The sequence below is a fragment of the Barbus barbus genome (genome assembly GCF_936440315.1).
Source record: "Barbus barbus genome assembly, chromosome: 35".
In the NCBI taxonomy this organism is placed as follows: Eukaryota; Metazoa; Chordata; class Actinopteri; order Cypriniformes; family Cyprinidae; genus Barbus; species Barbus barbus.
In genome coordinates, this window is record NC_136763.1 from 16,176,180 (window position 1) to 16,320,358 (window position 144,179).

The window sequence follows — 144,179 nt, forward strand, 5'->3', positions numbered from 1 at the left end:
CGACTATATTGGAATCGTTGTTGATGGAGCAGTGATTCTTGAGCAGATCAAATCTGTGGCACAAGCCTGTGCATTGATGCTGGGTATAATCCATTTGCTTAGTTTGGCATACCCAAAAGAACTAAAATACTATTATGAATTTGTTCAGAAATTCCTTATGCAGATGGATTCTGAAAAGCTCTCACCCAAAATTCAAGGACTGAAAAACGGTTTAGTGCTGTAATTTTGCAGCATGTATGTGTAGGCTCTGCATGAAATATTAGTCCAGATGTCACAGCCTACATTGCACTATTTTCCGGTTAAGGCCTGTATATCAGTAGTTCAAACTTTTTAAAATTCCCTTACAAATTGCAATTTGTTACATGAGGTGAACGCTTTGTGCAGTTTTAGCACTATTGCTTTATTCACTATTCACAACTGTACTGTTGCCTGTTTCCACATTTTTATTAATTGTGCAATGTTAAGGCAGCACTTCTGATTTTTAAGTTTGAGTCCAGTTTCAAGTGGGGAGTGAGAAAGCAGGTCTGCCTGGGGGGGGGGGTTTAGCACCGTTTTAATGATTCACAATGTGGCCTCTTTCCACCTGTGAATTTCCTTTTTTTTTTTTTTTTTTTTTTTTTTTTTTTTGTGAATGTGCAATGTTAAGCAAGCACTTGTTTTAAACCCTTGTACTTTGTACTTGTAATTGCCTTGCCTTACCCACAAAAAAAACTTACTGAACATGCATTACATTTGGTGACATTAAAGATAAGCTTAAAACGTTAAACTTACTGCTGTGTGTATTTGAAAAATCAAATTTAAGTTAAGTGGTTGCAAACAACTTATTTGAAAATGTTCAAAGTTAGTCAAGCTGTTTATTTAAGTGTAGCTAAAATAAATTAATTGCAACCACTTACCTTAAAAAAAATCGTAAATTCAATAAATTGTATCAGTGCTGTACCCGTTATTATAAGGATAAGCACTGTGACATGATATGAGGAGTTTATTTGCAGAAACGGATAATTTTGTTTCTTATTTTCAAAATCCTTTTTTTTTTTTTTAAATGTTTTTGTTTTAATTAGCTTTTTTTTTTTTTTTTTTTCTCTTAGTCAAAATAACCAACTGCAGTTTGAGATTAATTGGAATGCACAATGAAGAAACAGGATTTCTGAGAAAATGTTAAAAACGGAGTTATCCGTTTTTGCAAATAAACCCTTCATATGCAGACATTGCACTGTAAATGGCTAATTATAAAGATATACATCACTCTGACAGAGTTAGCCTGAATGTCTTTTTGATTAGGCTATATCCGTCATGGTTACTTAAATTTAATTGGGGATATTAAATTAATGCAGATCCATTTTGTTTATTTAGATTTTATATTCTAATATAGCGGTTACAAACATTTTCAATAGGCTAATAATAATAAAAACATTCAATTTATTTTAAGACTTTACCTCGCTACTAACGCCTCAGGTAAAATAAATGTTTTATTAGTTGCTTTTCACACATCGTCTGATACAAAACACTCAAAAGTCTCCATATAGAGCTCTCATAACGCAATGGATGGTATGTCTTTAGCCATTAGGTCTATCTATCTCCAGGGATTTCACTTGCATATGAAAAACACACAAAAATAGAAATGGTCATCTTTGTGTTAATATATCTTGTCCCCGACCATGTGTGTATTTATTTGTAGGACATAGGATTGATTGTAAAAACTCGGTATAACCAGGGATAACGGGACACGGAACCCCTGACAGGATTCTTTTTCTTTTTATACGGTATAAAAAAAGATGTAAGCATATTTTAGTAGGTCTATAACTTTTATACTCTGTCACGTAGGCCTATAGCACAGAGAGTGAGAACGAAAAATAATATTTGATTCATGAACGAATTATTGACAGAACTATAAGACTATTATGGACAAATAAAGACAATAGAACCCATTTTTTCATAAAGAACAAACAAAATTGTAATTAGTAGATTTGTATTTCCAAAACGAATCAAACTAATAAAAAATAAACTCCATTCAAAACTATGCTATCCTTGCTTAAAGCTTGAATAGCCTGCACTAGGCTACTGGTTTAAAATCACAGTATAGTATAAGCCTATGGATATAGGCGGAGTTTGGGGGGGCCGGGGGGAAATAACAGTAACACTGAAATAACAGTTAACTTCAGAGCCAATCGATTTTGTCAGATATGAATACTAAAATATTTTCAGATTGTCTCATTTTATTTGGTTTATTTTATTTTAATGAATATGTTAAGGCTAAATTATTTGTAATGCAAAAAAAAAAAAAAAAAACGTATACTCTCACAACTGGCCAATCTCAAAGTAGGCTATGGCATTCTCTTCCCGCTTTCTGCAAAGATAGGCTAAATGAACTAAATGGAGATTCTCGTTTTTTTAATAAACCCACAATAAAAAGCGTGGAGGTCTCTAACTTTGACACTTCTAATATTTATTCTACTGCCGCTGATACTGATACAGCAATCGAGGCCGTGAACACCTCCATCCCTGGAACCTGCAGTACAGGTACCGCCACCGGGTCGGCAGAGACACCCGCTCAACCCGCTGCTGCATCTGGATGCGTCAACGTGTTCAGCTGTGACAAAAACGACATCGGTCCTTTACGTCCTTTACTACGCACGTATGTAAGCTTTAAGATCCACCCTCCGCTTGTGACAGCTGAAATGGACCTTCTTAAATGTGAGATCCCTTCGCCGATCACCCTTGAAAAACTTACAAATGAAGTGCGGAAGGATCAGTATCCAAACTTTTACCGACTCCTTCAGCTCGCTCTCACACTGCCCATTAGCTCTGCTGCATCAGAAAGAAGTTTCTCAGTTCAGAAGAATCAGAAACTGGCTCCAATCTGCGATGTCTCAGGACAGATTTTCTGATCTTTCCATACTGCACATAGAAAACGATTTGACTGCAAATTTATCAGGAGAGAAGATCGTGGACATCTACGCAAATCGAAAAAGAGGCGGATTCTTCTACATTAGGTAAGATATAAGTTTTTATTCCACTCTTTGTATAGCCAACCAGTCGTTGTTGTACATGTATTTTAAATGAAGAAGAACATAGGCTATAAATAATTGAAAATGTAGAAAATATGGTATATACGGTGTGTAAAAAAAAAAGGTATACACTGTGTAAAAAAAAAAAGGTATATACGGTGTGTAAAAAAAAAAAAAGGTATATACGGTGTGTAAAAAAAATGGTATACGGTGTGTAAAAAAAAAAAAAAAGGTATATACGGTGTGTAAAAAAAATGGTATACGGTGTGTAAAAAAAAAAGGTATATACAGTGTGTAAAAAAAAAAGGTATACGGTGTGTAAAAAAAATATGGTATATACAGTGTGTAAAAAAAAAAGGTATATACGGTGTGTAGTAAAAAAAAAGGTATATACGGTGTGTAGTAAAAAAAAAGGTATATACGGTGTGTAGTAAAAAAAAAGGTATATACGGTGTGTAGTAAAAAAAAAGGTATATACGGTGTGTAGTAAAAAAAAAGGTATATACGGTGTGTAGTAAAAAAAAAGGTATATACGGTGTGTAGTAAAAAAAAAGGTATATACGGTGTGTAGTAAAAAAAAAGGTATATACGGTGTGTAGTAAAAAAAAAAGTATACGGTGTGTAAAAAAAAAAAGGTATATGGGTGTGTAAATAAAAAAAAGGTATATACGGTGTGTAAAAAAAAAAAAGGGTATATACCGTGTGTAAAAAAAAAAAAAAGGGTATATACCGTGTGTAAAAACAAAACAAAATGGTATATATGGTGTGTAAAAAAAAAAAAATCTGAGCTCATGGTCTACTGGTAGGTGCCCCCCCCAGGCAAAAATGTGAAACTCCGCCTATGAAACACACCTAGGCTATATATCTCGTAATTAATTTACATTTAATACTAGCTTTAATGTCAGCCCCACTTTGCACAAGCATTAAAATCCAATACTGTGCATGGGCGTCAAACATCCACTACATATTGGCTACATATCTGATCTGGTACGTCATCGTGCTACAGGCTGCAGCGAAGACAGACTCAATGATGACTTTGCTGCAAAGAAATACAGGCATGTTCAGTTTTGAAACTGTTCTGTAATTCTGAAAATATAACAGTTTTTTGTGCTTTTTGTTGATTTGCACTTTAATTTCTAATTAATTTGTTTTGTGATTCTTAAGGTGACTTGTCAAATAAATGTAAAATAAATGTTTTATTAGATGCTAATAATTAATTTTTTTTGTGATTCTTCAGGTGACTTGTCAAATTTGTCAAAGTCAGTCAAATTTGTTTATTATCACAATTTATTTACTACTTCTGTTAATACCTACAAGTGTGGAGTGGACCAGATTTGAGGATCCCTGTTCTAAGCCCTTGATCACTTACAATCGGCTGGAGTTGGTTTATTGTTTACATTTTTCCCCTTATGAATTTGTTTGGTGCAGCATTCTGTAGGTATGCTTGGGCTGTTATGCATGTTTTAAAAAAAATAATTTTATATATTATAGAGTTGTTTGGGGAGGGGATACATTAAATGTGATCTGCGATGATGTCATTATCGTGTTGCATTGTGGTCTGTGGAGCAGCCTGAAGTGTGCATATGAAGCAGTCTCGCTCCATTGGTCAAAATCAAGGGGTCGAGGGTCTGTCCATATATACTTCCCTCGCCCACTTCACGAAGTGGAATGCACTTCAAAATGGCAGCAGGGATTCCCCCGAGGGGAAGTGCTTATGGAAGTTCCCGAGTGCGTGTCTATAGTGGAGTGGAACGCAGCCAGGAGCTGAATTTCAAATAGCACACTAGTATATTACTGCAGAGCAGTATGCATGTGTGCTATTTGAAATTCAGCCAATTTACAGAACATTAAGTGTCTTGATTAATATGAGTCAGTAGGTTACAATAATTACTTTATTATTATGCAGTTTGTATAAACAGGATTCAGAGATTTCATTGAACATGTATTAAACCGATTTATACATGAAGGGAGAGCTTTTAAAAATGACTAATTACTCCTCTTTAATTTATTCCTTACACTCCAGTCAATAAGAATAAGAGTCAAATTACTTGCAAAGTAAGATTATCTAAATCACTTAAATTTTGCAAGTGGAAAGTGCCAAAGTGCTAAACTTCTTAGTAGTTCAAAAACTAGTGACGTCATCTTCACTTGCTATGCTGGTGTGTTCATCATCCACAGTGACTCTTGGGATGGCCATATCTCTCTCCCACACTTTTCTAACAGTCTCTGGAGTTAAGGAATCCAGGGGCTGAATCACAGACACTTGAGTCTGTTGTACTGCAGTGCCAAGATGCTGAGGGGAGTTAGGACTCAAGCCATTATCTAAAGCCCACCTATAGGCTTTGTTATTTGGGGAAGAGGGTGATAGAACATTATCACAGAGCAGACCACCTGATCCCTCATTTTGGGTCCAGGAGGGTGCTGAAGGGGAGAAAAGGGTACTAACACCGAGCATATGGGCGTGATGGAGGGCCTTGTCAATGCTGTGATGGAGGTTGACGGGTGAAGGGGGGCTAAGGTCAAACTCAATAAGTGAGAGAAAGCACTCGTGTTCTTGCCATTGCACACCACTAGTCCACAGAGGAGAGGCGTGATGGTCATAACTGCTGCTGTATAGGATGCCTTCACTAAGACCTCCAGCGTTGTCATGCACAGTCTTTATTGAGGTCGCTGGAGTTGCTTGGTTTCGGATGACTGAACGACTGACATTTGCACGACACCGCTTGTGATCTTTCCAGTTATTCCGCAACAGTTCAGCCCAGTTCCTATCCGGTCTCCTCCAAGGCCCCATTGGTAACCTGTCCAACAGCCTGTTCCAGCGTGACACCGGTTTCCTCTTCCCTGCTCTCTTAGCTGTCTGCTTACTTCCTTGTGGTCTCCAGAACACCCAAGATCCTAGTAGTAAAAGAGAGAAACTCCACGCCAGCTCAAGCAGTCGTGCAGAGAGCTGCCCGAGCCACCAGCCCCACCCAAATCTGCGCCAGTCACCAAGTAACCCATTCAGCTAAAGAAAACTATAGATTTGCAGTGCACAAGAGAGCACTCCAAGGAGGGCACACAGCAACAGCACACGCCTGAAACTGTTTTCTAAGCGCTTCGGGACACTCCACCTTGGTAGTGGGGTCCTGTGGGAGATGTAGAGTTGCTTTAGAGACTGGAAAAAGATTCCTAAACAAAGCGGTAACCCAAAACAAATAGTAAGTGTCTGTAGCATTAATGGCAGTGCTGGTGATAAGGTTTTGGATAGCAGGTCAGCCAACATGAGGGAGGTACAGTGCAGTGCTGCCAGCCCCCCAGTCACCAAAAGCCGCTGAGGCGATGTTTCTTCTCTCAGACCAAGAAGTGCCAATGTGGCTTGGGCCCAGAGCAATAAGGGAACAGGTAAGTTATGCAAAGCTGTGAGTGCAGGGCGAGGTAGAATGTTTCTGGAACCATATGGGTCAATTATGAGCTGTACAAATCGAAGCAGACCTGCTAGCAGAAGGAGGATGTTAGCAATGATGAAGGCCTCGCAAAACGGATGGAGCCTATTAGCCCCACCGATCACTCCAAAAGTTGCCGCTACGATCACCAACAGAAACAATACAGCTGAGCCATACACATGGAGCTCCCAAGCAAAGGTTAGTGTCCGTTTTAAGTCCTCCCACTGTAGCCGGGTCACATTGCCACCAGTGGAGACCACACATGGGCCTAGTATGCATGTACCTATGACATCAGACAGGTTGTGCTCTGTTAATAGTCCAAATAAACTTCCAAACCATTTTGGCTTTTCGTCATCTATAATGGAAGTGGAGAATATATAAGTTTGTTGTTTTCTTTCTACTAATAGAGTGTAAAAGTTGTCTACATGTTGATCTAATAAAATGTCAACATTCATGATTACCTTTGTTTATTGAGTAATATGTGGCTCTATTTGTTGCCTGTAAAACAGATGTAGTTGTGAATGATGACCCCACGGGTAAATCAGATGTAGTCTCTTCACGTCTTTCCTTTCCTGAAATTCATAAGAACAATCCATGAATTCCTGACTTTCATGCTCTGTTTTTTCTTTTTCAGAACTGACATTGCAGTGGTTATTCAAAAATATCACCACTGTTTAACAGAATAAACCTTTCAGATAAATACTTACCAGTCTGTAATGTAGGTGTGGCTGCAGGCGGATGGTTGGTGCCATAACGTTCCTCTCCCACTGTGAGATCAAGGAACCCTTGGATGGAGCCAGACTGTGTCACAAGGGTGCCATTGTTTCCCAACATTTCAGGCTTTGGGGTTGATCTTAAATTCTGTGTGGATGTAACATACTCTGTAACTTGAGAAGCCTCCATGTCTTCTTTGTTGTTCACCTCTATATCTGTACTAAATGTCACTAAATACATATTGACTGCTGGAGACTTTCTTGTACTGTTTGTCTCTGTAATTGGTTTGATGGTTGTCAACAAAGGTTGGTCTTTGTTCAATCTCTCATTGTTATTTATGCGGGTGTGGATGTGTGTAGTCAACTGAACAGCCACTGTGGAAGTAGCTTGATCAGAGGCACTGTTATTATTTTCTAAAATTATATCTTGATCATCTTCATCAATATGCTGGGTTAGTTTAAGTGGAGTTGGAGGAGCTGGGTAAGCGCCTAACTCTTGTATGTCAAAATCTTGTTTCTCTGTTCTGTCTGGAATTAACATGTCCATCTCCAGTAGACCAGTAGAGGGCAGCATAACCTCAAGGCTCTGCTGAAGTCCACTTCCTTCCTCAGATCCCTCATTTATGCTCAAGTTAGGCAGAAGGGGTAAAAGCAAGTCTTTGGTGAATCTGTTGCCATCACTTTCCTCAATCCTGCTTGTGTTATGGGATGTGGGTAGATTTTTTGGAAAGTCACCAATTGCCTGGATGATCAAGTTGTTGTGGTTTATGGGTTGTGTTGAGTTGGAGCCAAGGGAAGTGGCAGGTTGCTGGAGAAGAGGCAGTCCTAATATTAGAGTGAGGAGCCAAACCATTTTGTCCTGTTAATTTCCAAAGGCTGTCAAGTAAAATCAGAAGATTTTTAATAGCTATACTTGTGAAAGTAAATAACATTTCCCAAATAATAAAAAAAAATGGAAAAATGTACAGCATATTTATACAGAATATGAAAATAATGGTAAGTATTGCAAAGATTAAAAGGTAAAAATTTTAGGTCCCAAAGCAGGGACTAAAGTAACTATGATCTGCACTATCACTTTTTTCTTTTTGTTACATTTTCACCAGGTGCTTCTTACAGCTTCTGCAGGTATTTATACAAAGATTACAATCTGTCAGTTTTCATACATTGACCTGGTTGACAGTGCATATAAATAACTGAATTGTACAATAATGTTTGATTGGTGTTTACAACTTTACTAATGTAACAACTTTTTGCATTCTAGCATTTTGTAGTTAACATCTTGCAACTTGCTATACGAAGAGGTGATGAACCAGTAATTTAAATATTTTACATAGATTAAATATGTTTTGGTGTGAAGGCTGCTATCAAAATGATCTTATACCTATGAAATTTCTTATAGCACAACCGAAGTACATAAAATAATTGTGCATTTTATTGTATTTTACAGGTAACAAACCCAAGGAAGAGGACAGCAACTTTGCTCTGTCAGTTGTGGTAAATACAGGAACATTCTTCATGAGGCTGTGCGAGAGAAGCTCTTTTTAAAAAAAAAAAAAAAAAAAAAATATATATATATATTTTAAATGAATTACTTTATTTATTTAGTCAAACTTGCATTCACTAATGCTGGAGTAAGATTTTTAGAAGAAACCTTTCAGTCTGGTTTAATGTTGGTGCTAGTATAGGTTTGAGAATTTATGGCCTGGTTTCACAAACAGGGCTTAGCCTAAACCAAGATTAGGCCATAGTTCAATTAGGACATTTAAATCATTTTCATTAACATGCCTTAGAAAAAACATTACTGGTCTTGAGACAAAACAAAGGCACTGATATTTTTAAAGATCAGTCAGTGCAAGTTTCTTTCAGTTGAAACAGCTCAGACTTACATTTTAGTGTGGGGCTGGTCTTAAGCCTTGTCTGTGAAACTGAGGGTACCATTAACACAGTTTGGTAATGTTTTACAATAAGGTCTCATTTGTTGTACGAATGATAATTTTGTGTGTTAGTAATACTATACGTTATGGAGACTCCACAAGGATAGTAATAGCAGTAAATTTGGACTTGTGGACATTTTTAGGTCCCCAATGAGGAAACAGGCTTATATATCATACAGAATGATGTTTTCTATGATGGCGACATTAGATACTTTTGTATGTAAGTGATTTTGCATTGTTCTCCAGACTCTTTTTAATAAGTGAGTTAAAGTGTTGCAGCTGTGTATAGTGTTGGGGTTTTCTTGTGCATAAACAAAAAGCATTTTTGTGTATTTGTTTTAGAGATTGTTTTGTCAATAAATGTAGTGGGTTTTCATTTTATGTTTGTGTTGATTGTGTATTTTTTATTTTTTATTTTTAAATAGCCTATACTAATTTTCAACTTCATTGCCAGAGATATATAACAATGAAGTACATTGAAATGACATTTAAGTATATTTTATTTCACATTAATTGCTTCTTGAAAAGTACACACTTACCATATTTCAAAGTAGCCTACATATAAAGCATACTAAAGTCCCACTTAAGTGGTTCAAAAATATCACTCAAAAGTTCAACTAATTGCATTTAATGTAGTTTTAAAATTTAATATATTTGCAATCAATTACAAATAACATGCATTTAGGTGGTCGAAAATATTACATTTTATTCACGCTTAAGAATATTGTTAACTGACATTAAAGTATATTTTAGTTAACATGAATTGCTTGTCAGTACATTATTAGTACACTTTAAGAATATTTTAAAGACACTAGAAACAATTATGGAAGTACATATAAAGATATACTTAAAAGGTAACACTTAAGTGGTTTAAACAAAATCACTCAAAAGTTCAACTTATTGCATTGAATATCACTTTAAAATGTGATACATTTGAAGTTAATTACAAATACAATGTATTTAAGCATCGAAAATAACATTTAATTTGCACGTATGTGTGGTTTTTTAAAGTATATTATTACTGCAATAAGTACACTTTATAAAAGTATACTTAAGTGCACTTCTTTTTCACAAGGGTCAACCTGAACCTGGAACACTTCCCAAAACACCTGGGCCCGTATTCATGAAGAATTTTAATGCAAAAAGTAGCTCCTAGTGACAAAATTCTAAGAAAATTCTTAGAAATGTGGGCGTTTACTCTTATTATTAAAGAAAAAATCCTGGTAAAGAAAAAAGTAATTCAGAAAGCATCTTAACCCTTAAAAGAGGTCTTAAGGTCAAACTTGTTAGGAGTATGGACGAGGACTTTTAAGGGGCTTAAGAGTTTCTTTAACAGCGGAGAAAATGGACGAAAATGAAGAGGACCAGAGGATTCAGGACCAATCTGAGAGCAACTGAGCAAGGAAAAGACAAAAACTTTTATCTTAGTGAGGAGGCGGAGCTGACCCTGTTGCTAGGAATCACACAGTATTTTGAAGACTGATTGGTTGGTTGTCAAGAAGGAAATAAAAGAGCGCTTTTAAGAGTAGGATTTATTATAAGGCTTCACATTGAAATTACAGGCGTAATTTTTCCTCTCGCTCCTTCTCTCTTTCTCTCACACAAACATTATATATGTATATATATATATTCTTTATTTTTTATTTACCATGCTGTCATGATACTTACCGTGTTTTATAGGAAATGAACAGAGACATATAAGCCTAATAAGTGCTGCAACAGACCCAAATCATTACTGCTGCATAGTTGCATTTTTCCAGTTGCCAAATATGTTAATGTAGTTTCTGGCGCTATGGCATTTCAGCGCGGTGTCTGAGTTATTAGCATGTCTCTAATAAGATCAGTCACAAACATGATCCCTGCACGATCTAATGTGTAGCGTCTTATTAACTCACTGTCATGCATGTGTGCAACACATTTCTTCTCCCTCTTCATGTTTCGTCCATTTTCTCCACTGTTACTCTTAAGCTTCTTAAAAGTCCTCGTCCATACTCCTAACAATTTTGGACCTTAAGACCTCTTTCAAGGGTTAAGATGCTTTCTGAATTACTTTTTTCTTTACTCGGATCTTTTCTTTAATTTTAAGAGGAAACATCCACATTTCTAAGAATTTTCTTAGAATTTTGTTACTAGGAGCAACTCTTAGCACTAAAATTCTTCATGAATACGGGCCCTGATGTACTTGTTACATTGTTAGAAGAATGGCATCTACGCTAATATTAGTCTGGTTTTTTTTTCTTTCTTATTCCGAGGTCACCGTAGCCACCCAGAACCAGACTGTATCCAGATCAGATGGTGGATCAGCACCTAGAGATGACCTCTACAGCCAGGACACCTAGATGAGCCCCAGAGACTGATCCCCAGTGAAGACCCTGTCTCCAAGACGGCCATCGGGACAAGACCACAGGAGCCAGATGAGTCCTTTGCACATCTGATTCTGCTTTAGGCTAGATTTAAACTGCTGATTTTGTCTGGCCAGAGGAGAATGACACTATTTCAACAAACTATTTCCCCGTCTAAAAACTGTAAAGCTGATATAAAGCCACCCAGCTTTATATCAAGCCGATTTAAAGCTGCTTTGACACAATTTGCATTGTTAAATGCGCTATACAAATAATATTGACTTGACTATGTATATATATATGTAATTTGTTTTGTATGTGTTTGCACATAGTCTATAAAAATAAAAGGTGTCATTATCAAAGATTGGATCATTCTAAGCACTTTAACCAGTCACATTTATTTATTTCTACAGTTTTCATATTAAATGTATTTGTTTAAATGTTTGTGTAAATGTCTACCTCTCCACCTTACTGTGGGTGAACTACCTTGCTGTCTATAGACCTAAGTGACTACAAAGATTTGTTAGATTTGAAACAGAAACTCAAATACTCCTCAGTCAACCCTTTGAACACTTACCTGAAGTTCCTGAGGTCAGCTGTAAAATGAATATCACAGTTCCTTTGAGTATTTCTCAAATAATTTTTGATGTACTGCTGGTGCAGTCTTCATTGAATGCTGTCTTCTTAAAACTGCTGTTTCTTTGTGGTGATGCTTAGAGTGCAGCCCACCTGACGTTTCACTGTAATCTTTCTGCCATCTGGTTGATGTCCTGCTGGACTTACATCGCTGAGCAGAGTTCTGATCCCCAATCCAAACAACAAAACTTAACAAACCCTAGGAGCTTTGAAACATTAGTGTAAAATGAAATATGTCAAGTCAGTGTCACAAAATTTGTTGTCTTCAGAAAATATAGATACTTTACAATTTCAATTTTGTGCATCTGTTCCTTTCTGGTATCACAGATGTTTAAAGGTAATCTCGTCAATATAAAGGATTTCAGTAAGACCATTAGTTCTGTAAACAAGTCTGTTCCGCACACTGAAAGCTAATTGAAGATGAAAAATCCCATTGCAGTTGACGTAATGTGAGAAAATTATTTTCTCCCATCTTTTGTTTTTCTAATTCAATATAGTAATTCTGTCTTTTTCAAAACCATGTTAGAATAATATCTACCGCTTGCTTGGTTCTTGATACAAACCTGCCATGTGGGGCTTAACATGGTTACTCACAGCAGAGGCAACATGATGGATTTAACCAGATCTTATTTGAATGTATGTCAAATGCACCCACACACAAAAACCACAGAGACATTAGATTTGACCTCTTTCAGACATTTAAAAAATAATTGTTATTACAACCCGAATTCCGGAAATGTTGGGAAGTTTTTTAAATTGTAATAAAATGAAAACTAAAAGACTTTTCAAATCATATGAGCCAATATTTTATTCACAATGGAACATAGAGAACATAACTGAGAAATAAAAAAAAAACATTGGCACAAAATGAGCTCATTTCAAATTTGATGCCTGCTACAGGTCTCAAAATAGTTGGGATGGGGGCACGTTTACCATGGTGTAGCATCTCCTCTTCTTTTCAAAACAGTTTGAAGATGTCTGGGCATCGAGTTTCTGGAGTTTTGGTGTTGAAATTTGGTCCCATTCTTGCCTGATATAGGTTTCCAGCTGCTGAAGAGTTTGTGGTCATTTTTGACGTATGTTTTGTTTAATGATGCGCCAAATGTTCTCTATAGGTGAAAGATCTGGACTGCAGGCGGGCCAATTCAGCACCCGGACTCTTCTACTACGAAGCTATGCTGTTGTAATAGCTACAGTATGTGGTTTTGCATTGTCCTGCTGAAATACACAAGGCCTTCCCTGAAATAGACATTGTTGCTGAAATAGCATATGTTGCTCTAAAACCTTTATATACCTTTCAGCATTCATAGTGCCTTCCAAAACATGCAAGCTGCCCATACCGTATGCACTTATGCACCCCCATACCATCAGAGATGCTGGCTTTTGAACTGAATGCTGAAAACACGCTGGAATGTCATCCTCCTCTTTAGCCCAGAGGACACGGCGTCTTTGATTTCCAACAAGAATGTCAAATTTGGACTCGTCTGACCATAGAACACTTTTCCATGTTTCCAACAGTCCATTTTAAATGAGCCTTGGCCCACAGGACACGACGGCGCTTCTGGACCATGTTCACATATGGCTTTCTTTTTGCATGATAAAGCTTTAGTTGGCATCTGCAGATGGCATGGAAGATTGTGTTTACCGACAGTGGTTTCTGGAAGTATTCCTGGGCCCATTTAGTAATGTCAATGACAAAATCATGCTGATGAGTGATGCAGTGTCATCTGAGGGCCCGAAGACCACAGGCATCCAACAAAGGTCTTCGGCCTTGTCCCTTACACACAGAGTTTTCTCCAGTTTCTCTGAATCTTTTGATGATGTTATGCACTGTAGATGATGAGATTTGCAAAGCCTTTGCAATTTGACGTTGAGGAATGTTGTTTTTAAAGTATTCCACAATCTTTTTACGCACTCTTTCACAGATTGGAGACCCTCTGCCCATCTTTACTTCTGAGAGACTCTGCCTCTCTAAGACATCCCTTTCATAGCTAATCATGTTACAGACCTGATGTCAGTTAACTTAATTAGTTGCTAGATGTTCTCCCAGCTGAATCTTTTCAAAATTTCTTGCTTTTCCAGCCCCTTGTTGCCCCCGTGCCAACTTTTTTGAGACCTGTAGCAGGCATCAAATTTGAAATGAGCTCATGTAATGGATAAACGTGTACATATTCTCCATTTAAACATTTGTTATGTTATCTATGTTCTATTGTGACTAAAATATTGGCTCATGTGATTTGAAAGTCTTTAAGTTTTCATTTTATTCAAATTTAAAAAACGTCCCAACATGTCCCAACAATTCGGGTTGTATATTTTAAAGTAAAAATAGTTAAGTACAAAACAAGTCATGTACAGTATTTGACTTAATACTGCATTGAAAAAATAGGCTATATACTAGGCTATATACTGAAGTAAAAGTAATTCTGAGTATATTATTGTGTTATAGATCTTCAAAGAGTGCAAATTGTACGCATAAAAATCATATTAAAAAACTTGGTTAAGTAATTAGCTTGAGGTCTTTTTAAGTCAGTGTATTTGGTCAGCTCTATTTTAAATGTTGGAGTGATGCTTTCAAAAATAAATTTCAATTATCTGTTTAATTTCTACAAAAAAGTGCTTTGGAATGTGTTTGAGTTTAACATTGAATCGTCATTTAAAATGTTTATTATATTGATTGTGTTATTAATAGTGAAATGTACTGCTATTTGCAATAACGAGCACAGGAAATTACATATTTAGGCTTACTTACTCTTTCAAATACTGATTTTCTGATATTTACAAATGTGATTTGCTGAGATAATTTGACTCCTAGTATGCAAATTATTAAACGGCTTGTGAAGAGCTATATGTTTATCCAAATTATAGAACAGGGTCATTCTGGGGTTAAGAGAGAGACTGTGGGAATTAACTCTTTCTGAACTCGTAACAGTCATATGATTAAGCGATATACAGCATATCTCACCCGGTCCACCTTAAGAGCTCAGTCAGGCAGCCTTTTGCAGGGCGATCAGGGGGAGGCCCTCACAGACACATGCTTAGCGCTTTAAGGCGGACTGGAGCGAATAAAGCTCCGCTTAAAGGCACAAGCACGCTGAAATTACATACAGAATGACTTTTTCTCGCTCTGTTACGTACATAATGATACACAACGTAATTAAAATACATAAAATATGTTATTTTCTATAGCCTATATTTCTTTAATAACATACTCTAATTAAAAATAAAGTATTTTACATTGAAATCACAAGCAGTTGTTTCACAGAGAATATTGAAAATAAACACATGGGCAAATCGCATCTAATTTACCTCTTTTAAAAGTACCAAACAGCCTTTTATAATGAGTTTCAACATATTAATGTATAAGTTTACCAACAGCATATCAATGTACAGCGTAGTAGGTCTGTTCTTTTTGTTCCTGTGAAAATGTTTATAAAATGTCATACATGGCGAGTGCGCGCACCCGTGCAGTGTTGCCATGTCCGCTAATTATAAGCTGACTTTTTTTTTCTTTTCTTTTCTTTTCTTTTTTGATTATAAGTATGCAGCTGGTTGTATTTTTGGACGAATTTCAAATTACATTCACGTTTTTCCTCTGTAGCATGATAAAGTGACTAACCACTAAGTTTACGAAATAGGCCTATCACCAACTCAATAATAATAAATATTCAGCAATCATGTACTTTACATAATTATATTTTGTATATTTGTTTTCTTTATATATATATATATTAAAAAATAAATAAAAAAGCAACACTTGCACTCTCTATTCTATTTCTATTCTAACTCATTTTTCTTTATGTAATAAAAGACCCTCTAACACTAGCATTCCCTTTTTTCTATTCTATCTACTTGTTTTCTTTCTAGTTATTATATAAAAATCCCTTGTATACAGTTTTAGACTAACTGAGACTTGTCACAGCTATTACATAGGCTATTTGTTGATTTTAATCACTTCTGTTGTCCTCATTTGTAAGTCATAAAAGCATCTGCTAAATGACTAAATTTAAAATGTCTATTTGTTCGTGTTTTAATATAATGTGATTTATTAGCTATTGTTGTTGTGGTTGTTCTTTCTGTTTTTCTTTTTACCATTTTGTTACTGATTAATTGATTTATCAATTTCTCAGTTTATTACTGGGCAACATATATGGGTTCCCTATCAATATACCCGTGAATTTCTCCCATTTACCCAACAAACCTGGATTTTAATGATGAGATTTGTTGTCGGGGTTTGGTAGAATCTGGCAACAGTAATGTTATTGTGAAAGTGCTTGCGGCAGCGGTGGAGCCGGAAGGGGGAGCTGCGTCCCCGCCTTCACGCTACAGGACAGCCCGGGGTCCAGCGCTGTCACAGCAGGCCTACTTCCGTCAGCTCTAGCGCAAACATTATTGGTCAAAAATAACATTTTCAGCCATCCAAGCAGCGCGCTTGTGTGTTTTTCAATACGGTAGGACATGTTTGCAACCGGCCGCAGTGGGGTTTAAACAGTTTCATTTATATTTGTAGCAGAATAAGCACGTCACGACATAAATCGCACTTAAATATTGACAAATGTGTTTGAGTGCTGAAATAACGAGATATAGCAAAGTAAACGGACTTTACATGTGCACTGCCAGCTTTAGTGGGGTTTTTGTTTTTTTGAACGGCGTGTTTTGGCGGAAATTACTTTGGCTTTTATTTAAGGTAGCATGGGACGATTAGCACGCGAGCTCACATTAGCTACACAACTGCGCGCGCGTTGCCACATTTACTGCGGGGATAATGACTAATATCGCATAGCGGCGTGTCATAAATGTATTTAGTATCGTAATGCAGGTCCTTACACCTTTTTCTGGGGTTTTGAAGTCTCATTTTACAAAGGTTAGCGAGTTAGCATTGATGCTAGCAAATTTTCGAGGCAAAAGCATTGAGTGGTCCAGTGTTTGATTAACCATAAGCAGAGCTGGCTCATAGTCACACACAATTATAATTATTGCTTATGTGTATTCATTCAAAAATGTAATATTTGATCATTTAGAATGAGGATGGCTTTGTGATTTGTGAGCAACCTCAAAGCAACTCATTTATTTTGCTCGAGGGGGTCCAAAGTACAGCAAGGGTAGAGGCTGTTTCTGTCTGAACAGAGCTCTTCATCATCACCAAATCACATGAAAAACCTTTAGCCTCCAGTTTATACAATTGAATCTAAACTGCAAAAGGATGCATGCAGATTTCATACGTTTATGGGTGGATGGGGTGCTGATGCACTATTAAAAAATGAAATCACATCTGCATAAGCTAATGTAGACATAGCAGTGATGAAAAATATCTTATTACCATTTTTCAGGTTCACTATCCTCAAGTGCATTTAAGCTTTTGGTTATATGTATGTATATGGTTGATTGTATGTTAATAATTTATTTAAACATAAATTACCTGTCATTAATGGAATAATAATGACATTTGTCTATGGACCCTTTTCACAGACTGTAATTACATCTTTACACCGTTATTAACTTTGTAAATATTGCAAGCTTATATATACATATATAATTAATAAAAATATAATCTACATTTATAAAGTTCTTCTTGTTATATTACCTTGACATTACCAAAAATCTGGTTAACGTTGTTGCTTGTTTTTACTGAGTGTAATCACATTTGACATCTGTTTCTCTTCTGACCGTCATAATCAAGCTCTAAATTTTTTTTCTCTCTTATATAAAATCATAACCTATTGTGGATATTTTCTTATGATATCAGAGCAAACGGGAATGCAGAAATTCTATTTGTTGTAGTTTCTGTTCATCAACGATAAGACTTTTGAGGACCACAGAAATGTGAAACGGGTCCATATAACTAATTTTATGCATACGCGTTTAGTTTAAACTTTTAAAGGTCATGAGAAACATGCATTCAGTTTGAGTCAAATTTTGACTGGTATTGTGTTCATGTCATTTGTGTTCAAGGCTCCTGTGCAGGGTGGATTGACCTGTCATGAATGAGCCCATTGAAGGCGGTGCGATCTCGTTCGACGAGTATGTGCGGCAGAAGGCGCGCACTATACCTCAGCACCGCATGAAAGAGTTTCTGGAGTCGCTGGCCTCTAAAGGCCCGGAGGTTCTGCAGGAGTTCAGTCAGCAGACCAGCGGCACCACCACCACTATGGTGTACCAGCAGGGGGCCAACTGCATCTACACGGACAGCACAGAGGTGGCGGGCTCATTGTTGGAGCTGGCATGTCCGGTAGGAAAAGAATCGCTTTTCGATGTCATTTTAGCTGTGATTTAAAAAGCAAAAACTTGTGGTCAGATTTCTGCTTCACCTCTGAACAGGTGCAGGTGACATCTACACAGATCTCCCCCCAGCTGGCTGCAGCTGTGCATCAAGCATCTGAACAGCAGATCCAAGTACAGGTTTGACTCTGAGCAATTATACAACATTTACTGTGGTTGTTGGGTTAAAGGGGTAGTTTGGCCAAAAATGAAAGTTCAGTCAACATTTATTCACCGTCATGTAGTTTCAAAGCTGTACGACTTACTTTCTTCTAAAGAACACAAATGTAGTCATTATTCAGAATGTTGGGAGCAGACAGATTTGGTGACCATTGATGTCCAGTGTGTGGAAGAAAAAAAAAAAACAATTGTCAAAAGATCTTCTATTGTGTTTAACAGAAACAGTAAGGTTTAGAATGACATGACACTTTAGACATTCAACATTTGGGTTTAAGAATTGCATTTTCTGACTTTAAATACTGAGAATGATGAAAAGCTTCAAACTGCCAGGGGCATTTTTATTCCTCTGAAGGGAGTGTACATTTAATCTTTCATATTTTGTTACAGTGTAGATCATGAGTTTCAGGCATGATGGCTGGAGCTACCAATCGTGTTTATTATCCGGTCTGTAGATAAAATGTCTGCTTTGTCTTGTCGATTTAGTATCTGTTCACCATAGAAAAATCAGTAACACTGGAAATATTTCAAAATTAATTTGTCCTGGAACTAGTTGCCCTCATGATTGCTTTGGAGTTGCTTACATTATAAGCATCATATTAGAATTTGTAGGCATCTCAAATGCAGCTTGAATGTAGCACCTTTTCAATGAACTTACTGGCAGTGTCTTGCCAATACTTTTTTAGAATGAAAGAAAATAACATTTACAGTATTTGTATTCTTTAAGAAATATTAAGTTAAATATTTTGTTGCTAAAGAAATAAATACTTATTTAGAATGGATTCTTTAAATTGACCAAAAGTGGCAGTAAAGACATGTATAATGTTAAAAAAAAAACTTTGTATTAAATAAAAACTGTTCATAGTCTTGAAAGTTGTTCAGAATTAATGTTCTTAAAGAATCTTGGGGAAAACAAACAAACATTGATGTGTTAGACCTAGCCCCGGACGCCAGATCAGCAAAATTGTCTACCAAAAATCTGTGACCAGCAAGTCTTGTCTGGTACCCAAAACTGTAATAACAGTCTTCTATCAACTAAGAAGAATAATATAATAATATAGAATAAATAATAGAATGACTGATCAGTGAATAAATCAATGAAATGAGTGTAGAAATGGTTAAACTAATTATAAATAATTGATTAAATAGAATAATACAATGATTAAACAATTACGAATGAATGAATGAAAAATAGATTAATATAAAAGAAAGTAAAACACAACATAAATGTATGATTGCTCTCTTGAAGCGATACACACTGTTTGCATTTGAGGACTCTTTCAGATGATAAATGTTAGTTGAACACTAAATCATATTAGATTTTTTCCCCCAAATGTTCCATAAACTCCAACCTGTGAATTTTAAATATTCATAAACACACTTTTGCAGGAAAATTATAACATACATGGCAACACAAGATTGAGACCTTATTCCAGATTAGCAGGACGTGCTTTTTATTGAGCCCTGATCTAAATACCTCTCCATCTCTTTATTGGCAGGTGCAGATCCAGGGGGAGCAGGGTCAGACAGTTGGTCAGGTACTTCAGGTGGCCTCTCCCACCCAACAGCAGCTACAAGGAGTTACCACTACACAGCTGGTACAACAGGGAGAACTCACAGAGGAACAACAGCAACAGGTAATGGACACCAATGCATGATCGGCCTTTTCATTTATGTATTTTAGATTCTTATAGTAATGTGTATTTGACTCACAGCTCCAAGCCCAACTGGTGGCAGCGGTTGCTGGAGGTCAGCAGATTCAGATCCAGACTGTGGAGGCTCTGTCCCCTCCTCAACAGCAAGGCTCCCCCAGGGAGGCAGAGCGGCGACATGGAGGCTCACCCGCTGTCCTCCAGCCTGCAAAGAAACGCAAGGTGGATGTCCCGACAGTTGTGTCCTACTCACTTCCTCAAGGACAGCAGCTGGCTACTGTATTGGCCATCCCACAGGGCCAACAGCAGGGCTACTTGTCACTCCGACCAGACCTGCTGACCGTTGATAGCACTCATCTTTACAGCACCACTGGTACCATCACAGGCCCAGCTGGTGAGACCTGGACCATACCTGTGTACTCTGCCCCACAGCAGCAAGGTGTGGCCCACATCGCCATCCCTCAGGAGGCCTACAGCACCATGCAGGTACAGACCTCGGCTACCGATAAAGACAAGGACAAGATGGTAATTGGTGCATCTCAGGCTGCCATTCCAGTGTCTGGCACAGGAATGACCACTCAGGAGGAGGTTGTACATTCGCTGTTCCCAGCGCAGTTTATGAATGGAAACATTCACATCCCTGTAGCAGTGCAGACCTTAGGGGGCGCTTACTCTGGGACGACGCAGGCCTTGCACATATGGGATCCGCAGCAACAGCAGCAACACATACAGGATGGAGAGGCTCAGGAACAACAGCTCCACTTGCAGGTGAACACATTCTGCATGCTTAAAGGGATAGTTCACCCAAAAATGAAAATTATGTCATTTCATGTGTATAGGTAGTATTTATAAAGCTTTAGCTTTTAGTTTTGGATCTGTTTTTAGTTGTTTTAATACTACAAATTGATTGCTTCTGTTGTCCTCGTAAGTCGCTTTGGATAAAAGCGTCTGCTAAATGACTAAATAATAATAATAATTTACTCACCCTCAAGTAGTTCCAAACCTGTATGAATGTCTTTGTTCTGCTGAACACAAAGGAAGATATTCTGTAGAATGTGGGAAACAGAGCAATTCTGAGGCACCATTTTTTTTTCTACTATGGAAGTCAAGTAAGTGGTGCCCCAAAACAGCCTTGTTACAAACTTTCGTCAAAATATTTTCGTTTGTGTTCGGCAGAACAAAGCAATTCAGACAGGTTTGGAACTACTTGAGGGTGAGTAAATGATGACATAATTAAAATTTTTGGGTGAACTATCCCTTTAAGTATTCATAACCCCCAGGCTGTCTCGAGTCTTTTTGCATTTCTTCAGGGTGTGATGCACAGTTAACTGTGAAGGCTCACTTATGCATATCAAAAAAAATGTGGCAATGATGGTGTTCTGTGTTTTCAGACGGAGGCAGAACCACAGGTGGAACCTCCTCCAGAGTTGATCCTCCCCAACACGCTGAAGCCTGAGGAAGGGCTGGAAGTGTGGAGGCTGTGGGTTCAGCGCAAAAATGCTGAGCTGGACAAGAATGAACAAAATAAGCTGGCACCTATAGGACGTGAGCTAACGTTTTCATCGCTACCTCTCTTTATACCGCAGCTGAATTTAGGATTGTTACTAGATTAAAATTTTAGTAGGTGATAGTAATATAAGTGAAATATTATGATTCTTTATTCCATATTTGACAGCTTTGGAACACATGCAGTGATTTAATGCAATATTTAAAGGGGACCTCTTATGCCCCTTTCACAAGATGTAAAGTCTTAGATGTCCCTAGAATGTGTCTGTGAAGCTTTAGCTCAAAATACCCCACAGATCATTTATCATTCCATACTGAAAAAGACAATTTTTTAACGGGAAGCAAAAACATGCTCTTTTTTTGTATGCATCTTTAAATGCAAATGAGCTGCTGCTTCCCACCCACTTTTCCAAAACAGGGCTGTGCTTTTACAGCTCCTGCCTCGCATACTCTGCTAATACAAAACATCTGTTTGGTCATGATTATCATATCTGTCATGTTCACGTTCTTTGACATCATATAAGCTTATTATTTGCACGCGTTTTAAAGTCGTATAAGTTTAAACTTCTGATATATGGTTTTCTGAGCACAGTTGCATAGAAAGCTGGCTGGCAGATGGTGTCACGCGAGTCCCCTTTCACATCTTATTGCGTTTAAACTGTCAAAAACACATGAACACACTATATTTTCAGTCACAATAGGGTGGTTGTGTATACACATTGCTGACGCATAATTGTTAAAAAACAATACAAAAGTGAATTTTGCATAATAGAGCCAATTTAACATATCGCTATAAACAAATCAATTTCCTTAATCCATTTCGTAATCGTGCACACACGCCTGTAAGCATTAAAGCAGCTACCAATCAGCACTCAATTATAATAAAACAGAAGTTATAGTAGTAATAATATTTCACAATTTTACTGTTTTAATGTATTTTTGATCAAATAAATGCAGCCTTTGGGGAGAAAAGGAGACGTTTTCTTTCAAAAACACAAAACTTCCCGCCCCAAAACTTTCTAACACTAGTGTATATGGTTTATTTCTTTTGGAAAATTGTTTACATTTTTCAGTTTATTTAGGTTTTAAAAGGTCCCTTTACCATATATAATGCATGGTCAAAACTGTGAACTGTTTCTATTAAGCATTTAGCTATGTTTATTTGCAGCAAGATGAATGTCTGTGTCTGCAGGTCGACAGCCGCTGCGCTTCCAGGATGATCTTGTATCAAGTTCAGTGGGCGAGCTGAACTTGGCTCTGTCTTTGATGACCCAAGAGGCTCGTGGGCTGGAGGGGGAGCCATTTGAACCTGATTCACTATATTATGTATTTTTATGTATACAGAAAGTATGTCTTAATTCTTCATATTTTTGTTTCTGCTGATTATGTTGGATCATTAGTTTGCATAAGCTGATTTCCTTTTTTTGTTTTGTACAGTACATGTTTGAGAATGGCAGAGTAGACGACATCTTCTCTGATCAGTACTACAGCCGGTTTTGTCAGTGTTTACACAAAATTCTTGAAGAGTGGAGGCCCAGTGTTCACCCTCTTGGTAAGATGTTTGTGTGTTTTTAAATTATGTCCTTTTAAGTTTTGTAAAATTTATGTTAATTGCCTTTGCATTTGCCAGGCTACATTATCCCAAGTCATGTGACAGAGGAGATGCTCTGGGAGTGCAAGCAGCTGGGAGCTCATTCTCCATCCACTCTACTTACTACACTGATGTACTTCAACACCAAGTGAGTCTCCTTCTCTTCAAAGATGATGGCAGTGAGTGCTCAGGGGTTATAATGTTATCTCTGCACAGGTACTTCCACTTGACCACAGTGGAGCAGCATATGAAAGTGGCCTTCTCCAAAGTGCTCAGACACACCAAAAAGAATCCCACCAACCCTAAAGACAAGAGCACCAGCATCCGCTACCTGAAAGGAGTTGGGCCACACCATGTTGGACAGAAAGGTTAGGAGGCAGCCACAAAATAAGGCTGGATGTTTTCAAATGTTACAAGATAAATATAAATTTTACCCTTGTGTATAGTGTAAAAAAACCTTTCAAAAGTTTGAGGTCAGTAAAGTTTTGTTACTCACCAAGGCAGCATTTATTGGGGGGGCAAAAAAGGTAAAAATGGCAATAATTTTAAATAATATTATACATTAAAGATAACTCTTTTCTATTTTGATGTACATTAAAAAGTAATTTATTATTAATTTTCAGTGGCCATCACTCTGGTTTTCAGCGTCACATGATCCTTCAGAAATCATTCTGATATACTGTTTGTATGTTCCAGAAACAATTATTATCAGTGTTGAAAAACGTTTAGTTCCTTGATGTTGAAATATTTCCAAAGTTAGACCGTTATCAGTGATCAACCAATATGGGATTTCAGCCAATTCAATAGCTATATCTATAGTAACCGGATGTAATACTCAAAATTTGACAATATTTCTAGCAAATGAGACACTAAATTGCATATTCAATTAAATTACAAAATGTTTGTCAAACAAACAAAAATGTCAGTCCTGGCCATGGAGACTTCTACAGTGAATAATAATAGTCAGTAATAGTTTTTGTGTGTGTGTGATCTATAATTGTAATTTTGACATGAACAAATGAATGGAAGAGTTATAGAAAGTCACAAGTTCATTGGCCAAAAACTGTGGGAAGTCATAAATCACATCTATTATTGTTTTAGTGACAGATGACATGTACGCAGAGCAGGCAGAGGACCCAGAGAACCCCCTGCGTTGTCCTATCAAGCTCTATGACTTTTACCTCTTCAAATGGTGAGCTACTGATTTGATCATATGCTAATGCAATAGCTGACGCAATCGTTTTTTAATTATCAATAAAATTTACTTTTCTGTATCTTCATTTTTTTTTTTTGTCTGTCCTCAGCCCTCAGACTGCAAAGGGTCGTAATGACACATATTACCTGACGCCTGAGCCTGTTGTGGCACCCAACAGCCCTATTTGGTACTCCACTCAGCCAATCACGAGCGAGCAGCTGGAGCACATGCTAACACGCATCATGATGGTGCGGGAAATCCAGGAGATAATCTCCATCGCGCAGGCCAACGTACACTGAGAAAAGACAAGGGCAAGTGAAAGAAAGCAAGATGGAATAAGAGAGAGGCTTTCTCCAGCGCTCCATCGTGCCATCATCCTCTCCTTTCTCAAGAGACTGAATCAAATAGCCTCTGCAGCGTCTCCTTATATTTCACCCATGATTAAAAGGGGAGCGAAGAGGTTCAAGAGGGGTTTTCAGTGAACTGGACATACATATAAGCCTTTTTTTTTTTTTTTTAGATACAGGAACTATTTCTGTTTGTTCCTCTAATGACCATTGAAACGTATTTGCCCAGATCCCTTGATGTGTGCAGTTTATCTTTCTGCCATGTATGTTACGCTCCATCCTTCTTCCCACTGTCCTCTCTGTTTTATTTTCTAAGTGCAGAACTGCAAGGATCTGGTGGTTTTTAAGACTGCATACTAAACTTAAGTGATTATTGGCAGTGGACTGGAACACCATGTGATGGTCAGGCATAAACACATTTAAAAACATGGCTTCATCCACCTGTAACACCTAACACAACCCCCGCTCACCCCCCGGAGCTTGCAGTAGCAGAGTTCACGTACCTGAGGAGTGTATTATACATGAAGACTTTTTGGTTCTGTTTTTATTATTTTTTTTTTTTATATATACATGCATCTATGGTAACCTGATATGTATTGATATTATAGTGGTGCTGGAGAATTGAAGCCTGTGTTTTCAAACATGCCTTTTTGTACAGTGAATTACCTGTATGTGTCGTCTTTGACCCTTTCTGCAATCCCTCGTCAGTTCTGTCACAAAACTATTACATGCATTATTGAATTGAATGCAACAATTCACTAAAGAAATTTACACAAGGAATATGCTGGTATTAAAATTCTAGCTAATGAGAATTTTTGTTATTAAAATGCTATACTCATCCCCCCCCCCCTAAATAGAATAAAGGTTCAGCCAGGGGGCTTCAGCAAACCTCCAAGTGATTAATTTAAAAGGACAACACATGCATTAAATCACTTAAAGATATTTCTTATCTTATTTTGTCCCCTCAAAAACAGTTTGTTTTTCTTAGAAGAACCTGGATTCCCACTATCCAAAACCCTGAAGCCAGATTTTTTTAAAGTACTATTTCTAGACCTGTTTTTAACTGTTAGAAATTGAGACAAAATTCTTAAGTTTTATGCAGAAAATCAAATGTGTATGCACAATTAAATATACATCAACCAACAGTAATTATTTAAAAATCTAATGTTGGCTGATAAATTATATGGTACATGTATATTGTGGATCCCTAATTTACAGGTGAAGCGGAGATATAATTTTTCTTCATAAAACACTTTCAGTGGTATTTTATTACAAAGTCTGGACAAAAAAACATTCAGAATACACAATGTAATATCCGTGACCTTTTCTACAGTCAAAGTCAAATCCACCCCACTTCATCCTCTCAATACAAATGTAATACTTTCGCTAGCTGTGATCCATCTCATTCTTTTCCCGGTAGTGGGATCTGTAGTCTCTTTAAGGTGTTGGTGAAGTATTTAGGGAGGGCACAGGACACTGTGATGTCACTGTGACCTTTGACCCCTGGTAGGATGATCCTTCGGGAGTGCAGGTGAAGAGGGAGGTATCGTGTTTTACTCTGCACCAGGCCCAGCCGTCGCAGTATGCCCTCTGGCAGTTTCTGTAATCCGAAATGTGAGACCCACGTGTGGTCAATCTTCAAACGTGAGTCATGTCTCAAGAAAACACTACACCACCTCTTGATTATTCATTATTAACACAACACTTGCTATATTCATGGATTAAGTAAATACTGTAGTAAAACTGGACCTAGTCTTGAATAGGTTGTGTATCTAAATTCTGGGTTAAGCAAGTGTTCATTAAAAATACTTCTAATCTGGAAATACAATATTGTTTAAAGGCTTGGGGTCCGTAAGTTTTTTGGGGGGGTTTTTTGGAAGAGATACATTAAATTGATCAAAAGATTTTTCTATTTCAAATTAATTCTGTTCTTTTGAACATTCTATTTATATAAGCATCATGAAAAAAAGGATTAAGCAGCACAACTGTTTTCAACACTGATAATAATATTAAATGTTTCTTGGAACAGCAAACCAGCATATTAGAATGATTTCTGAAGGATCATGTGACCCTGAAGACTAGAGCAATGATGCTGAAAATTCTGCTTTGCCATGACAGGAATAAAATTACATTTTAAAATATATTAAAAGAGAAAACAGTTGTCTTAGACTGCAATGATGTTTCACAATACTGTTTTTTTTTTTTCTTTTTTTTAATCAAATAATGCAGCCTTGGTGAGAATAAGAGACTTCTTTCGAAAACATAACAAAAAATCTTTTGAATGGCAGCATAGGTTCATATTTCAAGGAACCTACGCTACAACACTTGTATTTATTATACCTGTGGTGCTAGTTTATTCCAGTGAGCATATTTGTGGTCTCCAAGAATGGGGCAGGTCAAAGCAAGAGCCATGTGCACTCGAAGTTGGTTTTTCACACCTAAAACACAAATTGGTTCTGGTCATCACATGCTTGAATGTCTTCTTTTACATAAATCAAAACACAATGTTACATTACATATGGGTAAACCTAGCAACATTTACAATAATTAGAGAATATAGTCCACAGTCAGGACTGGAGTCAAGCACGGTTTTCACATCTCATGGTCAGTCAATACCTGTGACAGGCTGCAGTTCCACCAAGCTGCAGCCACTGGTGCTGTCCAGAACCCGATACTGCGTGACTGCACTGTGTGCCTGTCGATGAGCTCTTACCCTGGTCACTCCATCTCCCTCCTCACTCACTTTGAACAATGGGCTCAGACCCATCTGAGCAGAATAAACATACATACTTTAATCCTAGTAAAGTAAGAAAACTGATCCTATTCTTAAAAATCTGTTTTCTAAATGCATTATATACTTATCGTATTGTGAACAATTCATGCTCACCAATGGATCCTCTGCAGTGAATGGGTGCCGTCAGAATGTGTTTGTGAGGTGTTTTAACGTAAAACTGATGCCTCTGGTCAAAAGTCTATGATCCACAATAATGTTTCCTCCAGGAAAATAGTCCATTCTCTGTTGTCCTTTCACATGGAAATCAATATTTGTTTAGAGTTGTTTTGGACTGTTTTCACTTGCAAATAGTGTTTGATCTGTGCCTATTTCTCTCCCGAGTCATGAGACAACTTTTTCAATGGAGAAAACAATATGAAGGACTTGTTTGAAGTTAAAAGCATCTCGATCGATTTCTTTCTTACAAACACGCAGCTTTTCACTTTACAAGATGTTAAGTGATGGACGGGAGCATTGTGGACTACTGTGATGTTTTTATCAGCTGTTTGGACTCATTCTGATGGCACCCATTCACTGAAGAGGATCCACTGGTGAGCAAGCAATGTAATGCATAGATACATTTCTCCAAATCTGTTGAACGATGAAGAAACAAACTCATTTACATCTTGGATGGCCTGAGGGTGAGTATTTTAATAAAAATGGTCTTCTACGGTTTTTAAAAACAGGTTAGAATAAGAGATGGTATAATATGTTACCTTAAAATGCGGCTGAGGTCCCGTGACCTCCTTCTCTATAATGGGAATATCAATCACTCCCTCGGATGGAACGGGCACACCTACAGTGACTGCCCTGAACAAAACAAATGGGATTATGTTTAAGTTATTGTATGCTGCTGCAAGAGAATGTTATCAATAAGCAAAAAAATATGTTGCACTAGACAACTTAATGAGATGCCATGCCACAAATAATAGAATAGAATAGAATATACTTTATTGTCCCGTTTCTGGGTAATTCATCTTGGACAACCATGACTTGGCCAGTACATCACATTATAACACAAATTACACCATTACAAATTACCCTTTCAAAACCAATTGCATCCAACTGAAAAGAAGTTTGAAGTTTAACTTACAAGTATTTTCTTTCCATTTTGTGTGATCTGATGAGTGTTTGGACATGTTCAGCAGCTTCCTCTGTTTTAGCCAGGATCAAAACTCCAGTATTTTCTTTTTCCAGGCTATGGCAAAGGTGCAACTGTGCTCCTGCCTGCATGCCATCAGTTATCTTTGCTAACAAAGGCAGACATTCTACTATACTGTTTCTGATGCCACCTACATCTATGAGAACGGAACAAGGAAATTAAGAAGTACGTTAGTCTATCCAAAGACCCGTCTTATGCAATCATGTAAGACTCATACCCCAGTTTCACAGACAAGGCTTAAGCCTAGTCCCAGACTAAAGTCTGAGCTGTTCTAACAAAGAAACTTTCACTGATTGATCTTAAAATATATCAGTGCATATGTTTTGTCTCAAGATGCACACCAGTAATGTTTCTTTCTAAGGCATGTTAATAAAAATTACTTAAATTTCCTAATTGAACAATTGCCTAATCCTGGCTTAGTCTAAACCCTGTCTGTGAAACCGGGCCCCAGGATCAGGTATGTACAGGTGCATCTCAATAAATTAGAATGTCGTGGAAAAGTTCATTTATTTCAGTAATTCAACTCAAATTGTGAAACTCGTGTATTAAATAAATTCAATGCACACAGACTGAAGTAGCTTTTGCAAGTCTTTGGTCCTTTTAATTGTGATGATTTCAACAAATTAGAATACTTCATAAAACCTTCAGGTCATCTGCATTGTTGGGTCTGGTGTCTCTCATCTTCCTCTTGACAATACCCCATAGATTCTCTATGGGGTTCAGGTCAGGTGAGTTTGCTGGCCAATCAAACACAGTAACACCATGGTCATTGAACCAGCTTTTGGTACCTTTGACCGTGTTGGCAGGTGCCAAGTCCTGCTGGAAAATGAAACGAGCATCTCCATAAAGCTTGTCAGCAGAAGGAAGCATGAAGCGCTCTAAAATTTCCTGGTAGATGGCTGTGTTGACTCTGGACTTCAGAAAACACAGTGGACCAACACCAGCAGATGACATGGCAGCCCAAATCATCACTTACTGTGGAAACTTCACACTGGACTTCAAGCAGCTTGGATTCTGTGCCTCTCCACTCTTCCTCCAGACTCTGGGACCTTGATTTCCAAATGAAATGCAAAATTTACTTTCATCTGAAAAGAGGACTTTGGACCACTGAGCAACAGTCCAGTTCTTTTTCTCTTTAACCCAGGTAAGACGCTTCTGACGTTGTCTCTGGTTCAGAAGTGGCTTGGTAGCCCTTTTCCAGAAAACGTCGGAGCGTGGTGACTATTGATGCACTGACTCCAGCTTCAGTCCACTCCTTATGAAGCTCTCCCAAGTGTTTGAATCAGCTTTGCTTGACAGTATTCTCAAGCTTGCGGTCATCCCTGTTGCTTGTGCACCTTTTCCTACCCAATTTCTTCCTTCCAGTCAACTTTGCATTTAATATGCTTTGATACAGCTCTCTGTAAACAGCCACTCCTTTCAGTAATGACCCTCTGTGACTTACCCTCTTTGTGGAGGGCGTTGATGTTCGTCTTCTGGATCATTGCCAAGTCAGCAGTCTTCTCCATTATTGTGGTTTCAAAGAACAAGAGATACCTGGAATTTATACTGCAGGGATGGTCATTAATTGAAACTCAAATGTAAATATTCTAATATTTTGAGATACTGATTTTTGACTTTCATGAGCTGTAAGCTCTAATCATCAGAATTAAAACAAAAAACTTTTGAAATGTTTTACTTTACATGTAATGAATCTAAAATATATTAAAGTTTCACTTTTTGAAATAAGTTACAAGAAAAAATTTACTTTTTCATGACATTCTAATTTATTGAGATGCACCTGTACTTAAATGGACTTAACCCTCAGTGGTCTTCAGAAAAATGTTACATTTAGATTTTTTTAAATACATATTTTACTTTATCGGAATGGTATGAAACTTGTAGATTTTTGTTGTATTTAATGTATAAACCTAATCAACAAAAAATACTCACTATGCAGAGGCACACCATATGGTTTATTTATGGCGATTATGTTTTGGTCTTGATAGAGGATGCCCCTGTAAAGAGCTTTTACGAGCACACTGGGATGAACAGATTGTAGTTGCTGAGAGAATTGTTTGAGTTCGTTTACTCTGTTTTGAAGAGGTGACACCGGAACCTTTGGAGAGGAACGAAAGAAGACGGAATCCAAATGGTTGCACATAAAGACACTACTCAAAACGCACTATACATGCATAAACAAACGTAGCTAACCTCATTTTTGTCATTTGTTTGTTTTTCCTTTTCACTCCGGAGTCTGTTCGCGATATCTGCTGCTTTGAGTCCTGCTTTCCCGTTAGAAGCGACGGTCTCAGTCTTTGAAGCTGTGGCATATGCTCTCATTAGCATCGTAAATGTCACCTCACGTGCAGAGCGCATTTTCACAGATCAATAGTTCAAAGACAACTCTCTTTCCTCAAATCTAAGCCTCTATATCTGACATTACTCACTGGCGTATATGTACGATTAAAAAGCTAGCATCACAGGAAAAATTGAGTAACCCAAACCAAGAAGACATTAAACACGTAAAATGAGCAGCTGAGCAAGATAAGCTGTAGCTACTACTACTAGTGAATGAACACCATTTCAAAATAAAAGTCATTGTTCACTTCTTTAGCCAAATCAGACCAATAGATCGAATTACACTTGTCACGCTGTACTTTTTGATTTATTAATTGATTCATTTTCAATTCATGAATCATCCCTTATATCAATTTGTTAAAAAAGAGTTATGACCTACCTCAAGAGGTACGTTATTTTGGACGAACTTAAAATGTATGGATATCATTGAGATAAAATATTAAACAATCTGCAAACAAATTTAGCTTTTGAGCTATTTGAGCTTTTTCTTTTGACCAAAATAGGCCATTTTCGTGGATGGCATAAGTGAAATCCAAAATAAAAGGCACTGGGCAGAGTGATATTTTACATATCTTCAATATAAAAATACAAAACAGAAAAAAAAAGTTCACATATTTTATTCATAGAATGTTTTGATTCACGAAATTCACGAAAAGAGTCGTTTGTTAGAGAATCAGACTGTGTACGTATCTTATTCACTAAAAAGATCCATCACGAGAGTCAGCTCTAGTAAAGACTTTAGATAGACTTGGACTTAGTTGTCAGTAAATAGTTTGATCAACAGGGTTGCAGTCTTACCAAATGTAGCCTATATACGAACAACAGCAATTTTTTTGTTATCATTCATGCTTTCTTAAAGGGGTCTGAGAAAACAGAGGGTGCTTTCCTCCTAAATATTGTCTAGAAATGCATACGGACAAGTCTGTAGTACTATATGTCATATTTAAAAAAATAAGTGTTGTGAAGAAGAAAGAGAATCTAAGTGCTGAGCGTGTGTGTATCTTTGAAGGGAGGGCCGGCCGTGAATAATGAATAATGACTGGGTTTGTGCTCACAGCTGAGTGAATTAAACATGAAGCCAGCACTAGAAAACTCAAAGGTATGTTCTCTCTCTTTCTGTCTTTATACAGATACATAATATCAAATTTAAACCTTTTTGTCTGTTATATGCTCTAATCAAATAAAAAGCCCTCAAACACTTTTTAGAAACACAATAATTTCCTTGAAACAAATCTCATAAACCTCATGCAAAATCTCAAGTGTGGTCAAGAGAGTGAGTTTACAGTTTGAAATGGTCTTTTGATAGCTGGTTAGGCTGTCTAATTGAACTGCCTGTCATGTTGGTTGGGGGTCAGCAGCCGCCTGCATGGTATCTCATGACAGCCTGGTGGAATTTGAGCTCCCACAGGCCACTGCTTTATATGCTCCTATCAGGTCCTTGATGTTTGTGAGTGATAATGTGCCATTTCTTTTCACAAATGGAGCATGGCATAACTGTTTGTAGAAGAGCGGAGACAGACATAATGTCCTTCCTTTTTATTCTACACTACAGCTTCATCATTCAGCTCATCACAGATATCAGATGTTGTCATCCACTTTATACCCCATAAGGGCCACCAGTGATGGATGAATAATACTAGATAAGTGGTGTGCTGGAACCCATCCCTTGACAGGTGTAATATTAGGCTACACATCTTCCTCAGTTCCGCAGGTCAAGTTTCAAACAGGATTCCCCTGGTAAGATGCTTAAGGGGCGTTGATGTCATTGTACGGAAGTGAGTTGGACCACACTGCTGGGCACAGATAGCAGTGCCACTGAAGACAATAGGAGGACAACGTGGGAGTTTCGACAGGAATTTGGACTGAGCTGGACCATCGTGGGGATTTGGGATGTCGCACCAGACGGGTATTCATGGTAAGTACACTGCAGCCCATATAGATTTATAAAATTCAAAATGTAGAATAAATCACTTCATATTTTGTCTTTATCTTCTCCTTTTAGTGAAAGAAAAGCACGCATTTTGAGATACTATGAAGATATGTAAAAAGTAAAAAAAAAGAGTTATTTTGGAGTGAAACCTGTAAAAGCTCTAGATTGAAAACTTTTGCATCATAATCTTGCATTGAACTTTTTCAGATTTGCGTGGAGTCTATGTGCAAATGACGTTCATCTACGGGCAAAGGGAACTATCTTTTAAAAAAGAACATTTTATTACTAAAAATGTTTTGAGTAGGAATATTGATAGCTCTGCTTAATTCTGGGTTTTAGCAAACAAACTGTTGGTTCTACAGTATAGTGGTCTATATAGGTTTGAAATAGAGAGATAATATTATGCTGTGTTTTATGTGAATGATGATGGGAGGTAATTTAAGCTTACGGGCGGAAGCGCTGTTCCTCATCCATCTCACCTGCACCTACATCATTTATGAGTCCTGATGCCCTGTTACCATGGCGAGGCCAAGAATGAGGCACAGGCCGCACAGTGTGGAAGCAGTCTAAAATTTCCTTTGTTTCAGTCCATTTTCTTGTTATAATTTATAACATGAAATACTAGGCCTATGTAATGGGGTCGTCTCTCGCTATTCTTATGATGATTAAAGGTTTTTGTCTCTGTTGTATACTTCTCTACTGAAACCAGCAACTCCAGACTTGAGAGAGTTCCTCATGAAGGCGAGAAGGGGCGCAGTCAGAGTGGTGAAGATTGTTATAAAGAGCGGTGAGTAGGTGCATTTGTTTGTGAGACCATATATGCATAGGTAATATAATAATAGTATTTCAATACCCACAGGATGGTTTTGTTTGAGCACAAAGGTCAATGGTGCTTTTGATTAGTTTACTGCTATTTACCCTTTCCAATTAACGAAGCAGGCCTCACATTATTTTGTAATAAAAAATACCTACTGTAGAGTAAACCAAGTTATAAATTATTACTTAGAAGATCACATATTGGTCATATAATTTAGAAAAGTATTTGGACACTCAAGTCATACTTAAATATTACATTTCTCAGTCAAAAAAGAGCTCCACTTGATTGTATTAGATGTCAACTTGTGTAATTCAAATCTTTTGTTTAAAAAAATTATAATATTAATGAAATAAATAGCCATTTAAAGTGAGTACACTTTTAGGACCATGTTTCGTAACACTCTAAGGTACACTTTAAAAAAGTTTTAAATAATTTTTTAATAAATAGTTTTTTAAATAATTTTGTTTTAGTTATAATTTGTCATGCTTTCAGTAAGTATCCTTATTGTGATGTGTTGACTAACATCATAAAGCACATGTAAAGTGGAGTACTTGATTAAAAATTTAGCTATAGTGTTATTAAATTGTAGTGCAATAAAAGTAGCCTACAATAAAAGATAATTATGAAATTACATGGAAAGATGTACATATTCCTACTCAAAAATCACTCTAAAGTTCAACTAATTGCATTTAATATAAATGTAAAGTATAATACATTTCATTAAGTGCAGTTAACATGCAATTAAGTGTCTGGAAACAGTACATTCAGTTCACATTAAAGAATGTTATTTCTTTTTTAAGTATATTTTATTTAAGTGTACTTCTTTATCATAGGGGTACCACTTAGGTTCACATGGGTGTTCGTCATTTAGATGTGGTTTTATCATTTAAAACCTAACAAACATATCGATGTTTTGCTTAAAAGTGTGCTTTTGCTATCTTGTAAAATAAATGACACTTGGTTTGATGTTTTGCCATGTAAGGCTACATACTGTTGACTCTAAAGGATGTCAAGTAAATGTTGAGATAAACTGGACTGTGGAATGTTATCCACACAGTGCTAGTGTATGATAACATGGCGCTGTGCTGTTTTTGGACCCAGAGTGATAGTCAGTGCATTTATCTAGGGCTGCTGCATGTAGTCAGGGTGTGTGTTATGAGGTGTGTATGTGTGTGTATCTGTCTGTGTGTGCTTCAGAACAGCTGGTGTTGGGAGCGTACAGAGAGGCGTCTCAGAGCTGGGATCAGGACTATGACGCATGTGTCCTGCCGATGCTGGACTGCCTGGAACCCTGTTATATCCTTTACCGCCTCGATTCACAGAACCAGCTGGGATATGAGTGGCTGCTTATCTCCTGGTCACCAGACCAGTCACCAGTAAGTAGGAAACACATGACAAAGTTGAATGTGTACGCTCAATACAAACTATCTCTCATACTCTATAAATTATGTTCCCTTTAACCCCTTTGGGTCAAAGTACTGTCAGTTACCCTTCTGTGTGACCATACCCATTCATTCCGCACTACACAGGTGAGATTAAAGATGGTGTACGCTGCTACCCGTGCCACACTGAAGAAAGAGTTTGGAGGAAGTCACCTGAAAGATGAAATGTTTGGAACAGTCCAGGTGTGTAGACGGGTTTATTTTATCATAAAATACAGAGTTGAAATTATTTTATATCTGTACTATTACAGTATGTATTTACATATGTGCATAGCAATGTACAAAACATTTAACATTTATTGTTTTATTTATTAAATGACCCTGCTGCGTGGGTGTTTTGGGGCAAACTTTTTCTTTTGTTTTTGGAACAAATAGGAACACAAAAATAATATTTTTTTGAGAATGAGGTTGCAGAAATTCTGAGATATTCTAAGCAATCTGAATCAAGTATTCCAGATATGAGCTCATTATTCAACATTATGTGATGCCTGAAATCACGACCGACTGCTCAGAATACAATGTGTTTTCCTTGCAAATGACCTTTGCTATTTGTTTTCTGCACTCTTAAAAACATTGAGGTTCTTTATTGGCATCCTTTAACATCCATGGAAACCTTCCACTGGACAAAATGTTCTTCATGGTGGAAAAAAGTTTCTTTTAAGAACCAGAAATGGTAGTTTTATGACATCGCTGAAAAACTTTTGGAATCTTTATCTTTAATATTGTAACTTTATTTAGTGGCCTAAAACATTAAAACTACTATGTTTTCTGTTCTGCTTGTGCCCTGCACTCACCTTTGCTCAGATCACATTTAGAGGTGTGATGATGTGTCATCTAAGCACTATTTACTATTCTTATCTGCAGGAAGATGTCTGTTTCCAAGGTTATCTACGACACCTGTCCTCCTCCTCCTGTCCGGCTCCTCTCACCACCGCTGAGCAACAGCTCCATCAGATTAAAATAACAGAGGTGAGGAAGGTCAAAAATTTGTTCATACACTTCAAATCGTCTCACACCAAAATTGAGTATCTGACAGTTTGACTGTCTAAATATATAATAAACTATTGCATTTCTTAATAATGCACCTGACAGGACAAAGTGGCACGGGTAAGTGTACTACGATTGATTTTGTTTTCAAGTGTAAGTATTAAAGGGATTTTCACAAAACTTTTTTATTTAGGATGAGAGAAGACGAGTTGCCACCGTAAGTGGACAAGCAAAGGTAACCTCAGCTAAATAAATGTTAATGTAACAGATTAAAAGTTTATATATATATATATATATATATATCCCAAATTCTGGAAATGTTGAGACATTTTTTAAATTGGAATAAAATGAAAACTAAAAGACTTTCAAATCACATGAGCCAATATTTTATTCACGATAGAACATAGATAACAACTGTCAAGTGAATTCTCACTGTTTTGAGGTATTAAATGTCCCACTTGAAAAAGACAGCCCACTACAAGAAGATTTCAACTGGATTTCACTGATTGACCACACTTTTGATCTTCTTTTCCCTTCTTTATTTTGAAAGTTCGATGCAATGAGTCAATTGGTCAGGTGAAAAACCTTTAAACACCACTTTAAGAGCAAGCACAAGTAGATACAATCAAGCAAACACAAGATTTAAATCCTTGGCTTTAAATGACCATAAAACAGCATGTAACCACAGCAGATATTCAAACATTTATGCAGTAAATACACCATTTTTAACTTTGATGATTTTAAACATTTTATGATTTTAAACAGCTTTTAATCTGAACACATTTTAAATATATATATAAAACAATCACAGCCAAAATTTTAATCTATTAAACAAACCAATCATGTTGAAATGATATAAACAAAAAATAAACAAACAAAAAAATCAAATTTCAATCAAAAGAAAAGTATGAAAGCTCATCTCCTTTGATTGTAGTGAGCTTAATGTTATGGAAGCATATGTGTAGCAAAATTCAGTTTGCAATGTAATATGCAAAATGGCTATTTATTTCTGTATTTAAATTTACATTTTCCCATACATATGTGCAACATTTAGAGCAAAATGAAATGAAAATTAAATTAGATAATTTAAATTTGCCATTTTCTACACTAGTTTTAATATGCATATTAAAAACATATTTTAAAGCTTTATAAGTTGCAAAATGAAAATGAAAATGTATCACCCAAATTGATTAGATATGTTTAACACGTCCAAGCCAAAACTGTAGAAAAATTATAATTTAAATTCTGTTTTTCCTAAATGCATTTAGACTTAGGACACCTGGGATTGCATTTTCATCGTGATACCGCGTGATAATTGTAGCAAAATGCAATGAGAGTTTCAAAATGCATTCTGAGCCAAAGGTGCAGCAAAAGGGTAGCAAAATGGTGATTTAAATGTCTTTTATTTTTCTTAAATACATCGACACACATATATAACGTTTCAATTGCATTTTCATTAAATACCCCGCGATGAATATAGCTTAAGTCATTGTGGATTTGAAAATGCATTCTGAGCCGAGCATGGATTGATGCACATAAGCAAACAGACAGTGCTATTCTACACTTATTTACCTATTTGCCACGTTACACAGTGGGGGTGGGGGCTTAGGGGGCTTGAGCCCCTGCCCCTTTTCAAAATTATGCAAAAGTGCCCCTCTCAGACAAATATCAATGATATTGTGGTCAAGAAAACCAAATGCATTTGAATTCTAATTAACATGACAATGTGTACAAAACGGTAACTAATCTCTCAACAGTCTGAAAATTCCTGTTTAATGTTACATAACTGTTATGTGTGTTTCGGATACAGACAGAGATCAGCGTTGAGAGTAAAAATCCGACTTTGCAGGGTTTGGCGTTCCCATTGCAAGAAGAGGCTAAACATGCTTTACAGCAGCTTAAACTCAAACGCATCAATTACATTCAACTAGTAAGTTCCACATACACACATTCAAAAAGCAAAATGTTCAGACTGCCACATATATTTTTAACAGTACAGGTTGCACTGAATAAGCACATGTAGTAACTATTACCTTCATTATACATACAAATAAAAAGCTTTTCATAGTGCTGTTAAATAGCTTGTTTATTTAGCATGATTTTTATAACAGGATTCTCTACATAATATTACATTTCACAGTAAATTAAGCAACAAAACACCTAACTTCAAAATATTCATTATTCAATAAACAAACATTGTTGTTCGAAAGTTTGGGGGTAAATAAAGGTCTGGTATGCTCACCAAGGCTGCAATTATTTGATCAAAAATACAGTAAAAGAGTAATCTTGTAAAATATTATTGCAATTTTAAAAATGTTTCTATTCGAATATATTTTAAAAGGTCATGTACTCCTGTAATGACAAAGAATGAATTTTACGTAGCCACTCCAGTCCTCAGTGTCACATGATTCTTCAGAAATCATTGTAATATGCTTATTTGCTGCTCACTATTTCTTATTATTATCAATTTTGAAAAACGTTGGTCTGCTTAACACCAGTGGAAACCACAATATATTGTTTTTAGGATTCTTTGATGAATATAAAATAAAAAAAACAGCATTGATTGGAAACAGAATTGTTTGGTAACATTGTAAAGGCATCCTTGCTGAATAAAAGTATTCATTTCTTTAAAAAAATCTTACTGGCCCTACTGAACATTTTGAATAAGAGTTCAACAATTTTACATTATCACATAGAATATTATGCCTGCTGCACTCCACATAATCTCCATAAACCCAATAATAAAGCACTTTTTACTGTATCATCTTTAAGCGGCTGGACACCGAACGAGAGACAATTGAGCTGGTCCACATTAGTCCTACAGAGACCAAAGATCTGCCGAGCAGAATCCCCACTGATGCCCCACGATACCACTTTTTCCTGTACAAACACGCCCATCAAGGACAGGCACTGGAAGCTGTAGGTTAGTGACAAAATATTACTGTAACTGCCGAATTGGCTTCTCATTATTGGTAAAGAGTTTTTTTCTTCAAAGCTAATGTTTGTTATGTTTGTGTTTGAATATGTGGACCAGTTTTCATCTACTCTATGCCTGGGTATAGCTGTAGCATCAAAGAAAGGATGCTGTACTCCAGCTGTAAGAATCGACTGCTGGATGAGGTAGAGAGAGACTATCACATAGAGATCGCCAAAAAGGTACAATAACAGCAACAGTTGGTCATAATACTGTACAGTATGTTTTTTTTTTTTTAAATAGCTGTTGAAAATTCAAGCTTTGACCTGAGTAGAAGAGTACAAAGATGTCAGATCCTTGAGAATGGAAAAAAAACTCATATTTTACTTATTACAATTTCACATAGACCTCCAAATTACAAAGCTGGTCATCACGACATAAAATAAGCTAAATATTGAACTAACAAGTAAAATCACAGTTCCTTGAAGTGAACTAATTTACAATTTAATAAGCTCCTGCATTTATTATTTCATATAACTGTTTCTACTTAAATATATTTTAAAATGTTATTTATTTCTGTGATGACAAGCTGAATTGTCACATGACATCTTCCTTCAGAAATCATTCTAATATGCTGATTTGGTGCTCAAGAAGCATTTCTTATTATTAGGCTATCAATGTTGAAAACAGCGGTAGTGCTTAATTTCTTTGTGGAAACTGTGATACTTTTTTTCCCCCCAGGAATCTTTGATGAATAGAAATGTAAAAAAGCAGAATTTATTTGACATTTTATATTTTGTAACATTATTATTAATATCTTTACTGTCACTTTTGATCAATTTAGTCCATTATTGCTAGGTAAAAGTATCAATATATATTAAAACCAAATTGAAACTTTTGAAACTCAGACCTTTGAATAATAACTTCATAATCCATAACATTTTGACATTCACTTTAAATCAAATATTTATCCACATTTCAGTAAATCTGTTTATGTGTCATGTGTGTAGATGGAGATTGATTGTGGAGAGTGCTTGACAGAGGATTTCCTGTATGAAGAGGTTTACCCGAAGCAGCATGCTCTGAAACAAGCCTTCACCAAGCCAAAGGGCCCAACAGGGAAACGAGGGAACAAGCGTCTAATCAGAGGAGCGGGAGAGAATTTAGATGAGAGCTAGAATCATACAGTCAGAATATGTAAAATGACATCTGATACACTTGTTTAATTTCACCCTCAACTGCCTGTACCTATTGTCTTAGCTATCCTTTACTTGATTATTATTTTTTATGTTAGATTTTAACTAGTCTTCTTTCACTCCGAAACGCATTCTCACATGGTTTTCAAGGCCACATAAATGTGTTGTTTAGATGATGATTTTTATGTTAAAGATAAAATAAAATCCATTAATCTGTCTTGTTAAATCTCCCTTTTGTCTAACCATGGAGAAGCATTATGTTTAGTTAACACTTTAACAGGCCTCCACACACACACACTACTGTGTATGGCCTGAAGTCTTAGGCCATTAGTATTTTCACCAAAAAACAAAACAAAAAAAACAATACAAAATAAATATATAAATAAATAAAGCCACTAAAGGCCCAAGACTTTTGCTGCACAGTAGTGACACACACACACACACACATATATATATATATATATATATATATATATATATATACATAGCAACTGAATTTAGTACTAGTATGATTATAATACTTTCTTATTTGTAATGAAGTTATATTTTAATTCATATAAAATGGATACTCGTTAGTTGTTTAGTAGAAGCACATAAAAATGGCAGGTTTTAAAAAACATAAATGTAAAATATAGCTGCAAGCAGCGATAACCGGGGTTCAAGCATTTTAAGCCCTAAGGTGGTATGCTTTTAGGGTCTAGGCCAGCCTGGATGTATAGCTGACAGTGAAACACATCTAAAATGGACAATAGACACACACACACACACAAATAGAAATGAAATGAAATGGTTAACCTATCATATTAATAATCATTAAGCTTGCTTGCACACACACACACACACGCGGACATACATGCACACATATTTTGTTGCAGCTATAGATACTTGAAATAAATGACAGGTGACAATACTTTTTGCAAGTCTTCTCTTTTTAAGAGTTTATATAGTAATTTTCAGGTTTCTCTGTGATCATAATATGGCAAAACTGTCAAAACGGACATATGTATGAACAAAATGGTAAACTTGAATTAAATGTGATTTTAAATGTCATAACAGTGATTTTATAAAATCTCCTTAAGAAAAGCTATGAGCAGTACTGTTTTAGTGTTTCATAAGCCCATTAGTGGTCTTCCGCTTCCATCTAGTGGTTATAAATAGCAATTTCTCATATAACACTGTGTTTTTGACATTTATAACTATTATAGCCCCCCCCCCCCCCACGATCTCTATTAAATTTTGCATGCTTGTCTAGAATGAAATGCATGAAATTATGCATCGTGGTATTGAGGGTGGAGAAAGCGCTGTACATTCACTCCCCCCACCTACAATCCCTTGGCTACTTGCACGCAGACTCGTTACGTAGTTCCGCTTTGAAGTAATAGGGCTCGCTGAGTTCCGGTTTGTCGGCCATTGTTTTGGAGTTTGGAGGAAATGTTCAGAAAAAAGTGTGTTTATAGATTTCAGAGACAGCAGAAGGTATACACCGTACACTGTTGTGTTCCGCTGTGTACATCTTCTGCAAAGTTCAACGGAACTTTAAGTTTTCACAGTTTTCCTTCAGATGTGGACCTTAGAAAACGGTGGCTTGTAAACATACGCCGAGACGATTTTTGTCCTACCAGCAATTCTAAGGTTTGCAGTAAACATTTTAGCAGTGATCAGATTATTGAACCGCAAACACCAGAGGCACGAAAAAAGTTAGTAACTGGCGCTGTGCCAGTGCTTTTTGCCTGGAATGATTACGCCGTTAAAGCATCGCGGTCCAGTGTGTGGGAGAGGAGAGAGAGGCCTGCTGAAGTGGTATCATTGGACAAAGACTGCATCAAGTCGATCGAACCAACGATTACCCAGTTATAGTTTTTTTCGTTCTTATAGCGCCACCAAGTGGCAGATCTGCGCATTTTTATTTGACCAAAGTTTGTGCTCATACACGAGTGCCGAATTTGGTGAAGATATCTCATTTCGTTCACGAGTTATAGCCTTTTTCGTAAAATTGACCCGCGACTTTTAAACATTTTGGGGCCCCGTTGCGACAGTAAATTGAAATTTCAACATTTTTTTAACTATTGTAAGGGTTTCAGGACTTCGTGCTTGAACCCCTAAAAATATATTATTGCATTTTAACATAATTTTTTGTATTTATTATAAACGGTTATTCCATTGTTTTTCTGGGTTTGTCTATTAAAGTGTTAATGCATGGGCTGATCCAGGGCCAGCTCTATCAGTTACCAGGATGTTGGAATGTAATTAACCATATAACTAATTCTGGCAATAAACATTTTCTGGAACTAGACTTACTCAGCACTAGGCTACACTTACCTTACAGACACCTCCCATCACAGCCCTCGTTGTCGTCCAGAAATCTCTCTGTTAATGCAGCTGGCGCAGAGGTCCATTTCAGCGATTGTTTCAGCATTCCTGGAAAGCTGGGAAGTCTTCCGCCTCTGAAACCGGCACGGGCGCTTCGTCAGCGGCTCACGGCAGCCAATGGAAACGCAGCGGTGGTCGAGAGCGCAGTTCTGCGAAACGCCAAGAGCGCAAAGATGTAGCGCTCTTCTTGGAATGAGATTCATAGAACGCGCGTCAACTCATAAAACAGCCAAACGTGCTGCAAAGGCGATTCTTATTGCTCTTATAACAGGAAAATAACAATGCACCAAGCCAAACGACCTATTAGTTTTGTTTGAGTACTACGACTAAGCTTTTTTGTTGTTGTTGTTTTGCGTAATTTTCGTCCTCATTTCGCTCCCTTCGATTTCTTGGATACTATTTGACAGAGAAGGCTAGTTCGGCTTAGACAGCATCAGAGATTACTGTTGTAAAATGTTTAGATGTTGACTAGATTCCCTCACTTTGTGGACGTTTTGTCGCCATTATAGCACTGCTGGAACCATGTCAGCAGCTTTGGCATTTTCCAGGATTCGTGTCTCTCCAAACTCTCATCGTACATTCTGCTGCCTCTTGGTGAGCTACAGACGATTTTATGCCCACAAAGGTAAGAAATCTATGTGTATATAAAGTCCTTTAAGTTTCATGGGAACTGTGAAGCGGTCATACCTGTCTGGTGTGTTTGCTCTGGACTTGACTCATTTGTGATTACATCACGCATATCATTTATCTTGTCCTTTTATGACTGATCGTAATCCATTCCCGATTCCTGCTGCGGTTTCAAAATTGAACATTTTGTTCTCATCTGAGCGATTTTTAATATTGCATTGTGCAATAGGGAGCGAAAACATGCACTGAAAGTTTTGTGCCCAAGTTACTGTCTGAGCAAACATGAAAACGTTTGATGTAGCTTCATCGAGATCAAAACATTAAATTCAATTACATTAAACATTAAATTACATTAAAATCAAAACATGTAGACATGTAGCTGTTGAGTACAGGCCTATATGATTTAATTTAACTTATTATTATTATTATTATTCATTTATTTCAGTTTCAATACTGGAAAATGTAAATTGTAGTTCAGCTCCATTTTAATACTTTTTTATTTTTATAGACTTCATAACATGTCTGTGATCAGTTTGTTTGAATATAACTTGAATAAAATCCAATCAAATACAGTATGTAGTGTCTGTAAAAGAAGGCAATTCCATATTTTGTTCTCATTTCAGCTTTTTCAGGGCATTTCAGAAATGAGTGTTTATGACTTAACCATCAAGATAATTGCTTCACAATGTGAGAAAGAACACATAGATTCTGACTTATTGAGGCAGATGTTGAGACTGAAATAAAAACACCAGCATTCCAATAGCATATGGATCTGATTTATTCTGTTTTAGATATTACATATTTGTAACTTGTTGTCTTGTAAATTCTGTTGTTTACCTTGTTGCTTTCCAACTGAAATTCTTGCTACGTTGTGTAAATAGCATGTGAGTGCATTCTCTTGTTCTTGGCAAACTGCACTTCCTTTGTTTGTTCTTTCTTTGAGTTCACTGAACTTATAATGACAAAGCAATGATATAGAAAGCACAGTGATTTTTAACCTTTAGACTGTTTTCTCCGCTCTCTCACCTTACATCATTTTGTAGATTTAGAAAAACAAATCTGTTGATTACACAGTTATAATTACACAGTAATGATTCCCAAGAAATGTGTTTTTTCTTCCATAAGAAGGCTCTCATGCCGGAGCCACCTTCAGGAATGGTCGCTAGCCATACAAGTGCCCAAAATGAGAGGGATGAATCAGAGGTTCAACAAATTCAGCGGTCCCAAGCAGCTCCCTACTCGTGGACCCCGGCTGAGGACTTGCGTTTCATCACCACCACCTTTCAGCACCTACATACCTCAGGTATATATTATTTAGTATTTAAATATTCAAGGAACTGATGTGCACTTCTTTCTTATGCTTCATATTTCTTGATTGCATCTCTCCAGTGTCAGCAACTATCAGGTCAAATTCCCTCCATTATAACTGGCCAATAATGGATTCTATAAACAAGTCATATACAGAGTCTCAAGTCATTTTTTTATATTTATGTATGTTATGCTTTATGAAGAATAGATTATGACCAGGGTCCTAAAGTGACTACAGCAAGTTTATTTCTGTGCTGATAAATTTAAAATAAATATTATTTTTTAATTATAAAATAAATCATTATTAGGCTAATTATAATTTACATTTACATTTATTCATTTAGCTGACGCTTTTATCCAAAGCGACTTACAATTGCTATATATGTCAGAGGTCGCATGCCTCTGGAGCAACTAGGGGTTAAGTGTCTTGCTCAGCGACACATTGGTGTCTCAGTGGATTCGAACCCGGGTCTCTCACACCAAAGGCATGTGTCTTATCCACTGCGCCATCACCACCACCATTTATTTAATTATGTTTGTTTTCTAAACTAACATTATTATTATTATTATTATTATTATTATTATTAGTTCTTAGAATAATCCTATGTAAAATACCCTTTAAAAGTTTGGGTTTAATAAGTTTTGTTTTTGAAAGAAGTCTCTACTCACCAATGCTACAATTATTTGATCAAAATACAGTAAAAGCAATTATACTGTGAAATATTTGTACAATTTAAATGAATTGTTTTCTATTTAAATATTTGTAGAATTCCTGTGATGGCAAAATAGAATTCTCAGCAGCCATTTCTCCAGTCTTCAGTGTCACATGATCCTTCAGAAATCATTCTGATATGCTGATTTGTTTCTCAAGAAATATCTCTTATTATTATCAATGTTAGAAACAGTTGTGCTGCTTCATATTTTTGTTATATATATATATGATTTTTAATTTAATGTGCCTTTGTTGAATAAGGTATTCTTTTAAAAGATATAAAATCATACTGATCTCAAATGGTAGTGTATGTCATATTGATATAGTTTCTTTATGTTTTAGGATGGTACTGGGGTGGTATGACAGCCAGTGAGGCAAGGGATGCCCTAATCGGATCATCAGAAGGGACTTTCCTTGTCCGTGACAGCAGCCATCCTCTCTACCTCTTCACCCTGTCCATGCAGACGTGGAGAGGCCCCACTAATGTCCGCATCGAATACGATAGCGGCCGATTCCGTCTCGATTCCAGTTTTCCAGCCCGATCTAGCCTGCTGTCCTTTTCTGCTCTTCCTAGTCTCATGCAGCACTATACATCCATGAGTCAAGAGGAGGAGAGGATAGCAGAAGAACATCACATGGTGTCAAAGGACAGTGGCATCCTGCTGAAGCTCAGGAAGCCTCTGTACAGGCCTCAGGCCTTTCCAACATTACAGCACCTCACACGCCTCGCTATAAACAGTCATACAGATTGCCATACACAGCTGCCGCTGCCACGGCCACTGATGCTGTACTTGCACGAATACCCCTTTCAGGTGTGAGGACACTTGGGGGGATGTTGGTGCATTTCAGGGGGTTCGTTTTTGTGATTTAGCCAAAATTTGAAAATATTGCTCCCTGGCAGAGTCACGGGTACTTTTATTGTGATCATATGTCAGAGTAGGTGTGAAAATAAGCAAGGACTGTTTTGTGTACTTTTTTTTTTTTTTAATTTGTAAATACTTCTCATTTTAGTGAACAACATGTTTCTATACTTTTCTGTGCTTCTAAGAATGGAGCTTCAACTCTGCATACATACTACCATCACCAGAACAATGGAAAAAATAAAATATCAAAAGTACATAATAATAGGCCTACAGTATTCTGACTGTAATACTGTCTCCAAAGTTACTTTGGATCATATACTGTATATCTAGTCTATTTTTATTTAGATAAATAGATCATAAACACACACACACACACACTGCCATTCAAAAGATTTTTAATGTTTGTTATGTAATTTATTTCAGTGATGCAAATCAGACTTTTCATCAGTCTTTACGCCAGTCTTCAGTGTCACATAATCCTTCAGAAATCATTCCAATATGTTGATTTGTTATCAATGCTGTTCTTTTTAGCTTTCTATTCATCAAATAATCCTGAACAAAATGGCACAGGTTCCAAAAAATATTAAGCAGCAAAACTGTTTCCAACACTGGTAATAAATCAATACATGAGAATGATTTCTGAAGAATCATATGACTCTGAAAACTGGAGTAACAGCTGATGAAAATTCTGATTTGCATCACTTATATTTCAAAGTATATTAATTATGTATTATATATGTATGTATGTATACCTCTGACCTCTGACACGGAGAAGAGTGAAAACTCCTCACATGATCGGCTACCGAGCATCTGAACATAACGAAACAAATGAACATGGACGGATCTTCTTCCGTCTGTTCTGCAAAATGTACAAATGTAGCCTATATTTCTGCAAGCGTAAATATTGTGAAAATATCAATATTAATAGTGTCTAGGCAAAGGCATTCCTCCAGGAACAGGTCGGCGCGTTTGGAATAAATTGAAGCATTTTTAACTTGTATTGCATTAAGATAAAGTAAAGGAGCGTCGCCCACAGTAACGAAGTAAAAGTACCGTTTTTTTTCACTAAAAATGTACTTGAGTAAGAGTAAAAGTACCCATCTTTAAATATACTCTAAAAGTATTAGTTACCCACAAAATTGACTCAAGTAAATGTAACACGTTACTATCCACCTCTGAGGGCAAGGAACTTACATTTTACAATTGAAGTAATGTTTTCATTGATTTATTTATGTATTTGACATAGTAACAGCCCTAATAATATTTCAGCACACATGATGGCATTCGATCTGGTAACGTAGGCTAATTTTCTAAAAATCAACTTCAGCAGACGAACATCGCCGTTTTATAGGCTATGTGCTTGTCTGCAGTTGTGCATTTTTTTTATAAGAAAGAAGTGTACTTATTATTTTTATATAATGTATTTATTTCACATACATACGGCTGTTCAGGGCTCGAACTGAAGGGAGATGCGAGGGATGCCAAAAGAAAAAAAGGTGGTTCCCTGACATAGTGACTATGGATTATTAATTTTGTGTATTACGTAAAGCTTATCATGCACATGAAATGTTAAAATGACCTACTTATGATCATTTACGAACTGAATATCAAATTCAAATTTTATTTGTCACATACATATACATACGTAGTACGACATGTAATGAAATGTATTGTACGACTGTCCAACAAATTGTCCAAAAATTAAGAAAAACCTCAAGTTTACAAAAATACAAATAGAAAAAGTACAGTAAACATATATACAGAAATAAACTAGCAATAAAATAAAATAACAAATAGATATGAGAATAAAAATAGATATGAGGAATAAAAAATAGAATATGATTCTATATAGATTCTATAAAAAGTAAAGTGTATGTCAGCGATAAAGTGTCCGTGTGCTGTGCAGTGCAGTAAAGTGTATAAGTGAGTAAAAGGAATACTAAAGACAAAGACAAATGGTATGTAAGTCCCACTCATTTATCCTTACGTAACCTTCTACAAATTAGTGCAGATTGTACTTGAAAAATGTGCAAAGTGGAAGTGTGGGGTGATGTGATTAGAGTGGAGAGTGGTTTAGACTCCGAATGGCCTGCGGGAAGAAGCTCCTCCTCATTCTCTCTGTGTTCGCCTTCATGGAGCGGAAGCGTCTCCCTGAACGCAGCAGAGAAAAGAGTCCATTGTTGGGATGGCTGAGGTCCTTCACTATCTTCCTGGCCCTGGTCAGGCACCGCTTGCTGTAGATGTCCTGCAGGTCAGGGAGCTCGGTGTGGATGGTACGTTCCACTGAACGCACCACCCTCTGGAGGGCTCGTCTGTCCTGCATAGTGCAGTTCCCGAACCAGGAAGTGATGCTGCCCGTCAGGACGCTCTCGATGGTGCAGGTGTATATCAATCAGAACTCGGTCAGTCAATCTCAATCAGAACTCGGTACTGCAACAAGCTGCGCAACTTTTGAAGTTCTTTAAAAAGAAGACAACAGAAGCGATTTGTCCTTGATTGTAATTTAAAGACATTCTCCTGACATAATGTGTGTGAGGTACTGAGAGACGATAGGAGAGCTGTCTCGAGAGTCCCAAAGCATTCACTGCGTGATGAAGCCCATTAGAATACAGTTAGAATACCCTTATCATTCCAGCAATGAAACAAAAATACCCATGTATGAGTATTTACGTTTTTATATTCATTGCACAAGCAAATATGGAATACAAGCTTTTCTGTATATCAGCAGATGTGCGCGAGGACGCAACACGAATGAATCAGTTTATTAATGAATCGAGTTTCGTTTCTATTGAATCAGCCGTGTTGAACGAATCGTTTGATATGAATGATTCAGCAAGTCGTTTATTAAAACAGGGACTTGCTGCCACCTGCTGGCGGTTTTATTGTCATATTTATTTATCCATGACAGACCTAAACCAGGTGCCAGCACAAAAACACATTCAGCAAAATATTAATTATCAATATTAACCAAAATTGCTCTATTTCATGCCCCAGAACGAAAAAAAAACGTATAAATAATAGTTAATTTAATAAGCCAAATTTGTCATTCAATAGAAACCTTTTTCAAAATGAGACCAATTTTTTAATCATTGTGTAAAATTATCCACAGGACCCCAAACTCCTATTATATCCATACTATGCGCCTACTCAAATTATAACACTAGAATAGTTTATAGTTTTTGTTATGTAATAAAATAAAAATGAATAGCCTATTAATAAAAAATAAAATACAACAGCTCACATTTCATCCGACTGACATACAATAAGTTCTCAGCAGGTGAATGAATGAATGAATGAATGAATGGAGATAATTATATAAGGGACAGTTGGTAATCCTGGACATCACTAAAAATAATGACAACGTAGTTTATTCCCACTGCAGTGAGGCAGATGCTGGTTCAGGTGTGCTCTGTTGGATTCAGGTCAGTGAATGATTCATCAGACTGTTCCAAATAAGTCGTCTTTTCAAACTATAATTTCACGAACTGGATCATTTGTGCTGTAATTTTGTTGATTAAAATATGCTTGTACCGGATTATGAAGAATTAAGGACTTTTATTTTGAACATGACATGTGCGTCAGAGGTGTATTGCAGCTTTGTCTTGTCATAAAGTTGCACATTTCACTTCGAATGTTTATGACAATATGGCGGAAGGAGAGGAGCCGTAAGTGAAATTTGATAAAAAACTGCACATAAATCCCTCGTAACAGTGCTTGTAGTTCAATCAACAGGACGCAAGAACGTTAACTTGCGGGTAGCAGAGCATGAATGAACCTTCTTTTATTCTCTCTTTTTAGGGAGAAGAAAAGAAGGAGAATAGAGGAGCTGAATGAAAAGTTAGTGAAATAAAATATAAGAATTAAAATGTGGCAGCCAGCAGGTTTGCTTTGGGAGGTGTTGATTCTTATAACGAGCTTCATCTGTACTGCAGATATTGTTCAGACATTATTTTGAACGGCTCTCCGCATATAGGCCTACTGTACATAAAATAATGTAATCTATCTGATAGCTCGGTGAAAGCTTTCGAAACCTCCAAACACATGCCATAATGCTCTTTCATTACATTTAATATAAAACACTTTATTATATTCAATTATGAAATTTACCTAAATTAAGTGCCATTCAAGCCATGCATTAATTATTATTGTACATAAAAAAAGTATGTTATGTTATATGTGACCCTGGACCACAAAACCAGTCATAATCATAAATTAATCATTAAATACATCGTCTGAAAGCTGAATAAATATGCTTTCCATTGATGTATGGTTTACTAATCTAAATTGATGTAGTAGTGAGTGCTAAGCATCTATATTTCTCCACAGTATGGTTGTGGATGGAGGGAGTGGGGATCGCACTGACTGGCAAGGAAGATGGGACCATGTCAAAAAGTTCTTAGAGAGAGCTGGACCCTTCACTCATCCGGATTTTGAACCCAACACTGAGGTATGACATATATCTTAATGCACTCTGTTATACTAAATATAATATATAATATAATTCAGTGTATTATATATTTCACACCCCATTTAAAAGTGTTTAATCATTCAATCACCGAGTTCAGCTTTGGTGGCATTTTATCAGAACAGTTCATTTTATTTTTTCAATTAATTTTGCTTTGTGTAAATTACTTAATGGCTGGTAAAAAAAATAAAAATAACGAGACAAGCTGCTAATTTATTTGTTGTGCATTTATTGTTCTCTACTTCTTATCAAATTAAATAAATAAATAAAAATAAATAAATAAGTTTTACAGCAAGAGCATTTTTCCTATAAATATCCATGCCTGATAGGACAGAGGTTATCATGGATTTATTACATTAGTGTAACCGATAAAGATTCATGGTGAAAATGATTATGTGCGTAGGGTAATTTTTCTTCTGTTTACCTCTCTTTTTTTTTTTTTTTAGCTTTATGCAGAATATTTGATACAGGTTCTGTTCTGTCACTATTATAAAGCAGTTTCACAACCAGGGTGCTTTAAGATGACAAGATGAATGACAAATCAAGCATTAAAATACAACATAAATTGTCAAATTTTTCAAATAATTTTTGACCCCCACTGCGTGTGTGTGTGTGTGTGTATGTATGTGTGTATATATATTATATATATATTATACAGTCATGGCCAAAAATATCGTCACCCTTGCAATTATGTCAGAAAATGCAACACTTCTCTCAGCAAATTGTTCCAATTGCAAATGTTTTGGTATTCACGTGCTTTCAGGCATGTGATGCTCCTGTAATTTGTATTTAGACACACCTGTGGCAAGTAACAGGTGTGGGCAATATAGTAATGAATGAATGAATAATGCATTTATATAGTGCTTTATTGTGTATTGCTGTACACCCAAAGCGCTTTACAATCAACTGGTAATCACACTTACAACCAGTTAAAATGGAGAAAAGTTGACTCAACCTTTGTGTTGTGTGTCACACGGAGCATGGAGAAAAGAATGAAGTGTAAAGAGTTGTCTGTGGATTTGAGAGAAAAATTTGTGGAATAACATGGACAATCTCAAGGCTACAAGTCCATCTCCAGAGATCTTAATGTTCCTGTGTCCACTGTGCGCAATATCATCAAGAGGTTTACAGCCCATGGCACTATAGCTAACCTCCCTGGACGTGGACGGAAGAGCAAAATTAATGAAAGATTACAACAAAGGATTGTTCGAATGGTGGATAAAGAACCCCGATTAACTTCCAAACAAATTCAAGTTGATCTGCAGACACAGGGTACAAGAGTGTCAGCTCGCACTATCCGTCGCCATCTGAATGAAAAGGGACGCTATGGTAGGAGACCCAGGAGGACAGCACTGCTGACACAAAGGCATAAAAAAAGCAAGACTGGAGTTTGCCAAAACGTATGTGACAAAACCACAATCCTTCTGGGAGAACGTACTGTGGACCGATGAGACCAAATTAGAGCTTTTTGGTAAAGGACATCATGGCACTGTTTATAGAAAGAGAAATGAAGCCTTCAAAGAAAAGAACAGTCCCTACAGTCAAACATGGTGGAGGTTCAAAGATGTTTTGGGGTTGCTGTGCTGCTTCTGGCACTGGATGCCTTGACTGTGTGAACGGTATCATGAAATCTGATGATTACCAAAGAATTTTGGGGCGCAACGTATGACTATATATATATATATATATATATATTCAGAATGATAAAAACATCACCATAATCCACCATTGTCATAAAGAACTGTAGTTTTTGAGCTATTTTAGCTTCATGAGATCAGTCGGTTTGTTGTAAAACCTGAATGTTATTGTACTCTCTTCTCTTTTCATAAACTGTGCACATCTTCTAGTCTCTTCAGTTTTTACTGGACACATGCAAAATTCTGGTTATTGGAGCTGGTGGACTTGGTTGTGAGCTGCTCAAAGATCTGGTACAGTTTTTTGTTGTGCTATATTTGTTTTTTAGATTGATTCTTGTTTTTTCAGTGCTTAATGACAGCTGCAATATATACCTTGTAATTACAAAAAGGCTAATTGCTGTGTTTTGTCCTATCATGCTCATACATGGTGCAATTTTATCACCTAGGCCTTGTCAGGTTTTCGGCACATTCATGTGGTGGACATGGACACCATTGATGTTTCTAACCTCAACAGACAGTTCCTCTTCAGGTTAGTCTTAGTCAGCTGATAGCTGTCTTTTTGAGCCTTTTCTTGTTCTTTTTTTTGTAAACTCATCGCTGTTGTATCTACAGACCAAAGGATGTGGGCCGACCAAAGGCAGAGGTTGCAGCAGACTTTGTAAATGGCAGGGTCCCAGACTGCAATGTTGTCCCGTATCCTTCAAAGTGTATTAAATGTAGCCTGGAGGCTCAAATTCTAAAACATTCCTTTAATCATTCCCTCAGGACATTTTCATTTTTGGGAATGTTGAAATGCTGCTATATATGTTTCTATCCGTCCTTCGGATGAGACGTTAAACCGAGGTCCTGACTCTCTGTGGTCATAAAAAATCCCAGGATGTCCTTCGAAAAAGAGTAGGGGTGTAACCCCGGCATCCTGGCCAAATTTGCCCATTGGCCTCTGACCATCATGGCCTCCTAACCATCCCCATATCTACTGATTGGCTGCATCACTCTGTCTCCTCTCCACCAATAAGCTGGTGTGTGGTGGGCGTTCTGGCGCACTATGGCTGCCGTCGCATCATCCAGGTGGATGCTGCACATTGGTGGTGGACGAGGAGATACCCCCCTTACTATGTAAAGCGCTTTGAGTGCCTAGAAAAGCGCTATATAAATGTAACGAATTATTATTATTATTATTATTGGATACAGTACTGTTCAGAAGTTTGGGGTCAGTAAAATTTCCACAAAAATATTAAATTTTCAACATTGATCATAATAAGAAATATTTCTTGAGCACAAAAATCAGCATATTGGAATGATTCTTAAGGTTCATGTGATGCTGAAGTCTTGAGTAATGGCAGCTGAAAACCAGCTCTGCCATCATAGGAATAAATCACAGTTAAATATAGGCAAATGTAAAACAGTTCTTTTAAACTGTTTTTACTATATTTTGCTAAGAGGTGTGTATATGTAGTATTTATGTGTCAAAATATTTGCATTTACCTTAATAAACAATGTAGACATTTTAAGAAAATCCAGGACTTGGATGAGACATTTTACAGGCGTAAATACCCTATAACTATTTTTCTTTTGTCTAAAATGTCATAGCTTATCTTAACCCAATATTATATGTGACAGTTTTGTCCTGCATTGTGAGGCTGTTGTTTTCATATATTATGAAACTTTTGGGGGGCAGTTTTTGCTTGGAAATCTGAGTAATGTAACTGTTTTTTTCTTTTTCTTTTTATTATTACTGTTAGAATTTCACATAGTAGTCTGTGGCCTGGACTCTGTTGTTGCCAGAAGATGGATGAACGGGATGCTGGTATGTGTTTATTGTCCTGAACATCGAACAATCTGTCCGTATAAATGCATAGACCTAAAGTCCTCTCTATGTCATTTAAATCAAGTCTTTCTATTCTGTGAGTAGTGCTTATATTCTAGTTTATGCATTTTGTTTTTCACACAGCTATTTATATTCACATTTCATTAAACTTTCAATTCATACGATCATGAACTTCTCGAAACGTATCTATTTGAATATATATTAACTAACGATCTGTTAAACATATAATGTTTCTTAATGATTTCTTAATGAAAGCTATTATGAAGTGTTACATTGTTTTGTCTTTCTCAGTTATCTCTGCTGATTTATGAAGATGGTGTCCTAGATCCCAGTTCCATTATTCCATTAATAGATGGAGGCACAGAGGGCTTCAAGGGCAATGCTCGAGTCATTCTTCCAGGCATGACAGCTTGCATCGATTGCACCCTCGAGCTCTACCCTCCACAGGTGCACACTGGGATTTTGTGTTAAGTTGAATTTCAAAAGCCTTTTGTCATACTCATTTTTGTCCCCTACACAGATAAACTTCCCTATGTGCACTATAGCCTCTATGCCACGGTTACCAGAACATTGTGTTGAATACGTCCGCATGCTGCTTTGGCCCAAAGAAAAGCCTTTTGGAGGTACATGAGTTCACAGTATCTGCTTAGAATCCAAAACAACCAATGCATATTTGGTTATATTGCTGCTAGGTAGTCTGCTATTATTTCACATTTGAATGTGTTTTCCTCAGATGGTGTAGCCCTAGATGGAGATGACCCAACGCACATCCAGTGGGTGTACCAGAAATCTCTGGAAAGAGCAGCAGAGTTCAGCATCACTGGGGTGACTTACAGACTCACCCAGGGTGAGTGAGAAGGGCCTGTCAGTGGGACTTTTTTTTTAGCAATTTTGTAAAATCCTCTCATTTGTAAAGTGTTTTGATGGAGACAGTGTCCAGAGATACTGTAATGTTTAAAATTATTATAAAAAAAAATCAATACTTTTATTTGGCAAGGATACATTAAAATCTATCATGGTTTCCACACACACATCAGGCAGTACAATGGTTTTCAACATTGATAATCATAATAAATGTTTGTTGAGAAGCAAATACGCAGTAGAATGATTTCTGAAGGATTCTGTGGTAATGAAGACTGGAGTGATTGCTGTTGAAAATTCAGCGTTGCCATCATCAGGGCTATGACAAAATTAGAAAAAAGTTAATTAAAATTGCAGTAATATACCACTATTACGTTTTTATTGTATTTTGAGAAATTATATGCAGCCTTGGTGAGCATAAGAGACTTAAAAAAACAAAAAACAAAAAAAAAAAACCTTACCCTGGCCTAAACTGTAGTGTATAGAAAATTTTAGGTCCTAGGTTCACTGATTGGGAACCCGAACCATATTGAGAGACCTGAATATCAGTGGAACGCTAGGTGCTTCATTCCAGGGCTCTTTTGACTCAGGACAGTTAGCAACCATCCAGAACAATGTGATACAACAAAATAAAAACACAATGCATTGTAACCATGCATTGGCAAGCTCCCACAATACACTAGCATCATGGTGCATAATTTTGCATAGGCAAGCAATATTGTAATTTCTTTTAGAAAATGTCAAAATCAAGTTTATACTTATAATCGTGCACATTGCTGTTTGTAAGTTATTGTTCAGAAGCTCCTATTGTTGATGTTCTACCTCACCTGTGTTTCAGGGGTCGTGAAGAGAATAATTCCTGCTGTGGCTTCTACAAATGCTGTTATTGCTGGTATGCTGACATTGCAAGTGTTCTCTGGTTTAATGATGCTTGAAATCGTTTTGATATTTTTCAAAAAGTTGAGCTGTAACTGGAAATACAGCTTCTTCCTTTTTTACATTTCAGCTGCTTGCGCCACCGAGGTTTTTAAAATTGCCACGAGGTAAGTTATAACGACTTATATCCCAGGAGAGAGCGTTGAATTCATTGTTCATTCACATGTCTGATTTATTCTTTTACGTCTGCTGAACAGCGCCTATGTTCCCTTGAACAACTACCTGGTGTTCAATGATGTGGATGGGCTGTACACGTACACCTTTGAGGCAGAGAGAAAGGTTAATGATTTGAACGTGATTTAAAGGACATGACAAAAAAAATAACATTAATGCTAAATGTCTCTGTTACATGTGTAGGAGAACTGTTCTGCCTGCAGTCAGGTGCCACAGGACCTGCAGTTCCCACCTTCAGCTAAACTGCAGGAGATTCTGGGCTACTTGACTGAGAATGCCTCTCTGTGAGTCACAATGTTCATTCATGTTCATCTATGGCTCCCTTTTATCAGATGTGTTGTATTTATTTAATTTACCATAAATGTTACCAAAAATAAACATCAACAAAATATGTACATAAACAATATACATGGATATTCATACACACATACTGTACAATCTCATACATGCATGCTTTGAATATTTACAATATTGCATAGTTTAACAAAATGAAGTGAAGGCAACTAAAGAGAAAATTTGTTACAATCTTTTAGAGTAGAAGCTCATGTATTTTTTTTTTTTTTGCAAACTTACCAACTTCATTTCTTTACTCATTCAAAATCTTGAAATTTATTCCTAACAATAATGTTTTAAATTAATATAAATTCAGACATTCTTTGTTTTTAGAATACATTAATACATTAATACATTTGATATAGCTTTTTTGTTTATTATCATCCTAAATTTTGACTATATTAATTAAATGGTTAGATACACTTGCCATTAAATTATAATTTTACTGTCTTAGACAAGCACATATCAACGAAATGGCAATACCAAAATAAATGCATAATATATTCTCCTGTTCTAAACAAAGCTTACTGAAAGAATCTGATTCATCTTGCCAATTACATTTTATTATATTATTTTTTTTATTATATTTATTTATTATTTATTATATTCCTTTTAGTTGAAATATATTGAATGTAACAATGTGTCACCGTGTGTAAATATGATAAAATCCAAAAAAATGTGTTGTCCTCACGTGTTAACTGTTATCTTTTCTGAAGCTATTTCCTCCTGTATGTAATAACACTGAATCCTTTGTCTACTAGTCAAATGAAGTCTCCTGCCATCACGACAACTTTGGATGGAAAAAACAAAACTCTGTATTTACAGGTTAGAAAATTTCTAACATGTACAAGACTTGTCATATTTAGTTCACTTAGATTAGGATTTTCAGAACGTGGATTTTATGCTTCAGCTGTTTATTTTTAATACATTTGAATCTGTTTGGGTTTTTTTTCAGACCGTAGCATCTATTGAAGAGAGAACGCGACCAAATCTAAACAAATCGCTGAAAGGTGATTGAAAGTACAAACTGAAGTCTGGAAATGTTAGGACGTTTTTTTTAAATTTGAATAAAATTAAAACTAAAAGACTTTCAAATCACATGAGCCAATATTTTATTCACAATAGAACATAACAAATGTTTAAACTGAGAAATTTTACACTTATCCACTAAATGAGCTCATTTCAAATTTGATGCCTGCTACAGGTCTCAAAGTTGGCACGGGGGCAACAAAGGGCTGAAAAAGCAAGACATTTTGAAAAGATTCAGCTGGAGAACATCTAGCAACTAAGTTAATTGACATCAGGTCTGTAACATGATTAGCTATAAAAGGGATGTCTTAGCAAGGCAGAGTCTCTCAGAAGTAAAGATGGGCAGAGGCTCTCCAATCTGTGAAAGAGTGCATAAAAATATATACTTTTTTTGTGGAATACTTTAAAAATAACGTTCCTCAACGTCAAATTGCAAAGGCTTTGCAAATCTCATCATCTACAGTGCATAACATCATCAAAAGATTCAGAGAAACTGGAGAAAACTCTGTGTGTAAGGGACAAGGCCGAAGACCTTTGTTGGATGCCTGTGGCCTTCGGGCCCTCAGATGACACTGCATCACTCATCAGCATGATTCTGTCATTGACATTACTAAATGGGCCCAGGAATACTTCCAGAAATCACTGTCGGTAAACACAATCTTCCATGCCATCTGTAGATGCCAACTCGAGCTCTATCAGGCAAAAAGGAAACCAGAAGCGCCATCATGTCCTGTGGGCCAAGGCTCATTTAAAATAGACTGTTTCAAAGTGGAAAAGTGTTCTATGGTCAGACGAGTCCAAATTTGACATTGTCCTCCATGTCCAACGGGTTAAAGAGGAGGGAGACCTTCCAGCGTGCTTTCAGCGTTCAGTTCAAAAGCCAGCATCTCTGATGGTATGGGGGTGCATAAGTGCATACGGTATGGGCAGCTTGCATGTTTTGGAAGGCACTATGAATGCTGAAAGGTATATAAAGGTTTTAGAGCAACATATGCTCCCCTCCAGACGACGTCTATTTCAGGGAAGGCCTTGTGTATTTCAGCAGGACAATGCAAAACCACATACTGTAGCTATTACAACAGCATGGCTTCGTAGTAGAAGAGTCCGGGTGCTGAATTGGCCTGCCTGCAGTCCAGATCTTTCACCTATAGAGAACATTTGGTGCAGCATTAAATGAAAAATATGTCAAAGACGACCACAAACTCTTCAGCAGCTGGAAACCTATATCAGGCAAGAATGGGATCAAATCCAAACACCAAAACTCCAGAAACTCATAACCTCGATGCCCAGACGTCTTCAAACTGTTTTGAAAAGAAGAGGAGATTCTACACCATGGCAAACATGCCCTCGTCCCAACTATTTTGAGAGTTGTAGCAGGCATCAAATTTGAAATGAGCTCATTTTGTGCATAAAATTGTAAAGTTTCTCAATTTAAACATTTGTTATGTTATCTATGTTATATTGTGAATAAAATATTGGCTCATGTGATTTGAAAGTCTTTTAGTTTTCATTTTATTCAAATTTTTAAAAATGTCCCAACATTTCCGGAATTCGGATTGTATATTGTGATATCATGTAGTATTTGTAACTGTTTAATAAGTGTATTTCCAAAATATATTGATGTTGTTTAATGTGTTAAATGCTTGCAGAGCTTGGACTAGTCAATGGACAGGAACTGGCAGTGGCTGATGTCACCACTCCTCAGACTTTGCTCTTCAAGCTCAACTTCATCTCATAGGACAATGCTTCATTCTTATAAACAGATACAAGTGGTTATTGCAGTCGTCATCAAAATGAAGCAGCCTTGGAAATGTAGTTTATAAAAACTCAACATATCAGCAGAGATATCATATGCACATGCTCGGCTGGAATCCCTGCAGTTTGTATTTAGATTTTATGGTCAACTCTCTCCATCAAAGACACTTACAGGAGACTTTTGTTTCGTTGTCTTGCACTGCTAATAGTCGTAGTCGTCATTCTGGTGGATTTCTTTTTTTATGCCAACTGTTTATTTATTTTGTGCATTCACAGTATCTTGTTCAATGTCTTATAGAAAAAAAGGTTCATGTTTTGAATTAAATTTGGAAACTGTATTTTAAACAAGTATTGAAGTCCTAGTCCGATAATGCTTTCTTATAAATTGACTGTTACTCAATTTGTGAATAAATATATTTGATTAAATATTTAAAGAAACTCAAGGTATTAAAATATAAATTCTCTAGAATTAAAATGGACATTTTGTAAGCAAATACAGAATGTTGCATTGTCAATGTAATATTAAGAAAGAGATAATAAGTATACTGTACTGTTTTATTTGTTTTATGTGGCATTGTCATGTTATACAGGTTTGTAGAAATACAATGGAGTACACATTCACAAGGTCAAAAGTTTTTTTTTTCAGCCACAGCACCACATATTACAATGGGCCAAACTGTGTATGTTGTTGGACAAGCTACAAACTGAAATTAATGAATTAAGATACAGTGAAATAATTGGTTTGATAACGTGGATTGCTATATTTAGTGTCCTATTACATTTTTAAAACTATCATAACTTCAGTTCATATTTAAGTAAAATATTAATTTAGATTCATATTAATTTCAGTTAAATACCTTATTAATGCAAGAATTTTAATTAATATTCACTTCATTTTAGTAAGCCATTTTTTACTCTATTAATTTAAAATGTTTATTTGTTAAAAGTTTTTAGCAAATTCCCACATTTGTGCATTGGATCGTGTCCCCCTTTCAAAAGCAATAAACACCTGTTCAAGGCTGACAGTTTGACACAGAAGTCGTGCTTACATGAACTTACCAAAAAAAACAAAAAAACACTTTATTTATTTGGTCAACTCATATTTTAGTAAAATTACCATGTTTCAGAGGTTTCAACAGAAAAGTGACACTTTGATCGTTTACTTTTTAAAATAAAAATAAATCACAGATATCAGTAGTATATAATTTCATATGGGTTATAGTGTAATATATAATTAAAAATAAAACAAATTGTACTGTAGACGTTGGTCACGTGGCCCAGACGTCACGTGCAGGATAGGTTGATGCTACGTGGAACTCGAGCTGCCTGCTGGAGGAAACCTAAACAAAACAATGCGAAGAGGTCCAGTTTAGAAACCGAGTAACGCGAAGGCAAATAAAAATGTCGCCCAGTACGTCGTTTATTCATTTATATCATCGAATTTCATTTTAGCTGAGGATTATGTCAACTGCCAGCAAAGCAGTTGTTTTGCGAGCAGTATTAGCCGCTAAGCTAATGTGGATAGCGGCCTAGCATACAAGCACAACCCACTTGCTCCGGCTCTTAGTGTGGAACAAACCTGCTCTTATTCGGATGCTTTTCATAATGTTGTGTTTTATGTAATTTAGACGTTCACTGAGCTGTCACGCAACATGAGTTGGTTCAACGCTTCACACCTGTCTAGTTTTGCTAAACAAGCTCTGACAACTGCTCAGAAATCCATCGACAGAGTTTTAGACATCAAAGAAGAGGACCAGTGGGGTGACACGACCGAACCGACCTTTACTGGTAAGTTTAGTTATAAATTGGTTCACTTCATGTGGAAAGAAGACAAACATGTTATTGACAGTGCAGGGTGACATCATCAGTGACAATTACTGGGCTTCAGCATAACATTAGTGATATAATTATGCACTTTTAGAGTTGTCCCCAAACGTACACATACATATACATATTTTCAGTTGACTACATACATTTTTCGTGATTCATATCCCATACCCCAACTCACACGGAAACAATCTTTATTTTGCAAAACATGGATCAATGTGCAAACTATCAAATAGTATATTTATATTGTAATCATTAGTCGCAAGCTGTAATCATTGCCTAACATGTTAATTGTGTCTGCTTAACTGAATACATAAAGCAAAATATGCAATAGCCTTATATTTAATTGTTACCACCTCCATCCTAACACATCCCTGCATCTCATTCTATTCTATTCCAATCTATCATCTATAGCACAACTGTACATACAATTTATTTTTCAATTTTTGTCTATTTATATTTACATATGTGTATTTTTTATTGTCTGTCTGTTTTTGTCTCTGTGTACTGGAAGCTTATGTCACTAAAACAAATTCCTTGTACGCGCAAGCATACTTGGCAAAAAAGCTTTCTGATTCTAAACCACATAACTTGTAGGCCTTTTGATCTTATATTTATATATTACCATATGGACATTAATTACAGCATATTTCCGTATAGTAACATAGAAAAATAAATTTTTACGTAAAGCTGCTTTGATACAGTAGGCCTATGTGCTGTAAAAAAGTGCTATACAAATAAACTTGAATTGAATTTCCAAGACGAAACCTGATACCACAAATAGCCACTAAAGAATACAAAAGAGTTGATGTAGGCTATTGTTTCCAAAGGCTGGATTTGTTGTCGTCTTGAAGCTTATGTTTATATTTTTAAACTGTGTATGTTTGATTTAGTAGCTTTATGTTTTATTTATTTATTTTGTTATTATTGAACTGAAGTGAATCTACATTGAACTGGGTTGCGTTTCCCAAAAGCATCGTAAGCTTAAGTACATCGTAGACCCATTGAAACCAATGGAGCAACGATCAACTTAAGCTTACGATGCTTTTGGGAAACACAGCCCTGAACCGTTCCTTCTGTAGAGCTGCTTTATAGCTGAAATTGAATTTGTTTCATAAGTGATGCATTCTACAACATTGTTATTTTCCTGTTTATTACTATGAATGTGCTTCGAAAATCTTTATTGTATAAAGTGCAATATAAATAAAAGTGACTTGGCATTTGAGTAACCTTTTTTTTTTTTCTCCAGATCCACCAGGCAAGCCGGTATCAACAGGGTGGGGTATGAACCAGTGGAACTCGCCCTCTGAGGAACATACCAAAACTCTCCCTCCATCATCTGAGGCCATTACTAAGCCTGTCACACGGACTGTGGTTGACGAGTCTGAGGATTTCTTCAGTGCCTTTCTGCCTCATGGAGACATACAAACTGTAAGCAACACTAAAGTGGTGTCTGTGCCACCTGCCAAGTCGAACCGTAGACTGCGGGAAAAAGCAGACAAGGAGAAGGAGCTGGAAGTCAGTGATGCGCAAGATCAGACCAACCTAAGTAAATGCAGCAGCCTGGAAACTGTTGAGATAAAGCTAACTGGGACAGAGCTTTTGGAGCAAAATTCATTCTCTGCAGAGGAGCAGTCACAACCTGAGCTGGTTGTTCCTGTTGCGTCCATTGCATCAGAGCAAGCTGCCGAACAGGAGACCAGCAAGGACCAGACAGAGACAGATGGCTTAGTTTTACCTTCAGATGTCACACTCACAAATGTACCTTTATCAGCTACTGAGGTTGAATCTGCTGGAGTGTTTGAAGCAGCTTTGACCACCGAGACCAAAAATTCTGTGAAAACCTTGCCTGTCCCTCCTAAAGAAATCCTGTTAGAATCAAAAGACGCTAAATCAGAGGACAGACAAAGCGACACCCCGTCTCCCCCTGTTAGTGCCTTCTCTTCTGGTACTTCCACTACCAGCGACATAGAGGTTTTGGACCATGAGAGCGTGCTAAGCGAGAGCTCGGCCAGCTCCAGGCAGGAGACTGCAGAGGCTAAAACTGGACTCCACCTAATGCAGGGCTCTTTCCAACTGCTCTCCGCTTCAACATGCGCTGACTTCCCTCGTCTGGATGAATACCCAAAACTCACTGAAAGCTGCGGCTCATCGTCTGACGCCTTTGAGCGCATCGACTCGTTTAGCGTGCAGTCGTTGGACAGCCGTAGTGTCAGTGAAGTGAATTCTGATGACGAGATCCCAGGCAACCGCACCTTAGCTTCCATCACGGCCGGACATTTGCCCGCTCTTGCTCAGTCAGCCCCACAGACCAATCAGAATGAAGAGAAGGTTATGACTGAGTCAGTAAATGACCAGTCGCTGGATGATAATGAGATGGAGGAAAGTGGCCGCAGTGCAACGCCAGTGAACTGTGAGCAAATGGATGAGCTTCAGGACCAGGGACCTGAAACTGACCTCATACTAACAAGCCAAAAAACTGATGTGAATGAAACTGTAATTTCACAGAGTACTGAGGAGAAGCTAGGAGATTCGCCCTGTCAGATGTTTGAGCTCCAAAAGGTTGGCCTTCTTCATAAATATTTATATAAATGGTAAAAGATAAATAATATAATGTAAGTAAGTAGGACTGGGCGATATATGAAACGCGATGATCATGCGCAACTCGTCAGTAAAGCCGGTTCCGTGATTAGCGGTAAATCTCCATCACCTGCTTTCAGATGGAGCGGCATTTAATACATAATTTTTTTTTTATCAGTATAATTATTTGTCACTGAATAAAAGTATTAACAAAAAAACAATCCTATTGACCCCCATTTTCTATTTATCTTATATGTATGTGTCATGGAATTTATAGTCTGTTCTTTTTTCCCAGATTATTGAGGAGCTCTCTAGTCGATTAGAGAAGAGAGAATCACAGTTGCTTGTGGTCAGTAAAGACAAGGCCAGACTGGAGGAGGAGTGTGACAATCTCAAAGAGTGAGTTAAGGAACCTGTGCTCCAGAAAACCATCTGCTGCTGTGTTTTCTTGAATGACAAATGGCTATAATAACTAACTAGGCAGCAACAATATTTACACATAGGGAAAACTGGACGCTGTGTTCACATACTGTTGGCTGATTAGCTAATAAAAACCATCCACACCTTTTAGCATGTAAATGGAATAAAAAATATGGTATTATTGTACAGATTCTGTGTAGTCTGGCATGTTTATGGTGTGCATTTCTTTCTATTAAAGAAGTTTCACTGCACTAGATGTTCACACAATAGTGCTACAGATTCTTCTTTCTTGTATGCCTGTTGAATTAGAGTCAGCAATACTTGTGTTTCACAGTGAGATGATCAGCTTGAAGGAAGAAAGCTCTACTGTACAGTCTTTAAAAAATGAGTTCACTCAGCGTATAGCTGAAACTGAGAGGAAAGCTCAACTCGCCTGCAAGGAGAGAGACATCGCCAAAAAGGTATAAATGTTTTATTGTTATGAATTTAGATTATTCTTTAAACCCCTGTATTATTTTGTATTGAAATGCACCATTTGTCTTGGTCACAGGAAATTAAGGGCCTTAGAGAAGATTTGGCGAGCAGGTTGAATTCAAATGAAACTTTGGAACTGATAAGAGAGAAGGAGGAACAGATCCGAGAGCTGCTTGAAGAAGGTGAGTCTTTGAGGCTGTTTGATGTGTTCAGCGAGACCTGACAATATTCACATTGATTAGGATGATCGTATTGAGATAAACATTTATTGCTTCATCCTTGCAGCATCTGGGTCATTGTTAAGGTTGTTTTTGTTTACTTGTTTCTTTTGATTAGGTGAGAAACTGTCCAAGCAGCAGTTGCAGCACTCCAACATCATAAAGAAACTACGTGTGAAAGAGAGAGAGAGTGATGCACAGATCACCAAACAGACCAAAAAACTGAAGGAACAGGAAGAAGAGCTGAAACACTTGCAGCAGGTCAGGGACACTGCCTTCAAAGCTGTGTTAAGTGTAGTAAAGTGCATTCAGTGTTGAGTTTTGGAACAGTCATTGGAACAGTTTGGAGAAATTACATCACTTGCTCGTCAGTGGATACTCTGCAGTGAATGGGTGCTGTCAGAATGAGAATTCAAACAGCTGATAAAAACATCACAACAATGCACAAGTAATCCTTCAGTTAATGTTTTGTAACATAAACCCGCTAAAATCCTAGTCCTCTATCCATAATATTGCTTGCTTCAGTGAAAATTGTAACTTGTACTTTGGCCAGAAGCAACGGTTTAAAATTAAAAGATTTTTTTTTTTTTTTACAAACACAAAGCATTTTGCTTCACAAGATGTTAATTGGCTGTAACTGGACTGGAATCATTTGGATTCTGATGGCACCCATTCACTGCAGAGAATCCATTGGTGAGCAAGTGATGTAATGTTAAATTTCTCCAAATCTGTTCCGATGAACAAACAAACTAATCTGTATCTTCTCATCTGTATCTATGTCAATCAAATTTTAAATTTTGGGTGAACTATTCTTTTCATATGAAATGTCAATAAAATGAGAAGATTATTGTTACAATCAAGAAATGTTAATTGTAGGTTTTGGACGGTAAAGAGGAAGTAGAAAAGCAACACAGAGAGAACATCAAGAAGCTGAATGCTGTGGTGGAGTGTCAGGAGAAATAATTAAATAAACTGCAGACCAGCAGCGAGGAGCTTCAGGAAAACAACCGCAGTTTGCAAGCAGCTCTCGACAGCGCCTACAAGTAAATAAACACCACACACTCTGCTTCATGCTAATACACACTCATTCACTGTCCCATTATCACTTCCATTTGGGTGGTGGTCTTTCCCAACTTGTTCATTTTTGATTCATTTTTTATTATCTAGAGAGCTGGCGGAGCTGCACAAGGCCAATGCCACCAAAGATAGTGAAGCCCAGGAACTAGCACTGAGCAGAGAGGTACAGGCGAAAGAAGAACTGAGTCTGGCTTTGGAGAAAGCCCAAGAAGAGTCCCGCTTTCAACAAGAGGCACTAGCTAATCAGGTAAGTCCATGTTATCACATCATATAACTTTATTATTATTACTTTTTTGTGCTTTAACAGTATTTAAATGTTTGTTTACATGTTTTGAGGAACTTTGTGTTCTGTTTTCTTGGGTTACTCATCTACCTGTAGTTGCACGTTTTATTTTAGTGGCTGATTAATCTCCAAATGCTAGCTTTTGTGTCTATATTTTGACTATGGTTTTTTATGTTGAGGTGGCAGATCTGAGGCTGGCTTTACAGAGTGCTGAGCAGCAGCAGGCCAAGAAGGAAGATTACCTGAGGGAGGAGATCAGTGAGTTACAGCAGGTAACTAGAGCACTTTACTTCCTGCTTACAGGAATTATTGCACTATTCATTTCATATCAGCTGTCGTGTAGAAACCTAGACTTTTCAAGGCAAACCACTATGCTGATATCTACCGTGGGGAAAAAAAAATATTTGATCCCCTGCTGATTTTGTACGTTTGCCCACTGACAAAGAAATGATCAGTCTATAATTTTAACGGTCGGTTTGTTTGAACAGTGAGAGACAGAATAACAAAAAAAAAAATCCAGAAAAACGCCTTTCAAAAATGAGTGAAATAAGTATTTGATCCCTATCAATCAGCAAGATTTCTGGCTCCCAGGTGTCTTTTATACAGGTAACGAGCTGAGATTAGTCGCTAATTTAAATTCTCTGTTATCTCTAAAAACCAAAGAGGTATAAAAAAAATTAAATAATTAACTTTATTTTTTTCTGCATGTTAAATATGTACACTACTGTTCAAATATTTTTAAAGAAATTAATATTTTTATTTAGCTAGGACACATTAAACTAATCAAAAGTGACCGGTGTGGAAGGTGTTCATTATTTGTTTTTCAATTTCCTTTTTTTTTTTTTTTTTTTTTGTGTATTAAATCAACATATTAGTATGATTTCTGAAAGATGATGTGACACCGAAGACTGGAGTAATGGCTGCTGTTAAAATAGAAAACAGTTTTTTTTTTATTTTTTTTTTTATTGTAATATTTTATAGTAGAACTGTTTTAATTGTACTTTTGATTGCTGGGCAAAAAATACTTATTTAAAAAATCTTACTGACCCCAAAGTTCAGAATGATCGTGTTAGTGAAAGTTATGCTGTATTTTTACACTTCAACAGAGGTTACAAGAAGGGGAGACCAGAAACCAGGAACTAAGTCAAAGTGTTACATCCGCAACACGGCCCCTCCTTCGACAGATAGAGAACCTCCAGGCAACGCTTGGGGCCCAGACAGCATCGTGGGAAAAACTAGAGAAGAACATCTCTGACCGCTTAGGTGAGACTTGCTTGTTTTGATTGAATATCGATATCGGTTTCTGTCATTTGCTTAAATCTGATGTTTTTAAACAATAAACCATATGTGACATTGTCCAAATGTTTTAACTTGTCATTGTCTCCTCTCAGCTGATGCCCAAGCCCAGCTTGCTGTTTCAGTAGAGAAAGAGCGTTCAGCTACAGAGGAGCTGCTAGCCATCCGAGCACAGATAGCGTCTTTAGAGTCCCAGGCTTCTCTGTTGAGGCAAGAGAAGGGACGTTTGCAGGGGCAGCTGGATGCAGAGAGGATGAGGCGGGAAAAACTGGAGAATGACTTTAGCAGGTAGGAGAGTGTATAAAATTGAAAAAGAAGCTGCTATTGTAGGTACCAGTACTAATTTCTGTCTGTAGGGAGCGTGTAGAGCTGGAGAATCTTAAAGGAGAACATGCTCGAGCATTGGAGGAGGCCAAGAAGGAGAAGGTAATGTTTGTACCTTGACCACTATAAGAAAATATATACACACATATTTATTCTCAACGTCTGTATTATTTGGTCCTCTTCAGTTGCTTCTCACCAACCAACTTGAAATGGAGAAAATGAAGGTAGAGCAGGAGAAGAAGAAATGTTACCTTGCACAAGAGGCTCTCAAAGAAAAGGTTTGCATGAAAAGACCTGTTCTGAATCTGCTTAATTAATGTTTTCCTCAGAAATTACTTAAAATTACTTAACCATTTTAAATGGGGCCCAAGATAAACGTTTTGAGTAAGGTAAGATCAACTAGTCTCTGTTTTTGTTTCATCAGGAGAGGAAGTCTCTAAGTCTGTCTGTGACTGATGCTCCAGCGTCCTCCACTCCTACACTGTCCCGTTCCAGTTCTGTCAGTGGGGCTGAGCATGCTGGCTTACCTTCCTCCCTTTTCTCACAGGTATATTCATCTCACCCCTGTCCACACTTATTTAGATGCAGTGAAAACTTTCTCCTCCTAGATATCTCACATTCTGTCATCACCTCACCTGGCTTCTGTGGATGTTTTTTTCAGCAGGAGGATTCTCTCGACCATTCTTTCAGCACCATGAGCATGTCCATCAGTGGGACTAATCTATATGAGGCGGCTCGACTGGGTGGTGGATCCAGTGTCATTGAGAGCCTGCAGTCTCAGCTCAAACTCAGAGAGGGCGAGATTGCCCAGCTGCAGGTATGCCTTGGTCTTTCACTAGAATTAATTCTGTGTATGATTACATTGTCCATGTTTATAACCAGATTGTGGTTACAAACTGATTGTGGAATTAATGTTCTAATTTGTATTCCATTCTTTTGGTCATCCTCAAGATGGAGATTGCTAGTCTAGAGAGAAGCCGCACTGTCATGGCAGAAGAACTGGTGCGACTGACCAATCAGAACGATGAGATGGAGAGTAAAGTGAAGGAAATCCCTAAACTGAAAGTGCAACTGAAGGTTGTTTGTGTGTGTTTGATAATTAAAAACATAAATGTTTTTTTAATGCTCATCAGGGCTCTATTTATTTGATAAAAATACAGTAAAAACGAATGTTGTTAAATATTATGACAATTTAAAAAAAGTTTTCATATTTTAATGTTTTAATTTATTCCTGTGTTGGCAAAACTGACATTTCAGCAGCCATTACTCCAGTCGTCAGTGTCACATGATCCTTCAGAAAGTTCACAACGAAACAAAGTTAAAAACAGCAACAGAATTTGGTTAAAATAGAATTATGTTTTACGTTAAAAATGTCAACTTTCTGTCTCTTTTAAATCAATTGAATGTGTCCTTGCTAAATGAAAGAATTTTTAAAAAGTCTTACTGACCCTAAACTTTGAATGGTAATGGAAATGTTTAAATTCTATTTTCATGCCGAATAAGTGTCTAGAAATTTAGTTTATTAAAATTGTTCCCCATTACAGTGTACCCTCTGTAAGTATAGACAAAATGAATTGAATTTTCCATCCCGTTAAAACAATTTCACCATTCCTTCATAGAGCCTGCTAGATAATCAGTTTGCTAACGAGCACATTGGACTTTATTCTGGTAGTTAAACACTAATCAGATGTTTGTGTTCATCACAGGATCTAGAACAAAGGCACAACACAATTCTGCAGATGTATGGAGAGAAGGCAGAGGAGGCAGAAGAGCTGCGCCTGGACCTACAGGATGTGAAGAACATGTACAAAACGCAAATAGATGAACTATTAAAAAATCAAAAATAATTGACTCTGCAAATGGACTGACACACACTAACTGTAAACAGAATTTCACATTTCTAGAGTGTTGCTTATAAAAGACCAAGTCATTTAAATCTATTTTATTCTGAGAGAAGAGTTCGTTCAACATATTTCAAGGATCATTTATATAGTTATTTAAGATTCCTCTCACGGTTGTGGGATTTTATTAGATTTTTTTCTCAATTAATAAACATGTTTGGTTTAGGAAATTCTGTTATTATCTATTCGTGTATAGGTGTTTAAGTTTGCTGGTTTCTTAACTCTTGAATTTGCACAATGAAGTGAGACTTTGAGTTCAGACTTTACACGATTGGATTATAATCAGAATGAATGAATGGCTATATTTTCCTCAGATCTTCATCCTCTGGACTGCGCATCTTACTGGTAAGCAGTCGATTTGCTGTTGACTGTCTCTCTTTATTGTAGACAAGTACAATATGCTTTCCAGATTACTGCGGAGTGCCACACATCCTTAGTAGACTCAAAGTCAAGTTTTGCACTCGTTTTTATCTCATCGTGCGCTGATTGAGTTTTAGTGATGAGGATGAGGGGATCCAGGAAAATCTTTAACTGTCATATTCTATGAGATATGATCTCTGTAAATCATAAATTACAGTCAAAACTGTCTGATGTCAGTTTTATGCACACATGTAAATAAAGTAAGAGAGATGTATTGGGCAGTCTGAATTTGTTTTCCTGCTTTATTGTTTTAATGTTTATTAACTACTTAGATATTTTGAATTATATGGTAACTATTATTATTATGATTATTAATCTGTCTTCATTTGTTTTCCAGCTTTATTGTTTTTAATGTATTAATTTTAATTATATAGTAACGAATATATGATTATTAATCTGCATTAGTTTTTCAGCTTTATTAATGTTTTTAATGTATATTTACTAAGATATTGTTTTTAATTATATGGTAATGAATATGTTATTACTACTATTAATTTATTTTACAATTATTATATAGCAACGAATATATTATTTATCTCTGCTTTAATGTTTTCTAGCTTTATTAATGTTTAATAGTTACTAAGATATTCTTTAATTATGTAGTAACAGATATGTTATGATTATTAAGCTGTGCTTTGTTTTCCAGCTTGATTTAACTTTTTAATTTAGCATTTTTAGTTGTAACGATTATTATTATTCTTATTAATAATTTCTGAGCTTTCTCGGACGTCTACAGAACATAAGCGCGGAGAATGTATTTTTTCCCCATCAACAGTGTAAATTTAGGACCTACTCCTCTTGTGCCCTCTTGCGGTTCTTACCTGTAGCACATGCCGGCTGCTGGTTTCCGGTAGTATGGCGACTGCATCTATAAATGCATCCACTGCTTCTCCAAGGAGGTAAGCATATAATTACTTATTAGCATTATGACTTTTTTTTTCACTTTAACAATTTCAGAATTACTAAAAGTCAAAACAAAGTTAATTTACTATTTTGGGCATGTGTGTTTATCGCTAGAAAAGGCTGATATAACTGATAGCCCCTGAGCCTGGCAGCGTGTCAAGTCTTTGTGGTTGCTGCGGTTCCCGACTTAGTTTGCACTATTATTATTTTTGATGTGTGTTATTTTGGCATAGTTGTGTGTCGGTGCATTTGGGTATCGCAGCTCTATAGTTTGAGTGCTTCCTTTAAAGAAAAAAAAACTACGTATGGTAACATTAACTTTTACAATGTAGTACAGAAACTCTGAGGTTTAAAGCCCAGTGCATTTACTCTTCTGCAGGATTTGTAATTGAGCTGCTCCATGAAGCGTATGGGATCGGAGTACAGTGCGTCTTTGTTAATCTAACGGATCTGCTCTGTCTAGACAGATCGCATTAGACACTGAAGTTACTAGTCTGCTAATCATACAGTCCTGCTATTGTCGCTACTGTAAATCATAAGTAATTAACAAGCATTTGCACACCGTAGTTGTTTTTTAATAATTATGTAATAATCTGTAAATACATTGTCTTACTTACAAGGCAACACAAAGAATGTAGTAATTTTCTCTTGCAAAAAATCACCATAGCTTCTACTTAAATATCAGTTATAAAGAGAAAATATTAGTTTTTATTAATATACTAACAGTATATTAATTTATAATTGTAGACAAATCACTTTACTAGTAAATTACACATTACACATGTCCCATGACTTATTTTAAAAGTCAAAAATGTTTGTGCTGTTGTAACTATTTATAACTATATTTGATCAAATATTGCCTAATATAAAATTAATCTGTTTTGAAAAAAGGTTTCATAATAATAATAATAATAATAATAATAATAAAAAAAAGTTTACAACACATCAAATATCGGTGGTGATTTTGGCATTTTGAATTTGATATTGTAAATAAAAAAAAAAATACAAAAGCATTTACTGAGTGATGATTACAGCTAGATTTAATTTTTATGTATGTTATGTATGCATTTATTAATTTAATTAATTTAATATTTATTTAATATAAATTGCTGGAAAGTTACAAAACCACATACAACAAACTAGGTTGGTAATAATGGTTGTAATAAAAATGGGAAATGAAACAATTTTAAAACTTGCTTTTACAAAGTGTGTGTGTGTGTGTGTGTAAATAAGAAATGATCTGTGATCAATTGTGAGCAGTGAATTTATTTAGGCTGATTCTATTCAGCTACACTGTGATAATGCTGATGAAAAACAATAACAGACTTGGGCATTATGGATAAGTAAAATAGTTAATGATCTTACAGACCATTTTTTATATCTCTAATCTATCAGAGGCTAGAATTTCATAATGATTTTATATAGAAATCCTCACTGCTATGGTTTAAAATGACCCCAGATCAGAGAACATATTACATTCATCATTTCCGTCATAAATAATACATGTCTGTAATTCCCACGGTTCTTGTGCATCAGCTATGAGCAGAATGTGTACTTGTTTTTCTATTAATTTCCCTCAATCCTGGCCTTATTGCTTAAACAATTGAAGGAAAAAGGTCACTAATATTTCCTGTGGTAGGAGTTCCACGTGGAGAAAGATCCGTTCATTTGCAGGTTCCCACACTATGGTTACTTCCAGATCTTTGGTGTTTGTCCTCCCCTGTAAACCAATCGCTTTCTTTCTCTAAACACTCTTATGCTCTCTCTCTCTCTCTCTCTCTCTCTCTCTCTCTCTCCCTCGCTCTTTGCCCTTCTCATAAATGATTGTAGGTGCTGAGAGCCAGTGTGGTTCCTTCCATGTGGCTTGAGGGACTATGCTGCTGCTGGTAGCTCTGTGCCTGGTCTGCACTTATAAAACCATCTCCGCCGCAGACAGCGGGCAGGACAGCAGCCGCACGCCACAGCTGGACTACAGCAGCCTGGCGCTGCCTCAGCAGCATATTCCTTTCTTTCTGCACAACAACAAACGACTGGCCAAACTCTGCAAGGAGGACCTGCTTTGCCCTTTTAAAGTAAGCTATTTTCTCTTGTTTCTGATGGAATGTCTGCTGAAGTCAGTTTAAAAATCAGTGGGATATTTTCCAAGGACATTGTTGTGTGTCAACTATAATAGTTTTCAAACGGGGCAATGGAGGCTGTTCGTTTTGGTCTCTGTTGCTTGTGACTTTATCACTAACATTTAGTGTTGTGCATATGCTGTAGATGAGTTCTCTTAGCTCTGTGTGTCTCTGTTGGCTGGCAGGATGCTCTGCTGCTCAAGAAGGCCTGCTGGGGTTATGAAAAGAGCTGCTCCCCTGAGCACAGGTTCAGCTATCCTGTGTGCACCAGTCTTGACTCGGGATGGTATGCTTTTCTTTGCTGACCTACTCAAAGACGTTTGTATGGGCCTCTTTTTGGAGATCGTAGCCAATGATCACGGTTGATTTTTATTGCATGGAAAAATTGGAGCATTAACGTTTTACAAAATATCTCCTTTGTGGACGGCAAACGGTTGGAATCACATGAGGTTACTAAATGATGACAGAAATTATATTTTGGTGTGAATACCAAGAAGTGTTTGCATATATACACTATTCCTCAGATTTTGGTATGATTTCTGAATGTTTTTAAGTCTCTTATGCTTACCAAGCCTGCATTTATTTGATTAAAAAATACAGTAAAAGCAGTTATATTGTGAAATATTTTTATGATTTAAAAGAAGTGTTTTCTTCTCTTAATATATTTAAAAGTGTAATTTATTTCTGTGATGGCAAAGCTGAATTTTCAGTCTTCAGTGTCACACAATCCTTCAGAAATAATTTTAATATGCTGATTTGGTACTCAAGGTTTCTTATTATTATCAATGTTAAAAACAGTTCTGTTAATGTTTTTGTTCAAAACTTTATTGCGAAGTGTTACCCAGTTATGTTTGTATAAGAATTAGAAACACGTGGGGGAAATTTTATTATTATCTGCTTTACTGTATGAAAGAGTACAGTTTAGATTCTCTGAATGCTTCACCGGAATGCTTGAGTTATTCTGATGTGCTTAAAGAACAACAGGAAATGTATGAAATGTGTCTGTAGCTGAGAGTAAGACAACAAGTGTTATTTTAGAGACCATATATGTTCACTTCTTAGAAGATGATTCGCATTAAATACTTAGGGGACATAGATACCTTAAATGGACACATATGTTGGATATGCATTATGATTGGAAGATTTGATTAGAGTATAAATGCTGAGTCTGGGTTTTTCCTCTTTGTCACACTCTGCAGCCAACATAAATGACTGTAGACCATTTTATTGCAAGAAAATAAATCTTCAAACACTTGTCTTGTACCTTAATTGAAATGGAAAATTGCCATGACGAAACATGTTGAATATTTATTTTTTTTTTTCAGAGGAGGTATATCAAAGTTTGAAGCCTCGTGTCAGCTGGAGTTCTCTTAACCGTTGTTGAAGTTCACTTTCTTTACACCTGTGTCTTACACACTTACTTCCTTATTTTGCGCTGCAAACTCTATTTCCCATAGAAAGCAAAGTTGTGTTCCTTTTAATCCAACACTAATACAAGCTAACACAGGTTTGAACATTTGAGCACAGCCTATTCTTCCACTGTCACTCAAGCGCTTCAAGGACTGATAACAAACTTTATCTTAGGACTTTCCTTTCAATACAGAGAGTCTTTTGCTACTCCAAATAGTGCTACTGTTTGTCTTCCTTCTTTAGGGCAAACTCTATTGAGGCAGCCCAGGAACTCTTCTGGAAGCAGGCAGATTTTGGTTATGTGAGGGAGCGTCTCAGTGAGATGAAGACTTTGTGCAAGCCGTTGAATCCTGTGAGTTTCCTTCTACATCATCTACCTCAGTGTTTTACCTCATTTGCTCTAGCTGTTCTTGGCCCACCTCCAGAGCTTTGAGCCAATGAGCACTGAGCTAAAGACAAGGGCTATTTTAAATATCACTGCTTCAACATGTCTAAGCAATGCTAGAAACAAACGTACAAAAATACAAGTAAAAAAACTTTTTTTTTTAAGGGCGATTCCTCTCTGAAGTGCACCAGTCATATGCGGTTCTGCAGGGCCATAAACCTGTACCTGGACTTGAGGCGTCCCCGCAGAGGTCATGAGAGGTCAGTGGACCCCCTCTAGGATTGTTTGAGGCCAAGGAAAATGCAGAACTCTGATATTGTTTTCTGTTTGGCAGAACTGTGAGAATTTCCTGTCTAAATGAGCTGTCTTTCTTTCTTTCTCTCTCTCTTCCTCTGTGCAGGTATAAAGAGGATTTCCTGGAACAGGGTGAGATCGGTGGTCACTGCAGCCTAAATAGTAAAGCACTAGCCGCAGAAGGGACAAACAAGAGTCCTCTTCAGTCTTGGTAAATAACTAATGTCCAAAAAATAAAATAAAAGTTGTTTTGTGTTAATATTTTCATTACCTGTGTTACACAACATTTCAGAACTAAGATTGATAAACTATATATATATATATATATATATATATATATATATATATATATATATATATATATATATGCGCAATTAATTATTGAGGTTAGGGCTGTCACGATTATGAAATCTGGCTGACGATTAATTGCCTAAAAATAGTCACGTTATTGCGATTAATTGTCTGTTTTAGAGCTTTGCCGATTATCAGGATTAATTGTCTGTTTTTTTAGGGCTTTCATTATATAATTGCGATTAATTTAAGGGTTCAGTAAATAATTATGATATCTTTTAATCTTTCTTTTATTATTTTTCAGTGCAAGATAAGAATACATAGAGTATTCCAAATACAGATTTTTTTTTCTACATCACTACAAAATATCAATACTGTGTTTGTGTAACTAATAGTCACTAGTCACTCTGAACACAGTCCACTAAATACTGACTTCCTCACTACAGAGAAAAACTACATTTGAATAAAAATAATAAGCTATGCAATTAAACTAGCTGACTGTATAATTTAGCAGCAAAAACTATGTCTTGACAAAAATCTTTGGTGCACATTATACAATTTAAACAAGTTTATTCTGGTAACTATTTGTATTCTTACAAAATACATTTTACATTTAGGGCTGTCACGATTATGAAATCTGGCTGAACTGTGAGAATAAACAGTATGACTCCCCCTTGTGCCGTATAAAAAGACAACCGCAGTTAGATCAAATAATCGCGATTAGACGGTTATTTATTTATCGCGACAGGCCTAATTGAGGTAAATGAATAATATTTTAATACAAACTTTGAAAAATGGGGTCAGTAAGATTTTTGAAATGCATTAATAATTTTATTCAGCAAGGATGCATTAAATTTCTTGCATATCAAATTATCCTGAAAATATGTACCATGGTTTCCATAGAAATATTAAGCAGCACAAATGTTTTCAACACTGATGATAATAACACATTTTTCTTGATTAGCAAATCAGCATATTAGAATAATTTCTGAAGGATCATGTGACACTGAAGTCTGGAGTAATGGTGCTGACAATTCATCTTTGCATCACAGGAATAAATTACATTTTAAAATATGTTCAAATATAAGTTAAGTTACAAATATAAGTTACAGTTATTTTGAAATTGTAAAGAAAATTAACAATTTTGCTGTATTCTTTTTTTCTTTTCTTTTTTTTACAACTTTTTATTAAATTTTCTTCCTGAAACCGCAGTAACAAACAAAAAACAACTGTGCAAATTCAGAACCCATAATAAAATAATTTTCAAATGGATTCCAGAAAAGATGACACATCAAACGCTGAATGGCGTTTCCACACTAGATCCATGCACACGAGAAGTTGAGAGTTCCATCGAAACAGTGTCCAACAAACACAGTCCAGGTTCGTCCGTCCATTGTGTGAGGAGGACTCCAACGGCTGACCAGCAATTATTTGCTGCTGTGAGAGCAGCTAACAGTAAAGATCTTTGTTGGATGGACAAGGTGAATGTCTCACAAGACATTCATGAAAAAATGGCGCGGAGTCAAACATATCTCAGTACCCAACAAATATAACAGGTCCTGTGAGAGCTGAGTCCAAAAAGATGAGAAACAATGCGAAAACGTGCCTAAATATCCTTGTGAACAGAGATTACACCTAGGAGAAGATGACAGATTCATATTCAGAAAAAAAAATTAAAATACTTTGAGAGTGTGATTCCTTTGGTCCAGATCTATCTAGGATATGCGACATTACAGAATTTGTATCTGCACCCAATACAATTTCAAAATCCGAAAATTTCAAGAGATAGGTTGACAAAACCGAGAAAAAGTAGGGTCAGGAGTACAAGGGGAATAAACTGAAAGAAATACAATATTCCTATTCTCCACTATTGTTTTTGTGTTATTCTAGCCGTCTGTATCACAACCTCTATCTAAAATAGTAATATTTAAAGTCCTCCGGACCAATATTAGGACACCCTTGGTTTTAGTATCCGAAGATGAGTGAGATACCACTTCATAAAACTTATTATTACACCTGTGTATATCCTCCTCTTTCAAATGGGATTCTTGAACTAACACTATATCAATCTTTCTTCTTCGCAAAAGATCCAGAAAATCTTTGTGAGGGCCATTTAGGCCATTAATATTACAACTCAGAATATTAAGGTCAGTCATAGGTATTGACTGCAACAGAATTACTGCATAATAAGACAAAATACAAGTTTGAAAATAAAACCAGTTGAGTCTTCCATTAAACCACCCCCCCACCCTTCCCATCACTATTAAAAAAACAAACACATTCCTATGAACTACTGTATGGCAGATCAAACCAAGAACAAAACTTGATATGCCTGCACCCCTTAATATGGTCCGTGGCGTCAACAAAACCCTGCACATTACTGTAGCACCAACATTGGCCCCATAGTCACATATCGACTAGGTAGTATCTCTATTAAAAAATAAATACATAAATTAAATAAAAGAAGGAATAAAACATAAATAAAATAACATCATAATCAGTAAGCGATACTGTATGCACAATGAAAGCTTCTAGTAACTATGAATTAAGAAGTGAACATTAAAGTGAACAGTGAAAGACACAGTCACCTAACCATTTAGAGCATCTCTTCTCCGCTTAGACAGCAAATGTCCAGCTGGAGTTCACTGAGAGTTGGTGGAAGAATGGGATCTGAGAAAATCTCTTGCTTTCTTCTGGGGAATATAGCATTTTAGGTTCACCTTGATTGAGAATGACCTTCAGCGTTGCAGGATAAAGAAAAAAATCTGGATGCCAGCATCTCTCATCTCCTTCCTAATTGGTGCAAATGCACTTCTTTTTGCGGTGACCGGAGTGAAATCTGGAAAGAAAGACAGCGTTGCTCCGTCTGAAATTTTCACCGGGGCATGAAGTCTGGCGGTCCGCAGAATGAGCTCCCTGTCCGTGTACCGTAGCAGTTTAAAGATGAAAACCCGTGGTTTAGCGTGATATGAGGAGAGCCTTGCGTACATGCGATGCGATCGCTCCACTTCAATCTCTTTGTCCTCCAGAAATGGGAGTCACGTCGGTAGCGATCTTTTCAAAAAGCCCATAGTAACCTTCAGGCAATCTGACCAGATGCAGATTGCTGCGCCTATTGTGATCCTGTAAGTCCACAACCTGTTGCTCGAGCATTTGTTGTTCACCAAAAAATATATTTTGAAGAATGTTCATGCTACTCTTTTTCATGTAATAGATCATGATCATTGGCTTCCACTTCCAAAAAGTGCCATAAAAGTGGCCCATACAACTTGAGAGTAAACAGACTTTTAAGTACAGTATGTGTTGTTTTTCCTCTCTCAGGTTTGCTGAACTGCAGACATACTCAGAGCTTGACTTCCAACCCCTGGGTGATGGCCATTGTGATGTTATAGTCAACAGACCAACCGTCTTCATGAAGCTGGATGCTGGTGATATTTTTGTGGAATTTTTTTTATTTAGAGTTTAGAGTTTTTTTTTATTAGTCTTCACAAAAGCTAAGGTTTAAAAAAAGAGCATGTTTTGCTCATCTTTTACAGGAGTGAACATGTACCATCATTTCTGTGACTTTGTCAACCTCTACATCTCTCAGCACCTCAACAATTCCTTCAGCCGTGACATAAACATTATCATGTGGGACACAGTAAGTATTAATTTCTCTTAAATGCACAAACTTTGTTTGCTTCCAATATGTCCTCCGGTAAATCACCCAGAGAGCATTTCTTACAAACCGATGTTTCTTACTTGTCAGGATTAGAAAACACTGTAACAGAAGGTTTGCTGTTTAAACCGACTGCCACAGTTTCAGGAGGTGTGCAGATCCTAAAAGAGAAAGATAAAAAGGAAACAGTGGGCTGAAAATAAACCTTATCCTGCCTATTGTTCAGATGCTGTTATTTCAAGGGTGAGGAAGAGAAGGAAGAATGGAGGGGTGTGGAGAAAGGAGGAGACCTTTTTTTGTGTGAAACAATGTAAATAAGATTGTCCAGTAAAATCTGCTTTATAATATTATATTGCATGTGTCCAGACTTTGAATGGTCTTGTTGGATTCTAGTTTTAATAGAAGATGAAGAGAGATTATGAAACGATTAGACTTTGTCTAGTGGCCGATATTTTGAATATGCAGAAATGAGATTTGGTTTCATAAATCTATCATACAGTACTGTTCAGAAGTTTGGGGTCAGTAAGTTTTTGTTTTTCAAAAAAATCTTGTGTAATATAACTTGTTTGTTTGCTGGTTTTTATTGTATTTGTGTTACTTGTATTTTTTTAAATTGTTTTTGCCATGAAAATAGCCTAAGATGCTGACATGGCGTTAAATAAAAATATACTACTACTACTACTACGATTTTGTTTTTCAGGAAATAAAAAAAATATTTCCTTCCATTCCTTCCATAAGGAAACATTCAATTGTTTAAAAGTTAAATGTCATTCTTTTAAACTTTCTATTTAGAAAATAATTTTGAAAGAAATTTTGAATTAATTTAACATTTGAAATATATAAAAAATATATTCCAAAAACAGGAATAATTAAGCCGAAATATGTTGAAAACGCACTCATCCACAGGCCAACCAAGATGTAGATGAGTTTGTTTGTTCATCATACCAGATTTGGAGAAATGTAGCATTACATCACTTGCTCACCAGTGGATCCTTTGCAGTGAACGGGTGCCGTCAGAATTAGAGTCCAAACTGCTGATAAAAACATCAACAAGTAATCCACACGACTCTGGTCCATCATGTCTTGTGAAGTGAAAAATAGTGAGTTATTAATAAACAGATCCATCATTAAGAATTTTTTAACTTCAAACCGTTACTCATCTGACTAAGGAGTGAAATATGCACAGACCAAGCAGCGTTTACAAGAGAAGACAGTCCAAAATGATTTTAAACAAATATGTTGGTAGATTTTGATGTGAGAGGACAACATGGAATAGACTTTTTTACTGGAGGAAATGTTTTTATTTATGGACTCCTTAATGATACATTAATTTCTTTTCACTTCACAAGATGTTAATTGTTGGACTTGTTGATCACCTGTGGATTATTGTGATCATTTGCATATTTATCAGCTGTTTGAACTCTCATTTATTTTGTTGTTTTATCTATCAGAGTTCGTATGGATATGGAGACCTGTTCAGTGAAACGTGGCGGGCTTTTACCGATTATGACATCATTCACCTCAAAAACTTTGACTCCAAAAGGGTAAAAGGCATTTGCTCCATATCACTTCACATTTTTCTCAGCATCTGAGTGTTTTTGTGTTTATTTAAAAGTGCGTTGTTCACAGGTGTGTTTCAGAGATGCATTTTTCTCCCTCCTTCCAAGAATGCGATATGGCCTTTTCTACAACACTCCTCTTGTATGTATCCTACATGCCTCTGTTGCTCTCATTTGTTTCTTTTTTCCCCCATTTAGCATTTGTTCATCTCATCATGTTCATCTGCTGTCATCTGTCTTATGTTAATGCGTCTCTATGTGACATCGGTGGATGCTGTGTGTGTGTGATATAGAACATTTGCCTTGTGTGAGACTGAACTCATCTGGTGCTGTCGCTCAAATCATCCTCATATTAATGATTGTGTGCCTCTGCCCTCTGTGTGCAAATGACATCTAGAGAGAATTTAACTGACAGATGAGTATGTGTGTGTGTAATTTGATAGATCTCTGACTGCCACAGCGAGGGGCTTTTCAAGGCGTTTTCCCAGCATGTACTTTATCGACTTGGTGTCTCACAAGATGGACCGAAGGTAAACATACTTGAGTCCACACACACACAAATACAGATCATGATTTGATCCTTGTATTCTCATAGTAGCATTGAGAAACAGTCATACTCTCTGAATGAAATACTAAAATATATAAACACAATTTATACTCTATATGAACTGTTTTAATGCATTAATTTAGATATTGTGATGCTCATAAACTCATCCATCTCATCCTCCTGATATAAACGCTTTGATTTGACAGTTATATTTTTATTTCTATAACTTTAAATAAAGAATTATTAAATTAAAATCATTATCATTATTATTTATATATTAATGAAATTTATATTAAAATAATTTAGTCAATTTAAATAGTATTCAATTATAATTTCATGTTATATTATTTATTTTTATTTAAATATTCAATTGTTTTGAACTCTTTTAAATAAATAATTTATAATTGTACTTTATATTAGATTCATTGTATTTCTTACACATTCAAATAATTATTACATGATATATTGTTATTTTTATTCAATTTTAAATATACATTTAAATTATTATGATACAATTTTTAAGGCATAAGTTCAAAAGTCTTTGCCACCAACTTTTAAGTAGGCGGATTTTCAGTAATGTTTAGATGAATGTCATATATATTATAGTGTAGTTATATATTGAACTTTAAGTTATTGATATGATTACACTATCTGCCACTAGATGGCAGTGTTGGTCAACTTATTATTTTATGGTCTGTGTGCTTGTCAATAAGGCCTGGTTCTTTCTTTCCCCATATTTCCCTCCTAAATAAAGGTTTAAATTATATATACCTATATGTGAAACGGCATTATATATGTTATAAAATATATATAGCCTATATATTCATATTAAGAAACAAATGTGTTTTGAAATATGAATGAAATCTGTGATGTCCTTCTGCTCTGTCAGGAGGGCCAAGTCCGTGTCACACTGTTGGCAAGAAGCACTGAGTACCGTAGGATAATAAACCAGCAGGAGGTGAGTGCTCTCTCTCTCTTTGCTCATCATTGATTTATCACTCTGCTTTCGTAACTGCCCATTTAAACTCTTTATTTGCTGGAGACCCCTGCTTGGTAAAAAGCCTTGATTTACTTGGCCTCTGTCCACATGAGTTTGAGGTCTCGTTAATCACCCTCTGAATCCCTGCTGTGTGTGTGTGTGTGTGTGTGTGTGTGTGTGTGCAGCTTATCAATGCCCTGAAGACTGTGCCTTTATTCGAGGTCAAGCTGGTGGATTACAAATACAAGTGCGTGATTCAGTCTATTTTGGTTTTAAATGTATCAATTTCTTTGGAGAAGGTGGAGTTTGGTGCATGCGTGATTGAAAGCTGATGTGTCTTCATAGGGAGATGCCGTTTCTGGAGCAGATCCGCGTCACACACAACTCTGATATCTTCATTGGGATGCATGGAGCCGGACTGACCCACCTCCTCTTTCTTCCTGACTGGGCGATCATATTTGAATTGTACGTGGCTTTTGTATCTGCTGTCTTCATGATATGTGTGGACAGCCATACTGTCCACCGTTAGACTGAGGAATGTAAATGCTTAAAACACTCTGAGTTCAAACAGTTCTCTGTTACAATTTACAGTGTTTAAATAATGTTTATTCCATTTCCGAAGGCACACTTTAAACATGTTTGTATTAACGCAACCAAACGGGTTATTTTGAGGTTAGAAACTTTTAATAAACGCTTATTCCCAATGACTCTTCAAAGAACAGCAGAAACCGCAAAGTGGGCGATCGGTGCAGGTTTTCCCAATGACTGATTCTTACAATTTTATCATTAGGACCCCCCTTGACAACCATCAATTGTGAACATTCAGTTGCATCCTTGCACTGGAAAAAAAGTGTCTTTCTGTTTCTCTACTGATAAATGAATACATCACGATTCGCTTCAGAGCTCTGTTTTTCCTTGACACCTATCTGCACGTGTTAAGACATATTCCCCAGTGTTCATCTGTGCGCCTGACACTCATGTCATGTTATACATCCACCCAATACTCATGTAGATGCAGTCAAGATTCTGTGCTGTATGATGTATTTTTTAATGTGTGTTACGGAGGAGGGAAGCATCTGACTGTGTCTGTATGTGTGTGACAGTGAAATACAGCCTAATTAAACAGTTATCCATCAAACGGAGTCTGGGGAGGCTTTGTGGGGCACCGCCTGCTAAGTTTGGGACATAAAACATCCCTCTTTCTGTATTCCACAGGTACAACTGTCAAGATGAGAGCTGCTACCGTGATCTGGCCCGACTGAGGGGAGTCCATTACATGACTTGGCAGAAAAGGGACAAAGTGTTCCCCCAGGATAAGGTGAGGAGAGCACACACTCCGCTGCCTGGATTCACTCCAGTTTACTAGATTTAATCCCAGTATTCCTATATACAGTAACATTCAGTTTAAGTCACGGTAATACCCTTAAAACCAGTGGCATAACTTCCTATTTGCAAGTTATATTAACTATTGAAAAAATTCTATATAATTTCTGTTAATTATGATATTACACACTACCAGTCAAAAGTTTTTGAACAGTCAGATTTTTAAAATGTTTTTAAAGAAGTCTCTTCTGCTCACCAAGTCTGCATTTATTTGATCCAAAATACAGCAAAAACAGTAAAAAATTTGAAATATTTTTACTCTTTAAAATAACTGTTTTCTATTTGAAATTTTAAAATGTAATTTTTAGCGTCATTACTCCAGTCACATGATCCTTCAGAAATCATTCTAATATTCCAATTTGCTGCTTAAAAAAAATCTTGTTATTATTATGTTGAAAACAGCAGAGTAATTTTGCTGTTTGTAATTTTGAATTTTTTTCAGGTTTCTTTGATGAATAGAAAGTTCAGAAGAACAGCATTTATCTGAAAGAAATCTTTTGTAACATTATAAATGTCTTTATCATAACTTTTGATCAATTTAAAGTGTCCTTGTTAAATAAAAGTATTAATTTCTATAATTTCTTTCCCATAAATAAATAAACAATTAATTAATTATATTGACTCCTAGATTTTGAATGGCATAGTATATAATGTTACAAAAGCTTTTTATTTCAGATAAATGATGATCTTTAGATCATTCTATTCATCAAATAATCCTGAAAAATGTACTCAACTGTTTTAAATATTGATAATAATAATAGAAAAATGTTTCTTGAACAGCAAATCAGCTTATTAGAATGATTTCTGAAGGATCATGTGACACTGAAGACCGGAGTAATGATGCTGAAAATGTAGCTTTGATCACAGGAATGAATTACATTTTAAAATATTTTCAAATAGAAAGCAGTAATTTTAAATAGTAAAAATATTTCACATATTACTGCTTTTGCTGTATTTTGGATCAAATATATGCAGTCTTGATGAGCAGAAGAGAATTCTTTAAAAAACATTAAACATCTTACTGTTCAAAAACTTTTGACTGGTAGTGTATGCTGTATATAAAATACTTATATATTTTTTACTGATATTTTGTCCTGTCTTAGGGTCATCATCCTACTCTTGGGGAACATCCTAAGTTTACAAACTACACTTTTGATGTAGAGGAGTTCATGCGGTTAGTCCTTCTAGCAGCTGAACATGTGACCCGGCACCCGGCATGGCGCGCAAAACAGGCCCGAGATGAACTGTAGCCTGTAAGACAAAGTGCTCTCTTGCCAGGCGATAGATGAACACACTCCTACCAAATATCTGCACTCTGTAAATGTAGCCGTGATAATGAAAAGCGCATGGCTAATATATGAAAACACATTTTACGTTTCAGAAGCAAAACAAAACCATCTGCGCTGTTACTGATCCTTTAGCTGTTATGTTCTGCACGTGGAGATGCTGAGTACCGTATTGGTTTGACATATTGTTGATGTATTTTGTGTGGTCTAATATACCTCTCCTCAAGTATATGTGGGCTTTTTTTAGAGACTACACTTTTAAACGTGCTTTTGAGTGCAGCTTTTTTTTTTCTCATAAAGGCAAAGGTTTGAATTTCAATATAGGGAGTAAATTCCAGGTCAGTAGATCATTACAAGGTTGTAAGACATCTTTAAACAGCACTTTTTAGTTTGAAAATCAAGTGATTGGGTACTAGACTAACGTTGAGGTCACCCACGTAGTTTGGTAGCATTTTTTATAAACGTCAAACCACATTTAAAGCATTTTTACTTTGTGTTTTAGTGAATTAAGGCAAATGAGATTAAGCAGCTTCATATTTATTACAGTGTCAGTTACTTTTTCATTAGTATTCAGTTAAAATAGTCATCTTGTAAATGTTAAACTATGTTAAGGGATTCATGACTCCAGTCCTGTTGCACTCGTTGAGATATTGGTTCAGTATTGCTCAATTTTATAAAGTGTTTATTTTATATACAGTGGTGTGAAAAAGTGTTGGCCTCCTTCCTGATTTTTTTTTTTTTTTTTTTTTTTGCAGTTTTGTCACTTTAATGTTTCAGATCATCAAACAAATTTAAATATTAATCAAAGATAACACAAGTAAACACATGTCGTTTTTGAATGAAGGTTTTTCACTTTGTCACACAAGGCCATGTGGGATTGGATTTTGTTTTCCCTTCATAAAAAAACCGCTTCATTTAAAAACTGCATATTGTTTACTTGTGTTATCTTTGATTAATATTTAAATTTGATGATCTGAAGCATTAAAGTGTGACAAACATGCAAAAAAATACAAAATCAGGAAGGGGGCCAACACTTTTTCACACCACTGTATATATATACATATATTTATATATATCAGTGTTAAGATCCTCAGACCCTTTAAAAAGTGGCTAAACAGTAACAAAATTTGCTGAACTTTTAGTGCTGGTTTGAGTTGAAGACAAAGTATTTAATAAAATCCTATAATTATATTTTAAAAGTGTTTTTTTTTTTTTTTTTTTGCTGTTTTTGAAAATATCTGTTTTGTTTGAATGGTTTTGTAAACTGAAATGAAGCTATTTAAAACAGTTTTGTGTACGTGATTGCATCATCATTCTCACATGCATTGACAAATAATGACAAATACAAAAACTTTATTTATGGATCACCTAGATGTAGCCTTTATTGTAAAAAAAAACCTTGTTTAAGCCAATATTCCCAAGTTGTTTGAATCATTTTGATTAGGAAAAATATTAAGAAATGCCTAGAATATTCCTCAATAAACTGCCAATTTAAAAAAAAATTATAATTTTATATCCATAGCACAGAGAGACATAGGCAGAAAAAAATGTACACCTCAAATAAAGTTTATTTTTAAGAACCCATTATTGTTACATTGTTATATGATAAAATAACACAACATACATATTTCCATATTTAAAAAAAAAAAAAGATGTATATATGATGGAGGCATGAAAATGTACCACATAACTACAGAATCACTTGCACTTGTATTTTAAGTCAGCTAGATGGCGATATAACACCGCTAATGATTCCTACTCAGATGGCTCCACTGCAACTTTGCCCAAAATGTGTAAGATTATATCCAGGACATTATATGTGCATTTTAGGACAATAGTTTTAACTCTTTATATATGCTTTTCCTTCTCTCACACTGAGTTTTGCCACAATCTTGTAGCTGGGTATGCACTTGTCAGAGGTAAATGATGAAGTAACGTTGCTTTCTTTGTCTCTAGGTTGTTATAGAGAGGCTAAATGAGTATGTGCTCGAACACACACAGCTGATTACAAACGGCGAGCTGCACTTGCGCTGTAATTACTGCTAGTAACGGGAGAGTTATAGTCGCGCCGTGAAGGATTGTGCTCCGTCTCGCTGCTTTCTAATGATGAACCCTACACAGCTAATAACGGCAGCCTTTTCCCTTCATGTCTTATTCAGTGAATTCTTTCTCCGCGCACGGGTGGCCTTATTTTGTCGTGTTTAAAGTAATGGGATGTCACTGGTGGAATTGTTTGGGAGTGAGCAATTATTACCACCCTCATTCCCCTCTCCCTTCTGCTGTGCTCCCTACACCCTATATATCCTCACTACACCCTGCATCATGTAAATAAGAGCCGCTGCTGTTACCGCTGCAGGTATGGAGATGAAACATGATGAGGAGATTATAAGGGCCATTCCACGAAATGTAAGCCTTTTCTGTTTCGAAAAGCTATAGTATTTTAAATTATTATTTTATTATTTGTTATTTGAAGTGTAACTAGATAGCATTGTTAATAGCCTATACTTTTAAAAATGGTGATATATAGCTGTGCCTTTAAAAGAGGTAAGGTTGTACTTCATTTAGTCATACTAACCTTTTTGCTCAAGGTCATGACACTGTAAGGTGCTTTTAGAAGGAGAGAAATATCTAGTTTTCAGTAGAAAGTTGCTTACTGTACAAACTCATGCTAACATGCTGGCCAAACCTGACAAAACGTATTAGCTAGTGACAAAAAAAGAGATGCTTGGTTTTGAGAAGAGTTCATAATTTTATTATGAATGTGTAACATTGTTTTTTTTTAAATAAAATATGTGCAATAAATGGAAACAGATGGAACATGGCTTTTATTTTAAAATACAAATGACTAGAATGTACTTATTTTTTTTAACTCAAATGTAATACAAATTTTACAAATAAATCTAACACATCAAGTAAAAACTGGTGTCAGCTTTTCATTGGTAAAGCCACTGTTTACACTGTTTTGTTCAGGAGAGATACAAAATGTGTCCACTTTTTTTTGGAATGACCCAAAAAACGCAGTGCATGATTTAATATAAATTGTATTAATATAACATTTATTGGCAAAAATCTGTCTGGATGTTTGTGGGCCCAACTTTCCTGTCTGGCCCTGCTGTCTTTTTGTTCCATGACACACAGTCTCTTTTATCCATCTTCCCTGGGTGTCAATATTTCAGGAAATGAATTTTCACTCTGACTTTTGCTACACAATGATCCTTCGGCACTGTGTAGTTATGATTCTCCCATTCTTGCCTGCTTTGAAACCCAGATTAGATTTGTTTGTCATCATCCATCACCCATTTCCATAGTCTTTATGCATAATATTCATTATCCTGCATGTATCAACGTGGCTTAATCTAATTCATGTCACGAAGAAAAAAAAATTCTCACCACTGAACAGAAATAAATCAATTACCAACGGCTCATCTTACATACCCACTTCTACAGGCGTCCCACAAAGCAAGAAAACGTTCTCTTTCAGAGGATAAATGTGGAAATATTGATTGTGTTGGAAGAAATATTCCTCAAGTTATGATCAGACATTTCCATAATGCTCAGTCCTCCGAGAGAACAATCTCAGAAAGAAGAAGTCTCAGCGGGGATCCTATAACACAAGCTCTCTGATAAAAGACATTTGTTCCCTTTCCTGCAATTCTACTCTATCAGCATTATTACGACTTGTATTCTCTCATATGCCAGTTGTACATTAAATGCTGTAAACCATACGCAAAACACTCATTCTTGGGGCTGTAGTCTGAAGTCGCCAACTTGCTTGATTGAAGAAATTAAGTCCAGTCATGAAAGCAAGGATGTGCTGTCTGTGATCCTGAAACTCTATTGTATCCAATTGTAGTTGTTGTGTTTTTGCTTCGTAGATTAAGCTACATTTTATTCATCCTTTCCTCATAGAGAAGTAAAATACAGAATATAATGCAATAAAGTGCACACACTTTACTCCTTAAATAACCTATATCATCCATGGAATCTTTTCAATCCACAAAAGGTTCTATAATGGAAAACGATTCTTTAGATTATTCAATTTTCTACACGTTAAGAAAAAATGGTTCTTTGGGGAACCCGAAATCGTTCTTATGGCATCACTGCAAAAACCTAATTTACTTTTAAGCGTGTAAGTTATCAACCAATCCTTGTTACATATTTGCCACATGCACTGGTTTGTTGATACAGATTAGGTTATACTTACTGATGTACTTTTGAACAAATAGTAGGCCTATATCTACAGTGGATCTACAGTAATGTGGGCCATAGGACCCTCAGGATGGGCCGTACAGTGATAACTGGATGGCCAGGTCAACTACAAAGACGTGTGCTTCTCACTTCATTTCCACCAGTCTTGTGATCCGCAACGAAATATTCTGCACACGGTGCCACAACGTGTGATTTGACTCCCACATTCTTGCAAAAGTGCAATTGGCCAGCAATTTTGCCTGAGGTCCATGAAAACAAGTAGCAAACATCTAGAGAGCTTCACAAGGTTGTTTGTGGTTAATATTTTATTAGATAAACGTCCGGGCCAAAGAGGATGTTCAATGGTGAAAACAAATAGCATGGAATATTGAGTGGAATGGCAGTACTTTTAAAATGAGGATTCAAATGGGTTATATTTCTTCTTGTACCAAATACCCTTTCATCTCTTTTTTTATACCCGAAGGAGACAAAGATTCCAATTTCCTAGGCGAGACGGCCGGGATTGGAGACGCATATCAAAGGGTAGAAAGCATATAGGTGGCTTAACCAAGGCCTTTTTTATCCTTCCTTAATTCAGACATAGCGTAATGATGAGAAAATGCACCCTTTCAGGAGTACCAGATGTTACACCTCTAAACTACACATGACCTTTTGGTGTATTGGGCATCCAGAACTGGTATTTGTGATGGAACCCCTTGCAATTCACAATGGAGATTTCATTTCAGCTGCCAAGCTCAACCTTGAGGAGTGTTGGGCTGCGACTGGCTATTGATAACATCATTTGCCACATGATAGAAATCTAAAGAGTCCCCGGCTACGAGACTGAACGAAACAGACAAAATCGATCTCCAAAGGATTAACCTGTTTGAGCGCACGGTAGAAACCCGACTGCGCTTTGAGGCAGGCGGGTTGGAGGTGTAAAAAATTAGAACCCTTTTCGCTCACTTTTTGCCAGGCTTGTCGTTATAGTACAGCCGCTCACTACAACACTTGTAAGCTATGACATCAGTTAACGTGGCCACTTGAAAGATCGCGCGCGGGGCGGGGGTGCAGCCGACGCACGTGCACGGAATAAGCAAGGCAAGTTCGCAATTCTCTTGTCAAATCGATCGCAGTTCGGGAGGAGTATGCGAGGCGCAGTTATCATAGCAGACTTCCCCATCACTCACAGTCCCAGCGGTTCCGCAGGAAGACAGCTGTTAATAACCCAACAAGCATGTCTGGAACATTATAAGGTCATTAGTCTACTAACTCCCATATGGATTTACGCACTTCTTTTCTGAGATTCAAACGCTGACGGTGCTTTTCGCTTTTTCTTTTCCGTCCTCTTTCATTCATGTCTTCGGTGATGTGCTGCGAAGAGCTTCGTAAAATAATGGGCACATTCGGTTTGTGAAGTCTCTGTTCTGCTCTCCGTGTGACAGACAGGCTATTGACTATTGAGCTGGAGTGAGTAGAAAGTAAGCTCATTTAAAACAAACATCTGTCTTCAGGACTCCTGCCACGTTTTGAAGCAAGGAGAATGCCCTCGCTTTCATAAAAGGAGGTAAATTGCTTTTGGTTCGCTCTTCAGCTTAAACAAAAACATTGATTAGTTGTTGGCTGCAAACTGATATTGGTTGGATTTCCAGAATGCATCATTATCTGTAGCGCGTAAAGACGCTCCTAAATTAGGCTAAATCCTTAACTTAACCTCATTTTAATTGATTTTTACGGTATATCTGAGCAAATGGGACGTTTGATAAATTTTGTGAATGCATTTTGATCATTGCAGTGCTATTGTACACTAAAACGATTGTTAAAAAGTCTTGATGGAAAGCGCATTTAAAGCGATACTCTGCAGTCTGCGCATGCCACGTGACAAGCTTATATTTACATGACAAGCATCAAGGCATAACTTTGTGTGGGCCTACTTTGATAAACATAAGTAACTAATTGCAAAAATATTATCATTTGTTTTTAATAACATTTATTTCAAATCATGCAACTGTTTTTAAATAAATAAATAAATATTCTTAACATATTATTGGAGTGACTGTACTAAATGAGCGCCTCCCACTCTTTCTTCCTCCTCCTCATCATCCTCTTCTTCCAGTGGCAGGATCACATATTGCATGTTGCATGTTATAGACCTCAAACCAAATGATCTATAAATACACAACATTCATTGCAATGCTGTTAGGTTTGCTTCCTAAGGAGCACAACAACCCTAGAGCGACAGGGACCTTTTATATTGATCCACACAACGCGCGCTGACATTTATTGTTCTGAAATGTTTAATAACTTTTAGCGTATCGACAATATGACGTTCAGTTTTCATTTTGGCAGCATTTTCGCACTATTTGAGAAAACAAGCACCTGGGCAACTGGAAATATTCAGTTTTCAGCATTTGTGCAGCATCTTTGGACCTTAATCCTCCCGTAAGCTCTACATCATAAAGATCTACGCGTCAGTGAAAGAATCAGCCGTAAAAGTAACTAAGTACATATAAATTAGAATATAGAAAACATAGATGAAAGTTCATAGACCACAAGTCAGACAGTCATAACCAGAAGTCGTGTTCGCCAGAAAAGGTAATCATTTCCGAGCATATAAGACACTATGAGTGTTTTGTTTTGATTTGCATATCACAAATAAACAATTTGCGCCTGCAGCGCGAGACGAACCTCGACCGATTGCATCCGAAAAGTTAATTTTACCCAATTAATAATTTAGCAGAGTTTATTCCTATTTATTCTTAAGTTGTCACCTCACCTTAAAGCCATTATATTCGCACACTCGATGAAACACTTTAGTGCGTAAGGAGACCAAATAAATGATCAGTAGGGGTACGAGAGATTCGCTGATCTGGCGCGTTTAACGGCGCTGTGAATGCTCTCTCAATGGAGAGGCAATAGAGCTGCGCGGCTGAAGCGCGATGTACTGACAGCGCACCAGCCTCCTCACATCATGTAGTAATTGCTCTTCATCGTCATCTCCACCCCTTTCCCCCTTCCCTGCCATTTGTTCCGTCCGATAAGTATTGAGAGCGAGTAATTTTTTCCCCTTTGTTTGCGCGCCGCAGAGACAGTCGTGTCAGTAGTTGAGCCGAGGTTGGGTGAGATTGTAAAGCGACTTAATTGTCATCGACACCTGTGCGTAAGAACAGCTACACTTGTATTTTTCCAACTCTGTCACACGCACAGTCATCCCTTTCATTTGCCTTGAATCACAGTCTTTGAGAGAGATGTAGAGAGAAAGACGGCGTGTGTGTGTGTGTGAGTGTGAGAAAGAGAGAGAGAGAGAGAGAGAGGGCATGTGCATTGTGCAGGAGCACATCTGGGCGGCTGCCTGCAGTCGATTGGTTTTCCTTCTTTTGATGTCAGTTCTGTGTTTCAGTGTTAATTCACCTGCATCTTTTCTTTTCTTTTCTTTTCTTTTCTTTTCTTTTCTTTTCTTTTCTTTTCTTTTCTTTTCTTTTCTTTTCTTGTGTTTTATGGTTGTCTTGTCACATGACAACATGACTTTAAGCATTGAAGCATGGAACATTATATGGGATCATTTGGTTCATTACATATAGGCTAATCTTGTTTGAAGAAGTTTATTTATTTATTTAAAATAGACTTGCCAGCATAAAGTTTAGGCTAGGTTTTTATATTAATATTAATAATAATAATAATAAATCATAATTTAATAATAAAACTTAGAAATACAGTATTAGGCAAACACACACACACAAAGATTTTATTTCTTTATTTCTTTTTTATTTACTTATTTACCCATATACAACTGCAGAAATAAATTGTATTATATTTTTTAATAAAAAAAGTATTATTTAAAATATTTTTCTTCTCTCCTTTACTCAGTAGGTGCGTGGGAGGACAAGTCATGTTCATATACAAGGGAGGGAGGGATGTGTTGGGATAGAGAGGGGGAATGAGGGATGCTCGGGGGGATTTCTGATAGATAAGGCACGGATTGTGAGCAGCTCAGCTGGTCAGATCTGCTCTCTGAGCTCTGAGCTGGCATTAGCCGATCCTCTCTGTGCTGCCGTGATGGATGGATGCTCTTAGAACGGACAAGGACCGGGGAGAGAGAGGCAGAGCGAGAGAGCTTCACAAAAAGAGAGATGGTGGGAGGGTTATTAAAGAGAAGGAGGGAGTGATATAAATCGAAAGGGATGAGAAAGAAATTAATGATGGGGGGAGAGACAGAGTGAGAGATTCACGAGGAACAGAAGGCTGTGATGGGGGAGTCTCTCATCTGTAAATGAGATTGTTCCTGATGGCCATTTTCTCCCGCAGTTCACTCATTCTTCTTTCCCTCACAAATCTCAATGCTCTGCCGGACACAGGTCTCAATACCGAGCTCCGCAAGTGCTGACAGTGAAAAACGGAGACGCTGGAGGGAGTCAGGCCTCGGGAGGCTCTTCGTATTTTCCCCTCTCTCACGCAGTAACTTCACGCCACTTGGCCCTGAAACCTTCAAAACAAGGGAGGCCCGAGAGGGCACATTAGTCAACAAAAAAGTTTAAGAGAAAAATACATCAACAGTATAAAATGCTAAAGCAAGTTTGCTTGTAGCACACCAGTCTTAGGATTTCAATTGAATTACACCACTGTCAGGCAATGTTCCCTCAGCTGCGCGCGTGCCGCGCACACGCAAAAATGAGTTGGGAAAGCCATTTGATTGAATTCCAGTAAAAGCGAAAGAATCGCAACGCTCGGGCAAACCGCTATAGAGTTAGAGCCGGTGAATGCGGTTTACGAGATTCATAGAAAGAGAATGATGTTCGCCAAATCGCTGTAGAGACCGAATAGCCCTACTTCAGTAGTTGCGGAGGAAATAGTGAGCTCAACACGACAACCAACGCAATGCAATGACATGTGAAATAAACTTCATCATGTATTAAAGAAGTGTGGCTCGATTAAGCACGAAATAGCGGAGGATGGGCACAGAACGGTAACACAACGCAGTCACACACAGGTGTATTGCTGTGCATACTGTACTTCAGAATCAGAATCAGAATCAGAATGAGCTTTATTGGCCAAGTATGTTTACACATACAAGGAATTTGTTATAGTGACAGAAGCTCCACAGTGCAACAGAAAGACAGTAACAGGATAGGACACAGGTAATAAAACAAAATAACAAGAAATAGCCAATAAACCAATGTACAAAGCAGCAAAAAAAAAAAAAAAAAAATACACAATACATAAAATATAATATAGGCGACTATGTATGTACAGGTCAAGTATGTGCAAATTAGAAATGAGAAAAATAAAAATGAAATAAGTGAGTGTGGTGAATGGGGATTCACCACATAGGGATGTTTAGACAGCTATATAAGAATTCACTTTCACTTAAAAAAAAATATATTTAACTTTCAGGTCTCAGTTTAAGTTTAGCTTCAGTTTGTTTTCAATTACATTCTATTCTATCAGTTTAAAGTTTGTTTTGATATTATATTATGTTAGGCCTATATTATAAACCTTATAAATAATTGACCTTGTTTTTTAATGGAGTCTCTTATGATCATCAAGGCTATATTTATTTAAAAAATACAGTTTTTTTTTTAAATAAACACTGTTCTTTTAAACTTTTTATTTATCAGAAATATCACATGTCCCAAAAAATATTAAGCAGTACAACTGTTTCCAACATTGATTAAAAATCAACATATTAGAATGATTTCTGAAGGATCATGTGACTCTAAAGACAGGAGTAATGATGCTGAAAATTCAGTTTATTTCAAAATTGCAATAATAATTCACAATATTATTTTGTGAAATAACATTCAGCATTTTATCTTTGATGAGCATGAGAAACTTTAAAAAACTTTACTGATCCCAAACTTTTGAATGGCAGTGTATTATATTGTAAAAATGTTTTCTCAGGTAACCTAAAATGAACATCATTTAGTTACATCAAGGGTAAAATCAAATATAAATAGCACATTAAAGTTAAAAGTTACATACTTTTTTGTGTGTGCGCTGTACAGGTCTGGTATAAAGAATGTTCTTTATCTTGTTTCATACAAATGCAACTTGCAACATCTTGCATAGAAAATCACCTTCAGTATTAATATTAATGTAATATTGTGTGAAGTTCATGTTGTTGTTTAGCTGATTGTTTTGTTCATTGTGAATTTTTCTTCTCAGAAGAAACTATAATAAAATGATACAAAGTTTTATAATAAATAAAAAATTAAAAATAATTTTAACCTAGTCCTTTCATGAATTTTATTCATAATTTTTTTTTGTTACTTGAAAATCTGTGCAATATGCAAAATAATTATCGATAACCTGAACATTTGAAAGTTTCATCAGTTATTGAGCATTTCATGATATGTATAGCCTATATGAGTTATTTATAGAGTTTTATCTTGCAAAATTACTGCACATTATGACCACTGTTCCTAGAAACCAATCCTGTGCTATTTTGTGTCAAATTATTTACTATTTACTTAAGTAGTAAGTTGGATGTAGTTAAGAGTAGTAAGATATCATTGTATTTACCAATAAATACTGTACTAATAAGAAGAATATTGCAATAATTAACATACATAATTACAAAAAACTGCCAAAAAGCCCCATGGCACAGTATGATCATGATTTTTGGATATGTTTCACAGTAGTGCCATTTGAAATACCTTGTAGTACCACATGCATGATATGAATATGGTAATTATTCATTAACATGTTATCAAATATCAAAGTACCATCTGATACCTTCACTGTATTAAGGTTCTGCTCTTTTTTATAAGTGTACTGGCTCATATTCCTATCCATTATTTTTTTACTTTGATATAGCTTTACAATGTTTACCATCTGCTCTGATGGTATTAAATAGCGTCAGAGCCTCCTGCTTGGTTTATTCCTTTTAGAATGGATGACAACCATTTCAATGGGATTTGCTTTAAATAACAGGCTAAAGGAGAAAGCTCTTCGGCTTTAGCATGGGATACGTCGAATTCTGTCTGATCTGAGCAGTGTCAGTGAGAGCTGTCAGATTTAAATTAAAATATGTTGAGGTGTTACCACACCAGAACAAAAGCCTGCGCTATTGTCTTATAAAAGACACACATGCACATACACAACACACACAATAACTCCACAGAACATTATAGCCCAAAACCATAGGTTACTCTGTTTAGTGGATTGGGTTGCTTTGGCATAAGGTGAAGCAATACCTTCAGTATTCAGATTACAACTCTGAACAAAAAGAATAAGCCTATTAAATGTGCATCAGTTTTGTGGCCAGCTTTAAGTGCTTTTGCGGCCCAAGCAAATGGAACAGAAATGTTGCTTTTCAATTGTAGAGATTCTCAGTCAACTCACAACAATCTCTATCGATAAACCTGTTTTATCTTTTCAGTGGCTCATATGAGCTTTCAAATGTGTTGTGAGATTTGAAAGCTCAAGAGGTGGTGAGTTTCTTCTTCACACACACCTGAAAAATACAGCTTTGGTAAAAAAAAAAAATAGATGAAAATCCAGACTGAGTACAGACAGTGAAGCACTCAAGCTGTGATAAAATATATATATTATTTTATGTATAATTATATTTATATAATACACACACACACAGTTAATAAATTACATTTATGTGGATATATCATATTATATATCATTTTAATAAATAGGTGGAAAGTCTATACGCTTTGCTTGTACACAAGTGCATTTACGATTGCAAGCTTACCCTTCTTCCTGTGTCTGATGTGCATGTTTCTAACAGTTATGGTTGTTCTTAATGATGGCTAGCATTATTGTCTTTGTGATTAACTAGAGCTCACGTGCATTGGTTTGTTCACTGCATTGAAGTGAGTGCATCTCTGTGCAGTGTAAGGTTTTTAAGACATTACGTCTGATTATTAAAGCAATAAGCCACTCAAGGCCATGCGTTACAGTGATTTTACAACAGCTAAGGGATGTTCTTAGACTATTAGTGAAGCAGACGGCTTAAAACCCCTCTTAGACATGATCAAATCACTATAACACCCAGCCTCGATTGTCTTGTTGTGTTCATACATTGGTGCCAGCAGCAAAATGATAAAGACACCACTAGCCACTAGGGTTTGGGGCTTTATGCTGGTCTGTGTATGAGCATATGTAAATCCAAAGATTTTTTCACTGTGACGAGTAACTTGGGAGTTCGATTTGAGTGTGTGTGTGTGTGTCTTAATGTGTATAAAAGCCAGTGTGTGTGAAAGGGAGAATAAGTGCGAGAGGTTAGACGGCGGCAATACGGTGTTACACTCCAGAGCCCCACAGACAAATTAATTCACTTATTGACACTGCTGACACATCTCAGTGACTTTGTAAAATTAACAATTGATCACCCTCACTCGCTCTTTCTCTCCTTTTTTCTATTCCCGTCTCTGTTTCCCGTTTCTCCTTCGGCCACTCTCTTTGCATGCCCGGCACGTTTATTCATTATTATAATTACGTGGCAGCCTGCAGGAGTCTGGTCATTAGCGATAGAGGGGTGTGAGATAATCGGGACAGTGGCCGGCCTCAGCACGCCTTTGCAGGGATGAGGGCAAGGAGAAAGACCCCGGCTCCGACAGCGGCGGACAACTCTCATTGATTGTCTAAATCCACATCCAAACAGGACATAGTGGCAGGGTCACAAAATACAGGGACAATAATAAGAAAGAGGACAAAAGCAGATAATCATAATTTGCTGCACACTTTGTGGCAATTCTTTCCTTCATGAGATCTTCTCATTGGCTGTATGAGACTGGATTTAGATCAGAATTGGCTAATGTTTGAGGTATGCTCTCGGTGGACTAATCCACAGATCTGTGAATGGTTTTGTGTTGCTACAGATTTTTGGTTGGGGTCTTTTCCCCAGTCAAGTCTTCGTCCTGTATTGACATTTGGCTATTGTGATTGTCAGTGTTGCTTGGTTTCCATGTCTGAATTATACAAGCATTAACTTTGTTTCTCCTAAAATATCTTAAAAAGACATTTAATGTTAATTTTAGAAGAATTCAAGAAAAAAAAAAAAGAGTATTTTTCTTTTTTCATGAAGTCAGATTTTGGATCCAATTTACAAAATTTCAGAAAAAGGATGATTTTTAAAAAATTAATTAATTAATTAATTCATTCATTAATAATTTTTGGTGCGCTGAACTGATGATCAGGCTTTTTAGATTCGCACAGATGGCTGTTGAGATGTTGGTGCACATTGTTGTCAGGAGGTAAATGGTGTGATTGGAAAAAATAAAAAAACCTGACGTGTGGGTGTGCGTGTTTTTGCTTGTGTGTGTAATACATTTGAGAGAAGTGTAATAATGTAGCAGATTGTACTGCTTTGGGGCAGAAAGTTTATTAGCCTGTAAGTGCTATAGTTCCACTATTCCTTCATAAAGCACACAGGAACCTGTCTACAGTTATCATTTACACACACACTGAAATCTAATTGATGACTTCATTCTACTGTTCATAAGTCATTCTTTTATAATTAGTAATTTTATAAATTTTTATAGTGCATCTTTTATAAAATACTCTTATAAAATACTTTTAGAAATGAATCTTTGAGGAGCTCTCCAGAATGGCTTGGTTAATTTCTGAGGACATTTTTGAGTAATTTTGTCACCAAAAGTAACCAAAAATACACTAGCAGTCATACAAACCAAACAACCGGGAGAGTTTTGTTTAAAAATGAACATATGGGCTGAATACAATAGACACAGCTAGTAAATGATGCAGTGAAGCATCTCATTGTGTTCAAATGAGATCATCGTGGTGAACTTCATGGAGCTTGTACATCAGAGCAAAGCTAATTGGACAGTTAACAGCATCTGCGCTGTCTCAAGACGATGCCGTGAGAAGCAGAACCTCAGCAAATGAGCAGCGAGCTCAAACTTCAGCTTAACTCTAACTCCACATCTAATTCAGAGGGCTTAAATGTGATGTGTTGAAATCGTATGAGGAAGACACACAGGTGCTTTTTTTAAGTTATAAGGCAAGCGTGCACACACACACATGTAAAGACCCTGGAAGGAAAGTCTATGGTTACAGATATTTCTTTTTACTGGGTCTATGAGGAAATGGAAGAGAGGGGAAAAAATGGTCTGGTGGAGTCATTGGATCTAGGAGACTGTGACTCCAGTCTGAGCAACAGGCTGTGGATGGGACTTAAGTGCAATGAAGATCAATTCTTCTGTAACTTTAACTCAGTACCCTTGTCATCATATTACCCTTGGGTTTGATACAAAAACTGTAGTAAGCTCTGGGCTGTTTTACAGCTGACAGCAAAGATTTACATAGATACATAGTTTTTTTTCATATCTAAAGCATACCTTCTTTACAAATACGTTTTTAGTAAAAATACAAAGTGAAAATCTTGTCTGTTCTAACATCTTTTGCATTTGTCACCAAAGTACAGACCTTGAGGCATTCAAGTTGTATTCATGTTTTTCAATATATAACAAATCAGCAGTCGTGTACTTTTTTTTAAATACATGGCCAAACAAAAAAATAAAATAAACACATAACAAATTATTATTTATTTAAATAAAAGTATAACTAAATAATCTAGCCATGAAACAGCTGCATTTAGCACTCAGAATTCAAATTCTGAACTTATATTTTAATGTTATAAAATATTTAAATACAATGAAATGTATGTATGTGTGAGTGTGTGTGTGTGTGTGTGTAAACACACACACTCATCACACACATGATACTAATAAAATTAACTAAATGATACTGAGCACAGAATAGAGCACATGGAACAGAGCAGCTCTGATATTTTGTTAAATGTGACCCTGGATCACAAAACCAATCATAAGGGTCAGTTTTTTTTAAATTGAGATTTGAATAAATAAGGTTTCCACTGATGTAGCCTATGGTTTGTTAGAATAGGAGCATATTTGGCCAAGATACAAGTATTTGAAAATCTTGAAACTGGGGGTGCAAAATATTCTAAATATTGAGAAAATCGTTCTTAAGAACGATTAAGTTCTTAGCCATGTATATTACTAATCAAAAATTAAGTTTTGATGTATTTACGGTAGGAAATTTACTAAATATCTTAATGGAACATGATCTTTACTTAATATCCTAATGATTTTTGGCTTAAAATAAAAATGGATAATTTTGACTCATGCAATGTATTGTTGACTATTGCTACAAATATACCTATGCTACTTATGACTGGTTTTGTGGTTCAGGGACACAAATCATTTTGCAACATGAGGGTGGCTAGATGATGTCAGAATCTCCAATTTAAAGCAAATTATTTGCAGAAGGTGCAATTTAATTAGACTGACTTTCAGCTACATTTTTGTTGCATATTATCAACCTACATTAATCATGCAACTTAATTATCAAAGATACAGATTCATTTTTGGAAACTGCATTTAAAATCTGAATGGGCAGTATGCATGGGTATGTGTGCGTATGTGCTTTTGTGTGTAAAAAGGTAGATGTGTTTATATAGCCTTATGTCATCTTGTAGATTAAATTTAGTGAGAAAATCTCTCACTGTTCCAATAAGCTCTAAAATAATCACAGGCGCACACACACACACACAAGCTCGTTAATACATATTGAAATGAGATGCTGTATAGTGCAGGGTGGGGAAAATTGCCTGCTTATCCCCAGTAATATCGGCTGAGCGAGAGCTGATGTACTCATCTGCAAACACACTGATACGGCAGGGCCAGCGGTGCGGAAACTCCCCGTGTCCATTCGGATTGGCTGTCGGAGTTTTACTGTGAGCTTCCCCGCAGATGCTTGTGCACATAAACGCATGCCTGGAGACATGGGAATGCAGCAGGCTGGAAATGTTTCAATGAAAAGCCAGATAAATGCACTGGAGGCCTCGGCCTCCCACCGCATTTCAGTATTGTGCATTTTTCCAGAAATCCGAGATGCTTTTAAGAACTTCTGTTGGCCCTCACACCGTTTGGGCTCATTTTCGGTGGGGCCTCTCGTTGGAGAGATAGAGTTGTTTTGTAGGGATTGATTTTTCTGCTCTGTTTGAGCTCCAGAGCATGAAATTGGGTATTTAGGATCAAGTCTGTTGTTCCAAATGGCTTGTATGTGTATGTGTGTGTTAGTGAAAGAGAGAGAGCAAAAATAAGTGAGACAGTGACAGGGCACAAGAAAGTTGTCTGAACCACAGGTACCCAGCTGACAAAAATATGTTCTAATAACGTTCTACTAATGTTCTCTTATGAAGTTATGAAATTGCTATTTTGGAATGTTCTCTGAACATTTTTGTTTATTTGATGTTTATCTGCTTACCCCCAGGGCATCCAAGATGTAGGTGACTTTGTTTCTTCAGTAGAACACAAACAAAGATTTTTAACTCAAACCGTCGGAGTCTGTCAGTCATATAAATGGGACCCACGGCTTTGAGAGAAAAAAAAAACAAACATACGCAGACAAAACCAAATTAAACCCTGCAGCTCATGACGATACATCTTAAGACAAGAATCAATCGGTCTGTGCAAGAAATTGAACAGTATTTACGTCACGTGCCGGATGTTGTGAACGCGCTCAGGACAGTTGGACATTGCGGTGGATCAGAGGTTAAAAAATGATATAAATACTGTTCAGTTTCTTGCACAGATTGATTGTTTCGTGTCTTAAAACCTCAATGTATAGTCTCGAGCCACAGGGGTTAATTTGGTTTTGTCTATGTATGTTTTTTTTGTCTCTCAAAGCCGTGTTTCCCATTGACTGCCATTATATGACTGACAGACTGCAACGGTTTGAGTTAAAAATCTTTGTTTGTGTTCTATTCAAGAAACAAAGTCACCTTCATCTTGGATACCCTGGGTGTAAGCAGATAAACATAACATTTTCATTTTTGGGTTAACTATCCCTTCAAGCGTCATGTTGTTTTTCACTAAAAATCACTGAAGCAGTTTGAAAATGTTCAGTCAATCACATAATTATTTTTTTTTTTTGCTGACACTCTTGACTTACAATGTACGGCCTTGTACTTGCATTGAGTTTGTATAAGAGAAAGAGCATTGAGTTTGTATAAGAGAAAGAAAGTCATATCAGGTTATTTTGAATGACATGAGGGTAAGTAAATGATGACAGTATTGTAATGTATTTAAGTCATAGCAAGCCATTATTAGGTTTATTTTCCCCCCAAAAATGTAAACACTGCTCTATAATACTTTTAAAACCCTTTGCTGCTTGTTTGAGAATCCTGATATTCATGTATGCTCATACAATGTTGTGAAACTGGGATGTGGCCGTTTTGTCCGTGTAATAGAAATTGAAGGAAACTGTGTTTGTAAACTGTCACAGAATCTGGAATTACACACTTCAACTTCGTCTTTAGCCTGACTAGATGCCATACAATTCTGTGATAATTTGGAATGTACAGTTTGTTCAGTGTGTTATACTTTATACTTATATTTTCATGTGATCAAGAATTTTTGCATTAAGGTGAAAGATTTGCCCACACAGACAATTCTCTGTGTTGACTGGAGAATGAGAAAGCTGCTTGGATTGAAAGTGTGAGCTATGCTTCATACATTGCTATAGACAATGGACCCTTTTTACCCATTAAAATTTCACTGAAATGCCACTAATGTGATTGCACGTTTTGTCAGGGTATAGGCTAGTGCCATATTTCATTTTTGATAGGAATGAAAACAAGGCTGTGAGGGATGGAAGTACAGTCTGTTCAATGGATTCTTCTACTGTTGTTTTATAACATGTTAATTGTTCAGCTCATGCAACATCTTCCCAAAAAAACTTTTAAGTTGACAATAACTCCATAAAACATTTTTAAAAGTTGTGGGCTCTGAAAATTACATGATCTAGACCTTCATACAGTGCGTGTCAAAGTAAGGACTGTAGTCTATCCCTCACAGCCTTGTTTTCCTCAGATTAAGATCAGCTGATCGAACAGTTGATGCAACATTAAACATAGTGTTTTTCAGTGCTTTCCAACAAATCTGATTAAGAAAATGAGTCATGTTGAGAAAATGAGACATGTGACATAAGACCTTAAAGACACACACTATTTCTACACTTATACACTTATTTATTTAACACACATACTTAGTCTACAGTTCTATTTGCACATAATATACCTTTACATACTGTATATTGTAATATACCTGTAATTGTCCATTTGTATATTGTTATTCCCTATTTATTTGTTCTATTTTTAATTCTTCTTTTTATTATCTATGTCTTGTCCTGTCCCTGCCATTCTGTTGTACTTTGGAAGCTTCTGCCGTGAAAACAAATTCCTTGTATGTGTAAACATACCTGGCAATAAAGCTCATTCTGATTCTGCTTCTGATTCTGAAAGGATAGTCCATACAGTGGTCAGCAAAACTTATTACCAACATTCTTCAAAATGTCAGAATAAATAAAGTCATACTTGTTTGGAATGTCTTGAGGGGCGGAAATTATGACAATTTTCATTTTACCTTTAAAGACAACTCATTAAATGGGCTAATTTTGATATGCATAAAATTTAATATGCTGTCTAGCTAAAGACTTTTAAGTGAAAATAAATATTCTATCTAAAATCTATCTAAACTGCCAGTTTAACATCCCAAATAGAGGATTTTATACCTGATTTAACCTTAATGTCAACTTTTTCCTTCCCATTTGGTTGTCACACTACTAACAGGTAAACAAGCAGTTATAAACAAACCAATAGTTCTTTCCTCAATTAGTATTTCATGCTATTGCAAGACTGATGCGTCAAGAAGCCTAAAGGGGTTTTATTATCATCAGCCAGCCAGGCATGTAATATTGGAGTCCATTTCATTTTGGTGCACCCCATTTTTGAGAGACTCGGAAATTCAATTCACAATTCACTGGTCAATTTAAATGATTCCGTCTAGCAGAGAATGTACAGTCAGGGCTGTGCTTTATATTCAACAGGAAAATGGGCCAAGTTTTCCACCTTTTGATGTGTGCCACGGCGAGTCGCCTCACCTGCATGCGTGTTTATATTTAATGCTTGACTTGTGAGATCCAGGCAGGAGATGACGGCATTAAATGCAGGGCATAGTTTTCTATCTTAGTCAGAGGTTGCTTTGAGCCGGTGCATGTCAATGAAGCGCGGTTGTGCACGTCTGCATGTGCTCGTGGCTTTGTGTTTGTGATTAAGGTTAAGCCAAATACAAATCAAAGCAATCTCCAGACAGACTTTCCTACGCAGACCATCCCACTCCACGTAATGATGGTCTACACGCATGTGCACACACACACACACACACACACACACACACACACACACACACACACACACACACACACACACACACACACGCCTATGAGCAAACACAGGTGCATTTGCATGAGTTTAGGGCAATTAGTGGTGTTGTACAGGAAGAACAGAGTGACAATAACAGGATGATTTAATATGTCAAGACTGTTTAGTGTGGCTTGTGTCTAACCTTTTGCACTCCAGTATGGGTTTCTCTAATGAATGTGCCAGAATACACAACTGTTGGTAATGCTGTTATGTGTCTGTCTGTGTAAAAAGAATGGACAATGTGGTGCTTTCGGTGGCTCACTATGTCTAATCATCAGTCACAGACACACACACTAATGTTGGATGAGGAGTATTTTATTAAAGTGCTAAGGCAAATGCACACTTTATGAGCTCCTCATCCACTCCTATAATCAAAACACCTGTGAAAGTGTTTTGAGTGTGGGATATGAAACGTTCATACACTCTACTGTATACATCACAACATTCAGATCGATCCTGTTTTTATGTTTGAACTACAGGCACATCACAGAAAATTAGAATATGATGAAAAAGTTCATTTTTTTTCTGGTAACTTATTTCAAAAAGTGAAACTTTCATATATTTTAGATTCATTACATGCAAAGTAAAACACTTCAAAAGTTTTTTTGTTTTAATTTTGATGATTAGAGCTTACAGCTAATGAAAGTCAAAAATCAGTATCTCAAAATATTAGAATATTTCCTAAGATCAATCAAAAAAAGGATTTGCAAAACAGAAAAGTTCAAGTTCTTCAAAGTATGTTCATTTATGCACTCAATATTTGGTCGGGGCTCCTTTAGCAGAAACTCCAGCATCAGTGAGGTGTGGCATCGTCTGGATTGTTGGATTGACTGTTTCTCATCTTTCTCTTGAAAATATCCCATAGATTCCATATGGGGTTCAGGTCAGGCATGTTGGCTGGTCAATCAAGCACAGTAATATCATGGTCAGCAAAGCACTTGGAAGTGGTTTTGGCACTGTGGGCAGGTGCTAAAGTCCTGCTGGAAAAGGAAATCAGCATCTCCATAAAGCTTGTCAGCAGATGGAAGCATAAAGTTCTCTAAAATCTCCTGGTAGACGGCTGCATTGACTTTGGACTTGATAAAACACAATGAACCAACACCAGCAGACGTCACGGCACCCCAAATCATTTCAGACTGTGGAAACTTCACACTGGACTTCAAGCAGCTTGGATTCTGTGCCTCTCCATTCTTCCTCCAGACTCCAGACCTTGATTTCCAAATGAAAAGCAAAATTAACTTTTATCTGAAAAGAGGACTTTGGACCACTGAGCAACAGTCCAGTTCTTTTTCTCCTTAGCCCAGGTAAGATGCTTCTGACAATGTTTCTGTTTCAGAAGTGGCTTGGTAGCCCTTTTCCTGAAGACATCTGAGCGTGGTGACTCTTTATGCACTGACACTAGCTTCAGTTAGTTCTTTCCCTACAGGAATTTATACTGTAGGGATGGTCATTTATTGAAACTCAAATGTAAATATTCTAATATTTTGAGATACTGATTTTTGACTTTCATGAGCTGTAAGCTCTAATCATGAAAATTAAAACAAAAAACTTTTGAAGTGTTTTACTTTACATGTAATGAATCAAAAAAAAAAAAAAATCTAAATGAATTTATTTATTAAAACATTTAAAATAAATATTGGTACTTTTTTTTTTAAATGTGTATTAAAACATCTGTCTTATTTTTTATTTTTCATTCAAAGCAATTCTCATTGTATCCACAAGGGGACAGAGGGACACTTCAGTGTACACAATCACTCATTCAGACCTGTGGGGAAATCTCTAGAAAATGTCCAAGTGATGTCACTTCAAAAGTAATGATAAAAATAAAACATTTTACACATAGAAACCAATTGAGATTTTTGCAGATAAATTTTTTTATGACAATAAAGCATATTTCTATTCATTTTTTATATTGTAATGCGTCTGGGTGTCCATATGTCATATTACAGTATGGGAGGGGTGCCTAATTATCATAAAATGTTTAAATGTGAATATGCCTCACATAACAATTCAAGCGAGCACAATAATTCAAGTGCATATATTTGACGTTAACTTTCTATAATGGTTGCAGACAATATAGATGTTAATGATGGTACATTTTTCATGTTGTCATCTGTGTACCTGTGGTACTCGGTATTCATTTTTCTATCAAGGTAAACGAGTCAAGCAGGAATTTAACCTGCTTGAATTTGACCTGAGTCTGTTCGCCCGTGGCAACTTTTATTTATGGGCATGTTCACTGTGCGTGTGTGGAACTGTGTATTGGCCTGGCTATACGTATGAAAGAAGCAGAGAAAAAGAGAGTATGAATGTGTGTGTATGTGATTGAACTTCGGTTCAGCAAGATCGGTGGTCTCTGTGAGTGTGTGATGTGGTTGTGAGATCACTTCGAGCCTGGGGGTAGGTGAACTACAGTAAACAATATATCAGTCCCATCTCTGTGGCCCCACCGCCTGTGTGCGTGTGTGGGGTTGCCTTTGAAGAACAGGGGTTGCATCGGGCCCTGAGGGTGGATATCCCTCTCTGAAGCTGCCCTTCTTTTGCTCACCCCATCTTCTCTCATGCCCCACTCCATCAGGACTTTCATTCCTCTCTCCCTCTCTGTCCTCAGACCTTCCATCTCATCTCAGGCCTTTTTTACTTCTTTCCATCCAATCTCAGGTTTCATCTGTGCTGTTCTGTTGTCATATCCTTGTTTTTATTTTCTCGCCTATATGTGGGTGTTTTTTGAATAAAGGGAACTTTAGGTGCCAGGGGTTACTTTTAATTTAAAACTCGCAGATGTATTTTTCCTTTTATCATATGAAGGTCACATAACAGTTCTGTAAACATTTTAATACATTTTTGATGCGTTCAAGTGCTTTTATTGTGTAGATGTTATTGCTTAACCTTGTCCTAGACCCAGGCTTTCAGTTTTAAAATATAAAATTCCATCATAAAAATATGAATTGTTACATTTTATGATAATTGAAACAAAGAGGGAAATCATTTCAATATACATTCTGTGGAAATTACATTATTACACAAATTACAGCTGTCTCTAGTCTGTTATGTGGCCCATTAATTTTAATTCGATTTTTTTTCTTTTCTTTTTTTACATTTGTTTTTCCATCAGTTAAATGAAAGTGCCTATATAGATGAAGAGAGGCACATGTACTGCTTTTTACCTCATTTGACCTCATCTCTCTCCTCCTTCCTTCTGTCTTCTCAGGATTTGAACAGTGATTGAGGAAGCGGGTGAAGACAGAGGAGGACAAAGGAGACATGGCTGGCTCACAGGGAAGAGAGTGATCAGAGAACACAGGACAGAAAGGTAACGTCTTTCTGTAAGGTAACGTCTCCTCACAACCTTGAGGCAGACTGTGACTTGTTTACTCTTTTCAACCCTCTCCCTCGCCTTCTTTCTCTCTCTTTGTCCTGGTCTATCTCTAGATGAAGCTGTGGGGGCAGTCAGTGTGGCCATTGCAGATTGTACTCTTGGTCACCTTGGTAATGTGCTCGTGCCAGTCGGTTTCTGCGGGTACACGGAGTCTGCGGGGACACACAGGTATGTCAAAGCCCTGTTGGCTTAATTACAGGAGAGTAACACAAAGCAGATCATCTGGTTTACTCTCACACTTCAAGTCCAAAGCTCAGAAGACTGTTATTCATTCAAGTTCTTCTCCTGCCTCTTGTGTGTTTGTTAATTAAACAGATATTCCAGGTAGAAGTTAAGCCCAATAAACAGCATTTGTGCCAAAATGTCGATTACCAAAAAAATAAATTTCCACCTGTCCGTTTTCTTTAAAAGAGCAAACATCTGGGTTACACTGCGCACTTACAGTGGAAGTGAATAGGGCCAGTCTTTAAAAATGAATAAAGTATAGTTACATTTTAACATAGTGTTATGTGCAATTTTTCAACTTTGTAGCCATGATGAAATGCCACAAGGAAAGCAACAATGATAGCAAAGGATTCTTCACATTTTCTGTTTAATGAATTTGAAAAATTGCCTTCAGAAAGGTGTTATAGAGTAATTAAGAGATCTTTTGTCCCATTGTCAATCGGTTAATTGAATAATTGTTAACATTAAAGTTATTTTCTCATTCTTTTTCTCTGTTATGGATGTATTGTTTCTTTATGTTGTGAATAAACTGTATGTGTACCACCTGTGGGGGCTAAAGGCAGATTTCCATGATAATAGATAAAGTGTAATATAGCCAGAAAAATTATCAGAACAAATTTACACCCCAAATAATACATACATTTTGACAAATTAATAATCCTTAGTGCTTTTATGAAATCATAACCTTCACATATCTGCTTTTTTGTGTTAAAAATAATTTTTTGTTATAATTATGCCACTAATTCAACCCTAATATTCAATGATGCTTTCAGCTACCAATAAGAGTATGTTATTATCATCTCTTTTTAACACATTTCACCATGTTTAAATCCAGTTATATACAAAATTAGTGTAGAAAATGTAAAAAGTCCTCAGATTCTGTCCACCCAGTGAATGTAAACTATAGAGGATGGCGGTAAACCTTTCAACATTCAGTTTGTTTTTGCAGCCCATAACGGACATTTAACATGGCTTGACCTCTAATATAAACACACAATTACCATTATTGTCAGCGCTGTCCTGTTCAGGAGATTAAATGCAGGTCGTTCGCATCCGTATCATATTTATATGATAGTGCTCCTGCCCTGCAGTAATATTAAAATGGACAGCAGCAAAGTCACTCTTTTCATTAGACTTCATTCCTCCGCAGTAAGGAGTTTTAAGCAAAGCGACAATTCAGTAATGACTATAATAATATGTATGATCTTAAATGGTCAGGTAATAAAATCGTCACACCTCTGCGTGCCTCTGTACACACACACACACACACACACACACACACACACACACGGATACAGACCAACCCATCTTTGTGAAAAAAAGAAGGAGGGTAACTAAACTAATGTCCACTTCCCCACACTAATTGACACCCACGAGCTAACTAATTCTGATTTGCATAATTCATGAAAGCTTCCCTCATGGCGACGAAGTGACCAGTAGTACATAAATATTTTAGCATGCCAAAAGGTCATACTCCGGCTCTTTCGCTGAATCATTCATATTATGCAAAGTCCTTCCCCAATGTCAGTGTTGCTCCAGCTAATTATCACACTTTCTTTAATTACGACTTCTCTTTGTTTAGTTGTTGCTAATGCAAGGTGACCTTTTTGCTGGCACAGAAATGCCACCAGCATCTCGAGTCGGTCTGACTGATGATGTTACTTTTCATTTTGACGGGGAGAAGAGGTTACTTTTCTAACAGAGGTGTTTTTAATCAGCTCGCTGTTAATTACAACAGCAGTGTGTTGTGAAGGTCACCAAAGTTTTCACATTTCATATACCACCAAAGTGGATGTCATTACTGGTTTCAGCCCTATCCTTAATTTCAAGGGAGATTCTTGCTAATTGGGTAAAAATTTGTTGTTTGTTGTGAAATTGCACATTTTCAGGAGAACAAAAGAAAATGGTGAACTGTTGGCAAAAACAGAAAATCGCTTTGCCAACACTTTTCATTGATTTGCTGCTCAGTTATTTGCCATGCAGTGTCTATGTTGGGGAAAGTTTCAGAGTGACTTTTTACATCGACTGGCTGCACAAAGCGGCTATTTGTACCTCAATAGTCTAGAACCCGACCTGACTACCAAAAAACCCCCCCAAAAAAACAACAAAAAAAGCTGATTTAGATGTTGGAGAAGTGGACTGGAGAATGAAGCATGCTTTAATATTTTTGCATAGGTGACCAGGCTTATAAAAATTTCTTTTAATGAAAAGTAAGTAGAAAAATTGTAAAAGTTACTAGTAGTGATATGCTAAATATTATTATATTCAATATAAGTATTCCCTATTTAAAGTGTAATTTTCCATATTTATATAATGTATAACATTATATAATGTTTTAATATAAATTATATGTTTATATCATACATACCATTCAAAAGCTTGGGGTTGATGATTATTAATTATTAATTAATTATTAAATGCAAAAATACCCATAACATAGTATCATTTTATTTTGCAGTGCTGTTCTGCATGTACATACTATTTGTTGTAGCAATAAGCTTCTATATTCTTTCAGGCAAAGAATTGACATTGGACTTCATTCAAATTTCAGCCGTTTACTGAATGTTCTTGTACAATGAAGAGAAACAAATAAACTCAGCTCAAAAAACTGTCGCTCCGTCTTTCTTTCTTTCTTAAAGGGAGCGTCCCTCAATGCTTAAAGGCAGTCCAATAATAAACAGAGCATTACAGAATAAACATGGTGGATGTTTAGCCAATTTACACACAAATTTAAACATATTAAAATAATATGCACTTCTAACTTTAATATAAAATTTTAATAATTAAAATTATGGCTCTTACACTATGTACTTGTTATAGTAATTACAGTAACTGGGTACTAAACCTGAACCTACCCCTAAACCTAACCCTAACCCATGTACCCTGTTTTCGAGTACTTTATTAGATAAGTACACTGCAAGTACAAGTAAGTGCATGTACTTTTAATACCTATACTGTAAGTGCAACCTATAATAATTGATCAAAAAATGACAGTAAAGGCAGTTTTCAACTATGATGATAATAATAATAAATGTTTCTTAGGCACCAAATTATAGCTGAAAAGATTTGAAGATTTGAAATCATATTATATATAAAATATTTAGGTGTTTTATTTATCTTAATGATGTAATTATAAGCTACTATCTTATTATATAATACATAATTACTACACAAAATGTCAGTAGCACAATTAGTATGTTAATGATAGCATTTTCCAATTAATAAACAGTAACATCTTACCTGTAACTTGAGAAAAGCAAGTTCTTCATTGCAGTGTCTCTTGTGACCACATGGTGGCTCTGAAGCTCTATAAATGCCTGTACAGGAATAAGCCCATGTGTGTCTGATTGAGAAGCAGTAATGGGTAATTTGTAAAGTTCTCCTGTGGAAACATGGACACTAATGGGAACGGATGGTCTGAATCTCACCCAAACGAGGCAAGGGCCATTGACTGATGGTTGACACTGAAACCAGACACTATAACTAACAACCACTTTTTCTTGTCTTGCGTGTCCAGCCATCCTTGTCCATGCTTGCAGGTAAATAGAGACAATAGCGTGTGAGCAGCTGCCTTTGTTCCAGTCTGCTGTAATAGGCCCTTATATAGCCAACACCGAAGGCCAACAAAGTCCCAACGCACATTGCCTTTAATGAGTATACACACATTCTCCATGCCCACACCAACCATTCGGGGCCATTTTCGACACATCGCTTCAGCCTCCATTTAGTACAGTATGTCAAAGTGAGTCACCTGGAGCCAAAGGCCACCCACTCTGAGACCTAATTTGTGTTATGTGAGCTGTGCTTTGGTCTGTGTCAGTTTTGTCCATTCTTACACTCATGACATAAAGATTAAACGCACAAGTTCAAACGTCCGTACAACATTGTTCAAGCCGATGTTTGACACATCCAATTAAAAACTACAGCTAACCTGGAGCTATTACCTGGTCTGAGTCATGGAGGTGTGTGGAACATGTCAGCTGGGCTCGGGTAGTACGTTACGGGTGTTCTTGTTAGAAAGCTTGTTAGTTTTATTTTGTGTCACCTTGCACATTTAATTCTGTCACGTAGCCGTTCGACTGTAACTGCATGGTTCTTTCTTGAATGCTGAAGCAGTCATTACATGAGGTATTATTTTAGGAAATTCACATCCTGAATACCTCATTTTAAATTAGTAAAAAAATATGGATGGACAGATGGAAAGCTGTGCAATACAGCTACTAGAAAGAAAACATTTCTGCACAGTGCTGTAGCAATTTTTTTTACTTTTTATTCAGCAAAGAATCCTGGTTTATACAAAAATAGAAGTACAACTATTTTCAACATATGTGCATCACTGTAAGCAGCAAATCAACATATTAGAATGTTTTCTGAAGACTGGAGTAATGCAAACTGTTTTTTATTTAATTGTAATAATATTTCACAATATTACTGTTTTTGATCAAATAAATGCAGCCTTTGTGAGCATAAGGGACTTCTTTCGAAAACAAAAATATGACCTCAAACTCACATTGACTTCACATTGATCATCTGGGATTCAAACATCTGGAAATAAACAGAATGTTTAAGAACATAAAAATGTAAGGAAAAATCAAGAGTTTTGGTCACATTACTGTGCAAATAAGATAACTTTAACTGATAACATAATTTGTTAATCAAATACATAAAGAAGGAAAATAAAACTTATTTTTAAAGACTTTTAGACGGCTGTATCTCATATGTTAGCAGGTGTTCGAGACATTAGCGGCTCTGCTATTGTCACTGTCTTGTCCAGCAAATGCTGCCAGGTATGATTGTAATTTTACAAACGAAACTGTCGCACAGAGATAGACTTTATAAATTCCGTTCTTGTCAGCTTTTTTCCGTCTTTGTCACTATCTGACCAGAAGTCATGCAGAGTAAGTTTTATTATTTGACACAGACCCATGTTTCAATAAAAGTTGTAAAAACTCCTGTACAAGATTTTACGTATGGGTCAGAGAGGGCAAGATTAGCCTATTATGTTATTTCTAGCACAATTGTTTATATAATTATTCACACTAAATGAATACATTGCATTGACAGTCCTACTCTAAGTGCATATTTTTTGTCATCACAATCAACCAAGATCCCTTAAACCGAGTCACAAAATGTCTGTCCTTTTGGTGCTGTCACGCTAGTCAGCTATTGACAGCAGAAAGACATGCTTCTTGATAAATCGCACAAAGGCTCACCCACCTCGCACTGTCAGAATATATCAATCGCCTGGCTGCCCCATCAGCTCAAGGTAATGGCGTTTAACTCGACACCCAGATGCGTCCGCCACAGGGATAGAGACAGTTAGCCATGCTTGAAATCTTATTTGATTTCAGGCTGATCTGAGATTTATTACTCTGAGACCATCATAACAGCGCTTTAAAATCCAGAACAAGATGACTATGGTGTAACGCAGAGCGGTTAATTCCAGCTAGGAAAAGCCGCGCAAAAAATGCACGATTATCCCTGGAGTCTGCTCACTGTGCTTAATGGTGCGGCGGAGAATTTTACAAATGACTTCTGCTGCCAAGTGTGTAAGAAGAGGCAGATACAGAGAAAAGCTTATTCAGATGCATTTAAACTGTTCATACACCACAAATTTTCCATGCCTGTTCAGTCATTATTAGCTTAATGCCACGTTACAAGCAATCTAAACTTCACAGAGCTCATGTTTGTTGGTTGCTGCAGTCCTCAGGGTCAGAGATGTGTCAGATGAGTGTCCAAGTGTGTGAGGAAGGTATAAGATGTGAGAGATAGTGTGAAGTGTGAGACCTTCTTCCTGTGATTTCTCTGCACAATGTTGTTAAATCCAGGCAATTGCTCATCAGTTTGACTGTAAATGACTGTTAATGGTGTATAAAGGGTTGTTTTGTGCATGAGTGTGTCGTTGGAAGCAAGCAACTACTTAGGAAAGAAGTGGGTTGTGTAGGATTGGTGCTTAGGTCTCTTCTGTGACCCCATTATGCCAGTAGAAGGCTGTATGGCCTTTGTTCTTGGGGTTTGGTGGTGATGGGGTGTCTTCCCCTGAGCACTGAGCCTCCAACCTCTTGCTCCCCTGCACACTAACAAGGTGCACAGAACCCACACACAAATGCACATACGTGCAATTTGGAACATGCTGCACTTCCAGGAAAGCTACTCTCTTAAAAATAAGTTCCAATTAGAATCAAAAAAGTTTTGGTGATGTGATATGCAGTTGCTTTAAAGCATTATATGCTTGTGGAAAAACTGGATAGCATAATATATTTATATGTACACTACCATTCAAAAGTGTCGAAAAGTCTTATGCTCACCAAGGCTGCATTTATTTGATTTAAATTATATTGTGAAATATTATTACAATTTGCAACTAACTGTTGTGCATTTTAAAATATTTAAAAATTTCATTTATTCCTGTGATGGCAAAGCTGTATTGTCAGCATCATTACTCTAGTATTTAGTGTCACACGATCCTTCAGAAATCATTTTAATATACTGATTTGCTGCTCAAGAAACATTTCTTATTATTGATGCTGAAAACAGTTGTGCTGCATTATACATGTCTTTGTGTCACGATGCAACATTATACATGTCTTTACTGTCACTTTTGGTCAGTTTAATCCATTCTTTGAATAAAAAGTATTTCTTTAAAAAATGTTTTTGAGTTCAAACTTTTTGATGGAAGTTTATGTTTTGCAGATGCTTTTATTCAAAGACTACTAGATGATGTTCACATTGGTCACAGTGCATTTTGTGTGGGTCACTGTTCAATGTCCAATGTAAAATCTGGGTACTAAAACCAAACCATCTGAGAATAACAGCTTTAAATTACTTTTAACGAAACCTCTGATCTGAATGACCATTACTTGAAAAACTTAAAAATCCCCCCCCCCCCCCCCACAAAAAACACATAACTCAAAATCCATATAGTGAAAAAAATGGATGAACCTGCTGCTGCTGCTGCTGCAAAAAGAAAAAAAAACATGGGAGAACCTTAATTTTCAAGAATGTAATGAAATAAAGAATAACAATTTAGTATTATTTATAAACTATTATAGTTTTTATTAATATTTTGAATTTATAGTTTTTGTTTTGAAATTTTTTAGGCATTTCAAATTAAAATTTTCATTTTAGTTTTTCAGCTAATATTGATGTTATTTAAGCTTTTTTGAATTATCGAAAATAGTTAAGAATAACAATACTTTAATGCTTCAGATATCACACATATATAAATCACACATCACAGACACTTTTTCAGCTAAAATTCCTCATCTCCGGAATACAGAAGTGCACCATCCATCATTCACGATACCTGTGCAGGATCCGACGCGAGGCCCCTTGGTGTCAGTCATAGTCACAGTTAGAGATCTACCCTTATCTGTTGTTTATCCGGCGATGTTGGGGCTGACAGAGACGAAGCGTATTAAGCTCTTGAGTGGCACGTGCACACCCATCCAGCCTGTAAGCATTCGCCCCCTGGACTCCACATGCTTTCTCTAATTAAAGCCCAGTCGGCAGGGTCCGTGTTGGGGAGAGAGGACAGGGTGATGGGGTAATGTGGCTACACGTGGAACCTCAGGGGAAGAAGGTAGAGGGGTGAGTACAGAAGGAAATGAAAAGAGAAGGAAGAGTAGAAAGAATGAGACCTCTCTAAGCTGAGGAGCAACACCTTTCCCAGGAGGAAGCTGTCAAACAAACTCTACATCATAGCGGGAGAGCGAGTTCACGGCCTGATGAAATGGAAACCATCATGTTGCTCTGTGTGTGTGTGCAGACCCACCATGTCCAGCTTATGTTCAGAACAAAAAATAAATAAAAAATGTCCAGCTTATGTTCAGAACAAACCAAAAAAAAAAGTCCAGCTTATGTTCAGAACAAACCAAAAAAAAAATGTCCAGCTTATGTTCAGAACAAACCAAAAAAAAAAAAAAAGTGTACATTTAAAAGAATAAGGTTTTTTTTTTTTTTTTTTTTAAATCAGTCAAGATACTTTATTGCATTACTTTCCCCTAGAAACATAAAAATGACAGCATTTTGTTGCTGATCATAATAATTTGTTATTTGCATTCTGACTAAAATGTTTATGCATTTTATGATTTATGATAATCTGATTTAATGATCAGAAATCAAATGCTGCATATAATACTCATTTAAGATAGTTTTTGGCTACTTCTCATAACTACACTTCCCATAATTCTGTTGCAACAAAATTACACAATATATTGAACAATGGTCACATTCTTCATACTTCATCCTAATAATCCCTATACACTTGATTGGCACTATCACTCTCTCTCCTCTGCACCTGTAGCTGGTGTGTGGTGAGCGCACTGGCGCCGTTGTCCTGTGGCTGCCGTCGCATCATCCAAGTGGATGCTGCACACTGGTGGTGGTTGAGGAGAGACCCCCCCCACATGATTGTAAAGCGCTTTGGGTGTACAGCAATACACAATAAAGCGCTATATAAATGCATCATTCATTCATTCATTCATTCATTCATTCAACTTAAACCATATTCCAGTAAGTTGCCTAGGCATCATCATAGGCATCATTCTTTTTTTCATCTGATATTTTTTTATTTAGTTAACAATAGCAACATTGTAATGCCACATTGTAATACAAAGTCACATATTGTCACATATATATTTTGCGTTAACACTAACAAGCTTTGTCAGTAAAGGCAGAGGAGGTGAAGAAAGGTGGTGATATTACCCAATGCATTCATATTTTTCCAGCCTAACACTTCCATCATATCACATCTCATAAAGCACTTCTGAACTTGTAAGTGGGAACTTGGTAGGAGGCAATACTGTATATATGACCTTTTGCATTTCTTACAGTTGTGTATTAAAGATATGGTATGTGTCACTGGAATATGTGTTTAATGTATTTTTAGACATTGCTGGTCATTCCATTCCTTTTCTTAAATATCAGACACATTTCAGATTGATAGGGGTTGTTCGTGTTCCACTGTGCTGCATTTCCTTTGTTTTTCTACGTAAATATGTGTTAGTCTAGCTTTATAAATACTCTAGTTACAATAAAGTCCAACTTAAAAAAAAGTTTCTAGATCTGTGTCTAATGCTTTCAAACATAAAAATGCTTTCTGATTGAATGGCCCCATATTCCATCCTGTAATGAAAGTTGGGTATTAATGTCCCAAGAGAAGAAAGCTAAACGTTCTCCTCAAATCCATGTCACCTGCTTGTTCTCTCTCATGACAGCAGGGCAGATGGTCATGCCACCTATAAATTTATCAGTAAAAACAGACTGACTAGTTACTTTTGCATTTAAGGAATTCTAATGGTATTTGATAACTTCATCCACACTGTGATTTAAATCATTTGGAAATGTTATTTTCTTCAGCCACCTGTTATATTAGCTCTAAATATGGCATAATGCATTATTACCATCTACATTGCAGCATTAGCCGATTCTCACACACCTTACTGCATATAGAGGAGACAAATCTTGGTTGTAATTGAGCTCTCATGTTAGACTGGCTAAAAAAATAAATAAATAAAAAATTCAATGCTCAAGCGATTTATTTACACTCTGAACACATCTACACTCATTATGTATGTACTGCTAGGGGAAGTGGGAAAGAAAAAGAGTGAAGACTTGGACCTGGCAGCCCTTAAGCTGCTTGTTAGATGCTGCTGCTCTCATTAAATATAAATGCTGTTTCTTAAATTGAGTGGGTTATTATTATTAAATATTAGGGTTAAATCCATGAGCAAACCTTTACATAACTTTGTTTATTTACATCTATACACAAATAAAGTTGGCATTTCCTCTCTTGATCTTTTGCTGTCTTGTTCTGCTAACTGAAAGAACAGACTTTGTATAATGTTGTAACTGGGCAAGAGAAGAGCAGCATTTCTTGATATTTGTTTGATTTTAGTGCATATTTCTATGACCTGCTTCACCAGGGAAAAGTAAAGTATCTCTATTTTTTGTCTTTTTCCACAGCTTCATACCAGGTGAAGCAGGGAACCTGTGAGGTGGTGGCCATCCACCGGTGCTGCAATAAGAACAAGATAGAGGAACGTTCACAAACCGTCAAATGCTCCTGCTTCCCTGGTCAGGTGGCCGGGACGACACGTGCACAGCCTTCTTGTGTGGAGGGTAAGTGCTTTTCATGTGTTGCTAATTCCCCTTTATTGGCAAAAGACATAGCTATTTCATACATTTCAGTGCAGTTTCTAGGTGAAATGAGCAGTAAACGGCAGCAAATTATGATTACAGGGGCAGATTATCTATGAATAAAGGCAAATGTTAGAACAATTCCTTGCAAAATACTATGCTACAACCTCAAAACATGTTTACTTTAATGCATGATTTGTAAACTAATACATTTTAATGCCTGAATCACATAATCCGCTCCATATGTATGGCTTTTCTAACATAGTAAGCTTGCTCAGTAGCTCACCTGGTACAGCATTGTGATGTATGAGTCCCATGAAACTTGAGTTGCGCGCAGAGTCATATATTTCTACATAAACAGTAGTACAGTATGAGAATGTTTATATGACCCAATTTACCCTGGTATTATCATCCATCTTGTGTGTTCCATTCACACATGATCAGCACATAGACGTTACCATTTATACCTGATGTTAACCTGTCTCTTGTGGCCAATTGTTAATGGGTTTCATTGGGAAAAGTCACTGATTTGGCAAAATATTAGATAAGCCATTATCCGTGTGACAAATGTGACTACACTGTCCTCCGCTTCATCTCTTCTCTATTACCTAAAGGTTTAGGACAAGAGAGTGTAGTTTAGGTGATGAAGGAGGTTTAAATGTGTCCCTTCGGTCATACTGTACGCTCTTTAGTTATGAAGGCAAGAGGGCGAATGCTGGCAGCCATTTTTCTTCTTAGTCTTCTTTGACACCCGAGACAAAAGACCCCAATAGAAAGTAGGGAGGGCTGAACCAGGGGAGGTATTCCATGTTATGACTTTCATGGCTCTCTTTGACTATCGTTCATGTTATGACAAAAATGGGTCCTATGCACATTTTGTATTTTCCAGATGTGAGGCTGCAGGACTGTATTATGGAGGCACAAGGAATCTGATGTAACCGAGAGAAAGATAACCAAAAACTATAAAAAGGATCAAATACACAAGCATAGGGATAAATTCATATGATTTTTGTATTTATATATTGTACCATAATGCCTGTATAACAAGACAAGTAATATATTAATGAAATTATGTATTTTATATATATATATATATATATACATACAGTCATGGCCCAAAATATCGGCACCCTTGGTAAATATGATAAAAGAAGGCTGTGAAAATTAATCTGCATTGTTAATCCTTTTGATCTTTTATAAAAAAAATTCACAAAAATCTAACCTTTCACTGGATAGTAAGAATTTAAAATGGGGGGAAATATCATTATAACAACGTTGTTTGCACCGCGCTCCTCCGTTACTTGATTTTTTTATTTTGGTGTGTCAATCTGTTAAATTACTTTATATAAGAAATTATGATCCGCACTCACGAGAACAGTCTTCTTTTTCCATTTTATTTGACGAACATCACCAGTGGGGGAAAAGACAAACGTTTCGGCTACCAAGCCTTCCTCAGTGTGTAAAGCAATTACATCCCTCCACCCACTTTTCAAGTCACCAATTATGTCGACGTCATCACTCATTAGTCAATGTTGAATCACCACAATCATTAAAACATTTCCCTTTAACTACTAAACAATTTTCATAATACAAAACAACATATTCACTAGTATATCACGCTACACATCTGTGACTGAGGCAAGAATTATCTTATTCATTTATCACTTTTATACAAGCCTACAGATTAAATAAACAATTAATTTATCATATATATATATATATATATATATATATGTATGTATATATACATACTACTGTTTAAAATAATGGTTTTCTATTTGAATATATTTTAAATAATTTATTCCTGTGATGGAAAAGCTGAATTTTTAGCAGTCATTACTCCAGTCTTCAGTGTCACATCATCCTTTAGAATTTTTTTTATAATATACTGATTTTCTGCTCAAGAAACATTTATCATTATTATCAAGGTTGAAAACAGTTGTACTGCTTAATATTTTTGTGAAAACCGTAATGCTGTTTTTTATTTTATTATTATTATTTTTATTTATCTCAAGGTTTTTGGTTAATTGAAAGTCCAAAAGAATAGCATTTATTTGAAGTAGAAAATGGTTACAATGCAATGGTTTTTACTGAGAGTCTTTTGATCAGTTTAATGCAAAAGCAGTTGAAAGTAACAGTACTATTATTATATGTTTAGGATATTGCATATTTTATGCATATATTTGCATAGGTGCATTTTTCTTTATCTTTTAAAACTATTGGTATACACAGAACGGCAGAAAGAGAGTTGGAGAGGCCATGTGAGAACTCACATCAGAGGTCATGTTAGCTTTGTGCTGATGTAAGAGAGTCAGTATGATTGACCTACGTTTTTGTGCAGTGAAGGAGAGAGTAGTGAGGGTCATTTTCTCTATCAACATCGCTGGATCTCTAGATCCCTCAGGCCATCAGTCTCACTTTCTCCCTCAGGACCACACAGCCCTCTGGAGGGAGGTCACATAGGAACATTTTCTCCACTTCTGAAGCTTCATAAATATCTAATACTCAGCGCAGAGTTGGAGAGTAGCTAACTAGAAGTAGTGACAAGACTAACTACATTTTTCAGTAGCTTAGAAACGGTGTAGCTTTTCTAGAAATAAATAAAGTTTATTTTATTTTATCACTATTTTACACCAAAAAATTGTGGTGAGAAATGAGAAAATGAGAAAATGCTTTATGTCACATTATATGGCATCAGTTATAAGGTTCCATGCATGTGAAGCAAAAATGAATAAATGCATAGTTTTGTATAGTGTATAGTGATAGTTTTTGACAAAAATATCATGCAGCACAATGGTTTATCATTGATAATAATGATAAATGTTTCTTGAGAAGCAAATCAGCATATTTAAATGATTTCTGAAGAATCATGTGAATATGCAAACAAAAAAAAAATTCAGGAGCTTTTGTCCTGCAAATGTCACTTTATACTCTATGTATTTAATCTTATTTTTTCAATACAGTGTTAAAACAATAAAAAGTGTGATGGGAGTAATTGTGACTTTCCTGTGGTATATTACAGAGTAACATATTTGATTGCTTATTATATTTATGGTAACACTTTAGTATAGGAACCAATTCTCACTATTAACTAGTTGTTTATTAGCATGCCTATTGTTAACATATTGGGTGTTTATTAGTGCTCATAAAGCAAATATTCTGCATGACCATATTCTACATCCCTAATCCTACCCAAAACCTAAACTTAACAACTTACCTTACCTTACTATTAATAAGCAGCAAATTAGGAGTTTACTGAGGCAAAACTCGTAGCTAATGGTGAGAATTGGACCTTAAAATAAAGTGTGACCATACTTATTTTTATATGATTGCTGTATTAGATATTTGTATTGTGTCTTTCTTCAGTATGGCCATTAGAGGGCACTTTACCCATTCATATATCATTAAAACATCAGTGAGCACCACAGAGGAGCCTTAGATAGAGCTGAAAGAAACTTCATTAAAACCTTCAGAGGATGAGAGTTGGGATATACCTTCTTATGGCAAATCAACTAGGATCAGAATATGATCAATGATGCACTGAGAACTTGGGCTTTAAATCTCATTCAATGAGAATGTAATAAATAAGGAATTAAATATCTCTGCTGTCTGATGTAGAGGTCCTTTGGTACTCTGTTCTGGCTGGGACCGTATCTCTAGTCACTCCTCTGTGAGCTCCTGAGTCTCTGCAGGCCTCTACTGACCTGCCCATTAAAATCTCATTAGAAGGAGCGAAAGGAAGGTAGAGAGAGATTCCCTTTGGCGCTCTGTGGGGAGATCTGCTTCACTCTGCATGAGGGCCTCTCTTCCTGCCCTGTGTGCCCAGGATTTGTGCTCTGCTTTGGGGCTTGAGGCGAGCCCCCTCTGAGCCTCTGCCATCTGTGATTTGGGTATCAGTACTCAGCCACACATACAGGAACTTCAAAACCCTGTCTAATAAGTCTAGTATCTAGTTCATAGACATTTGTCCACAAGAAGAGCCATGATTCAAACATAAGCCTGGGTTTATTTTGCAGTCACGCCAGACTTACTGTACATTATATATTCCTTTTTAAAATAATAGAGTGATCCGAGCGACATGAGATTAGCACAGCTATAAAAGTTGATTGCCAGGGATAGTCATACAGGGACTGTCTAAATTAAATACTTTGAAAATTAATATAAATATGAATAAATAAATATATTTGATTGCAGGTTCTAGATATGTTTTTTATATGTTATTTAGATATGTTATGCTGCAGTGTTACACTTGTTGGAATTTTTAAACCACACAGTCCAAATGATTAAATATATATATATATATATATTAGTGCTGTCAAACTATTAATCGCGATTAATCACATCCAAAGTAAAAGTTTTTGTGTACATAATATATGTGTATATTTGTGTGTTTCAGGCAGGCAAATGACCAATTCCTAGATCACCTGTAAAATGTGGCAAACATGCTTAGTACACTGATTATTCAACCAGTTTGGTCAGTAAATTTAATTTGAGTTTGTAGCTTTTTATGAATTCAGGCAATAAAATCTGCTCCAACATAATTACTTTAAGTTTTTTTGGTACTCTAGTTTAATTTTCTGCATTGGTTCAATCTGTTGTTGCTGGGTCCTTGTATAAACATAAACACATGTTTAAACAGTGATTAGTCTCACCAGTGTTGAATTAGTTTAGAAACATGCAACCAAGAAGCTTATGCCAATTACAACAAGCTTGTACCTTACTCTGTGTCTTATGCCAACGTAAGGCTGTGGTTACATTTATGCAGTGGTAGATGTGGAGAAAACCCACAGTGATTTCTTGACGCACAGCGAGTGATGTGTCGGATTCGTGAGCTGGAATGCCTGCTGTTTAATAAATAGGTCGGTGGGGTCAGGTGTGTTTCCTGTACTGCTCTTTGGGCTTATCCTTAAGGGGACAAATGTGCTGTTAGCCTGCGGAGAGTGATACTGAATTAATACACTGCATTAATGTGTGTCAAAGGCAGAATCTGTAGCTAAGCTGATAGTGTTGTAAATTAGGTCATTTCAGGCTTTGTGCTGCTGAGACGGAGTGCTGGGTAATCTAATAGACGGGTATAAATGGATTTGGATTGATACTAGGGAGTTTTGAGTCTCTGGTGCATAAACCACAATGTCAGGTGTGTTAGCTGGGAAGCACACCCATATGCATATACATGTACAGATATACATTATAATTTTTATTTTTTTACCAATCCCATGTGCAAGTATGTATATTTGTGAAAAAAATTTGTGTTCTTGCTTCCTGTGTAGGAATTTGTTTTAACTTTGGAAGCTTGATTCAATCATCAAAATGTGGAATTCTGGATACCTAAAAACATAATTTTGTATTGTGCAATTTCTGTGCTGCGAGTGTCAACAAGTGGAGTGCTGCAGGGATGATGTATTTTTGTTAGCATTTTTAGCACAAGTTAGCATCTTAGCACTTCTGGTTCCATTGCCAGTCAGTGAGTTTTTGGAATGATTTTGGTTAAATGACTGAAATTAAAGGTCTGTGGTTAAAACAAGCTAAATATATTTTCATGTTTTATTACCGATGTATTCAAAATACACCATAAATACCTACTTGTGATACTAATAAGCTTTTACTTGTCTTGAAAAATGTTATCTTGGCAAACTCATCTACTCACCAGTCCACTTTTTCAACCTCGTTGTCTTATATCACACTCTTGCAAACTATTCATACTCAAACCTACAGAGAGTATGTTTTTAAAGACTGAAAGAGCTGTTGGAAGCTTACTGATGGTGACAATGAAGTAATGTTGCTGCGGTGTAGTTTGTTTATAGCCTATATTTAGCTTCTGATGACTGTATTTAGGCTTCAAGTTTTCTAAAAGTTGTCTTCATAAAGAAGATTATTATGGTGAGCTAAATAATTTACTGATGTTTGTCACATGGTTTATATAAATATATAATCTAAAAGCCAATGGAAAAATGCTATAGGGTTGTTGTCTAGGGAACCAGGGTGATGCTAAATTTCACAAAATATGCTCTATTATGATAGTTTTTCAAACAGGTTTCTCAAACACTCCCCCCCTCTGCCATTGGTCGGCCAAACAGATTGTCCTGTCCCAAATGCACACCATTGGTTGAATCAGTGTTGCTGTGTTGGGATGCTGAAATAAACAGATGAATGTTTGATGTTCAAATCAGTTACAAATGGCTTATGTGCGACTAAGATAGGCTACATGTAAAAATATGAAACTTACATATGCAAATCTTACATTTTCAAGCACACAAATTGAAATGCTGATTGTTTTTCCTTTTATCTCACATTGTGACATATGCATCATATCGACAATAGTGGCAATGTTTGTGTATTTGAGAGAGAAAGTGATTTAGAATTCTTATGATTACCACATGTTGGGTTTCCCCACCAGGCCCACTACAACATGCCACAAACCCCAGTGCCAACAATTACAAACACAAACAAGAAGAGACAGACAGTGAGACACTTTCTCAAGATGTCTGACATGCTGTTCCCATACCATCTTGCTCTCTGCTTTTCCCTCTCACCAGTTTTTTTTCAATCTGTCCTCCCCTCTCTCTTTCCCTCCAACGTTACTCGTCGGCGTCTTTTCCTGCAGTTTCCTCAGCCACCACATGATGTCAGACACATTTCAAACACAGCCAGTTCATACCTCTGAAATGGGGGTTGCAAAAATATATCTGTATCCTGGATAGTCTGTCACGTCTGTAGCAATGACACTGTCTAAATCCAACAAGGCGCCATACAGGAAATCAAAGCTTAAATTAGTGCCTTCTTATCCTCAAATAGGGCTTTTCATGACTGAAAATAGAAAGACCATCAGTGTCTTGCAGTTGTCCCTGCCACTTCAGCACTAAAATCGAGAAAAATCCTTTCAAGTATGTGGGCTTTGGCCAAACTCTATCCAGTTAAATGCCTAAATGGTGGAGTGAGAGGTCTGGTGTGGAAAAGCTGAAAAAAGGGTTCAGACAAAGCTATCCACAACTGCAAACTTAAAGCCATTTAACTCCTGAAAAGCTTTAGCATCTCAGCTGGCCTTTTTCTTTGGGGAAGTTTCAAACCCTCAGTCTAAAACACCTGCTCTAACATAGGCTACTATAAAAATATTATTATTATTTTTTCTCTCTTTTTTAACAATTGGTCAGTTTGAGGTTCTTGACCCTACTTGTAAAATGTAATTTATTCCTGTGATAGCGAAAGCTGAATTTTCAGCGTATTCAATGTCACAAATTGGCTGATTTGCTGCTCGAGAAACATTTCTTATTATAATCAATGTTGGAAATAGTTGTGCTGCTGAATCTTTTTTTGGAAACCATGATGCTTTTTTAGTCTGTGATGAATAGAAAGTTCAAAAGAACAGTGTTTATTTGAAATAGAAATCCTTTGTAAACATTGTAAATATTTTTCTGTCACATTTAATCAATTTAAGGGTTACTTGCTAAATAAATGTATGAATTTCTTTTAAAATCGGAACAGTGGTGTACATATACTCTAGGACTTGGTGGGACAACATGTTGATTTATTGTTCTGCTAGTCCTGCAAATGAAAGAAAAATATTTATTTTGATTATTTTGTCTGATAATAACGGGTTGAAGGAGAGGTGTGTTTAATGGGAATTTGAAACATGACTGTGAGCTCTCCGCAAGAAGCGGATGCCCATGACTAATATTTATCTTCACAGCAATTGTTATTTGATGCTGACTCAAAGAATACACTCACATTGTTTTATGTTTGTTTAGTTTCACGACACACTCGCGCAGACAAATTATGGAGAGCTCTTGGCAGTAATGAAAACTTAATTTCATACGGTTGCCATTATACCTAATAATGACCACATTAATGCTAATTATGCACCCACTGATTCTCTGAACCACTGGGCTTCACACAGATGGAAAGACAAACACACAGTAGTTACTGTAAGTCACGCCTTTGCAACTGCTTATTTTGTTGATTTACAAGCAGCATCATTTGACTATAGCCGTCCTGCTCTCCAAATCTACAAACACACACATGCTGTATGAACCCCTGCTTTCATGTCCTGTAAGGCGTTCACTCATAATACTTGAGAGGATTTGCGCATGTTCCTTTGCATAATTCCATGTAAAGCTCATTTTCGCTGTGTATATTCTCTCTCCTTCTATTATTGAGGACAATGGGCTTGTGAGTGGCTCTCTTATGGACGCACTCATCTCAATGAGCCTCATTTGAACAGGCTATTGATCGGCTTCTCAGAACTGGATTTAGAGTAAACTAGGCTTCTTTGGAAGTGACATGGGAGAGCTTGCACTGCTCAGAGGACTTGGAAAGCAGAGTAGCAAGGGTATTTTCAAATGTATTGTATTGATAAAAATTTGGATTTGATAGGTATATTAATGCTAAAGGTGATATATAATATATTCCTTCACTGTTAAAATATAGCTTACTACGTAAAAGGGGACTTTTTTGTCAACCGAACCCATCTGACCTAAAATATTTATATTTATTTAATATTTATATGTATTTAAGTTAATATTTTAATAATTTAAAAACGAATTAATTTGATTTAAATTGTATTTGTTTTTATTTTAGAATATTTGTTTTTTTTAAGCTTTTCATCAGCTCTCATGAACCCCAGTTTGGGAAACCTGTTAACATTGTTGGTGTTGCTTTAAAAAACATTTCACATGGTAACTTTCGCTCAACCAATGGTGTACATGCGTTTAGAGCGGGACCACTTATTTGTTCATTGTTTCATTGTTTCATGTGGTAAAACAATGCTAGTGTTTCAGCAGTTATACAACTCATATTTAACATTTAATAGCAGATATGATTATATATTTGAGAAGACATCATGTGATTATTATGTAGTTATGATGGAGAAGCTGTTTCCGATGTACCGCTATTCAGAGTGGATAATGGAGCATCACTTCCTGCGTTATGACAAATCAAGCTGGTAGCAACATAACTTTTTTTTTCACACTATTATCTTCTTGTATGGTGTTAACAACTGTTTATTCAGCCTGTGCTTCAGCAGTTGTCTATTTGTGAGAAAATTCTTGATCTTTCATGTATTTCCCGCTATGTTTCTCGGTTGGGAAGTGATGTGATCTGTATTAGTCATCTTAGTTGTTTTGCTTGCCATTGCAGGTCAAATCTACACCTGAAATTTTTCATTATTACAGGCTTTAAAATGGTCACTTTTGATGAAAACTTGAGAAAAATTATGATACTCTGAAGATAATAATGTTGAGAATAGAACCCATGGTAACGCGGGTGTAATAAACACTGGTGATTATCTGGAAAGGTCTTTTTAAAGCATTATCCCTCACTTTCAACTCAGGAAGTCCCTAAGTGACATATAATGAACACCCAGGTTCAGTCATGTTACAATGTGTGCATTTTTTGTTGCCATGGCAACATTTGCAAAATGGTGTTCTGTCTGGTTGGCACATGTTGCAGTGTCAGCTATTTTTAAAACGCTTGTTTTTGTTACTAAAGGTAACAAGGTTTCAACCCATGCAACAATTCTAATATTTTAATAACATATACTAGATTATTCTTAACCTCATTTTAATATTTTTTTTGAACATACACATATATATATATAAGTAAAGTAAAGTAAAGTAAAGTAATATATATATATTGTGGTAATATATATGTATGTCACATTGGGCTATTAATCTTATAAAAGTAGGTGGAATTTTGATGTGACGTATTTGTCACATTAAAGGGATAATTCACCCAAAAATGAAAATTTGATGTTTATCTGCTTACCCCCAGGGCATCCAAGATGTAGGTGACTTTGTTTCTTCAGTAGAACAAATTGTGATTTTTAACTCAAACCGTTGCAGTCTGTCAGTCATATAATGGCAGTCAATGGGACTCACGGCTTTGAGAGAAAAAAAAAACATACATAGACAAAACCAAATTAAACCCTTGGGGTAAGCAGATAAACATCAAATTTAGATTTTTGGGTGAACTATCCCTTTAAGAAAAATGGTCATGAGCTGCTCAATTCATTTAGCTGATTCAATTATTTGTGTTATATATTTTCTGCTGCTCATTTCAAAGCATATTTTAACAAATCTACGTGCACGTTTAATATGTTGACCTCCAGTGTGAGGTAGTTATTTATTTTTATTCAGGTCGAATTGTGAAAAAAAAATAAATAAAAAAATTTCTGGTTAAACCATATACCTGAAAAGGTAGAATTTTGATATGTTACAAAAGAGTTGTTGTAAAATTTAATGGTCACAGTTATGTGGATTTGAAATATGTTGTGGCGAAGCAAATAAAATATAAAAACTGTATTACTTCTGGAAAAGATTTGTGTTATATCTTCCCAGAAAAGTAATAATTTTGATATATGTTGTGGAAAAGCAAATTATTATTTAGCAAAAAAAAATTAGAAAATTTATTTTTTTTTCAATTGAGAAATAAACGCCCAATGTAACATATATGTAACATGAAAAATTTATCATAAATGCCCAGTGTGTCATATATGTAACATTACAGATCTTTCACACGGAGGGGTTGTATTTCAAAAACAACTGCAGAAACATGTTATAAGTGCATGTTCCATTTGGTCTGTTTATATGCACTGTAAAAAAAATAATCGTAAAAAACGGTCAAATGACTGGCAGCTACGGCTGCCAAACAAAAACCGTAAAATAAATGAAAAATATCTTAATTCCAATAAAGTGCAAAAACTATCATTTTACAGATTTTTTCATTAAAAGTTTTAGAAAAAAACCCTGTTATTTTACAGGTTTTTCCTTGTTTGAATTAAGATATTTTATCTTAATTTTACGGTTTTTGTTTGGCAGCCGTAGCTGCCAGTCATTTGACCGTTTTTTTTACGATTATTTTTTTACAGTGTAAAACTGTTATTTTATGGATTTTTCCTAGATTATAATGACCAAACACCTTCAATAAAGTGACAGCACTAAAAGTTCTACAGAGAAACACTGTTATTTTACAGGTTTTTCCTTGTTTGAATTAAGATATTTTACCTTCATTTTACGGTTTTTGTTTGGCAGCCGTAGCTGCCAGTCATTTGACCGTTTTTTTACGATTATTTTTTTACAGTGTGCCCCATAATTTTCCTATAAGGAGAAATTCGTCCAGGTTCTTATGGGTTAATATTTAATTTTCTCCATCTCTTTTTCAGCTTCCATCGTGCTGCAGAAGTGGTGGTGCCAAATGCACCCGTGTTTGGATGGTGAGGAGTGTAAAGTTCTTCCAGACCTTACTGGTTGGTCCTGCAGCACCGGTAACAAAGTCAAAACCACCAAGGTGAGTGAGCCAAGTAAAAGCGAGGTACATTTTGCTGACGTGGTTTATTTGGTTCTTAAGGAAATAAGGACCACACTGATTAACGCCTGGTTGCAATCTGACACATGCTATATTTAAGTCCAAGAGAGCCAGGTTGGCACAGAAACTGTCTTCTGCCCATGGAAAGAGAACCTTTTTATTTCCATAAAAGTAACTTTTAAACAGACTTTTCTAAGAGCTACTATATATGCCATCAAAAAACTCCCCAGGAGTATTCTCAAAGGACGTTTCTTTGAGTACCCCTTCTCCCAATGCCTTTTTCTCAGGCAAACCATTCTTCAAAGCAACATTTTGTTGAGGCCTTACTTTTATAAGACAGTTCTCTGAAGCTCCTGAGAGTACAACTATGTTATGAGATAAAATTGTCATATATAGGGTTTTGTAAAACAATTAAACAAACCTCTTCAAATGTTAATGTGTTTTATGGGCACATTACAGCAGGAACACAGTTCTTTTTTTTTAAATTGGTACTACAGTACATCCCTACATTATGTTATAGGCAGACACATCACTCAGACTTTCTAAAAGAGACTTTTTAAAGAATGAGCAAAGCTTGAAGATATATAAAATTTCAGAGTAACTCCACAGAGTGAATAAATCCCCAAGGACTTCAGTCTCACAGAGAAAAGATTCAAAGTCCGAAGGAGAGTTTTCAAAAGCCGAGCCTAGACAAACATGCAGAGACAACATTGTTGGTCCATGCTAGCTTTGATTTGAAAAAGGCATAAAAGCAAACAGTAAAATGGACTTATTTGCAATTAAAGATGTATATTTTGTGCATCAGCTCATCGGTTTAATGCCTCAAAATGTCAGTATTCAAGCTAAAAATAGATAAGATTGATGAGATCAGGTTTTCATACAGAAAGAAAGTTTTTAAAACTTTTAAAAGTTAAATGCTTACCTGATAAATAAAGATTAGAAATGAGACTATGAGATGTGAGATTTGCTTCTTTTTGTTCGGTGAATGCTGGGGTGACTGCTGTTTCATGCAGTTGTGACATACAGGTGACATAACGTTGTGTGAGAACACAACTGCCATAAGAATAATTGCTCAGAGTTATAAAGTAACAGCAGAACATCTGTTATGTTCATTAAAATGCATTATGGCTATGAGCTCCGCTGAGGCTTTCAAATTAAGAGTCCTAATTAAATTGGTAAGAGGGAGAGACGAGAAATGAATGACGGCTCTGGGTTTTCATTCACGATTAATGACTGTTTATTGAGTCCATTATTGGCTGAGTTGACTGTCAGTGGGCTAAGCCCCGCCTTCTACCACCACAGGAGCCAATGGGCTGCAGTGAGTCACAGATGGGAGGCGGGAGGGTGCGTCTTACTCCATTGAGCATTAATTCTATATTTAATAGCAGTGGAAATGAAACAGTAACCAGCAGGCTTCAGCTCACATGTCACAAGAGATTGTGGCGATGAGCCAGCATACTTATTGTGTTCTCTCTCTGTCTCTTTCCATCTGCTTTCTTATATATTTACATTCTCCTCCTGTACCATCTGCATAATATCTGTCCTTTATGTTTTTATTATCCTGCTCCAGTGCATGCCTTTCAGCTGTACAGCTGCCATACAGCTTAATGTCTCTTTCCAACACTAAAGCATCTGAGTGCACACTTCAAATATGTAGAATTAATCTAAAATATACATATTTTTAAAATCATTTTAAAATAATGGAATTTGTTTAATAATGTTAATAGTGTTTTGAAATACTTAAAATGTTTAAATAACTTAATAATTTTATACTTCAATCAAGGAACAAAATTGTATGCTGTAATTTTTTTCTTGCCCCATTGACATATTTATGGTAGCACATTATTTTAAAGATAATTTCTCACTATTAACTAGTTACTTATGAGCCATGCATATTACTAGCATATTGGTTGTTTATTAGTATTTATGAAGCAGACAATAATGCCTTATTCTGCATGACCATATTTTAGATCACTTAATCCTACCCCATACTTAAATTTAACAGCTACCTTACTATTAATAAGCAGCACATTAGTTTTTTATTGAGGCAAAAGTTAGTTGTTGTTAATAGTTAGTTAATAGTGAGAATTGGTCCCCAAACTAAAGCGTGACCATAATTATTAAGCATAAAATTATTTTAAGCATAAATGTAATGTAATATAAGGAGATTCATGTTTAAAACAAGAAAAACTAATCAACTTAATTCAAGATATATTCTCTTAAAACAAGCATGCACACTTCACACTTCTCTCTCTGAGATTTACATGCAACAAAAATATTTTTATATATGAAGAGTTCATTTGCAAAAACAGATAACTCAGTTTTGAACAGTTCTCAGAAATCATGTTTTTTCATTATGCATTCCAGTTAATCTCAATCAAACTGCAGTTGGGTTATTTTGACTAGGTTAACCCCTCAATAAAATAAAAATAAACAGCAAAAAAAAAGCAAACTAATACAATAAAACACAATAAAAACATGATAACATAATAAAAAACATGATTTTTGAAAACGTATTAGTTATCTGTTTTTGCAAATAAACTCTTCATATAATTTTTATAAAATAGTAATGTAATTATTTATATAATACAACAATATAATATACTATATAATTTTCTTATATAGTATATGTATTACCATAACAAATAAGGACAATTATGGCTAAAACATGACACATTCTCTGAAAAAAAAAAAACCTTAAAAAAAAAAAGATATACTACTGAAAAAGACAAAAATATTAATTAAACATTTCAATGCACACCTTGCCATTCTAGTGATTTTCTAATATGTTAATCCTACCTCCCTTTTTATTCATAGGTCACTCGATAGCAAGAACATGTGGCACAAGACTCCTTACCAACTTCTAATGGAAATCTTCTAATCTTGTTTAAGACACTGACATTATAGAGGATTCCGTACATGTGAAAGATGGACAAACTCACTGTAGACTATAGATGGCTACCTTGCTTCGACAGAAGATATGAGGATGGACAAGGATCTCTGTTTAAACCTGAGGTTCGACTGAAGATGCTGGACACACATGTGCTCCTGTGAGAGACTGCATTTGTCAGCTGAAAGTGACTTTTTGGATTTCCACCGGCTTTCTTGCGTGTATGTGTGTGCATGTGTGAGACAGATAGTAGGACGTGGGACTTGTAGGAAAAACTGTGGACTGTTCAGACCTGTCTTGGAGCTTGTGTGTCTGTGTGTAAGTGTGTGTTAGTCAGGTTGATGATGATGAGACAGTAGTTGAACGCTGTTTATCCGCTTTCCAGCACACAGCAAACTTTATGTTCATGTGTAGGGTGGGATTGCTCTGAATGCGTGATTCACAAGTTATCAATTTGCTCTTTTGGGTCAAATGTTTCCTTTAAGTTATTTTGCACTTCTAATTAGGGTTGCTGAATAGGATCATAACAACAAATAAAAAATTCATGGGCGACTTTTTTGCACTAGATTAGATCATATGGAAATGTTTTCTGTTTTCTAGTCTTTTACTGTCCGTGTAAGATGGAATTCAAGAGAGAAACATTTATTAAGCTTCCTTCCACAAATGCGCAAAGTAGAAATGCAAGTGATATAGTCATCAGTAAAACAATGGTAAACTGCAGTAAAGTACAGCTCTTCCTTGCTGTAAAATGTTACGTAGTTTGAGCTTTACAGATGCAATCCCCTTCAAAAAAAAACTTTTAAAACTGACAGCTGGCTAAAAACATGTTACTCTGTAAAAAGGTCCACAAACTACTTAAAGGTGCACTAAGTACATTTTTCAACAAGATTTAAAACTTAAATTAATAATATGGATAAATGTTTAAAATGCTGATTACTTAAAAATAAAATCAGTTTTAATCTGCAAATGGCACATTGCACCATGATGCTTTAATCACATGACTTGCCCAATACTACTCATTGGCAATCCCTATTACCAGACACTGTTGGTTTCAGAATAAATTAATAAGAGGGTGCCATATGCAAACTTTTACAGTACATCCACGCCCCTAGGTGTCAGTATAAAATTTAAGTGATCTGTAAGTGAAACATAACCAGAAAGTTACTTGGTGCACTTTTAAACAAAGGAAATACAGTCTCTTGTTTTTAACGTTCTTCTTTCTGGTTTAACTTTGAAGCTCTCAAAAGTACTCTGTGAAGTTCTGAAAACAGGCTAGCAATGTGTCGACTGAGATAATGAACATGTGATACGCTCCAATGTGAAGAGGCATAACTCATGCCCAATACTGCAATGAAATAAAGTTTGAAATAGAATCAGCTCCACCTTTCATCACTGGTTTTCTAATCTCAATGTGTTCCTCCACAGACTCTAACCTAACTTAAACTTGAATTCTGAACTCTAACCGGCCCTTTTGTTCGCTCTTGTTGAGCATTACCTTTTCCAGGGTTGGATCGAACTTGCAGAAAGACGCTGTCCATTGTGTCTTTATCTCTGTATGTCTTTCTCAGGGCTCTGGTGGCTTGTGAAGTGTCGAATGAGGTTTTCTCTCTACAAGACAGCCCTGTACGCTAGGCTCGCCCTGGGCCTGCCCAGACGTCTGCAGGCTTCAAAGCCCCTTCAGACTCCAACCGTCTTTGTGAGCTGTGATGAATGTATCAGAACCACTGTGATTCCAGTGTTGAGCCTTGGGAGATAGGGTCGAGTGCCATCTCGAATTCTCATTACTGAAGCCCAGGATACCGCCAGCCCTCTCCTGGGATGGTCCGTGTGTATTTTTAGGTCTGCTGCTATTGGGAAAAGCTCATCCTGTTCTTGTTTCAAGTGGTCAACTGGAAGTGCATGAATGATGACTGAACATTTTCTCAGTTTTTTTTGAGGTGTGTTTGTTTGTGTCTGCCTGCATATGTTTATCTAGAGATGTTGTGTCGGGATGTTCTCCCGGGAAGCAGAAAGCCGCTAAATCCTGATGCAAACACGGAAGGAAGCCTCTTCACTTGTCGTCCTGAGAGGCTGCCATGCTCTGAGGATGAACCTGATACATAGTCTGACCCAACATCACTTGGTTGAAGAAATAATTTAAAGACAATTTCTGCACCATTCCCTAGTGGCCGCAGCCTGTTGTTGCAGATCCGGCCTGTCGCAGAGAGAAGAAAAATTAGATGAGAATCGCCAGTAGGTCAGTGATATTTCAAAGCACAGCTGCACCGCATTTGTAGACATGTCCGAGTGGTATTGGCGCACATGTGAGTCTATGATACTCAAATGATGTATATATACACCCGCTGTTTTCTATACCTCTAAGTGCTTTAAACAGCCTGGGAAAAGACTTGCTGTGCACGACCCACAATTTCGATTGGCGGATCGATGTTCTTCTCTGCCGGGCGACTTGAACCTCTCGTCAAAATAAAGCAAAAGAGAACAGCCAATAAGTGTAAGATTGCAGGCAGATTTCATAAGTGAGTTTACTGTTTGTCCTCAAATCTCTCTGCGTCCCAGGAGCCCACTTAAAAACTGGCTCGCTCCATGGGGTGGCACGTACCTAGCATTCTCCTCAGCAATGAAAAGAAACAAAACCTAAAGCAAAGATAAACATAAGCAGTGCTGTTTCTACTCGGGCTATCCTCCGTTGTTGAGTTTAATTCACATTCGCTCGGAGTTAACGTTTCTTACGGCTGTGTTTGTGTAGAAAGTGAATTGAAACCTTGATATAAACAACAGATTATTATGTGCTATGAGGGAGCCGTTGTAAACACCAGGACTGGGGAATGTTTATTACAGAACTGAGCACACATGCTGCATCGTCCCCGAACTCGGAATGAATTTGATTGACATTCCCTTCATATCCAGTTCTCAAGAATTCTCCACTGGCACTGCTGTCACAATACAATTTGTCAAAGTGCTACAAAGCATAAATAATCTATGATGTAAAATGCTTAGATTGAATAATTTATGGATACTAGGCTATGAAATAATGAAAAGTATGAAAAGCAAATGACATCTTGTCTGGTCTTTGAATTAGAGTGATGTGCTGCTTGCTTTGACAGCTCAAATTAATTACTGCATATGACGACCAGCTACAAAGAATTATTGCTGTTCCGGGCATTTGCAAGGAGATGTAAAACTTGGATTTTGAGGACACATGGGAAGGTTTTCAAAGATAAATGACATTGCATTTTCGGTCTGAAGACATCGGTTTTTGGCGTAATATTTTAAAGATGTTAAAGTTATCCCAGGTTAACTAAGGCTAATCCTGACAAGAAAAGCAAACTGCACAATCTATTTCCAACATTTAAATTTAGGTGTTAATATGAAAGTCATGTTCGGGGTGATTTACCCACAATTTCCATAAAATTGTGAATCACAGGGGAGTGGAATGGTGAAAAAAAGGCAAGGTCTAGAGATGCAGTTTTTTTGTTGTTGTTTTTTTTTTTTTTTAGTTGAACTTCCGTGTTTTTAGAACGATACGTCATGCATGAGAGGCTGCAAAAGACACAAGTGCAACACTATGTCAATTTAGCACATATTTACCTAGAAAAACAATGGAAAACAACACAGTGGAGACTACCAAAAAATGTGTTCAAGGTCTTTATATTTATATATTGAACATCAGTGGCGTGCACTGCACAGGCCTCCGGAGGGGCAGGGGCGAAATGGCGTTACGAGAGCACAATAGCAGACCGGGGGTGGGGTGGGGTTGTGGTTCCCCCTCGGCTGGGGGCATCACGATTCATGATTTTATCACAATTCTTTGTCATATTGGTTTTTTGTCTATTTTTCAAGCTGTTTGAGCATTACGGCCAAACTAATTTCCCTATTATAAAGACAAAGCCTTTCAATGTAACAAAATATAAAAAAGTATGGCAGATATTTAGGCCAAAGTGGGTGAAGATAAAAATCTTTGTCATTATTTTATCTTTGTTATTAAAAAATGAGAACAAATATACACATTACAATACAAATACACACAATATACAAATAAAATAAACAGTGTTTTAATTTTCAGGTACAATAAGTGTATTTAGCAGGAGCATTCAAGAATTTGAATGAACAAATATAAAAAGTTCTTTCCTTCTTCAAAATAGCGTTTATGTTTAGCAGAAGAGGGTGGAAAACAGTTGCTGGTCCACAGTGACTTCCATAGTATTTTGTTCCCCCCTACTGTCAAAGTCAATGTGGACCAGCAACTGTTTGGTTACCCTCATTCTTCAAAATATCTTCTTACTGATGTGAATGTATGTGGCACTGTACAGTATATTGATACGGTGGCGCCAGAACTGCAGCTGATAGAATGTGTGCTGTAGCACAATACAACGATATTTCTTCAAAAGCAGATCATGGAGACATTTTTATCAGGGCCGCTGCTGGCCAAAGGGGTGCCCTAAGTAGGATTTTATTGTTGTGCACCCTCCCTCAAATATTATGGAAGTAAAAAAAACCCACCTACCATAGGGGTCAAAATAGAACTTTAATAAAATATAAAAAATAAATAAATTGTAATTAAATTGTATTATTTACAAATTACAATTGTAGCTCTAGACAATTACCTATGGCAGTAATAAGTTGTCTGATTGATTTTATGGTCTCAAGCATTCAGAATTCACACAAAAGAAAATGAAGCAGTTTTATTACGAAAACCATGGTTGTAAGGGTTGTGATGTCCACATGTTTTTTGTTGAAGAAATTATAGAGGCTGTGTCATCTATAGCAAAAAGTTGGCCAAAAACGAAAGATTAAGTGGATATTTGAATTAAATGTTTGGTCAATAGCCCATTGGTGTCTATTTTTCTTTTCAACATATTACAAATGCCTGAAAAGGGAGCCAAAGGCCTTGTCATTGCTGCTGTTACCCTTAGTCTATTAAACAAGGACTCGATCGTTTCATTATGGTACTGCATGTACAGTAAATACATCTCTGTAAAAGTACTGCAGTAGTAGAGAGAATACTACAGACACAGTGGAATCATTGAACAAAGTTTGTAATACATTGATGCAAAACATTACAGTACAATAGGTTTATTTGAATCAAAGCAAAAATACAGTAATTAGCTATGAAATAGAAAAGAAAAGACAGTACTGTAAAACATCAAATGCAGTGTTCCTCAACTTGCTTGTACTGTAAGAAACAAAACAGGAGTGATTACTGTACTTCTACATTGTCATCAACTCTGTGTTGTGGATTTGGCCTCAGGTTCTCATCTACATCACAATGGATGTTTTCATTAGCCAAACCTCTTGGAAAAAACCTTGGGGCATGGCGAATCCAGGCCTGACACTGGTCTGCTGTGATGTCATTGCAGGCGTCATCCATGGCCTGGAGAAGAGTGACTTGTTCATGAGGGTGCCTATCATGAACCTTCTATTTCCATGCAGAGAAAAATTCCTCAATCGGGTTAAGGAAGGGAGAGTATGGGGGTAAATACAGGGTGGTAAATTGTGCATGGGCCTGAAACCATGGTTGCACCACATGAGCATGATGGAACCTGACATTGTCCCACACAATGACATAGGTCACACCTTCAGCTCTACAAACCTGATCGAGCTCATCAAGAAAGGTGACAAGGAGAGCTGCATTATATGGTCCAATATGAGGACTGCGTCCCACCACACCATCTTCTGATATAGCCGCACACATGGTAATGTTGGCCCCACGTTGTCCAGGTACTTGGATGGTTGCCCGCTGGCCAATGAAATTCCGACCTCTCCTCCTTGTCTTGGCCAGATTAAAGTATCTGGCCATATATCTGGTCATATATCTGCCTCATCCAAATATATGAATTTGTGATGGTCGTCATCACCATCCAGCTCCATCACCCTCTAAAAATACATTTTGGAAAGAGATTTAGATATTACTGTACAATGTAGAATTTTTGGGAATGTTTTTACAACAGCCATCTTGAAACTGAACTTACCTGAACATACTCAGTCCTCATTTGCTTCACTCTGTCTGCATTTCTTTCGAAAGGCACACCGTATAGTTGTTTTATAGATACCTGGTGCCTTTTAGGTATGCGTGCAATAGTCGGCAAACTTATGGATCCCACATTGTTGAACATGTCTTCATTGTCCAAGATATGCTGGCGAATTTCTGTAAGGCGAATATCATTTCTGGCCCGAACCAAATCGACCACAGCCTGCTCTTGTTGGTCAGTTAGAATTTTGCCTCTGCCTCCACTATTTGGCCTGGTCACAATTATACAGGGAACATTAGAGTAAGAAGACACTTGGTCACATCCCCTATTCTGTGATACACATTGGTATGCAGTCATTTGACAATTGAGAGTAGCATAATGTTCAGTGCATGCTGATAACTTATCGGTTCTCATTGCGGAAAGTTCTGATTATTGAGACCACGGTTGACCTTCTGAGGTTTGGTTGTATCATTGTAGGCGCCTCAGTCATTGTCATGCCATGATTTATGACATGGTCTACAACTATAGCCCGAATTTCATTGGACACTCTATGCTGTTGCTGCCACTGTCTTGGTCCGTGGCCTTGTCCTTTACCACGTTCCCCCACACCTCTCAAACGAGGCCCACAACTACCTCTCAGAAGGGATGCCTGTCCTCTACCACGTTCCCCCACACCTCTCAAACGAGGCCCATGACCACCTCTCAGAAGGGGTGCCTGTCCTCTACCACGTTCCCCCACATCTCTCAAACAAGGCCCACGACCACCTCTCAGAAGGGGTGCCTGTCCCCTGCCATTCCTTTGACCAACACGTCTTCCTCCCACCACTGCTTGACCTCCATTGGGGAAGTCGTGGCCTAATGGTTAGAGAGTCGGACTCGTAATCGAAAGGTTGCGGGTTTGAGTCCCCGGCCGGCAGGGATTGTAGGTGGGGGGAGTGAATGTCCAGCGCTCTCTCCACCCTCAATACCACGACTGAGGTGCCCTTGAGCAAGGCACCGAACCCCCATTTGCTCCCCGGGCGCCGCAGCATGGCTGCCCACTGCTCCGGGTGTGTGTTCACGGTGTGTGTGTGTGTGTGTGCATTTGTTCACTACTCACTGCTGTGTGTGTGCACTTGGATGGGTTAAACGCAGAGCACCAATTTCGAGTATGGGTCACCATACTTGACAATACGTCACGACTTTCACTTTCACCTGGATCACCTGCTGGCTGCATGTTACGTATCACTATGCGCTTGCAATTGGATCCCAATCAACTCTTTATATACTCATTCCACAATGTGCACTCAATCATCAGTAACGAGTTGGCAGAATTGGACAAGCAATTACAAGGGCCTGCAATGCATCTATACAGTGCAGTACTGTCAATACTGTAAATAGTCTGAAAAGGTGGTACAGTATTTGGGACCATAGGCACAGTGTCTGATGAAGCATTATGATAAAATATTAGGCTACATCCATGGATATTGTAGTCTAATTGGTTCATGCTCCACGCTAATTGGTGTCAATGAATCTCATTACAGTATCTTGAAACTTTCATGATTTAAACGTAAGATTGTCTTATGTTTAAATTTGTCTGTTTCCATACAACTATGCATTAGGAGTAATGCAACAGTTACTTATCATTTTGAGCAGTTGTATCAATTGATAGTTAGATCATTGTAAGGAAATGAATAGACACTCATTTGAAATGTAATGTGTGAATTGCTTTTTGAAATAGTAGTACTTTGATGTTAAGTTGTGTCATATTGAACAGGTGATTTTTGTTGAATGAACAAATGATCTATGTTTTATGTGTATTGTATACAAGCAATTGAGAAAAGGGTAAGAGTTTTGAAAAATGTGCATTTTGATCATTGGTTGTGAGTTTTGTGTCTAGAGTTGTGAAAAATGACATCAAGGTTCTGAAAATAGTAGCAAAGTGATTGTAAAAAACTGTATTTTGAATTTGAAAAGTAAGACTGATTAGCACTTGGTTAACTGCTAGTTGGTCAAACTAGTTCTTAAGACAGTCTTAAGATAGTGGCTATGTTTGCAACTGGCCTTAGTTCAATAACCTTTCACAGATGTTAACAGAAGTAGGCTGTTATAAAATTTCAGTGTCTTGATTCTGATTAAATTAATATTTTGAAGTTCAATTGTATTGTAGTAATTAACCAAGACATTGTTGTTATTGTTACTTGAACCCCCCCCCCCATTTATTATTCTTTGTTTTTATACAGCCAATTTAACTTATTAAAGACCATGTCTGTGCACAAATAGAATAAAGAAATTGCAAAATGATATTTAAGAATGGTTTTAATTACATTTTAATGAATGTTGCAACTGCCCCTGTGGACTGTTGTAACCGTCCCCTGTTGTGGGGTCAGTTGCAACATTTGACTTTGTCTATTCAAGTATGAATGGTATGTACAGTGCCCACCAAAAGTATTGGAACAGTAAGGCCCATTCCTTTATTTTTGCTGTAGACTGGGTTTGACATCAAAAGATGAATATGAGATGAGAGATTAACATGTCAGCTTTTATTTACAGGTATTTTCATCTGGATCTGATACACAACTTAGAAGATAGCACCTTTTGTTTGAACCCACCCATTTTTCATGTTACCAAAAGTATTGGAACATGTGACTGACAGGTGTGTTTTGTTACCCTGGTGTGTCCTATTAATTGATTATTCAAACAATAAATTGGACTGAATGTCTGCGCTCAGTTTCAGATCCGTGCAGACTGCATTTATAGTTAGTTAGACGTGTAACCAACATGAAAACCAGAGAGGTGTCTATGGGTGAAAAACAAGCAATTGTGAAGCTGAGAAAAGATGAAAAATCAATCAAACCATTGCACAAACACTGGCAATAGCAAGTACAACCATTTGGAATCTCCTGAGGAAGAAAGAAACCACTGGTGTACTAAGTAACACACCTCAAACGGGTAGATCAAGGAAAACATCTGCAGTTGATTACAGAAACATTGTGACAGCTGTAAAGAAAGACCCTAAAACAACTGTTAGTGACATCAGCAACAACCTCCAGAGGGCAGGAAGGTATCACAATCTACTGTTCGCAGAAGACTTCATGAACAAAAGTACAGAGGCTACACCAGAAGATGCAAACCACTCGTTAGCAAGAAGAATAGGAGACGAGCCTCAAAAATTCTGGGACAAGATTTTATGGACTGATTTTATGGACCAAAGTGATGGAAAGGCTAAAGTTTGGAGAAAGAAAGGATCTGCTCATGATCCCAAACATACAAGCTCATCTGAAACACAGTGTACACAGGTGTACATTATAGTACACATTACACAAGTAATGTAATGGCTTGGGCTTTCATCCCTTCTTCTGGGACAGGCTCATTAATCTTCATTAATGATGTAACACATGACGGCAGCAGCAAATTAACTCAGAAGTCTACAGAAATATTTTGTCTGACAATTTACAGAAAGATGCAACCAAACTGATTGGGAGATCCTTCATCATGCAGCAAGATAATGACACGAAACATAGTGCCAAAACAACAAAGGAGTTCATCAGGGGCAAGAAGTGGAAGGTTTTAGACTGGTCAAGTCAATCTCCACACTTAAACCCTGTAGAGTATGCATTTTACCTGCTAAAGAAGAGACTGAAGGGAGTAACCGCCCAAAACTGAAAGCCCGGAAAAGCTTCACAAAAGAAGAATGCAAAAGTTTGGTGATGACAATGGGTCACTTGATGCATTTATTGAAAGCAAAGGATTTGCAACTAAATATGAAGTATTTTTTCACTTTAATCTATGTTAATTCTATCTATTCCAATACTTTTGGTAACATGAAAAATGGGTGGGTTCAAACAAAAGGTGCTATCTTCTAAGTTGTGTATCAGATCCAGATGAAAATACCTGTAAATAAAATCTGAAATGTTAATCTCTCATCTCATATTCATCTTTTGATGTCAAACCCAAATGTTTGGAGTTAGGAATTGGCCTAACTGTTCCAATACTTTTGGAGGGCACTGTATATAATGTGCACATGTTACAGCAATGTGGGGGTGTAGCCGACTAATGTGGCTTTATTGTATTAAAATTCTGACTTTCTAATGCATACAGTCTCTGAAAAACTAAAGGAAATGCAAAAAGTGTTGCAACCGTCCCCACTCTCCCTATTAATGGACTGCCTGCATGTCCAAAGGCTGAATATAATGCTAGTGTTTCGTAGGAGAACTTGAGAAAGTGAACATTTAAGGGGTTGGTGAGACACAGCCTGTGACCCTGAAACCATTAGCTTTGTTTGTCTCTTCATGCTACAATAATCCAAATCTGTTATCTCCCAAAACCAATTGACCCAGCGTTTGCTCTGGATATGAGGTTCAGGAACATCCCTGATTCATTATCCTCAGATACCACCCTGCTTTTCACTAATATGTGCCAAGGGAGGTGCCAATGTGACCGAGCCTGATAACATAGATGCCTGTGGGCACCCACTTTCACTTGTCGCCAGGGTTCTGGTGCTGGAGGCACATTGTCATGGCACAGCTAGTGTGTCAAATGGGATTGAAGCAGCAGCTATTGCGACATTCGTTACATCTGTGTGCTTTGAAGGAGAGCCGCGGTAATGGAGGAACCCGGAGAGAGAAACAAACAGTGCTAGGCACGTGGTGTGAGCGTTTATAGGCTAAACCTAGCTGTGCATGATGTTTTGCTTATATCTCATCTATATATGTACATACTGTGCGTAAATGGATCAAAATGTGCTTGTCAGTGATAAAACTCACACATACGTGATATTACACGTTCAATTGTGTGTCTTACGTACGTCCATGCAAGCGTGTAAGCGATATCACCTCTGAGGCTTGTAACCAAGCTGCTCTTTCAGTCTCCCTTCCTTCCGGTGATATCGTGACAAGAAGGACATATTTCTCATTCTGTCACATATAGCATAAACACAGACTGCCAAACAACACTTCATAAATCACACAAACAGACTCAATATGCGTTGAGACTCCATAACACATCTTACAAAACCTCTGGAAAATGATGTAATACGATATGATTGGATATGAAAAACATGTTGCCCAACACAGCCTGGGAGTATGTCTTTTTAAAGAGTTATTTAAAGAACTTTGCCCCCAAAAATTGTGGAAATATGATTTACTGCCATTCTTAATTACTGTCAAGGAGGAAGCGTGCAGGATAACATTTAGAAACCACAGTTAGCAAACGACCCACGGCAACGCTTGGGTACAGTGCTAAACAACTGCCTGGGAAAATGTTGTTTTCTCTGGCACAGAACAAGTGTTGAAATGTTTGTTGTTAGTAACGTTTTTCTTTCTCCCTTATATCTATCATACATAATTCATCATTCATGCCCAGAATACAGGATTTGTAACCGTTTAAAAGATTAATAGCTTGTTTACTTGACAAATTGTGTCTGATTTCATGGGTGGGAGAGGGGAAACGCTTGGAAATTATGGCGTTTGGAGCATTAAATGAACATATTTCTGCGCAAAGGGAAACAATTAATATTGTCTTTGAATTACTAACAAGTAATTGAGTATTTTCTAATGTACTGCCTAAATGTGTACTTTCTTCTCTGCTTTCCTTTGATTCCTTCTTTATATGTTTATTCCTTATTTTACTTGCTTAATTTTCTCTTCCTACCTTGTATTTCTGTACTTTTTCTAACTTCATGTCTTCAATTTTTTACTTCCTTGCTACCTCTATTTTCCTTAGTCCTTTACTGCCTTCCTTCCTTTTTTTAAACTGTTTTCTTCCTCCTTTATTCATGTCTTTCTTTACTTTACCTTACTTTTTCCACCCTCCCTTTCTATTTTACATCCATATCTTCTCCATTGTTTTTTCTATCAGTACTTTTTTCTTGCCTTTTTTCTTATTTACTTAATTTCTTCCATTTTTTCCTACCTTCCTGTCTCGCTTCCATTATTATTTTTTCATTATTATTTTTCTTTCTGTATTTTCATTTTTCCATTCT

At 36.6% G+C, this 144,179-nt stretch overlaps 9 protein-coding genes across 19 annotated transcripts; 7 read left to right on the forward strand and 2 right to left on the reverse strand.

Annotated features, from left to right (window-relative positions):
* Nucleotides 1–4,889: 4,889 nt before the first annotated feature.
* Nucleotides 4,890–8,019, reverse strand: LOC306854821 (uncharacterized protein). The gene is made up of 3 exons (XM_079393052.1): nucleotides 7,138–8,019; nucleotides 6,892–7,002; nucleotides 4,890–6,785 (listed from the first exon to the last, which is right to left on the reverse strand). Exons 1-3 carry the CDS (start codon nucleotides 7,994–7,996, stop codon nucleotides 6,013–6,015), a joined length of 1,743 nt encoding a protein of 580 aa, XP_079249178.1. The 5' UTR covers nucleotides 7,997–8,019; the 3' UTR covers nucleotides 4,890–6,012.
* Nucleotides 8,020–16,275: 8,256 nt separating this feature from the next.
* On the forward strand, nucleotides 16,276–26,165 carry LOC306854890 (transcriptional regulator QRICH1-like). 3 transcript variants are annotated; one of them, XM_079393188.1, is made up of 12 exons: nucleotides 16,276–16,503; nucleotides 18,005–18,281; nucleotides 18,371–18,451; nucleotides 19,987–20,124; nucleotides 20,203–20,907; nucleotides 21,531–21,684; nucleotides 22,838–22,992; nucleotides 23,083–23,197; nucleotides 23,276–23,384; nucleotides 23,453–23,604; nucleotides 24,338–24,428; nucleotides 24,541–26,165. In XM_079393188.1, exons 2-12 carry the CDS (start codon nucleotides 18,033–18,035, stop codon nucleotides 24,728–24,730), a joined length of 2,139 nt encoding a protein of 712 aa, XP_079249314.1. In that variant the 5' UTR covers nucleotides 16,276–16,503; nucleotides 18,005–18,032; the 3' UTR covers nucleotides 24,731–26,165. The 3 variants fall into 3 exon arrangements, with proteins under 3 accessions (XP_079249314.1, XP_079249316.1, XP_079249315.1); XM_079393190.1 differs by having other exon boundaries at nucleotides 16,374–16,503; nucleotides 18,371–18,445; XM_079393189.1 differs by having other exon boundaries at nucleotides 16,501–16,916.
* On the reverse strand, nucleotides 26,022–31,280 carry rpusd4 (RNA pseudouridine synthase D4). The gene is made up of 7 exons (XM_079393191.1): nucleotides 30,907–31,280; nucleotides 30,646–30,811; nucleotides 28,645–28,849; nucleotides 28,268–28,361; nucleotides 27,395–27,545; nucleotides 27,119–27,216; nucleotides 26,022–26,378 (listed from the first exon to the last, which is right to left on the reverse strand). Exons 1-7 carry the CDS (start codon nucleotides 31,069–31,071, stop codon nucleotides 26,181–26,183), a joined length of 1,077 nt encoding a protein of 358 aa, XP_079249317.1. The 5' UTR covers nucleotides 31,072–31,280; the 3' UTR covers nucleotides 26,022–26,180.
* Nucleotides 31,281–32,824: 1,544 nt separating this feature from the next.
* LOC306855359 (twinfilin-2-like) lies at nucleotides 32,825–40,556 on the forward strand. Of its 4 annotated transcripts, none has more exons than XM_079394005.1 (10): nucleotides 32,825–32,968; nucleotides 33,693–33,770; nucleotides 34,998–35,176; nucleotides 35,330–35,425; nucleotides 36,107–36,211; nucleotides 36,423–36,464; nucleotides 38,040–38,159; nucleotides 39,002–39,152; nucleotides 39,264–39,385; nucleotides 40,154–40,556. In XM_079394005.1, the coding sequence occupies exons 1-10, from the start codon at nucleotides 32,944–32,946 to the stop codon at nucleotides 40,319–40,321; spliced, it is 1,086 nt and encodes a 361-aa protein (XP_079250131.1). In that variant the 5' UTR covers nucleotides 32,825–32,943; the 3' UTR covers nucleotides 40,322–40,556. The 4 variants fall into 4 exon arrangements, with proteins under 4 accessions (XP_079250131.1, XP_079250130.1, XP_079250132.1 ...); XM_079394004.1 differs by having other exon boundaries at nucleotides 32,853–32,968; nucleotides 36,107–36,220; XM_079394006.1 differs by having other exon boundaries at nucleotides 32,853–32,968; nucleotides 38,079–38,159.
* A 1,192-nt stretch (nucleotides 40,557–41,748) lies between these two features.
* Nucleotides 41,749–46,451, forward strand: LOC306855360 (cytokine-inducible SH2-containing protein-like). 2 transcript variants are annotated; one of them, XM_079394008.1, is made up of 4 exons: nucleotides 41,749–41,971; nucleotides 43,219–43,334; nucleotides 44,462–44,639; nucleotides 45,699–46,451. In XM_079394008.1, exons 2-4 carry the CDS (start codon nucleotides 43,323–43,325, stop codon nucleotides 46,172–46,174), a joined length of 666 nt encoding a protein of 221 aa, XP_079250134.1. In that variant the 5' UTR covers nucleotides 41,749–41,971; nucleotides 43,219–43,322; the 3' UTR covers nucleotides 46,175–46,451. The 2 variants fall into 2 exon arrangements, with proteins under 2 accessions (XP_079250134.1, XP_079250135.1); XM_079394009.1 differs by lacking the exon at nucleotides 41,749–41,971 and having other exon boundaries at nucleotides 43,185–43,334; nucleotides 44,465–44,639.
* Nucleotides 46,452–48,330: 1,879 nt separating this feature from the next.
* LOC306854631 (NEDD8-activating enzyme E1 catalytic subunit-like) lies at nucleotides 48,331–60,264 on the forward strand (the record flags this gene model as incomplete). 4 transcript variants are annotated; one of them, XM_079392797.1, is made up of 18 exons in its annotated part: nucleotides 49,782–49,884; nucleotides 50,018–50,056; nucleotides 50,546–50,666; nucleotides 52,532–52,612; nucleotides 52,768–52,850; nucleotides 52,934–53,014; nucleotides 53,824–53,867; nucleotides 54,064–54,128; nucleotides 54,441–54,596; nucleotides 54,670–54,772; nucleotides 54,883–54,996; nucleotides 55,849–55,902; nucleotides 56,017–56,053; nucleotides 56,144–56,225; nucleotides 56,304–56,404; nucleotides 57,215–57,278; nucleotides 57,409–57,463; nucleotides 59,132–60,264. In XM_079392797.1, the coding sequence occupies 18 exons, from the start codon at nucleotides 49,865–49,867 to the stop codon at nucleotides 59,218–59,220; spliced, it is 1,389 nt and encodes a 462-aa protein (XP_079248923.1). In that variant the 3' UTR covers nucleotides 59,221–60,264. The 4 variants fall into 4 exon arrangements, with proteins under 4 accessions (XP_079248925.1, XP_079248923.1, XP_079248924.1 ...); XM_079392799.1 differs by lacking the exons at nucleotides 49,782–49,884; nucleotides 50,018–50,056 and adding an exon at nucleotides 48,331–48,621 and having other exon boundaries at nucleotides 59,132–60,259; XM_079392798.1 differs by lacking the exon at nucleotides 50,018–50,056 and having other exon boundaries at nucleotides 49,806–49,884; nucleotides 59,132–60,262.
* Nucleotides 60,265–60,516: 252 nt separating this feature from the next.
* Nucleotides 60,517–70,028, forward strand: LOC306855418 (TATA element modulatory factor-like). Its single transcript, XM_079394128.1, is given in 18 exon segments — nucleotides 60,517–61,025; nucleotides 62,314–63,626; nucleotides 63,940–64,043; nucleotides 64,399–64,525; nucleotides 64,615–64,720; nucleotides 64,875–65,017; nucleotides 65,633–65,716; nucleotides 65,720–65,799; nucleotides 65,924–66,080; nucleotides 66,296–66,388; nucleotides 67,223–67,379; nucleotides 67,508–67,700; nucleotides 67,769–67,838; nucleotides 67,922–68,014; nucleotides 68,161–68,283; nucleotides 68,398–68,553; nucleotides 68,688–68,813; nucleotides 69,443–70,028. Coding segments are annotated over 18 exon segments (3,402 nt in total). The 5' UTR covers nucleotides 60,517–60,889; the 3' UTR covers nucleotides 69,584–70,028.
* Nucleotides 70,029–70,882: 854 nt separating this feature from the next.
* Nucleotides 70,883–85,384, forward strand: LOC306854687 (EGF domain-specific O-linked N-acetylglucosamine transferase-like). Of its 2 annotated transcripts, XM_079392893.1 has the most exons (16): nucleotides 70,886–70,956; nucleotides 72,791–73,032; nucleotides 73,263–73,363; nucleotides 74,731–74,839; nucleotides 75,038–75,132; nucleotides 75,273–75,377; nucleotides 78,779–78,885; nucleotides 78,994–79,097; nucleotides 80,567–80,659; nucleotides 80,745–80,816; nucleotides 81,118–81,204; nucleotides 82,111–82,179; nucleotides 82,386–82,447; nucleotides 82,546–82,665; nucleotides 83,416–83,518; nucleotides 84,687–85,384. In XM_079392893.1, exons 2-16 carry the CDS (start codon nucleotides 72,835–72,837, stop codon nucleotides 84,831–84,833), a joined length of 1,572 nt encoding a protein of 523 aa, XP_079249019.1. In that variant the 5' UTR covers nucleotides 70,886–70,956; nucleotides 72,791–72,834; the 3' UTR covers nucleotides 84,834–85,384. The 2 variants fall into 2 exon arrangements, with proteins under 2 accessions (XP_079249020.1, XP_079249019.1); XM_079392894.1 differs by lacking the exon at nucleotides 80,745–80,816 and having other exon boundaries at nucleotides 70,883–70,956.
* Nucleotides 85,385–107,748: 22,364 nt separating this feature from the next.
* On the forward strand, nucleotides 107,749–132,187 carry LOC306854790 (chemokine-like protein TAFA-4; the record flags this gene model as incomplete). The annotated part of the gene is made up of 4 exons (XM_079393020.1): nucleotides 107,749–107,863; nucleotides 117,887–118,042; nucleotides 129,216–129,340; nucleotides 132,176–132,187. The coding sequence occupies 4 exons, from the start codon at nucleotides 107,749–107,751 to the stop codon at nucleotides 132,185–132,187; spliced, it is 408 nt and encodes a 135-aa protein (XP_079249146.1).
* Nucleotides 132,188–144,179: the final 11,992 nt, after the last annotated feature.

Bases quoted from the DNA above. Each gene is read 5' to 3' on its own strand.
- LOC306854890 (XM_079393188.1), top strand. From the start codon at position 18,033: ATGAATGAGCCCATTGAAGGCGGTGCGATCTCGTTCGACGAGTATGTG. The intron at 20,908-21,530 runs GTGAACACATTC...CTGTGTTTTCAG, and splicing joins AACAACAGCTCCACTTGCAG to ACGGAGGCAGAACCACAGGT. The intron at 24,429-24,540 runs GTGAGCTACTGA...GTCTGTCCTCAG, and splicing joins GACTTTTACCTCTTCAAATG to CCCTCAGACTGCAAAGGGTC.
- LOC306854687 (XM_079392893.1), top strand. From the start codon at position 72,835: ATGCTGCTGCTGGTAGCTCTGTGCCTGGTCTGCACTTATAAAACCATC. The intron at 80,660-80,744 runs GTAAAAGGCATT...CGTTGTTCACAG, and splicing joins AAAACTTTGACTCCAAAAGG to GTGTGTTTCAGAGATGCATT. The intron at 80,817-81,117 runs GTATGTATCCTA...GTAATTTGATAG, and splicing joins TTTTCTACAACACTCCTCTT to ATCTCTGACTGCCACAGCGA.
- rpusd4 (XM_079393191.1), bottom strand. From the start codon at position 31,071: ATGCGCTCTGCACGTGAGGTGACATTTACGATGCTAATGAGAGCATAT. The intron at 28,850-30,645 runs GTGAGTATTTTT...CCGTTCTCATAG, and splicing joins ATATGGTGTGCCTCTGCATA to ATGTAGGTGGCATCAGAAAC. The intron at 26,379-27,118 runs GTATAATAAATA...TTCGGATTACAG, and splicing joins GGAATAAACTAGCACCACAG to AAACTGCCAGAGGGCATACT.
- LOC306855359 (XM_079394004.1), top strand. From the start codon at position 32,944: ATGTCGCACCAGACGGGTATTCATG. The intron at 35,426-36,106 runs GTGTGTAGACGG...TCTTATCTGCAG, and splicing joins AAATGTTTGGAACAGTCCAG to GAAGATGTCTGTTTCCAAGG. The intron at 36,221-36,422 runs GTCAAAAATTTG...TTTTTTATTTAG, and splicing joins AAATAACAGAGGTGAGGAAG to GATGAGAGAAGACGAGTTGC.
- LOC306854821 (XM_079393052.1), bottom strand. From the start codon at position 7,996: ATGGTTTGGCTCCTCACTCTAATATTAGGACTGCCTCTTCTCCAGCAA. The intron at 7,003-7,137 runs GTAAGTATTTAT...TATGAATTTCAG, and splicing joins CACACCTACATTACAGACTG to GAAAGGAAAGACGTGAAGAG. The intron at 6,786-6,891 runs GTAATCATGAAT...CTTCCATTATAG, and splicing joins ATATTACTCAATAAACAAAG to ATGACGAAAAGCCAAAATGG.
- LOC306855360 (XM_079394008.1), top strand. The intron at 44,640-45,698 runs GTATATATTATT...TTTATGTTTTAG, and splicing joins TCAGCACCTACATACCTCAG to GATGGTACTGGGGTGGTATG.